Here is a 140,427-nt window from a genome sequence, read left to right as displayed (position 1 = left end):
GGTTATTTGCGCTAACCACATATCTCCAGGTACTCCTATCTGTAAGACTCTGGTTCTCTGCCACCCGCGTGCCCACAAAAACTTTATAGCTGCAAGATTCTGACTTGATCCATTTGAGAACAGTAGTAGAGTCCGACCAGAGAATAACCTTTCGAATGGGCAGTGTGAGCTCAGCTTGAAGGAGACCAGCTAGTTGTGCATTAGTGAGAGCGACACTTAGCTCCAACCGTGGCATGGAAAACTGTTTCTTTGGAGCCACCCGGGATCTAGCCATTACAAATGCAACATAGACTTCCTTCTGAGCAGTTTCTGTCCGCAGGTAAGCGACAGACCATATGCTCTCCCGGAAGCGTCGCAAAAGATGTGAAGATCTCTTCTTGAAGCAGATGAATCAGCAGACGCTGGTGCATAACATCTGGGGATTTCCATTTGGATAAGATCAGGAATCTCCCTTTCCCAGGTAAGCCATCTGTCACAAAGGCTAGGTGGCTGGATTGGGTCGTCCTAGCCGAGGTGCTACTTCCAGAGATCCTGTACCAGAATCTTGGCCCGTGTGGTGAACGGTACTATATAACCTAGCGGATCGTACTGACACAAGTGTTTTGTAGACGTTCCTCAGTGTGGGTTCAGTTCTCTCCCCCAGTCGATGTCTGTATTTGAAGGAGTCACGAAGTCAATCCCAGAGTTGGCTCCGAAAGGTCCGTGCTAGACTGAGAGAGCCATAGGTCACTACTCTCAGATCTCACATTGGATGGAAGATGTTCAATGACAGCAGGGATGTTGCTGGCCCATTGACGTATCTCAAAGCCCCCGGAGTGGAGCAGCTGGCGCAGACTGTCGACTAGGGCCTTAGCTTCCTCTTGGGAGTGGGTGCTGCGGAGGCAGTTATCCACGCAGAACGACTGCTCTACACAATTGACGAGGTCATGATTGGACCTACAAGTGTCCCAGACGTGCTGCTGCAGTGCATAGATGGCGCAGCAAGGGCTGCATGTAGTGCCAAATGGTAGCACTTACCATTCATAGATCTTCGTCTCTTCATCTCTCTTCATGTCCCGCCAGAGGAAGTGCAGCACTGGTTTGTCTCCTGGCAAAAGGTGTATCTGGTGGAACATATCTTTGATGTTGTCACTCACAGCAACTGGATACTGTCGAAACCGAAGAAGAACTCCTAGCAAAGATGGACCTAGGGCAGATCCAGGGAGGAGAATAGAGTTGAGGGATTTCCCTTCGTACTGGAAAGAGCAGTTAAAGACGATCCTGTCCTTGTTATTGTGTCGCACCATGTGGTGAGGTATGAACCAGGATTCTGCAGTGGTTCTAGCTATCTCATGTGGCACCACGGCTATATAGCCCAACTTCTCCAGCTTCTGAATCTCCTGACAATATACTTCAGCGCGTTATGAGTCTTTGACAAGTCTCCTCTCTGTACTGTGCAGACTTGGCAAGATGCCTAGTAAGAGGTATCAGTTGCAAAGGTAGTAGACCGAGGTCCAGCTGGAACAGTTGGGTGCAGCACTTGGGACATGCATTGAGAATGCAATGGATGCGAGGCCATGGTTACTGGAGGTGGAGCTACCACGGGCGCTGGAGGCTGAGTCACGGTAAGTGGTAAGGGTGGAGTGACTAGCGGTATGGAGGCTGACCCACAGGACTGACTGAAGGTAGAGCTGCATGGGAATTACTATCCTCCGATGGGCATGTTGAGACTCTGGAACCACTGGGTTCTTGTGCTTTCTCTTTAAGGAGAGAAGTAACCATCTTGGCTATCTCCAACTCGTTTACCCTCTTCTTTAGCTGTCGTCGCCTCTCCAGCTGTCTGTTCAACAACTCTTGGGTTCTAATGGCTTCTTCCTGTAGCTACTGGGCCTCTCTGGCTTGAGCTTGAAGTCACTGAAATTCATATTTGACTTGTTGATCCTCTTCTAGGTGCTGTTGGAATTCCTCAAGTTCCATCTGCTTTACTCGCTCTTCAAGCTGGGCTGTTTCCAGGTCTGATAATGCGTGGGAAGGGAATCTGCCTATCAACGAGCGTGATGCCCTTGTGGACCTGGAGCTGGAGCTCGTCTGGGATGAGCATGTTTTACCACTATGTGAACACTGGGAAGCGGTAGCCGGTTGCGTGGTTTGGGTTTGTCCCTCAAGAGGGAGTGTTGAAACCTCATAATCGGTCAGGTAAACAGGTGGCCGTCACTCTCTCTGCGAAGCACGTGGGGGTGCTGAGTCAGCCTGGACATCTGTCTGTTCCGTACCTTGATCAGTACTCTGAGCTGGCTCAAAGGACCATAAAATGGAGAGAATGTTGTCTCCAGGAGTTTAGCTGATTTAGAGCGGCAAGGTATGGTGGGTGTGTTCTGGTTAAAGAACATGGAGGCAGCTTCCAAGTTTAGGAGATTTATTCAGCTGTGGTCTGTAGTAACGATACATAAAGCAACTATCAGTACAGCAACGTGCAAACAGTGGGCTTTCTAACACTATGCTCCCAGCAAATTTATGCCAAGGTCAGACTGTGCAATGTTCAGAGAAACTGCAAAAAATCCAAGAACTACATCTTAGACTGCAGACCTCAGACTTGAATAAGTGTGGCTTTTTTTGAGGGGTTGCCTGGAGAAAGCCTCTTCTCTCTAAAAACCAAAATAAACATCAACAAAAAACCCCAAAACAAAACATGGCAGCATGTTTTAGGTCTGAAAAATTGTATCTGAAAGAACGACAGAGCAAACAGAAATAATGCAGTGTTGTATCTGGTGAAAAACAAAAACAACACATCAACACAAACACTTCAAACCAAATGGCAGTGGTGGAGTGTGAGAATTTAGGCTTGTTTTGCCCAGGACCTGAGCACCTTGCAGTCATTGAAATGACCATGAGCTCCTCTGTATACCAAAGTGTTCTAGAGTCAAATGTGAGGCCATTGGTTCAAGAGCTAAAGGTTGGCCAAAAGTGTGTGATGTAACAGCAAAATGAACACACAATGAAGAGTGAAGGTGTTGCAGTGGTCCAGTCCAAAGGCTAAACATCAATCTGATTGAAATGCTGTGGCAAGACCTTAAGAGGTCATGACATAAATGAAAGCCACTGAAGCTAAGCAACTTTCTGAAAAAATTTTGATGAGAATTTCTCCACAACAACAGCAGCGTCCGATAAAGTAATGCAGAAAATGATTACTTCCTATTTATTCCTTTAACAGGAATAAATGGGAAGGGGACCAGGAAGGGAGAAAACACAGGGACAGGACTACAAATGGGACTACAAATGTATTCATGGAGGCTGAACAAAGAGACACCAGAAAGACATGACTGGGGTAAGGAGGTAAATAAACACGTGGACAATGATGATAGGACACCGAAAGGGGGACAAACATAAACAAACGGGAAATGAGTAACTATATAAATGACAAAATCAGAGGCACTAGAAAATAACATCAGGAACTATAACATAAATGATCTTATACCTTCTATCCACAACTCAGAATAGTGGGTCAAAGTCCCAGGATCGTGATCATACCGTCTGCCAATTAATTAATCAGCAATGAACACTGCATGAAGAAGCATGAATCTGCTGTATCTGCCACCAACAAGAATCATTTTCAATTATTTCAATGATTCAAGAATATTTTCCTTCCAAAGTTACAAAAGGCCTCCAGGAATACTGTATGAGAAGTTAAAATGCCTTTAGAAGACCTTTCTATTACAAATTCCAGTTTAAAAAACATCTTAGAAGAATATTAAATATTGCTAACATTTGTTTTTAAGTTATATTACTGTTATGATCTTTTAAATACTTACAAAACTTTATATCAGTGTAATAAATCTTCTTGCAGCCTATTATTGTTCAAAAGTGAATGCCTCAGCAATGCATGTGAGTGCATGAATGTGTGTTTTTGCAGGTCTGCCTGCACTATACATGTGACAGACTAATACTGCAGGGTTAAAGTGTTTAGGGAACACACATTGTCTTCTGGCTCATTGAGTTGTAGCAGCTGAAAATGCCTTCAGTGCTTTCTGTCCAAATAAAATGTCTCCTTTGCAGGTGACAAAACAGCCTCATTATACTGGGGCTGTTTAAGACAATACAACAGAGTGCTATAGCCACCTCAACAATACTGTGAAATTAAAGATGTGAAGGAGCGGGTGGAGGAAGTGTGCAAATGGCTATAAAGGGTTGCAGGGGCTGGGTCTGCTAGTCTATATACTGCACTGAAGCTAAAGGTGCTACAGGTGAGGCGGATCCATGTCTTTTCTTTTTCACTGCCTCTTTCTCTCGGCGCTCATATCCACATCTCCAGTTTCCCTCGGCCCGATTTCCATCCCTCGCCCCACCTAAGTGTGTGAAAGTGTTTGAGAGTGTATCTCCTCTTCTTAGACAGTCTTGGTGTTTTTGTCAAGCAATCACTTGTGGGGGGGGGGGGGAGGGTTCTGACAAAAGTGAAATTATTGTAATAAATTGTATGATTTTTATGAGGAATCTGTTGATGCTGAGCTTGGTGGTTGAAGAGTTAAAAAGATAAACTGCACAAATTGTGAAAGAAGAACAGAAGCAATAAAAAGCAGAGGAAATGAAAAGGCGCTGGATGGTGGAGGACGATAAGGGGCGCACTCATCAGAAAGGCAATCAACTCAAATTTTTAAAAGCGAGAAAGAGAAGTGAGAAGAAACAGAGATGTGATGTGTCACATCAGGACACCTTTGCAATCAAAGCTGAAAGAATCCGAGGTTCACGAGTGTGTGTGTGTGTGTGTGCGTGTGCGTGTGCAGCTGCTTGCATGTATGATTTTTGATTTTGATTAGCTCATTATCAGGTCTGACCTTGTCACTTCTGTTGCTCCATGTGAGATATCATTGCTGTGATCTGCCTACAGGAGATGAGTGTTGTAAACATTGCTGGAGGTGCAACATATCAGATATACATGTTTTCAAACACTCTACACTCATCCTGTTTTCAAACCTTTTAATCTCTGTCTCTTCTGTTTTTTAATCTGTCTTGCTTTTGCTTTTCTCCGTTAACAACTTTCTCTGTATCACATGTTTTTCATCTTGTTCTTCATTCTGCATTTGCTTTTCTCCAGTTATTGGTTCCCAGCCAACCGGGCCTCTGCTTTGAGCTGTTGTGTACTTTGCAGGTCACTTGAAGGTCAGACGAGAGGCAACATTAACAGCAGAAACATTTGGCCTTCAGGATAAACTCCAAAAAGTAATTATCTCCTCTCCACTCAAACTCTGAAGCCTCCTCGCTCATGGCCATCATAGGGCATAGTTATTTGTTGGAGTGAACTTGGTGTGCACGGCAAAGAAGAATGTGTCCGCTGCAGACGTGGCACTTTATGTAACACTGGAGAGGAAGTGAAAGGTAACAGTGGGTAAATGGTGAATAAAGTGAAAGGGTTTGGAGACAACAGAGTGACAAAAGTAAATATCCATCCATCCTCTTTCACTTGTTCAAGTCTGTCGAACATATCTCTATCATATTTTTCAGGAATCGTAAAGAATCATTTTGAGCTAGACAATATATGCCAGTGTATAAATCCTGTTCGTCACAGCCCATTTACCAATATAAATATGGATATTACATTTAAAAAACGCTTTAAAAAAAAAAAGAATAATTAAATCTGATTAGCAGGTTAATTCGTAATATTGTTGAATTAGTTAATTTTTTTATGTGCTACAGCCTGGCATTGCTTCCAGTGGTGACATGGAGATACCTGCTCAGAAATAAGAAAATAATGACGTCACATTGCCCACTAACATCTTCAACGCGTCCTTTTTCCTTCTCATTCCCGTGATGCGTTCATGGTGCAAATGTAAACTTCCCAGTTGTACTTTAGCATTTAGCTAGCTACAGACGAGGAGCGAGTTTAAGGGGAATAACATTGTTTTATTTTTAAGAGGTAATTTCAAATGCAACTTTTCAAACAGATTAACAAATATCAGCAGACACACAAAGTGTTTCTGCAAAGATCTTCACACAGTGTCTCTGTGAGCTAAAGATTTAGCTGTGCAACACACGGTAGATGGAGAAATATGTAAGAAAGAGAGGAAAGATCGAAGATGAGAGATTATTTTCACAGGTAAGCACTCCTCAGCAATTGAGACATTATAGACCAGAAGTTTAATTCTATTTTACTAGAGTTTTCAAACCAGATGTTGGAGCTATACATTATGCATTACTGAATTATGTTTTTGTGAAAAAGTTTTGCAAAACAAATTGAAATACACCACTTCTGTGCTCTGCAAAGGATTTACGAAAATGCCAGGCAGCTTAGTGCCCCCTAAGCTTGTTAGTTTGCTATATTATGATAACATTTAGAAGGACTTGAAGTTGGTGACTCCTTACATCTGTCATACTGTTGCTGGGTTACATCAAGAGTAACAGATATTTACTCTCAATGTCATTTACCCTTACCTGAATACTGTATATTGTATATTGTATAGCTTTCTTGTTAATTTGTATTGTATTTATTTAAATTTTTACTTTTTAATTATTTTATTTGCATTTTTTAATCACTCTCTTTTATTTAAATGTTCATTGCTATTTCATCTAGGGTTTGAGAGTAACGAAATTTCTATTCTCTGTATGTCCTGTACATGTGGCAGAATTGACAAATAAAGTTGACTTTGACTTTGAGATATCAATATATATTTAAATTATGATGCTGATTAGATTCACTTTTTATGTGACTAATGCTTTTATGTGACGTATTTCTAATTAATTATTTCCCCCCCACTACACTGCTATACCTGATCTTATGTTTATGCCATGTGAATGGAGCCCCCCACCTGTCAAATCCCACTTTAACACAGCATTGCAAATATCACTTTATACTTGGCTGAGGTGAAAAAACTAATATATAGATCAAAGCACCATTCGCTCAACTACTCAAAGCAAAACCTAAAATGTATCAAATCATCCATACGTAGAATCGATCCGTAAGACAGAACTGCTGCAACTGCGTGCGCCGCCATCCTACACCACCACCAATTATGACTTGTTTGGAAGGATTAATCATGACCTAAAATTTCCACTGTGGCTTCTTCTCTAACTTTACTCAATTTAGTCTTTATTTAAAGATGAGACAAAAAGCTAAATGGCATCATCCTCTCAAGTCTTAAATAAGAGTAGAAAATAATAACTGAGATCGTGAACTGAAAGTCTCAAATGAGGTGATTTATCAAAAGAATATCATCATCGTTCTTTTTATTCTTGCCACCACAGTCTCTTTGGTGGACCTGTGTGTTACTCCTGTGATTGACAGGCATCCTGTGCAGAAGAGACCCTACCTTTAGCTTTGCATCTAATGGGATAGCCTCCAACACCCCCCCCCCCCAATGTCCTTTTAATTATGGCACCTTGGTGAGTTCTGTCCTTTTTCAGTGGAACCTGAAGGCTAATTCATAATGCTTGGACAGTTATCGTGGAAAAGCGACTGTTTTTTTGTGCTAAATGTGGTTGGTAACTTGGAGTGTATCCGTTAGGAAGTGTGTAAATATATTTGCTCAATGTTGCATAAGCGTGTGCACTTCAAGGAAACCCCAACTTTTAGCGTATATAGGCCAGCATAGGTAAGATGTACCTGAGATGTTTTGTCCCTCCTTCCCGCTTTCTTGCCCTCTTGGCCTAGATACCCTGCCTCTCAGATTTCCTGAGGGCTGAGCCCTGGGCTTTTTGTCAATTTTGTTATAAGATAGTGGGGCCCAGACGCCCAGTCCCAGGAGCCCTAACACAGCGCATTAGCCAAGTGCCTACAGTGTAGTACTGTCAGGCAGATGTATTTCTCCCTCCCTCTGTCCTGGACCCTCCTTCTTCCTTTCATTGGCTTAACAGGCAGAAGAAAAGAGGTGATTGTTTGGGGACAAGAGGGATGAATTTGTCTGCCTCAGACAGGAGAAGAAAAGCAGTTTGAAAGGGACTTGTCAGTGGTTGTGGATCGGGTGGTTGGAGGGTGTCCCACTTTTCAGAGAGAATGCACCGTGTGTCAGCATGTTCTACCTTTCCTCCCGAGCCCAGTCTACAGTCACAGTGTGTGTCTGTAGTGTGTATGTGTATGCTTGTGTCATGTTATGTGGAGTGAGTACATCAGTGTTTGTGTTTCATTTACATTTTTTATTCCAGTATGGTTAGATGGGGACCGGCCTGCACGTGTTTGTAAAACAGATACTCGAACCTCTTGCTGGAATTAAGTCACTCTAGAGAAAGTTGTGTCATTGTAGAGTTTTTTTTGTTTGTTTTGTTTGTGTTGTTTCAAGGATCATCAAGAATCATTACACATAACACAGGGACCTCTCTAATGCGAAGTAAAGGCTGGAACTGCTTTTATTTGCAGTCTGCAGACAGATGATAGCGATGATGGTCGTATTTAAAGCTGGTCTTCTATTTTTTTGCTCAGTCAGCACTGAGTTGTGGTCAGTGCATGTACAGTTCTAAGGATACAGTAGTACTGAAGCACGGTAAAGTGGCTGTGTCTACCTTTATCTGTGCTTTAGAGCTTTATTTTTGTGCTTCAGGCTTTCCTATTAAGCAACACAGTAAATATGTTCTCTTCCATTCCTTTCATGCCCTTTCTACATTGAGTGTAATCCTTTTCCAATTGCAATTATTGCATCTTTAGTTTTTGCTTTAAATGATTTAAATTTAATTTAAATTTAAAGTCTTTAAGCTCAGGAGTTATTTGGAGCTGGAAGTTGATGCCATTTGCCAGGAGTTTTGGTGCTATGGAGGATTTTGCTGATAACGGTTCCCCTTTTTCAGTCATTCCTGTCCACTCTTTGACACCAGGTGAAATAAAGCAGATAACTAAACAGAAAGAATACTGAAGTTTTACGTTTACTTTATTTTAAATAAAGTTAACTATTAAAATCTCACCTGATTTTCTCTCTGTAAAATGTGACATGCTAACAGGTGTCACGCTAATGCAGTTTTAAACCTTTGCATTATTGGTCGAGTGTGTTTCTGTGTCATTAACCAGCAAGAAGCCTGATATTTTAATCACACACCTCCACTTTTTTTTAAAGAAAAGACATTTCAACAGCTTTAATAAAGCGCATCCATTAACAAACCAAACTGGATACCCTACATATGTATTTTCCGTATTTTGCCCCTTTCTTATGCAAAGCTAGACCCTTGTGTCCACTATAGCTGTAATAGAAAAAAATACACTTTTTGGCCATTAGCTCACCTAGGTTGGTACCTAGGCACCATATTGCCCAGGTAACACTGTGTCTGTCAGGATGGGACGTATTACAGACTAAAACTACACGAAAGAGTGTTCGTTTAACATACACTGTTTAGTGTGTTTTAAGCTGGTTTGCCTTTTATGTCAGCAAAAAATGCATATAATTTTCAATTTCTTTTGAAAAGTGCAATATTTTGCATGTTTTTCCTTGCTTAACAATCTGTGATGATGACCTGGACCTAGTTGGGACCTCTATGACAGATGTAACTTCTTTTCATTTATTTTATTACAAAAAAATAATAATAATAATGATACTTTATGAATTGCCTCCTGGGCCACTTGAACACTCATGCACGGCATAGACAGTCTTGAGACTGGACTTCACCTCTAAATCAAAAAATCTGCATTATGGTGATTTTTCCACATCAGTTTATCAGTTTGACAGTGCTGATCCCCTCTTTCACTTCCCTCTAACTTTGTCTTTGTGTATTTCTTGAGATCCCTGCAGAGACATAATGTTTGTGCTTTGAAAGTAAATCTCATTGAATCTCCTGACATTTCTTTCTTGGTTACTCAGTAGAAAAGTGTGGAACCAGTGTAATCTGTCAGGGTCACTGAGTCTTTTCAGTCACGTAATGTTTCTTGAACCATGTGCAACACAGCTGTTGGACCACTAGCAGCATTTTCCCCAAATGAAATTAATAAATTGTGTAAGATTCTGAGGAAACTGTAAAGCTAATTTCAGCTTCAATTTTTAGTTTCCAGTTTCTTTTAAGTGGCACAATGACTCTAAGGTGCTACATATCTTTAGCCCTTTAAACAGTGGAAATAGTATCCCAGACTTCACCAAGCACCATGCCAGCACTCAGTGCCAAGTGAAAGTTCTCATATCTACAAATTTGCCATCAGCTCCGTAATCGGATCATCTGCACACAGTAAATCCAAATTTTTCTACAGTTGTAAATAAGTAATTTATCTCCGTTTATCACAACAGAAATCCTACAGTGCTACAATGTGATTTGCTGTTTGTTTTTGTCTAAAATAGATTGTTATTGTTAACCTTCTGGAGTCAAGAAGAAGGCCCATGACCGATTTAAGATAACCTAGCAGCAACCACCCTCACTGAGGCTCGTTTCAAATTGCGTTAAAACTGCAGACGTGAAAACTGCATACCGGTTTTTAATCCCAGCAGTGGAGTGATGTGGGTTTTATTGACAGTTGGATGCATATAATCTTATACCACAATTACAGAGTGAATCAAACACAATAACTGTGCTTATGTTGTCTATGTTGTGAGGACATGTAGGGCTTAGTGCTTATGATGAACTGAGCAGGTGATCTGAATGTTCTGGCTCCATAATGGTCAGGAAATTCCTACAAAATGTATTCAGAAATGTGCATAGTCAACATATTTCTTTCTTTTTATCCATAACACATGATACCTAACATGTTCCTGTTGTGCACTTTCATGCTTGCCAATGCACTGCTTAGTAAAATATCAAATTTATCCTCTGTGATCGGCATACTTGTGTCTTTCTCTCTCTTTATCAGCAAAACAAATACAGAAACTTTGTGAGGTGGTTTCAGTTCAGTTTCATGTGAATCCATATGAACTGTCTGTCGTCTCCAACCAGCACTTATGTTTTTTTTAAAAACATGTACTTTATTGATCTCGTGGGGAAATTCCTCTCTGCATTTAACCCATTCACTCAGTGAAGCAGTGGGCAGCCACCAATCAAGCGGCCAGGGAGCAGCGTGTAGGGATGGTAGCTTGTTCAGGGGTTTTGAACCCCTGACCTTCCGATCATGGGGCCACCACTCTACCTACTGAGATATCCCTGCCCCAAAAATCATCCGCCCTATTGCCGAAACCCAGGATTGAACCAGGGACTATATTATATTACTAACATACTTTCTGGATGCCAATATGCATAAGTTGTGGACTAAAATAAAACTTGGGCTACAGAAATAAAGACACATAATCCTTCAAAAAGTCTGCTTTGATTTAAAAGCTATAAAAGTAATCTCAGCAATATTTTACTTTTAAATTTTTTTTTTAATTTCTGGTTTCATTATAAAGTACTCTGTGATTTTATCTGTGAAAAGTGCTATATAAATACATTTTACATACTTACTTACAATATAATCAATTTTCTAAAGCTGAGACTATCCAGGAAATCCTAGAAAACTTTTAAAATATAATTTCTTAATTTGCGTGTAATCATATTCTCACTGCTTGCCTGCTTTCAATTCAGCAGCTGCTCCTCAATAAACACAACCATAGTTCAGCACTTAAGGATCCAGACCTAATCTGGGTGAGTTGTTTTCTTCCACTGCTCACTGACACCCCCTCCCTTCATCATTATTAGTTTTCTGCATTGGGTTAAACACTGGTCCTTTTACCTTTCATCTCCTTTATCACATCGGTCTGCTAAGACTCCTCTGAAGTCACTTCTGTCCTTGTTTTTGATTCCAGTAATTGAATCTAGTAGAAAAACAAATGGAGTTGTTGCAATACAGGTGGGAGTTATAAATCTCACTTGTGAGGAGATTTAGGATGCCCACCCAGTCCTAAACCCTCCCCAGAGAGGTTCAACTCTGCAAAATGACTCTCATTACTTGGCTGCTTTTTATCTCCTATTTATAGCAAGTCTCGTGTTTTTGCTTTGTCATATTTTTGGGGCGGACGTGGCCTTTTAAAAGGGTCTGTGAACAAGTCTGTGGGAGGCCTTGGAAGAATAACAGAGAAAGTGCTTCCAAGGTGAGAGGTCGTGAAAGTCTTGAGATGAAGCCGTAGGCTGCACTTAGGTTGACCCGTAGCTGTACGTCTCTGGGCTCGCTGCCTCAGGCGAGGACACCCTTCAGTTTTCTTAGGAACTCCTGCACTCACAGACGCTTCATAACTCTGATATGCATCAGAGATTAGAGACGGAGACATTCCAACACGGAGTATGTTTATGCTTGTTTACATTCTTACTGATTGTTTTCACACTAATTCCATGCTTTTTAAAAATCCATGCATTTTATCCTTGTTTTGTGCGATTTTAAAATTGGTAGGCAAAAGCTTCAGAAATTAAAATCAGCTCTAGATACCAAACACTGCAGTTACTGTTGGGTGTTAAGGTTTCGAGTTAGCTCGTGTGGCTGCACAAACACACAATAAAGTGTTTCTTTAACTGTAAAGTATTACTTCTGTTCACTGTGAAACAAAACAGAGGACAGCCCTGTGAAATATCACCAAAATATGAAATGATTCTAAACTCCTTGTGCATCTAAATTGTGACTCAATTATGTAATTTTGTAAGCTGTATTTGTGGCTTAGTCATCTAAAGCAGATCTCAGGTTATTTGGATTGGTTTCTATAATGTCTGTGTGCAACTAAAACCCAGTAACAGCTTTAAAAGATAAACATTTTTGATTAAAAAAAACAATTATTTGAAAAATATGTAAATTGTATTCGTCTTACATCACTGCTATATTAGCAACAGTCTGTCAAGAGTGTATTTCGTAAGAGTGTTATCGAATGAGCAGATGCAACTGGTTAAGTAACGATGGGAACATATGGCTCAGCCAGCTCCATTTCTGTCAACAGCACTAATCTCCACTGCCAAGTAAAGTAACCTGTTTATTAGAAAGTGCTGCTTCATGACAACAAAGGCTAGAGGGGTAACTCAAGCACAGTGAAACTGTACCATTGCATTTTACTGCAAATGCCAGCTTGTAAAGATGGAGAGCGTCAAAGAGGTCAGTGGGTGGGTTGGTTACACCATGACATGCTGCATGTCCAGGTCAGACAGTGGGTTTTTTATTTTTGGTTTTACTCTCCCGAGAGCAGTCAAAACAATCTGTAACCACTACAGCAGCACATTATAACCAAGTTTAAACTATTATTAATATTTAAATACGTTAGCAAGATAACAGCATGCACAAACAAACATTTGGAGCCAGCTGAATAATTTGGTTTCCCCTTCCTTTTTAGTGTCTGCCATGCTGAAATTATTCACACACTGCCATTTGGTGCTGAGCAATTAGTGTAGGGTGGAGGACCTGGGTTTGAATCCACTGGATGGCTGAGACTACATGTATGTGGAATGTGTATATTCTCTGTTTGCTAGCACTCCGGCTTTCTCCAACAGGCTGATGTTATATGCCAGGTTAATTGGTTTATTGATTATTCTAAATTGGCAGCAGGTGCAATGATGAGAGAATGACGTCTGTCTCTATGTGTGAGCCCACCTGTGATTGACTGGTGACCTGTTCACAGTGTACCCTGCCTGTGCCCTATGGCAACTGAAATCATTATTAAAATTGATGAATGTACAGTTGGTGTTTGGTGGTTTTATCAGAGATTTTTCACAGGGAAGGAGCATTTGGTTGTGGATTTTTTGGGGTTGAGCATGCTTGGGACTGCTTGGGTTTAGTACCTGGAATTGGCAACATATCATTGCTCACAGCTAGAACACCATTGTGAAAGGACCGGTTCACATCAGGTGTAGGCAGAATTCGAGGAGGGAAGAATGAATAAAACAATACTGATACTCTCATTAAAACAGAAGATGCTCTAACTGAATTCCTCTGCCAATACTGAAAAGCAAATAAGAGAAACTAATATATTGATGTAGATGTACTAACATCACAATGCAGTTTGATTGCTTTTTTTTTCCTTATTTGGAGTAATTTCTCTTGTTCAGTTACAAGTAGGGATGGGTACCGGTGTGCGGTGCCATTATGGCACCGGTTCTGACATAAACGGTAGAAACCAGACCGTAAAGCAGCGCACATTTCGATGCTTTATTTCGGTGCTTTATTTCGGTGCTTTTTTTTCCTGAGATGTCACACACTTTGGATTCTAGCCAATCATTTTACCTTTGCAAGCGTAGTAGGCGGGCCCAGGTACGTACGTTCTTTTAGAGCAGAGCCAGAGATTAAAAACGCCCAAGGCGAAGCGGTCAAAGTCTGGCTGTACTTCACAGCAAAAGATGCAAACTCAGCAGCCTGCAACAAGTGCTTTAAGGTGATACTGTGCAAAGGAGGTAACTCCTAAAATATGATGAAACACCTGGCGACATATAGCATTTTGTTAAAAGCTGAGAAATACGCCGTATTTGATAGCTTGCTGCGAGACCTCACACCGAGCACATCTACTGCGAGTGTAGTGCCTGTTATCGGACCTGGAGTTAGCAACATCCCCCCAAAACCCGAAGAGTAGAGTCCTGGCCCCTAGCCCTGCCAGTGTAGCAGAAATGATGAAGATGATGATGCAGCAGCAGCCGTTCTTCTCTGCGTGAGTAGCCTAATGTTGTTCGTGTGTAATTTACATTGAGTAGGTTAACCACGTTATTACATTAATGCACGTAAGGTGAACTAGCAAACACCGTCGTAGTTACATGGCTGTCTTCTTGTTTGATGGCAGATACTCCCTTCACCCTGGCCAAAAAGGCTAAAATGACCAAAGAAAAAGTGGGAAACAGTTAAACATGAGAGGTTTTTGGACAAAGTTTGTGTTTTTTCCTTTGTTTAAGCACTGCTTCCAGCCAAGAGTGATGCCATATATGCCCTATAGCTGCAGAAAAGGCTAACATTGTTATCTTTTTACAAAAAAACAGCTGAACATGAGAGGTTTTTGGACCAATTTTGTGTTCTCCATTCTTTAAGCACCGGTTTGAGCACCATTTGAGCACCGGCATCGTTTCAAAAGTACCGGTTTGGTACTGGTATCGGATAAAACCTAAATGATACCCATCCCTAGTTACAAGGATATCTTTAAATCTAATTGAGTATTGTATTTGTGACATATGAGCACACTGAGAAGAAACATAAACAATAAAGACAATAAAACACACCTTCCAGCAAAGACGAATGGGATGAAACAACTTCTTTGGTATAAAAGGATTTGTGGATTTATTTTTTATTTAAGAATAAGTTTATAAATTAATATCATGACGGAAATAAGTGTCTTTAGTCACAACTCCTAGTTTTATATATATATATATATATATATTTTTTTTTAATCGCTAACAGTATGCAACGACCACCCGATTTTGTGCTGTCTTACTCTGGGTGGTGTAAGATGAATATGATACAGGTTATTCTAAACACTGAAACATCAACATCAGTGTTGGAGGACCTTATGAAGGTAAAATCTCATGCTCCACTGAGGAACAAGAACACAGAAAGGATGCAGATCACCTGATGTACACATGTCTGTACCTGTGATTTGGACTGATGGAACTTTCATGAGGCGAAAGCTTATTTATGTGAATTTTTCGTATGTATTGCCCTCTCAGAGACTTTTATGTTTGATATTGACTGACAAAGAAAAAAAACAGATAATGACCATGATTTTTTTATTTCTTAAGAGTATAAATGTTGACCTGCTCAGACAAAGCGCTTCAGCTAAAAATATATTTATAACTGGGATAACAGTATCCGTATTATGATTCAGGTAATATAGTCCAAAAGAAAGAAAGAAAATAAATTATCTGAATAACAATATTACTTATAATAACAATAATTATAATAAACAGTGTCAAATTAGAATTCATAAACTTTTTCTGTTTGCTTGTTTCTTTTGTGAAAATTCCCATAAAATCGTCCATGAGAAAAAAATCCAGCATATATTCTTTTAAAGTTGCGAAGGGGATCTCTCTTTCTGGGGCACCCCCCTTTTAGTCGCACATATTTACAATATTCACAGTAACTACGAACCTGTTCCGCACACGTTAAACTGCACTCAGGCCGTCAGCGGGAGCACAGGTTTGAGGTGCAATGACATTTTTGTGTTTACATGTCTGTGCCTGACTGAGAGGAAGCAGATTCGTTTTCCATCAAAATTGGTACCTATAGATAAGCAGTAAAAGGTCCTTGACCCTCATCGCACATCTTTTCTCCGACCCACCACTGGCATCATCAGTCGAGATGAAGACACACAAACCGGGTGCCTGTAACACTGTACACACAGTCCTCTAGTTTAGACCCTCATCCCACTTCATGTAACCATCTCAGATTCTTGTAGGCAACTCTACACCACCTCCCCCTCTCACCCCATCGCCGTTACCATGTTGGAGTGGTGTGGGTGGCTGAATGACGGGTGTATCGGGGTGGGCGTAGGCAGCATGTGTCCAGTGTGGCTAAAAGGTGGCAAGTGGCCCATGGTCATGTGACCGAAAGAGGCGGCGCTGAAGTGAGCGCTCTTGTCGTGCAAGCTTTTTGAAAACTCCTCGTAGCTGTCGCTGGGCCGCTTGCTCTTTTTGGACTTGTTGGACATTTTGCGGTTGCGTGTCTGTATTCCTTCCTTCTTCATGGTCAGAGGCCGGTTCACCTGCACAGAGAAAGTTTGGTGAAGAGGTGAATAATGAGGTTAAAGTTAGGTGCTGGAGCTCACACCTAGAAGTATTAAATGTTTGTGAAAATAGCAAAATATATTTCAAAAGTCAAAAATCAATTATGCATTAATCCATTCCTTCTTGCTTGTCCTGTCTGTAGCCGTTGGTTCCCACTGCAGTGTAAACCTTGTAAAGCTAGTTTTGTATTTACTGGACTATAATTTTTCATCAAAATATAAATCAATATATGTCAAATCAAAGAGGACTAAATTGTCCAGCTGTTGAGGACAGTTTTCAGCTGCTAATTAATACACAATGCACTCCAGGGACTGGTCACAGCAACAGCATCATGAATCATGCATGGTGGATTAACTACAATAAACTGTAATGCACATGCATGGCATCAAGTAGCAGCACCACTCAGTGCAATTCACTAACTACAAGTTATAAACACTGTCAGTTTTTAAAAGAGAAATATGCACATCCACAACCACAGAGTCCTTTTTTTATACCTTGAGCTTTAATGCTATTCATATGGAGGCTGGGCTGGTGGCAGTCCCACTATATAACAGTCCCACCATTGTGACTCTCAAGGGGATTACGCCTACCATGGAAACAATAAAGCACAAAGAAAGAAAACACCAACGAATGCAACAGTGTCTGAGAGTAAAACAACCCTTTGTCTCTCTCTCTCCCCCTTTCCTCTCTGTCCTCTCCCTCTCTTTTCTGCCTCTCCTATCACTCAGCAATCAGGGTAAACTGCCCGCTCACTTCCCGTCTACTGGACCCCAAACTGGGGATCGAGGATAAAAACTTACATTGTGCAGTTTATAGTAGAGGCCGCAGGCGTTGCACACCGGGTCCCCATTCGCATTACGCCTCCAGAGTGTGGTGGTGGTCGTCTGACAGTTAGCACAACAGGTGCCTGCTCGTCTGGCTGCAGACTGGAAGAATAAATATCAAGCTCTGATTAGAGCACAGGAAAATAAGGCATGTATGCAGAAATCTAGAATAGACTTAACTTTCTAATCCAGTGATGTATACTGTTTTGTGACATTAAGGTCGCAACTGTTGACTCACAAAATTTGTTTTTATTGGACCATAAGAAAAAATAATAATAATCAAATTGTGGAGAATGCTCATGTTGTGTTCCCATGAGCATGTGTGACATTTTCAAATGCTTTGTTTTCAGTCCAGTGACATTTAATGATGACATTCGCTAACATGGAAGAATAAGAAAAACACAAGCTGGCAGTGACCGGGCTTAAAATCAGTGGCTCTTTGTGACCTTTACTAATAAAATTATGATTGATCACTAATTGTTATTATAAGAAAACAAATGTTTTGGTGACTAATAGTGGCAGCTCTGTTTAACTGATGTTAGCTAGCTCCTCAGTGTATTCACAGTTGATATAAAATGTATTATTATGATGTCATGTGGGAAATAGATTTTGATAGAGTATTGTGGTAACATCAGTGACTTCAAATTATGTTTATGCCCCGTTTTTAAAAAGATAAATAAATTAATTAAAAAGCCAAATGAATCTGGGGTCATACGTCACACCTGATTGCGTCATGCTTTTAGGTGAATCCTTTTTTCACTGAACACCATCATGACTCTAAATGTTCCAGTTATTGGTACTTCACTAAAAATTAAGTGTGACGTCGACACGTCGTTCAAGCATTTTTCCAGCTTTTTTCTTTTTCTTTTTTTTTCTGTGAACAGAGTGAAAGTAAGCGTACCCGGGGTGCACTGTGGCACACATCAACAGTTAAGCTTTGCCCCTTCTCCTTTTGTTTAATTTTTTTTTAATGAAATGTATTTGCTTTCCTTTCTGTGTTGTGGACGGAAAACCTGACCACTAGAAAGTGAGGTCTAAGCTTGCTAGCTAGTTAGGAGGCCGCAGGAGGAAGCTGGCACTGGCCCGCCGCTTTATCTGGACCGGTCAGATATCCGGATAGGAAACAACTGGAAGGCTTCTGAATACAAGACGCATTCGGAGCTCTGCGAGCCCGGGCCGACGTATACGGAAAGCATGCGTGATATATGATCGTATATGCATTTATTCTGCACTTAATGGCTTCGGGATTTTTTTTTAAATATTATTATTTTTTAGATAAAGCAGAGAATGAATCCTTTGCTATTATCCATCTCTGCTGAAAGGATTTAATTCGGGAAGTGACAGCCTTCAGCGCGCGTCAGCCCGTCTGATCAATGCAGGTTTTTCTCTGGCCGATTCACGTTTATATTTACAAGATTATTAAGACAAGACCTTCTCTTGTTTTGTGCTTGGTCTTAATTATTAGCCTTTCCTCATCTTCTTTACCATCTTTCCTTCGGTGCCAAGGTGTTTTGCGATGCTTGTATTTCGTCGTCCCTCCCGTAGCCAGTGGGATTTAAATATTACTTCTACAGAACGCTATTCTCATTAGAATAAATTACACTTTGACATGTTTAACTATCAGTTCCCTCGGGGGCTCCTAATGTATTGATCCGCTGTGCCTTTGGTCCGAGCTTTTTAAAGCGCTCTCCACAAATCCTGGTGTAAAGTGTGGTGGCCCACACAGCTACACAGCTGCCTCCTACTGCAGCTGACAAACTGTAAACACAGCAGCTGAGCAGCTGCAGGTGGTTCCACGAATGCATTTCAGGTACAAAGATATAATTATTTATTTATTATTATTTCATTTTAATACTCTGCAGCCAAAAGCTGACGCTGAAAAAAATACAAAAAGCTGGAAAGTAGCATTCTTGTTGCTTCTTTCCTTAAAATTAGATTTCACCATAACTGTGACTTATCTTGTGTTAACTGTGTTAAACAATTGCTAGATGAATTCACAGTAATCAGTGGGATGGGTGTGACATAAAGTTGGAGCTGAACGCTGACCTACTTCTCTGTGAAGCGGTTCATAATAGGAAATATATGTTGCTGATGATTCAGTTCTTTATTGTCCCTTTAAAACAATTTGTCTGACAAACAGCTTTGTTTTGCTTTGTTTACTTACACACACACACACACACACACACACACACACACACACACACACACACACACACACATGCACACACACGCACACACATAATCTTTACTAAATCCCAGTCACCATACAAATTGTCAAAATATCAGCACAGCATATAGCAGCATTATGACCCATACAGTGTCAGCGAGGCTCCGAGTTGTTTTGATGGATAGTAATGATGGCCCTGCTATCGATGACAGTATCAGAAGTAGCTGTAATAATGATAACAAAACAATTCAGAGAGATCCACTCTGCGAACAGTCTGAGCTAAAGGAGCAAGAGGTGAGTGAGAAACACAATTCCTGGAAACTGATTGGGAAAATATAACTTTCCTGGAATTGTACCTCATTCCCCTCACCCTTCACCTTACACTCTTTTATTTACTACCCTGCACAATGCATACACACAAACACACACACATGCATGCATAGCCATTCAATTCCATATAAAGAGAGCAATGGACTCACCAGCCTGCGTTTAGGCTTGATCAGTGGTCTGTTCTGGCCATTCATCTTGTGGTACAGCCCACAGGCGTTGCACAGGTAGTGTCCGGTGCTGTCACGTCTCCACAGAGGTGTAGAGGTAGCTCCACAGTTTACACACTCACGGCCCTCTGAAGGAGAACACACATGGACATTTGTAAAAACTGCCACCTAATTTAGAGCTTAGTCTGCGGGCTGTATTTATTCTTGGTGTTGATGTGTGCAAGTGTGCGCGGACATGTTTCATTTAGGTGGCAAGGTTGATGTGGCAGCTCTCCCAGCAGTTGTAATTCACACTGACAAACAACTTATTTTAAGCCCATTAAAGGTAAAATAATCTGCTTTTGTATCAAGTGATGGTTTATTTAGAGAAGAAATTAATATCTAAATGTGTTATACTAGACAATGAAGTGACTCTTTCAGAATTTACACTATCAGATGCACAAAGGAGCCAAAAGCTGACTTTATTGTTCATCTCTGCTTCATACTCAATTTCCAAGGCTTCAACATCAAGTCTTATTTTTCTTCTAAAATAAGTCTTGACATAAAACACCTGTAACGCTACATTAAATACATTTAATTATTTTCAAGTACTTAAAAAAATGGCATATAAGTATGTTGTTGTCAAAGAAATACACTTGTAGCCAGTTAGGATTTCATATGTCATAAGAATAATAATTAATAAAAAGATAGTTTGGGTTTCCCTGGACTTTGTCTCTGGTAACAAGTTGGTCAAACACAATCAGGCTTGAAGCTGATCTGTTATCAAATAACAATCAGGACAATGTATTAATGTCTTATGTAACAGAGAAGCGACTCTTAGCCTAAATACTGAGGTTTTTGGCTCCGTGCGCCTGCGGATCATCCTTTCACACCTCTGGGCTGGATCCAGTTCACTGTTCGCGCGGCCAGCTCAGGCAATTACAAAGTCACGCTCAACAAAGGAGATTTATCAAAGTGGCTCTGTGCTGGAGATCTGTGGAGTGTATATGCTCCGGTCTGTAACATCATTCCCTCCGAGAAAACGCTAATAAAAAAAATGTATTTAGTAGTTGTTTTTCTACTTGTGTTTCACAAATGTGAAAAATTAATGAGGCAATCAGCACAGCGTGCACATAACAACTGACTGGCTGTGTTTAGTGTAAATTGCGGAGGAACTCAGTGCAGAATTAGGACGTAATTCATAAACAGACATTTTTTTTAATATATTAAACTGATTTATGCTCTTATAATGTGGATGACAGTAAAAGACCTGGGAAAATAAACGTCCTAAAACGGCGTCTAGTTAAGGTTGTATTCTCTTGGTAAATGGTGCTCCTGTAAATATTTAAAATTATTTTTATTTAATTTTATTTAATAGCAGCTATTGTGTTGGTGGTGATTCTAACTGTGGCATTTAAAAACTACTCTAGGTTTAATAAACAATTGGCTTGTATTTTTTTACTGACTGGCCATAATTACCGAGAGTGAAAAATCAGTTTATTATTATTAACAAATTGCGTGAATTTAAAGGAGGTTAAAAATCGCCAAAGCCAAACGAGTTACGCAAACCAAGATTTCTGCTTCCTAAGTAAAAAAGCCCAAACAGCAGGGCGCCACAGATCGTTTTAAAAACGCATACATCGCGGTGGTTTGTGATTTCCCTAGAGTTAAACATTCTTTAGGTTTAGTTTAGGCTGGTAAAAAAAAATTAAACTGAACCGCTTAAACAGCAGTCCTGCAATAAGATCGTTACATAAACCATAGACAGACTTTACATACAGGTTCTGGCTTTGTATTTTCACATTTACTTTGTTTTATGTGTGTATTTAAATGTGTGTGAGCTGGACTCACCGGTGCAGGACCGTGTCTTGCCTTTGTTCTTGGTAGTGAAACTGGATGAGCCCAGCAGGCTGCCCGGGTGGAACAGGCTGCTGCCGTACTCGTGGGCCGCTGGGAAAGAGTAGGGAGCGTACGTCGGTATGGGGTGGTGGGTGGTGGGGGTCTGGGCGTTCATGGAGGCCAGGCTGCTTCTCAGCGGACTGGAGCCCTCCATCTTCATGCCCTCTGGCAGAGACACTTGGTATTTGATAGATTCCTTCTCGTCGATTCTGGTAGTGGACGACGGAGATGCAGCCCCTGGATCCGGCGACACGTCTTTGGGTGGCGTAGGGGGGAAAGTGTACAGATGAGTGCCGGAGTGGGACGGCGGCGTTAAAGAGGATGCTGAGACCGTGTTTGAACTGCTGCTGCACGGGTAAACGGCGGAGAGAGCGCCGGGGGACGCAGAGCCAGGGTGGTGCAGGCTGGGCTTACTGAAGGGGCTCACGGCCCAGGCGTTGTGGTGGTGAGCCGAGAGGGCAGGTTTCCCTCCGTCAAGCCACGAAATCCCCGGGCTGTGAAGGAGATGAGGCCGACAGACCTGAGTCCCCGTCAGACGAGCTGTGAAGCAGAAGCAAACTTGTTATTGTGGAGCCGATTCCGACTGTGGCGGCTGCAGGTTTAGAGGCAGAAATAGCAAAGACTTGTTGATACACAGGCCTGTTAAACACGTTAATAAAGTAGCATAATATATTTGTAACAGAAATGACAACAGTATGCTCTGAACTATGCGTGCGTAAAAGCAGGTTAGGACCGCACTGTAAAAAACTTCTAATCTAATAAAATGAATAAAAAACGAATAAACCATCCAGACTGTGAAATACAAACATTTGGGTCAATGTAAAATGCCCCAGTTTATAAGAATCATAAGCCTGCGAGTTATTTATAGGCAACATAAAATAGAAAATAAATTAACAGACGTTTTCACAACAACCTGCAGGTACATTTCAGGTTAACTACTGCCTTTTTAATGCCGTGACAAACATCAACTCAGCGCACATGTAGAAATGTGTTTTCTCTTCTGTTTCTGATAGACTCCCGATAAGCCAGCTGTTCCTGAGTTTCTGTGTTTATTGTGTTCGTTATTGTGTTCGTTGAAGTTGCACGCCTGCGTTAACTCCATCTTACCGTGCGCCTGGCTGTAGGACACTCTGGCCCTGGCAGGGTTGGGGTAGTATGGGTTTCCTTGTGAGTCCAGGTGATTAAAGAAAACATCCACCTCATCCGGAGGCAGGAGCTGCGCCGTGGGCTCCATGTAGTTGTGCCCCAGGCCGGGATGGTGAGAGTCTGGGTGTTGTCCGTTCAGCACGGCGTGGGGATGCACCCAACGGGGCTGATCGGCAGCCACGTCCATCTCTGTGACTCTCTGTAGCGCCTTCACAAAGTCAAACGATATCCAGGTAGGAAGGGGACAGAATACCCCTGAAATATCTCTCCTTCACGAGGTTTTCACTCTCGTCCACTCACAGCACAGAACTGGAGCTTTGGCTTTCGTCCCTCCCTAACTCAGCTCCTCTCCTCTCCTGAACATTCAGTCGAGTTTGACACTGGAAACCTGCAACAAGTAAACATCACAGGTTAATATTTAAAAAGCAGAGGTAATGTGCAGGCTTGTAGGCATCGGTGCACTAAATGCAGATCGTATGGATGAATCCGGTGCACTAATGATGCAGCGGTAGAAAAAAACAAAAACAACACACCAAAAAAACCTCAAAACACACATCATTCAACACATCATTCTTTACACCCATCAACGGGCTGATATTCTGCTGTGCGACAATAAGGTAAACATATCTTACCTTTGACAATATTTTATCTACAGTATCCGGTCGGGTGATTCCTCTTTGGAAAACGGCTGTCTGTCCGCGTTTGCTGCTGCAGGTCCTCTACAGTTTACGATTGTGTTTGTCAGAGTAAACTCTGTCCACTGGGACTTAAAGCAACACGTATAACTGTGGCTGACAGCGCGGGGCCTGGCTTGTTAAGCTCATAGGCGGAGTCTCCAATAAAGCTTGGAGCCAATTGAAAACTACCTCCCCAAAACCTCAGAGGCAGCGCCTGCGCCCAGAAAATCACGGAGACATTTCTGTAATATTCCTGCAGACATTGTCTGGCTGCTTGAGGCCAGGCGTGTGCAACTTTTATTGAATTTTAGGTCCCACGCTGTTTAAAATTCGCCAAAAATACATTTTTAAAATGTTTAGTGCATTTAGAATCAGTGTGAAATATAAAGCTCCCCCCAAGCCTACATGCATTTCAGCCACCGTGGCTAAGAGATCAGCTTCAACAAATCAGTATTTCTTGTTCGAGTGTGTCAGTCTGTTGCCGCATCTTATTTTGCAGGCGGTTTATTACATGAGACAGCTCCATATACAGCGAGCTCGCTGCTGTTTAATTAATAAAGGTGGGCTGATCATTTTCTTTAATGTATACATTAATGTTCCGATGAAGAAGCCATACTGGCAGCGTCGATAATGTTTATTAATCACCTTTTTATGTATCCAGTTATAAAATGAAGGAGTCAGTATTGCATGTCATTTTATTTGTGGTTACACGTTATTATTATTATTTTTTAAAATATGTTTAATGGTTTGTTTTGCTGTGTGCAAGCTGAAAGCTCTCTCTCTCTCTCCCTCCTCGCTGCTTGATTGACAGACAATAATTGGAGAGGGAGCGCGTGCAGCCCCGGCCGGCAAACGCTGCCGCCTGCTTGACGCCGTCTCCTGACGTCAGTGCATCTTAGTGAAGAAAAAACAGATTCAGCAGGACATGAACTTTTTCCAAGACTGAGGGACCAGCAGAGAGAGGGAGAGATTTATCGGACTGTACTGTAGTCCCAGCGGATGAACTCGAGGAAGGACACTGCAACTGATATTTACACTTTGGGAGCATTAATAATACATCAAGTACATCCTCCTGACCCTGCTGTGATTTCGAAGAACAGGCCAACAACCGCCAATCGAACAGCAAAGATTGGGAAGAGGGCAGATTAAAGATTAGATTCGATTAGATTAAAAAGTTTGACTGTGTAAATGTCCTCATTATTTATTCTTTTTTTTTCAAACGCTCATTAAAGTTGTCTTTTGTGTGCAAACGCACTATCTATCTATCTATCTATCTATCTATCTATCTATCTATCTATCTATCTATCTATCTATCTATCTATCTATCTATCTATCTATCTATCTCTCTCTAAAACGAATTATATATATATATATATATATATATATATATATATATATATATATATATATATATATATATATATATATATATATATATATATAAAATTCGTTTTAAGCAGTATTAAGAGGACATCCATAGCATAAAGAAAGCAGAGAATACCAGAGGGACAAGTGAGCAGTATTAGAGCTCATCAGCATGATAATGTGGAAATACACATGCTTTGAGTGTGAGCCCTTTTGATCTGGTCTGGCGATAAAAACCTTATCGGCAGCGAACATCCACTTCCATTTTAGGACTTGACATTAATTCTATCCACCCTTTTATTTACGGCTCTTTTTCTCACACGAGCCCAGGAGAAAGAGAGAGGTCGCTCCCCGATTCAGCTCTGAGAATTTCATTATAGGGCGAAAAAGGAAGTGGTTTCCCCTCATAATAAACGCCGAGCAGACTTACAGAAAATAGAGTAAAATAAAATAAAATAAAAAATTCTAAACGTGTTACACATAAATGCAATGATCTACGCGAAATCACAAATTATTATTATTATTATTATTATTATTATTATTATTATTATTATTATTATTATTATTATTATTATTTGTTATTGTCGTTGTTGTTGTTGTTTTTACTTGCTGCTTTAATTTTTTTTTCTTTTAATTATTTTCAAGTGCCTGTTACATTGATGTGTGCGTGTGAGACTGAAGGAGAGAGAAAGAGAAATCCAATCCTGGTGGGATCCTTGGATCCCCTGATTATAGCCCATCCCGGGGTAATTTTTCATCGGTGCTGGCTAATCTTTGTTCTTTGTGAAGATAATAAATAGCCTAATCGTTATCAGCGAGCTGCTGGAGGTGTCGGGGAGAATGAGGCTGATCGGCCCGGGAAATAGGCTCCAAAGTGCCTCGGAATAAATGGCATTTCTTATCTCTCTCTCCCAGATTATCGCCGCCTTTTCAAACTCGCACAACAAATACATCTAATGCAGCGAATGCATCACTTATACTGGACTAGATCTGTGTGAATGATTGATAGATAAACAGATAGAGAGAAGAGGGGCGGCGGGGGGTGATGTTGGCTATTATTTACAAGTTTAATGTTGTGCATGTGCAAAGTCTTTATTCGGTGCATTTGACAGCATAAATACAGCTTGGCTTCCCATTATTTTTGGGTTATCTGCAGGAGCCATCTGAGGTTCCGGCTCTTTGTTGTGGGATATCTAATTTCTTTCTTCTTGGATTTGACTGCATAAGAGTTAAACAGACGCAGCCGCTCCAAGCAGAGAGAAGAAGAAGAAAAAAAATTGAATAATGTTTTCACGTGTTGGAAATTTTGCAAATGGCAAAAGCAGGCGATAAGCCTCGCAACGGTTTGGTAACAGCGCAGAGATTGATATTTGTTTATTTAATCAGTCATGATCATGGCTGAAATCACGCATGACTCCGTATTGTTTGAAAAAACTCCTGCTCATTTAAATAACAGAATAAAAATGTTTGGTATGTTTGAAGGAAATTAGGCTATTCTGAAATTCTCCCATAGCCCCAAGTTGAAAAGCAAATTTCAACAAAGAGAACGGTTCTACCATCATTTGTCATTTCTGCTATGTCAGGAATTTCGATATAAAGAGAACACTTTTATAAGACAATATGCTGTTGATAAAACTAATCAGGACAAAGCCTGTGGTTCAGGGCTTCATTCAAAGAAAAGGAAAATCAGTGTTCCGTCATGCAGACAAAAAGAATAGGAGGGACCTTTTTTTGTTGTTGTTGTACTGTGGATACGTGTGTTCGTGGGGAGTGATCGGTTAATGCAGAAAAAAGGTATTTTCCAATATATACAAACTGGATGCTTAATAACTTGGCAGCTGCAGCAGGCCTGGGTGCTGCTGATGGTCTCCAGGGTAACGCAGATAACAGCGCAGTCATTTTCCATATCGTACAGTCTATTATATTCAAGGATTAGTTCTCCTTCCCGAAAAGGTCAAATAGAAAGTCAAACCAGGCAAGAGCGCTCCTCCTCGCTCCACTCCCCCTACAATGACAGAGCATTTCCCATTTCTCTCTCTCCCCCCCCCCCCCCCCCTTTTTTTTTTTTGTTCATATTGCACCAGTGTGAGGGCCTTTGCTCAGATGCTTTGATAGATGCAAGCATCGCGGACAACAAACCTCTTTGCATGTTCCTAATAGCACTAATTCTGGGTTGAAGACTGTGACAAATTACATAAGGCTTCAAAGTGAGGTAGCATATCAGTCTTTGCAAACCCCTTCAAGTTGTGCCCAAGTCTGAGAGAAGATAGGGGTAGGTTGATGACTCCCGCACAGACGTAATCACAGTCCTTCAAACGCTGCCGGTAATCTGCCTGCATAGGTTACTCTAAAGTATATATTTTGAAGGCAGCTGAGTTAATACGTGAAATACCAGAGATGACCATTTAAAAAGTCTTTTCTTCTTCTTCCTTTCAGAGCTGATTGCTGAGACATCACAGCGGTGTGTGACAGTTATTCCTGAAGTCAAAAGTTTTCCTTTTATAGCAAGTTTTTTGCGACAGGTCATTAAGTGCACATGATTTAACATCTAATGGAAATGAATGAATGAATGAATAAAGGGTGAGTTTAGAAGCACTTATAGATTAGATTAGATTCTGCAGTCAATAAAAAAATAATGGGAAAATAAAATAAAGTTCCTTAAAGTAGTGGGTCTAATTTAAAAAAACATAAAACTGATGTAATTCTCAGTTTCATTTTATTCAAAGTTACTTTTAAAACAATGTTTGTTTTTTATTTGATTTTTTTCTTTATTAGAAATTTAGCATCATTCGAATTTGTTTGATTTCATGGATAATTAAATGTTTAGATAACTTAATTACTTGAATTAAAATTCAATTTGAATTAGTATGTATGTAATTATATGTATTTTCCGATTTTATTGGATTGAGCATACAGTGACAGCCAGTGTTCAAGAATCCTTTTAAATAAAGTGAATACATAAAAAATTACAAATATGACGTCCATTTAAAAAAAGTTAATCTCTCGGCAGCTTTTTGAATAACTTGTTAGAGCTAGACTAACTCTTGGCCTGCAAATTAGGAGGACTCCTAATGGTAAGACAAAACTGTGCTGCTGGTTGAAATAATCAGGCAGACAGTGACACCTAGGGGAGAGTAGTAGTTCTGTTCACCCTGATTGGGAAGATTTAGATTCTGCTTCATTGTATATTTTGCAGCAAAAAAAAAAAAGGGGGGGGGGGGGGGTTTAAAAAGGCCAATGACTAAACCTTTGTATTTTTCACCACCATCATCCAGAAAACAAATGTGCCACAATGCTTTTGAGAGAAAGTTGTTCATCCCTTAAAGTGTCTGAGATTTACAGGATCTATGCCGAGGAGCAGCGATGCTGTAATCTTTCCTTTTCCTTATGCACAGTTTACACTTTATAAAAATAACCATAGTTAGGCCGCTGTCCTTCATGCTAGCAAGCTGCTGAGCAATGAGGTTAACAAAACGGGCCCAGCAGCCTCAGCACCTTAATAGTGTCATTAACAGATTCTTATTTACACTGTAATCCAGTGATGTGTTCTAACATATGCCCACTGTGGTGACCCCTTGTGACAACAGAGCAGTTGTAGCTTTTTATTCTGTAATTACTGATTCTTCCCTATTTTCTAAACTCCTGTTGTCCACACATCTCAGTGAAAAACTATTTCAGCATCTTGAATATCTTTAAATATTCTCATTTGATCTTGCATTTCTCTCTGTGTAGCTTTTCTTAGTCATTACAGGTCATAGGTTCACTTCCTGCCCAGAGAGCAGCAGGATATGAGAGTTTACAACACCTTGTCACTAACCACTTGTCAATCAATCTCTGTTTCACTGCAGCTGTCCGGGGAGTTGTAGAATTCAAAACAACCTTTTCTCCCCCCTCAACCTTCACGTGTTCATCAATTTCACTTCATCATTCTTTTGTTTTGTCTTTGTGCTAATCCAGTTCCTGTGGGTAGAGTGAGTGTACGTCCGAGTGTGCAGTGTATATGTTAAGGTGTGCGCTCAGTAAGGACTGTTCAGGGAAAATGGCCAGAAGTAAAACTAAAGGCTGAATTTGATAGTGACTTGTAACTTTTTCTACATTTTCTGTTATTACGACACCAAACTGAATAAGATAAATATGTACACAGTTTAAAAGGAGATTCTCTGTGCCAATTCATCAAGTTCAGCTTCAGATGCCCCTTGTTCATTTCTGTTTCTGTCAGTCAACCAGGAATCTTTAATGAGTTTTTCACAGATTAAATCAAGTAAAGTTAACCTCCAGAAATAGCCAGAGGAAATTTATCACCATCTATATGACAGAGACTTTGATGGATTTTATGAGGGCTTCAATAAGAAATTTACAATCAAAAGAACCAGTTTTGACCAGAAGAAATCAGTCTGGAGCTGCAAAACATATTCTAGCTTTATGACGAGAGTGACACAGCTTATTTATCTAATTTAATGTTGCATTTGCATGCAGTAATATCATGTTTTGTTGCTGTTATGAACTTACAGCAGTCATCTTTATTACCAACCGATTTTAAAATGCTTTAAAAAATTTTAATTTCCATTCATCTTATTAATCAGCTAGTTTTTTGTTATGTGGCTCTGGGAGCCACAGGCTCGAGACCCTTGGACCAAACATGCATTTTTTGCATGCTCTGCATCTACATGTGCATATGTTCTGGTACACATGGTGGTGTTGTGTGTTTTTGCATCTGTCTGCTCATTCTGTGTCTGATCCTCAATGATTTCCCGTCTATAAATCCCCAGACTTTCTGCTTGGCTTAAGCTGATTCTACAGAGCTAACCTATCCTATATGTCACACGCACATCAGACACAGAGGCGCTGAAAAAAAGACATCTGATCCATTCCTGTCTCTTACTTGGTCTTTGTGTAAAAAGATGCCTACAGCACACACACACACACACACGCGCACACACACACACACACACAATAACAAAGGAAAATCTCGTAGCATTTACAGAAATTCAGTGTGGCTTTTGCGGCTGCTCAGGCAGAAGACAGTGAAGTCATCAGAGTGCAGTGACAGAGTGTGTGTGTGTGTCTGTGTGTGTGTTTTCCCTCTTTGCCACAACTTTCTGCAGGTGCAAGAGAGAAAGCTACAGAGAGAAGAGAAACACAGCTGACCATTGGGCTGCTTTACCACATCCTTCATACTGAACTTTACACACACACACATATGCTCATGCACACATGTACGCACATTCATTCTTTCTCTCTCAGTATTCATATTTCATAATTTGACAAGCACAGTGTGCATATTTAAAGGATTTATTGGATTATTAATTGTGAAAGGTCTTCCTGGTATATTATGATGAGCTGCTTCTGACCCCCTGGAGGTCGCCCGCATGAATTTTGTTGTCAGCAGGTATTATCAGATTAGATAATCCTTTGATTTGGAGTCTGCCTGATCAGCACTCTCAATCGTTTCACCCCCTCTCCTGTTATTTTCTCCGTCTTTCCCTCACATCAGAGGTGGATTATTATGGAATTGCATGAGACGTAAATGCTGATGGAAGTAAAGCGCTTTGGAGCAATAATTCACGACACTGAGAGCACGCCATGTTCCTCTCCTGTACTCGCTAAAAGAGACTGAGGCTATACAGGGCAGCAGGCAAAGGCCTGGCCACTCAGCAGATGTGAAACCAGTAAGATGCCTTTGGGAGATCTTAGAATGAGGAGATTTGTATCACAGCTGTGCAGCAGACACATTTGCAGGATGGCAGCTAAAGATGAGCAAATGAAGCACCTACACAGCATCAATGATAGCATTAATGTGGTGTTTCTAATAAAGTGCTTGTGAGCATGTATATTCATACACATGTGAGTGAATCAGTGAACCAGCTTCCTTCTGTGTTAAAAACACTGAAGATTCATTTCTATAAGCAGCACATTTAATACGCAAGTGGTCAACTTTAATCTAACGTTGAAGTTGCTGCTTTAAAGTATCAAGTGAAGCTTTCTTATTATACCAGAAGTTCATCAAACACTGTTTTATCAAAACTATTATAACTGATTACATAAAATTTAAATGTCATGAATGACTAATTTTGATGTAAAGCTTATTGACTTTATTCACAAGTATTCAACTTTTTGATTTAAAAAAAGTGCTGTACCAGCAAGCACTGCAATAATTTTAGTCTCCAAAAGATTTTAAACATGCTGAATGTTAATCACATAAATATTTAGTTAATTAAAAGTTGTTGTTTTTTGTGTTAGAAAAAACCCTGCAGTGCCTCCGCTCCCTGCCTGCAAACCCTCTCCACCTTCACTTTCATGCGCACATTCATGCATAAAGATGGAGCGAGGCCTGCCACTTGGCGCCCTCTGAGCCCTCCCTCCCTCCTCTCCCCTCCTCACCTCAGCTCCTCACCACATCAGGATACACTTGTTCTGGTGAATTCCGGTTTCAAACGGAACGCTGCCTTTCTCTGGTTTTTTGTAGGACCAGTATTAAAAGCAGGCACATGCTGTCTCTCAGTGGTCCTGTGGTCAGGGAAACAAGCCTCTAACGGCCTGTTATACTCACACACCTTTCAAACCTCACCCGCTCCTGCTTCCTCCCCACCCTCAAGCCTTCCTCCTACTTTCCTTGCACTTGACAGCCGCCATGCATGCCCTTATCGCAATGAGAGCAGGTTAAAGTATGAAAAGTTCCTTCCACTGCAGGCCACTAAGTTCATCCTCCCGCCTCCTCCATGCTGTCACCTCACCAGATTCTTTTCTACTATGCAGTGCTGCTGAGCCCGAGGCTCATTTACACCACAGTCCGCATTAACACACCTGTTTTGTAATTTTGTAAAGTCTTAATTTCAAAAACTTACATCACTATGAGCAGATTTTGTCCTTTGACCTCCAGTACCAATTATGGCGCCCCCAGTGTTGAAAAGAGGCACGGCAACCTGAAGCTTACAGTCAAGTCAGGGCTGTTGTGCTTTCAGCGGTTCTCTGAAACCTTATGAGTTGAACAAAACTTATCAAAACCCCTGAAATAATTCGGAATAACATATATGGCTTCAAAAAATAAGACCTCAGTTATTGTTTTTACTCATCGCACTTCACATAAACAGGCTGTAGGTTAAGCACAGTTATTGTCTCCGGCTGTTTATTTTCTGACAGAGCACAGTGTTGCTATTGTTCTCTCATTTCTATAGACACTTTGTTTGCCTTGTTTGCTATAGACTACTGTGCAGTTTCTCATGTGAAAGTTGTTTTCCAGATTTGCTCTAAGCAACATTGCCACCTGCTGTTAAACACATGGATGGGAATATCACATTCCTACAACTTCAGTCATTTTCAGCAGTCAAAAAAGGGGCAGCCCACATTTAAAACTCTCTCTGCCTTCATCCATGTTCTTAAAAAATCCTTTGAGTGTGAAGAGAGATTATATTCATTTTGGAGCCAAATCTGAGGAAAAACACAAAATGTTTCCAGGGTGAAATATTGAAGTGTTTTGTGAAGTCTTACTCTGCATTTCAATATGATATAAAGAGAAACTGAGACTGATTATTATTAACGTTTGGTGGACTGATGGACATTACCTGGATAAACAGATTATTTGATTGGGAAACTTTTTTTCCCCCATTTGCAGTGATTATTGGCCACCTATCCATATTATAAGAGCTCATCCATTTCAGGGTCACAATGGGGCTTGAGCAGGTTCCAGCTTTCATAAGGTGAGATGCAGGACTTACCCAAGATAGGTTAAGAGTCTATCATAGGGCATTTGAGATCATATTATATTTTTAAGTTTTTGTAACCAGATGGGCTGTTCTAAATTTTCTACATCATGTGAAAGATTATAAAAACATATTTTATAAGCACCACAAAAATAAATAAAAATAAAAATAGAGCCTCCTGCAGAAAGATGAACACACTACTACTAACATGAGTTCTGTTTTAAATCTGATATTTTCTTGTGTCACTTAGAAATAAATGACACATATCTGAACTTCCCTCAGAGGAGCACAGTGTTTCTCAAAGGGATGTGCTGGCTAACCGCTGCCCAGTCTGGGCTTCCGGCCCTGGGGCAGCAGAGCCTGCTGATACCCCTCCGCACCCCTCCGCACCACCACTATCACCCCACTCCAGACACTGTGCCAGGATACTGTGGTGACACAACCCTGGGCGTCTGTTCCTCCCTTGTCAACAAGACTGATGGATGCAGAAAGGAGGAGAGAAGAAGAGATCAGGAGGAGTGATTGAATTTATTGAAAGCAGTTGCAGCTCGGAGCATGAAGAGTCAAAAAGGAGGAAATTTGAGAAGGTCTGAACAACATCAGTCAAACTCTTATTAAGTGATAGAAAGCAAAAATAGAGAGTGATGATGAACAGAAAGTGGTAGGAAAAGGTTTTTGCTCCATTTATTGATGACATAGAGTGAAAATTGATTTAGATACTGAGCTTGATTTTTAGACGTTCATCTCTATACAGGCAGAATCTCTTAAAGATTAAAAAAAATGAATTTAGATTGACAGAATTTTATCCTGGTTTTAATTTCTTTTGTGTTGACTTCACATTTCATCTTCAGCTGAGACAAAGCTTTTCTCAGTCTCTAAAATACAACCAGGAGCCACCAGGGGGCAGAACACAGAGCCATCCAGCTTTGTTTCCAGCACACACGAAGACACACAGAGAAAATTAAACTAGAAAGCTGATATGTATAATAGGTTTTATGGGTGATTGATCATAATTGCTTATTGTTAGCCTGTGTGTGTGTGTGTGTGTGTGTGTGTGTGTGTGTGTGTGTGTGTGTGTGCGCGCAATATTATGTGTGAAACAGGTGAAAAGGTGAAAAGGAGCTTGTGGTTGTGTAACAGTGATTACCTTCCCATGATGTGTACAATGGGATCCATTTGTTTTTAAGAAGCCAAGCACATCATGCACCTCCTTATCTGCTGAGAGAACCACTGACTCCTGTGTGTGTGTGCATGTGTGTGTGTGTGTGTGTGTGTGTGTGTGTGTGTTTGTGTGTGTGCATAAAACAGACATCTCCTTGTGTGTAGATAAGTAGTGTATGTGAAATACTTTGACAGGTAGGAGGTCTGACAGCAGTGTGTCTGTGTGTTTAGATGAGAGCGCTGTCACACGATCACATTAGACAGCCTGCTTGTTGCAGAGACTGACAGCTCACTGCAAACAATGCTAAAAGTAAAAAGTCTTTTACAAAGACTGTGAGACACACACCCACTGACTCACATACCTACTCCCAAAACGTCTTCGTGAAACACATCTGTGGATGAATCACCCCCGCTGACACCAACTCTAGAGACCAGGGGAGGGTGACTGTTTCTGTATGTTTGTGTTTGATTTAATAGAGGTGGGTGGAGGACGGTTTGCCAACAGAAAAGGAAAAAAAGAAGGTCCTGAGAGTTAGCGTCAGTGTGTTAGACCTCTACCTGGGAAAGTATTAGTCAGGTGAGATGGCCTGTCTAAAACTGGGCTACTCTTGGTTTAGTATCAGACTGTGAGCTTTGGCTCTTTGGCTTTCTATTAAAGCAGCTGTAGGCAGAACATACAGTAGGGGACTGTGGTTAGACACCCTGTCACATGAATCACAGTGTGATGAAGTTTTAGTTTTAGTTGTGTATATAACAGCTGAGCTCTCTGCAGGGACACGATGACCTCTTGCCTTTTAGTAAACGGTCTCCCATGACTTCATCTGACCTACAATGTCTGTGAGCTGCTGCAGGCAGCTTGTATTTCTGTAGGTCACAGAGCATAGACAGGTAGGAACACAAGCAAATTACCAGTATTAACTCATGCATGTGAAGGATGACTTTCATGTGTGGTTTGGGTTGTTTGTCTTGTCCTTAAACTGTTAACACGGAGAAAACATGCCTCCCCTGGCATCCTGTGATACATTAAGGTAGCCTTTTGCAGGTTGTTGATGTGCAATAAAGATTCTGGAAATTTATTACAGCAACCTCTGCAATATTTTCAATATGTATTTAACTGTTTCACAGTTATGAAGTAACATGTATTTTTTACCAGAGTGAGCCCATCATAAAGAAAGTAGAGCTTCACAGTCTGCTAATCAGCATTTAAACATTATTTCTTTTACACTTTTTTTTTAAATCTTTTAGCTGCCATCTGCATATAACTGATAAGTGACATGAAAGCAATGCTAAATATAGTGACCAAAGCATCTATCGATTATAAAACAAGAAAGAAAGTGTCTGGTGTGATTATTACTGTAGTCTACTGCACAGCAAATTTTCCCCATTATGTTGACATCATTATCTTTAGTCTGTTCCCATAAAGTTTTTGGGTCTTGTCTTCATCTCCACCCTCTTGAAGGAGTAGCGCTCTCCAGTTCGTCCATCTGTCAGGATGTACCACGTTCCCCAGTAGATGCCGTTGGTTACCCCGCTGTAGCGCCCACGGTAGTACCGTCCATTCAGATTAGCTGCCAGACAAGCATCAAACCACCAGCCTGTACCATAGTACTGACCACAACTTCCCGACACGTAACGGTCATAGTCTCTGTCAGCAGTGCTGAAGGACCTGCCGTCGTGGTTGTAGCGCTTACTGTAGCTCAGTGCATTACCTGCATCACCAGAATACTCCCGTGCTGTCAGGCGATACCTGGAAGATAGACAAACAACATTTGAGGGTTTTTTTGTTTTGTTTTTATGTGTGTGTTGCAGAGATGGGCAGTAACGCGTTACTTGTAACGCGTTACTGTAATCTGATTACTTTTTTCAAGTAACGAGTAAAGTAAGGGATTACTATTGCAAAATCGGTAATTAGATTACCGTTACTTTCCCGTAGGAACGCTGCGTTACTGCGTTACTAAAACCGTGATTTTTTTTGCGAGAATGTCTCATGACAGTGACGTAAGCAAGTGCGACGTTGGTGACAGCAGCTGTGTGCAGATCAACAGTGGATAATATATCGAGTGCGGGAGAGAGTATGAGCGTGCAGCGTTTAAAGCGTGGAAGTACTGACCTTACTTTGAGTTTGATTCCATAAAAAGTGACAAAAACATTAGCGTCCATCGTGCGTGGGAAGAAAACTTCTTTTTACAGCGAAAAAAACCCCTAAACTTCCGAGCAAGCACCGAGTAGCTACGACGTGATGGGAAACTCACAGAGACACTCGCGCAGATTCTTCAACTGACCGCAGCACACCTACACCAGGGTAACCCTCCGCCTACCCTGCTCCTGCTTTACAGGTGAAAATAGAGCAAAAGGACCGCTGAGTCTTTGACTTTATTTATTTTCTGCTGTGTTTTACTTGCATCTGTTTAAAAGAGTGAGTGAAAACACAAAAAATATTTTATTTTATGTGCTGGAATGTGTAGAAAATAGGTTTAAATGTTAAACTAATTTATTCAAGTCAGAGAATGTTGCATATAATTAAATGTTTTGCTTGATGCATAAAGTTAAAAGATTAAAACTGATAAAACAAGTTAAAAAAAGAGACTTTTCCATTTGATTACATTTTGTATGATGGATTATGTAGAAAAAGTAGAATTGGGCTGAAAGATCTATCACTTTATCACCTCTTCAGGTTGTAAATCGTGTTTTTAAAAAGTAACTAAGTAACTAAGTAACTAAGTAATTAATTACTTTTGAAAATAAGTAATCAGTAAAGTAACGGAATTACTTTTTGGGGGGAGTAATCAGTAATTAATTACTGATTACTTTTTTCAAGTAACTTGACCAACACTGGTGTGTTGTTTGTTAAAAGTCGAGTAAAATTATGTTTTATATTAATTTCACACTCCCGGCAAGGTGGCAAATGGATTGATTCTTATACAGTACTTTTCTACTTTACTTGAGCAATCAAAGCATTTTATATAACACGTCTCATTCACCCATTGATACAAGCACTTTTGGCTGTGTTGAAGTGCCTTCTAGCAAACATTCACACTTCTAGCAACCATCACAAACTAGAGATGGCACGATACCACTTTTTTATGTCCGATACCGATACCGATATCATAAATTTGGATATCTGCCGATACCGATATGAATCCGATATAGTGTTTTTTAATCAACAAAACTGGTTTTTTTTTTAAATATCTTGCTGCATTTTGTATAAGTTCATACTCAAGTTTAAAACAACAACTACACTAAAGCTATTCTGTTATACCTGTATGCAAAAAAAAAAAAAAATTTCATAGTTCAGCAATACTGATCAATCTAATAAACTTAAACCTACACCATCCTCCCTATTCTGGTATTTTAAAGAGTACTTAGCGTAAATATTAAGCAACCTAACTAATAGGGTTCCAACTCCCAGCAACAACAAAAATAAATAAATAAAAAATAGGGAACCACCCCTCACGCTCCACCTCATGATGCTTAATCGACGTAATCAACCTTAATTTGATGCAGTGTGAAAAAAAAAAAGCACAGAAATCAATTATTTTTCAAGAAATATTAAATAGATTCAACATCTTTCTTCAACAAAATTGCAGACTGCACAGATGGTACCTTCCCAAAGGAAAAAGTACTATAGCTTACTAGGGTATATATATTAGACTTAATAGTCACTATATACAGTAATTGACTTCTATTCATTTTACATCAAATTAAAACTTTGGGTGTCAGATAATTATTTATTAAAAGCTCGACATTTTAAATGAGAATAAGAAAGAAAAGTATGTCTTTGTGCCCCCTTTTCCCAGTTAATGCCCTATCGGCCCCCCTGGCTAAACTTTGCTAGATCCGCCCCTGCACAGTTACCAGCCGTCAGCTACATAGAAAAAGATCCTCGAGTAGAAAGTAATAATAAATAAATTCTAACAACAGCTGATCAAGCTTAAACGTGCTGCTGTTGTTCAGCCGCTGGTTTCCTCTTTCTGGTGCAAAGTGGGCCAAAAGCAAACAAGAGAGACGGACTCGCGACAGAAAAGCCGATCAGCTGATCGTTAAGCAGTTTCATGATTGAAGTAGCAGCAAGAAGAGGCAGTCGCTCCATATATCGTTTGGTAAGCTTAACGCAGGAATGCTTTACAAACATTCAGAGATGGACTTACACACTTGCTTTACTTCTCTCGGGATAACTTTGTCGGAGATGAAATGCCGGGTTGCTAGCGAAGCTCCAAATGCTATCCAGACCACCGACAGTAGTGATGGGACGTTCTGTATCGAGGCTTCGGAGCGTGTGTCGAGTAATGGAGGGGGCGTTTCCGCGAAGCGCGTATCGAGGCTTGCTTCATTTATGGGAGGAGCTGAAAATGATGACGTCCGAAGCCTCGCTGCCCGGCTGTACCACGTGACTGGTTCATGAAGCGGTTCGAACTTTGCCGCAAATAATCATTTTCCATACTGCCAGCATAAATATACACAGTATACTGCCATCACTACACTATAGGTGTTTTACACACTCCTTTTGTTGTTGACATTTACAGGCTGTGTGCAAAATGCCACACTCTTCAAATTCATGCCAGCTATTATTTTTACGTCCAGTAGGTGTCCTGCTAGAGCAAATGAAGCTTCATGAAGCTTCGCGTTGGGGTGAACCAATTGGATGAAAAGCTTCAGTGCTTCATGGGGCTTCATCTGCCCATCACTAACCGACAGGTCCCGCATGCCACAGCCGCTCTATCACGTGATGCATACTGCTCCGACTGCTAACGTTCTGAGGTGAGTTACGGCGTGTTGCAAGTTTTGTGAGGTGCTTTCGTGATATTTAATGGATCGGATTACATTTTTTATTTTTCTCCGATATCCGATCCAGTAATTTAGGTCAGTATCGGACCGATACCGATACGTAATATCGGATCGGTCCATCTCTATCACAAACCACCAACCTTCCAATTAGTAAATGACCTGCTCTACATCCTGAGTCACAGCCACACCAAGACAGTGAATGGGTGATAATGGAAAGAGTCCTGGATATACAAGTCTCCTAGCTTGTATAGTGTTATGTAGACTATCGTATATGTGGAAAACTAGAATGCAAATAACTGATTATAGGTAAAAGTGAAAACTTCAAAAACTACAGTTTAAAGTAAGTTAAAGATGGTCATTTGAATTACATAAAGACATTAGGCGAAGACATTAATTGCCTTTGCTAAAGTTTGAAAGGTAATGTTAAAAACTTTATTAACTTTTAATTTATTAACTCTGGTGATCTGCTTCAGGATGTAGTTTGATCAAAACTGATTGGCAGCCATACAAAAACAACACACATCTCTCAGGACATTAATCACATTTTGACTGAAATATTCAGAACCTTGTCTGTTCGTGTAAACGTGCAGTTCATACTTAAGAAAAAAGTGATTGGGAAAACAAGTTTTCATGGCTGTTGTTAATACATGAAAGCAAATAAGATTGTGACTGAAGATAAAATAAATACATTTTTGTTGTAGCTGACTTCCAGACTCAAGTCTCTCTTTTTCTGACCTTTGGTCTAATCCCCAGGTAACTTTAATCCCTTAGCGCAGAAAATATATCTGTGTGCAGAGTGCTTCACCTCTGTGCCTCCGAGGCCACTTTGAAGTTGCTGTAGGTGGCTTGGCGCCTCTGCTGGTGCCAGTCCTCCAGCTCAATGCGGAGTTGGTGTTGGCCACTGGAGGTAAGGGCATGCAACGCTGCGTTACCCAGCCAGTGTTCTCCTTGCAGATTTCCAAAGCCCTCCCGGTATTCCTGCCATGTTCTGTTGAAGTCCACTGAGCCATCTTGCCGATTCTGGATTACTGTCCACCCGCCACCCGCAGTCTCCATGTCACATTTAGCCTAAACCAATACAGAGATTCTAATATTATAAGGCCCAGATTTTACTGATCCACAGATAGCATGCACATCTCCAAAAGAAGCTGACCAGGGTGGTGTGGGCTTGGGGTGCGGGTGATATGTCTGTCTCAGTGCGGTGAATCTGAAATACCTCTAGTGCCGGCCCATTCAGGTCAGGCTGGATGGTGTAGATTCCATTCTCTTTGATCCCCAGCGTGTAAATCTCTGCACAGTCCCGAGGATGTAGCCTCTCCAGGGGGGCAACTAGGGCACACACAGTGCATTTTCTGCTTAGAAATGAACAACAATTCACGTAGCTACCTGTAATGCCCTCACCTGTGGGTGGATGTTGAGTGATGCTCTTGAGGAAAAGCAGCAAGTCTTTCTCCCCCTCTCTCCCCACCGCTGCGCTCTCTGCCAACCAAGAGATAGATTAGGTTATCAGTGAGGCCAGTCACGCTGTCGTCAGGGGCTGAAAATAGATGCTCCCCTGTATACCTCACAGAGAGGATGCATGATAGCGCTCTCAAGGCTTTTTCGCTTTGTGAGCTATACCGTATGTGTCTGTGCATCTGTGTGTGCATGTATACAGAGTTTTTGCCATGCTTCTTAGTGCAGTTAAATTCCTATGAACTCACCTATGACTGATGCCTAGCAGGTCTCATTGAGGTTCTGTTTACTATGTGTGGGGGAGCGACTGCACTGGCATTTATGTGTGTGCATGTTTGTGTGTTGCAGAGATTGGGGATATAAAGGTGTACTACTTACCCAGTCGTTTAGCCATTGCCCCAAGCGCCTGGCTGTGACAGTGGAGGTCACACTCTGTCAGCACAGCTGCCATTAAAGCCAGGATGGCCCCAAGAGAATTGCTCTCCTGGCCCTCGTGACTCCAAGGTCCCCCAGTATCCTGGACAGAGCGCATGCAGCGCTGCAGCTGAACCAGGCGCTCTCTGACAACCCCAGTCTGCTAGACAGTGACACAGATATATCTAAATCATTTTGTGAAAGTCAGAAATGATTCAGCACTCCTTAGTGTTATTCAGTCATGCATAAAAAGTCTAAAAATAAAGCTGTGCATGTGCATAAATATCATCCACACATCCTCACACATAACCGACAGCTCAGTTTTGTGTCACAGTGTGTCTCTTACACTTACATCACCCATGTTAATCATGTCCCTAACACACCTGTTCCTGCATGAGCTCAGCACAGCCATATGATGAGGATATTTTTAAAGCAAACCTAATTTTGTCCCTTCTTTGATTGCTGACGGTTATTGTTCCCTGGCTGGAAGGTGGTGCCAAGTCTAGCGTTCCATGAGAAAGAACCTGCTGGCATGAGTTTGGTAGTATGCCGCTCACTCTCACTACAACACGATGAGTAAAAAGGTAAACTTTAAGGTCTCCCAGGCTGCTGGAGTTAATTGACTGTTTAAGAGTTGTTTCTGGCCCCTCTGAGATTTTAGGATTTTTAAGCTGGGAACTGTGAAAAAACACAAACACACACACAATGAAAAGTACTGTATAAAATGTCAGTTACCTTGTACTGAAACTGGGGTATTTCATGTTTGTGCTCCACTTTCCGAGGGATGTCCGAGATTGCTGCAAGTGAAACCCCTGTCCCGCAGGCAGTTGTCCCAGTTTGACCCTCACAAGCCCCGGTACCTGCAGCTCCAGTCCCAGGCTGGATGGGTGAGGCCACTAGATTATCTTTGCAGGGAGGATTTATACAGGCTGGAGAGGCAACTAAGGATAGCAGCACTCCCACATAGAGGAGAGGAAGCATGCTAAACTTAAAGGAACTGAAAGGAAACATGGAAAAATGTTTTAAACCGTGGTCCAACGTTGTTCCTCCAAGTAGTTGCTTTGTGTTGACGATTCCCTGCAAACTTTCTCTTCACTTTCCTTCAGCTCATCAAGCAGTGCCTCTTCAGGCAAATAGACTTTGCTGACTTTGTCCTTTTTTTAAGAGGGAAAATTAGATCTTCATAGTCATGTCCTTGTCCATTTTGTGTTTTCTTCTCTGGGTTTCTTTCATGTTCTTTCTTTCTTCTCAGATCATCTCACTTGTTGTCCCCTTTCTCGTGCTCCTGCTAGTGAGGTTGCTTTGGCTCAGATTCCTAGATAAATGCGGCACTCTTTGCTGTCTGACACGGACTAATGCACCCACCCCCTAATACATACACACACACACACACACACACACACACACACACACACACACACACACACACACACACACACACACACACACACACACACAATCTGTTCATCTCCTTAACTCATCTCATTGCCTCTCCTCCCCTCCCACACAGCCACACACAGAGATGCATGTTTACACATACACGCACTAAGAATGTGAATGAAAGTGCCGTTATATCTCAAACACACAAGCACTTTGATGGCTGTCTCTCATGATTTAATAGACTCTACACCTTGCTGATATGTCTGTCCTAATGATATAAACGATGTGTCCCACCTTGAGCAGCTCTTACGTTTTGCCATCATCAAGGTGCAAATGCGACAGTGTTTGCAAGGATGAAAATCCAGCAGATGCTCCAAGTATGTGGCGCCTTCCCACCCATGAACCGTTTTCTAGCTCACACGCTTTTGTGTTGCAGTGTTTGTATTTACAAAGAGGCCATAAAGACTCCAGATTCAATAGGTGTAAGAAGGGAGGAATTTCTCTATAAACACCAGAGTCATCCCAGTCATCAAGATTCTACAGAGGCACGCTTCCAGTAATGAGGAGAACAAATGCACATACGACATTTAGTATGGAGAGATGATATATTAATGTGAAACCATTTTTAAAGACATTTTCTGTATGACTTTACTAGTATCTCATATCAATCTGGAGGAATTTAGGCCCACCTTTTTTTTTACTGTGTTGCTCCATGAACTTTAGCATTTGACATGCCATTCGAGGCCTGTAGAGCCTGAGGTGTGCTTCATGTTTTGTTTTGTTGTTTTTTTCATTAGCTTTTCTTTAATTTTTTAAATATGTGTCAACATTAGTGTGAATTTTCTGGGATGTCCACTTTTGGGAAGATAGTGGTATTTTGTTAAGACTCACCTGAATACTCCAAACAAGGCAAACTACAAACACCTCTGCTTTCATAGAGGGGATAATAATCAATTAATCAAGTGTACGTGATTAGCAGATCCTGCTGCTACTTAATTCCTGTGGAAGTAGTAAGGGTGTACTTTGTTTTTCAAAAAACTTAATAGAGTCCTGTGAAGACTTTCGTTTTCATGACTGCACTTCTGTAAGAGATAATTCATGTGAGTAAAACTGACAATATAGTAAATAACACTAACAGCCAATGAGAAGTAATAGGAAAAATATTAATGTTAAATTTACTGTTTTACAGAGTGACAGCATGCATTTGAAAAAGGTCTGAGTTCATTAGTTCGCTTGGTTCTTCTGTTCAAAATGAATTTCCACTGCCCTCTAGTGGTGGACTACTCACTCCATCCATCCAACCATTATCTTAGATGACTCACTGGTGGAGTGTAATAATGCACTATAATTAAAATGACAACTCTAACATATCCTCCTGAGAACCAAGGATAAGAATCTTCCTATTGAACTTATTTTGTGATTTCCTTCCTCTTTGGAGCTAAAAGAGGCCACCCAAATACATGAGATATCAATGGAAAGACCAGGATGTCCTCTGTTTAGTACACCAGGACTTAGTAGGGTTGCTCAAATAAGTCAAAAGATATAACCCAAAAACAAATGTCCATCACATAAATGAATAGGCTGGTTCTTAGGAGAATATCATCTTAATCATACAATGAAAAAAAATGGTAGTTGGAGGTTTTGAGAGTTAGATTAGTTAAGATCAGTTCAAGGTGCCTCCCCAGAATGTTGTTTCCCACTGAAAAAAAATGCTCATGTTCACTGGATGTTTTGTAAAAGTTATGTAGAATTACTTGGAATATGCAGCTCATCATCTCACTCATTATGTTAGAAGATTTAAAATATTGTTTGTGTTTTTGAATAAAGTGGAACAGCAGCTCTGAAGCCGATTTATTATCAATTTAGGGAACTGTAATTACTTGAGTCTGCATTAAGGGGCATCAGAATGACTACAAAGCTCCAACATGGCTTTCTATTATATATCCAGGCTACAGACTTGTCAGGTTTAGCCCAGTTATCTGTTATGTCATCCAGTGGGACCTATCTAGTGCAAAGTCAGGTCTTGTGAAAAAAACGCAACCAGGACAATAAGCACACACCTGATAAAAATCATGCGAGTCAGGGTGATGATGTGGTCAGATCTGACTCAGTGTGGGAGTTAATTTTTAACTGAAAGCTTGGCAACTTGCCTGTTTAATGTTTACTGTAATCTATCAATACATAACATCAGCAGGTTAGCATTTGTGCTCAAAGCCTGGGTAATTTTGCAATTCGAAAACAATCTACGCTTAAAGAATTGTAAATGTTTTACAGTATTTTATAATATGTTAGTTGTTGTGTATTATGTTTGGTGCAACCCTAATACCAATACTCTGAAACTTGAAAACTTTATTGAACAAAATATTAATTTCTTGACCACTAAGTTAAAGCTAGTCACACTCATACTGAATACTAATTCAGTTTCAGCTTACACTTAGTAGGAGTTTAGGCAAGTTTCTAAATCAACCTTGCCCAAATTTTCACTTTTCATAGTCACATACTTTTTTGTTTCACTGATTTCAGTTTTTTGTTTTCAAACATTTGCCCGAATACACCATAGACACAGCCACAAATAATAATTCAAACTGTTAAAAGGCAGTAGTCTAAAACTTTGTGAGCTAAGAAATCCATAAAATAAAATGGGTAAAATTAGGACAATTGAGTTTAATATTATTTTAATGTTTTTAATACGTATCTGTCATGTTTGTTTTATATGAATGGCAACAGGGTTGAGAATCAGTACTAATATTAATGTTTTCTCTGAAAAGACCCGAGCTGTGGCATTTAATGGGCTGTGAAAGTCGAGGATAGAGAAGTTATACGGGCCTTAATTAATATTTCAGAAGGGGTTGTTATTGGCTGTTTACGTCTGACGTAGGGCACAAGCGTTGTTTGGGAGGCGGAAGTGAAAGAAGACAAGGGAGAACTAAGTAGTTAGCTGGTTGGGTGGCTTGTAGGCAGGCAAGCCTTAAGGCAAGTGCCAAATTTAAACACTATTTGTAGATAAATTACCTCGTGAATTTACGACACGATTTTTGTTGGTGTCGACGTCAGAAACTTTTCTGAGAATCTCAAACGGGACATTGCCAAATCAACGCTAGCTAACGTAACGCCTAGTTAGCAACTGACGCTAGCTGCGCTGCACAACAACGGCTAGTTTTCTCGCAGCCGGCTTCGATACGGTCAGCAAGTCTCCTCTACCGTGTGTTACGAGCTGAAAGTAAGTTTTTGAGACGACAAGAAACTCTTTATATGTATAATGTCTGCCCACTTGTCAGTGTTTAGGATGTCCTGACGCTGTAGCTGCTAATGGTGGTGAGGTGTTTTTCGGCAAAAACAAGGCCGGCCTGTGGCTCCTCTGGGTCGAATCCAACAAGGAAGGAGACCGGCTAGTCGGGGTTGGTCTGTCGGCCAAAGCATCGTAAAAGAACAACAACAACAAAAAAAAAAACCTAAACAAAAACAAAAAAACTCATCATTGTCAAATGTTGTGAAGGGGTGTCTTTAAACGGTGTTAATGCTCATGCACACAGAGAAGGATTTTTACCTCAGAACTACACATCACCGAGTGGCTGAATAGCTACTCGTCACTGTGTTCTTTGGCTACATCTTGATCCTGGTCAGTGTGACCTTTAAGCGATCTCCTCACCCTTATTGTCTACAGGCTGTGTTAAACAGATGTTATATGTGTCTGAGTGTTGCTAGGGAATCTTGACCTGTCATGTCTGTATTATGCGTTAAGTGGGTTTCGTTTCGCTTGTGGCTCACAGGTCACGCGGTTACACGTCGTTCAAGTTGTCTTAATTATACAACGCCCATTGCTTGTACCAACAGGCTCGAGACAGAAAAGAAACATCTTGCTATACATTTATCCAGGTTTTGAGTATTTTACTTTTCAATGACAGATGCTGTCTGACATTTACGTCTACCATTTTCTTATTGTTTCATTAAAAAAATACTGTGCACAGTATGATGACACATATGGTCTTGCACAGTTTTTTAATTAAGTGGTTGGAGTTGAAAAACTGCTCCTCCGCTGCAAACAGCCCTCTGAGTTTGGATTAGTCCTAATTTGTGTGTCTTTTGAAGTTGTTCAGCATATCTATCTCTTCACTCGTACTTGTTATAGCTAAAATACACACGTTTAAAAAGATGATCCTTCATTACTGAAGCATCTGTTTCCCATGTAGAAGCTGGTTAACAAGGACAAATGATGATGGCTTCCCTCTGTGACCTGGAGTAATTGACTGAACATTGTCTGAACTCTGCTTTCCAAAACTATTTTTAGTTTGGGGTTTGTTTTGTGTTGTTTGGTTTGCATTTATAACCCATGTCAGAGGTGAAGACTAGATGCTCTGAGCAGAAATGTATGAGCATAGAGAAACTGTGGTGGAGTCCAAAACTTCATGGTTTTTAAAATAATAAATAATAATGAGCCTAATTCATGCAGTCATTTCTTAACTGAGAAATACTGTATATTCATTCAGGCAGAAGAAATTATTTAATTTGTTTTGATCATATTAGTGAAAGGCCACAATCTCATTTTGGACTGAACCGCCTGTCAGAAATCGTAGTTGTTAATGAGAAATCATGGACCTGCTGTTCATGAAAGTTTAAATGTCTGATCTCTGCTTCTGCTGTTATCATGTGACTAATTTAAGCACACCTCCGTGACAGTGTGTTGCTGTTGTTCATGCTACTGTCAACTATTTTGTGCTTCACAGGTATTGGATTTCCACTCAGAAAGAATGCTGGTGCTTTCCAGCTTATGGTTGTGTTTTACTTTAGTAAACTGATGCATGCAATTTGAAATGAAGTGTTCATGTTTACTGTTAAATGTTACCTAAAAGGTTATTGCTTCACCACCAAAACAAGATACAATTTGTGTATTTTTTTTTTCACCCAAAAGGAGAAACATAATTGGACTTGACAATTAGACACTGCCACAGTGTATAATATATACAGTACATATCTTTATATGGTGCTTTTCCAGCTCAGAGGAATTTCTGACTCTCAAAACAATAATCAGGCTGCGGGTTTCATTTAAATTTAAAGGGTTTTGTTTTTGTTTTTTTAAACATGTACACAATCTAACTGGAGCAGTAAGGTATTTTAGGCACATTAGCAATCATAAAGGCTACAGGTTTTTTTTGTTTTGTTTTTTTCTTAAAGAAAATTCCCAGTGGGAGGCCATGTTTGTAATGCACTGGTGAAACCTTGCTGATGTTTGTATACTACTAATTGTATACTATGCTGCTATAATATACAATTAGGATCATCTTTAGCTTTGAGGAAATACTGCTACATGTTACTGCCAGACATCTGCTTTTTCTGCCCTCCTTATTGACAGTGCAGTACTTTTCCCAGGTTTTGTTTTATCAGTTGCATTGTGATCAGTGTTTACATAGCACCGATAGGACAAAGGTATGGGAGAAGATAAAGCAGTGTCTTAAGAAATCACATTTTATTTTGTCTTTCTAGTCTATTTGTGTATGGGAAAGATTTATACATAGCCCTTCAAGACATTAATATACATTTTCACTGGAACCCACTGCACAATTGGACAGAACATAAAAGATTTGCTATAAGGTCAGATTTGCGTCAACACTGGAAGCGAAGCACTCATCGCCGACCCCATCAAAGCTGACGTCTTGTTGCTTGTGGACATCGTAGGCTGTGGTTATCTAAGTAATGTTCTAACGTATTTACTACCAGATTATATGTCAACCAACAGTTTTGTGCACTCTTAATTTTCACTCACTTCAATCACTCGCCTGGTGGTGGTGGAGTTTCTTGGTTTCCACCAACTTTACCTCGTCAGTTGTTATTTCACCCTTAGTTGCTCTTAATCGCTGAATGCCATTCACTTTCTCTGCTCTCTTGTTGAAGCAAATCACTTTCTGTGTGGATGCAGCTTCAGTCTTGCATTGTATAATGATACTGGCTGACAAAATCTCTTTTTTTGTCCTAGTGAAACACCAAGGCATCTAATTTTCCTCTTTTTATTTATTTCAAACATTGCATTCTCAAATAAACAATTGATCACTTAAAGGGGGTGATACAGTATAATACAACACATATTAACTTAATCATGCACTGGGTAAGCTCTTGCTGAAATCTCTGATGAGTATTGGGGAAATTGTGCACATCCCTGAGCAGTGAAGAGTGTTTGAGTGTTCAGAAAAGGCACAGATTGCAGAACAGTTAACTACCACTCTTGCTCAAACTAAAGTGACATACATCCAGTTGTTTTGTCCAATTCTCCAGAATTTAGTCAACATTTTAGCCCCAAATTGACTAATATGTGTCTTTCACTTTTGTATAGATTCTGGGAAAAACTAGATTTAATTTTATTTATACATCTATTTGCATGTTGTCTCCCAAGTCATGTTGTATTTGTGACTGTGGTCATTTTATATAATTATATCTTGCAATGGTTGACGGTGTATTAAGCGTTACATTGTGCAGCATTGGTTTGTCAACTTAGTGACAGTGAAATCAGCAGAAAATGTCTCATATGTCACTTGGTTTGGACTTTGAGGAGGAGTCAATATTCTTAGAAGTAACCTCCCTGTGTGTGTGTGTGTGTGTGTGTGTTGAAGTGAGAGGGAGAGAGAGAGATATGTTCCTCGTGATTTGCCCAACAGCTTAGGAAGCACATGACTGAAATGAGTGGCATTCATACATGATTGGTGCAGGGCCATGAAACTCAAGACATAAAGTTGTCCAATAGGCCAGTCTGTAAAGAAACTGAATTATTTTTTTGTATTGATTATGTTGTTCCAGGTATATAGACAGCTAGTGGTTAGGTTGTGACTTGCTATGACGACATCAGAAAAGCATTAGTAACTAAACCCTCTTGCTTTTTGTCTTACTGCAGCTGTGGAAAAATGACATCCAGGAAGAAAGTGCTCCTGAAAGTCATCATCCTGGGAGATTCAGGGTGAGTCACACAAACTATTCAATTTTTTTTCCTATTGTTGTTTTGGGGTTAATTTAATTTTACATTGCGCTACTTCCTTGTTGGCACAAGTTGTTGTGGTGGTGCAATAAGCTGTCGCCAGGCAGAATACAAACTGTGCTTCTTGTATATACAGCCCTTATCTGCTGCTAATCACTACTATTGCTATCAAGCTCAGTTTTCATGCTCATTATGCCGTCTTTCAAAAGTAGTTTTTATATTACAGTTATTCAAACATGGTTTCAAGGGAACTTTTAATTTTTCACAATAATTTATTAAAAAAAAAAGCTTAGTAAACAGTTTCATAAGAAACCTTAAAGCTGGGTGAACCTGAGAACACTGAAATCTTTTGTGTATCCCTGTGATAATATGATTCACCAATAAATTACAGTATTTTATATGTAAGGAAAACATAATGGCCAAACAGGTTGAATCAACCACCATTCATTCATTTCTTATTGTTAAGCCAGGCTGAAATGTAACTCCAGGCCATTGAATATTTTAACTTGCAAAAATTAAAATAGGAATGATCCCTGTTTTGTTGAATCATATGACCACTTGGAAAGAATACCAAAGTTGACTCTGGTTCTTTGCTGATTGACCAGAAAGATGAATTTGTAGGTTATGATGTAAACAGTTCTCTAGTACGCTTCAGTAGGAAATCTACGTCTTAATTTAGAACATAGCCTAATGTGCACCTCCTGAGAAATTCTACATTTCAGGTTGACACAGCCCGCAACCATTTAATGGCGTGGCAGGCTGTAGTATAGGGTTAAGAGGGGTTTCTGGTTATTTCACGAGTTAGGATGTAGAATTCCCACAGATATCTAAATCAGATCACTGGTCTGTTTTGTATCTGAGTTTTCTAGATGCAAATTAGTTGACTCTTTTTCACTCTAGTGTGGTGGTAAAGCATCTGAAATGGTTGGTTGACTGTGTGAAAATACCTTAGTTTTGTCCTTGTATTTATTTATGTATAACAACAACATAGCAGTTTGGCAGGTAGCCACACCTGAGAGTGAGGCAAAGCCTTTACTCTTTGGACTTGCTCACCATTCTCTCTTACCTGTACCAATCGGTGCTCTGTCACCCTCACAGGTCAGTAATTGTTTGCACTGATTAAGGATCACGTTAAATTTGCTGAGTGTGTCTTCTTGTTCCACAAGAATGACACACTGATAACATCATCATAGCATGCAGCATTTCAGTTTCCTTTATCGCATGCTTTACGACCTGTAAGTGGCTATACTGCTGTACAGACCATTTGCTAATGTGGTTAGCGATATGGTTGAAGCAGTCATCATTCGTCTTATATGTAGTGGATCCTTGTATTTAAAATCAGCTTGTCTCGATTAAGATGGATACCCAATGTGCTCAAGCTGGTGGAAATTCTAAAAGCTTTAACCACATTCATATATCACCAAACACAGTAATTTAATTGCTGCATATTTCATATTTCTGTTGTGCTGCTGTTTCTCTTCTCAGTGTTGGGAAGACCTCCTTAATGAACCAGTATGTGAACAAGAAGTTTAGTAACCAGTACAAAGCCACAATAGGAGCAGACTTCCTGACGAAGGAGGTGATGGTGGACGACCGACTCGTTACAATGCAGGTGTGGTATGATAACTAGTCGGAGGACTAAATTATGTGAGGACAAATGAAGCTTTAAGTTTTCATGGATTCAAGCACAGTTTTATTGAGAGTTGTTGTTTTGTATTATCTTTAATCCTGGTGTGCCTAACTATTGTTCCTCTTTCATTGCCTAGATCTGGGACACAGCTGGCCAGGAGAGGTTCCAGTCTTTGGGTGTTGCGTTCTACCGTGGAGCAGACTGCTGTGTGCTGGTGTTTGATGTGACTGCGCCCAATACATTCAAAACACTTGACAGCTGGAGGGATGAGTTTCTGATCCAGGCCAGTCCTCGAGATCCTGAGAACTTCCCGTTTGTGGTGCTAGGCAACAAGATTGACTTGGAGAACAGACAGGTTGGTATGAGATTCCTGGTTCTAGTTTCGTTGTTTTAAGAATGACTTTAACTATGTGTGCGTGTCAGTTGTAAGTGCACACAGCACACTGTGGCTGTTACTGTTGTGCTGCTTTGTTTGGTAGATCTGTAGAAGGAGAAAAGACTAAATCATTAAAGACTTGCTGTGACCATAAAGATTAGCGCAGGTGTTGATGGGGTTGCTGTGTAAGGAATGTTAGAGGACTTGGTGAAACTACAAAAGTCACTTCACCTGAGCAGAGGAGCTTCTTGTGGCTAGTGAAGTGCATGCCTTGACAGGGCCTTTGTATAAGCTTGGAAAGCTCACCTCAAGTTTGTGTTACATAACAATATCAGAGTGGCTTTTTTCCAACGATAGTAACTCTAAACATTGAAGTAACTCTTATCCACACTTTGAAGTGGCATAATCAGAGCATAGACTTCAACATTACAATGTGAATTGACAAATTGATACCTCAGTAAAGCTATTCACGCCAGACATCCAAAAACCAAAATAAAAGCAGTTTGTGAGAACAAATGATACATGTGCCACCTGAAAGTTGTGCACTCACCTATGAGAAATGCTTGTTGAGCAGTTATTCCCCAAATGTAGCTGAAAAATCAACTTTTCCTCCAGCACTGGGAATATCTTTTTTTTTTTATAAGCATAATATGAGTTTGTATGCTTGTGACCTAAATATCAATACCTATATCATAATCAAATAATGCAGAAAATTGAGTTATTGTATTGTACAACTTATTTTAGCTTGTTGTTGTCGATGGACTCAATCTCTCTTTATATCCACAGGTGACCACCAAAAGGGCTCAAGCCTGGTGTCAAAGTAAGAACAACATCCCCTACTTTGAGACCAGTGCGAAGGAAGCCATAAATGTAGAACAGGCATTTCAGACAATCGCACGTAATGCACTCAAACAGGTGAGTTACAGGTTAATGGTGTGTGTGTGTGTGTGTGGTGTGCTGGTGGTGGGTTTGAAATGGCTTGTTGCATTGTGTGATTGTTGAATTTTAAAAAATCTTTCGGCTTTACTTAACTTCTTTTTTCTTGGTGCCTTGCAGGAGACAGAGGTGGAGTTGTATAATGACTTCCCAGGGCCCATAAAGCTGGGAGGGAATGAAGGACCTAAACCCGCAACAGAAAGCTGCAGCTGCTAAGAGAAAACTTGGACCATCTTCTCTCTTGGCTTTTTGGAAACGCCCTGTCACTGGTTACATCACCTCCACCTCGCTTCCAGGGAAGGGAATTCCCTACTGGTCTTCCTCCTCCATGCCATTGTTCATTCCACTGACACGACCCTTCGCACAATGTGCTGCACATGGATGTGTCCCCCTCACAATTAATACACAAATTAATACACTAGTGTTCTCTTGTAAAATATGTTGACGAGTCCAGCGCCCAAAGATCACACAAGAAAAAAATGACACCCCCCAGCCCCACTCTGACCTCACGGTCCCTGACTTGATCTCCTGTGAGTGATCTCCTGTCCCAGCAACCCATTTGTGCAGATGATGCCCGACATTCATGCTAAGGGGACAAGATGGAGCCATTTTCAGAGTGCAATTGGGAACTCTAGATGTCCTAGCTGATTATCTTTAATGTGAGGCGATGTTGGCTAATGTCAGCATCCCAAGTTTCGCATTCTCTGATTTCTCTTTTGCTTTCTTTTGCCTATCTGTCAATGAATAATCTTGCTGAACTATATATACAGATGCATTAATTGGCTGAAGATGTTTTTGAAGCCAATCTGAAACACTTTCTTCTTTCTTTTTGCACTTTGTATGTTTTTTTTTTTTGCCTTTAAAAATTATACAGGGATGACTGATTTTTGGGCAACGTCTGCTGCCAGATGCCTTTCAAATTAGAATTCCTCACTCTTTCCTTTTTTGATATGTCCTGAGAATTTGTTGAACACTCTGGTAGATTATCTTTGCCTTTGCCCTTCAAGATTGTGCTTAAAGGGTTTATAACTGCCTAAACAGCACAGTAGAAATGTTGTTAAGTAGACTCAAAGTAAAAGCTGAGTCTACTTAATAAGTCAGTGTAGAACATGGATTAATTGTCCCTGATATATTAATATTTGCCTTTTGTGTAACATTACTTGTACTGCTACTATTACTGCTGTATATGTTCTGTCCTTTCATCAGACGTCTTTCATCGCTATAGAATTACAATATGCATCACCAACACAGCTTACACCTGTCTTCTGTCATGTCTTTGTTATTGCTGTTCTATCTATCTGCTTGTAGCTCAGGTTGGCTAAGTACTTAATATTTTTAACGGATTGTGTATTACAGTGTATAGATGGTGAAGGTATAATGGACTGAAATCAAATGGATATTCTATCTTTCCATTTAATGAAAATATCCAGTTATCTGTCCTGGTAGTACTCCTCCTTATAAGAACAAAATTACTGCAATGCAAACATTGTTGTCAAAGAAAATTCGGACATCAAATAATAAAACTCTTGACTATATTAACAGTCTGGCGTTCTGTGTCTCAGTGTATGTATGGTTGATGAAATTCTCAGTTTCTTTTTCCATTCAGACACCCCCTCAGGTGTGTAATTGTGTGAAGCCTTAATCACAGATGCAGAGAACTGATATACATTTGTTTTTTTACTTTTTCCATCTACTTTGGCCTTCAGTTCACAAAGTTTGAATTCACTGTAAACCAGTTAGTGTTATTGGTATGGGTTTTTTTTTTTTTTGGTTTTTTTTTTTTTTAAGTAAATGAGAAAAAACTACTTGTATAGGTGTTGAATGCACTGTGCTTCATGTTTAAGTCATTAACTATTGTTATCAGTTACTTTTTTAGGTACACCTGTTCAACTACTTGTTAGCTCAAATATCTAATCAGCCAATCATATGGTAGGGCAGGGGTTACTTTGAATGGTACCAAAAGGGCTGATCTAACAAGTTTAGAAACTGAACTACTATAACAGACTAGTGTAATTTTTTTCCACCAAAAGTGAAGCACCACCATTGGTCAGATTATTCTCTTAAAAGCATCAGCTTGTCCCAAGGTCCAGTTCAGCAGATCAAATTTACAGAGGAAAATTTAGCTGAGCAATCAATTAAAACAGTGCATGACTGTCAAAGCAGCCCGGCCTCTAATTTTATCCATCTGAGTTAGAAAAATCCACCTATTTAGTTGGGCATTGTTTGCCTTACTTTTAGAGGCAGCAAGTGGCCTGTAGGGGCACTACAGCTTCTAATTTTCAGTGGCAATTCCAGTTTTCAAGTTGGAACTAACTCACTTCCTTGTTCACCCATTTCAAATTTCCTGAACTCAAAAGTTTCAAACACAGGATGGAACAATGAACTTCAATGAAAACATGGTAAATCCCCCCCAATATACCTGCAAACATGGCAACTCAGGGTTCAACATGCAGACTAGAGAAGCTGGGGATCTAACTACAGACAATCTGATCCGCTGATGACTCCTAAACCACCCCTCAGGAAAAATGATGGAGGACATAAAAAGTTATTTAGGCTTTTTCCCTGCGCAGCAGTGATAAAGCTTCTGTCCATAAAAAGCATCGTAAAATGCCCCTTCTTCTTTGTGAAATTTTGTCTGGGGGAATATTGACGTCTTTAAATAGACAGTCTATGTTAAATAAATATGTTAGACATCTTTGTGCCAGCGTTGCAGGCAAACATGTCCTGTCACATTTGTTTTCTGTGTTGAATAGTTTTTCTTTCATTTGTGACTTGCAGGTCACGCAGCTACCCGTGATTGTCTGATCATACAACAACTATTTCTTGTACCAACAAGCTTGAGGACAAAATGAAATCTGTTGCCACACATGCAACAGATTTCTTTTTTCAATTCTGTCTGACACTACCATCAACTTTTTTCCAACAGATCTTGTGCAGAGTATAAAGACTGAGATATGTTATATGGACAAAATTACTGGACCTCGTTCCCCAAAATCTTTAAATTCAGGTGTTTTCAGTCCCATTGCCACAGCTCAAGCACTGAGACAGGCAGTCTACCTTTAAAAACATTTGTGAAAGAATGGGTTGTTCTAAAGAGCTCGCTGAATTCGAGTGTTGTAACAGCAACAATTCAGTTTGTGAAATATTTTCCCTCTTAGATATTCCACCATTAACTGCAAAATGTAACACACTGCAAAGTGGGCCAAATTAGGCCAGACACAACAGGCTTATAGTTTACTGGTAGAAATATGCATGCTTGAGCTCTAAAAGGATATTCTGAGTCAGGAATACACCTGTATGCTATGAATCAGCTTTAAGGAAATACTGCTTACTGTCAGAGAGCTGCTGCACTAGTTTTTTCTGTTTTGTCAGTAAAACTGTGATTACCGTTTACTACAGATATGACAAAGGTTTGGGTAAAAGTTAAAACAGCCTCTTATGAAATCTGTCATGAAATGGCTGTGCTGCAGGCAGGATAAGGATCCAGATGCATAACTTGTGAGACAAGAACTCAAAAAAGCTTTAACGCTGGAGTCTTTACATTAAAAAAAAACACAAAAATAAAACGCAAAACAAGGCAGGGCTAGAGCCAGGAATACAAAACTAGGAGGGGGGAGACACAAGGAACAAGGGAGCACACAGCAGAGAGGGAGGGCACAACAATAAACAGAGAGAGAGTCAGACAATAAATACACACCAGATAATTAGGGAAATGAGAAACCCTGGCTGAAACTGCTCAAGGAAAACAAGAAAAAGGAAGCAATACAAAACACGTGACACAAGAGACTATCAAAATGAAACAGGAAATAACACTGAGACAGAGACTCAAAATTACAAACAATCTAATTTCTCTCTTTCTTTTTTTTTACTTCAAGCTTTGGGCTCTAAAATATATCAGCTGATCACGACACTTAAAGGTAGCAGTACAATATATATTCACTTACTTATTTTCACTTACGTGTTCAAAAAAGATTACACAACAGTTAGATCCAGTTGACACACTGGGTGTGGCTGAGCCACGGCTTAGATAAGTCATATCCAGTGTGGCAAACAAATTCTTTAATCAATGCATGTTGAACAGAACTCATGTTATGTTTGTGATTGTGGTTGTTTTGCATAATTATACCATACAAAGCTTGACAGTGAATTGAAATCTGTGTGCTGTCAGCTTAGTGACGCCGAAATCAGCTGAAACATTTGATGTCACCTGGTTTGAGGAGGAGTTGGATTGATTTGCCAAACAGGTTATAAGGTACATGACTGGAATGAGTGGCATTCATACATGATTGGTGCAGGGCCATGAAAACGCAACACAGGAAGTCAGGAAAGCATTAGTAACTAAACTCTCTTGCGTTTTGTCTTAATGCAGCTGTGGAAAAATGACATCCAAAAAGAGGGTTCTCCTGAAAGTCGTCCTCCTGGGAGATTCATTGTGAGGTTTTGATATTAATGTATTTTAAATGTAATTTTAAAGTGTGTTACTTCGTCGTTGGCACGAGTTGTTGTTGTTGTGCAATAAGCTGTCGCCAGTCAGAATATTAGCTATGTATCTTGCATGTAAGACTTAGTTAATCCTATTGTTTTATGCACAATTATACCTTAGTTTCTGAAATACTGTTTAAGGGAATGTTTAAAACTACTTAATAAAGGTGGTTTAAGTGTGCATAACAACACAAAGCTGTTTATCAGATATCCACAACTGAGAGCGAAACAAACATTTTTCTTGATTGTCAGAGTTGCTTCCTCGTACCAATCACCGCTCTCTCACTCACGTGGATTATTACGTATTTGCACTGATCAAAGATGAAAATGAATTTACTGAATCTATTCTCTTATTATGGATGGATAATATTACCCTACTCTTGTTTTATTTTCCTTTACCACATGAATACAGACAATATAACCAGCTATACTGCTATACAGACCACATGTTAAAATGGTTGGTGATATGCTTGAAGCAGTCATATTTCAACCTGTCTATACTACATGCTGCTTTTATTTAAACTCAACTTGGAATAGAAATTTAAAAAAGCTTTAACCACATTCATAAATCTGTTGTGCTGCTGTTTCTTTTCTCAGTGTTGGGAAGACCTCCTTAATGAACCAGTATGCCATCAAGAAGTTTAGTAACCAGTACAAAGCCACAATAGGAGCAGACTTCATGACGAAGGAGGTGATGGTTGGAGACCAGGTTGTTGTATTGCAGGTGTGGCATAAAATGTAGATGGACTCTTTGATCATATGAGGACAAATGAAGATTTAATGTTTAAGGCTTCAAGCACAGCTTTATTGAGAAAAGACATTTCCAGGTCCTTAGTAGGACGTTGTTGTTCTGCATTATCTCTAGTCTTGGTGTCCTGGTGCTAACTGCGTTTCTCTTTCATTGCCTAGATCTGGGACACAGCTGGCCAGGAAAGGTATCAGTCTTTGAATGCTGCCTTCTATCGTGGAGCAGACTGCTGTGTGCTGGTTTTTGACTTGACAGCGCAAAAAACCTTCAAATCGCTTGACAACTGGAAGGAAGAGTTTCTGATCCAGGCCAGCCCTCGAAATCCTGAGAACTTCCCATTTGTGGTGCTAGGCAACAAGATTGACTTGGAAAACAGAGAGGTTGGTATGAGATTCCTGAGACAAAAAGGTCCGGGTTCAGTATGTTTGTTAGAAGGCTGTCTCTGCCATAGCATAGATAACTTTACTTCCCAGTACTGGTATTGAATTTCCTATCAGAAAGAATGCAGGTGCTTTCCAGCTCATGATGGTAAACGAAGTGCTCGTGTTTTAAAAGATTAGCTGATAGATGTATGTTGACTAAAATGAAGACTGATGGGAGTGTTTGTGTTTCTATTAAATTACTGCCTCAAGTGTTATTGACCGACTGTCTAAATCACACTTGATATTATTTAAAAACACTGATGAATGTACCTGAATGAGCAGACATCAGGGGACAGAAATCAACTGACCAGGTAAAACTGTATAACATAACATTTGCCTGTTTTTATATAAGAAAGCAATTAGGATGATCTTTTAGGAAATACTGCTAAATATTATAGTAAGACGGCTGGAGCAGTAAACTTTCTGTTGTGTTAGTAACAATGTGATGACTGTTTACATGCCACAGATATGACTAAGGTAAGGGAAAAGATAAAGCAGCCTCTTATGAAATCAAGGTTGATTTTGTCTCTCAAGTTTATTTATAAATGGATAAGATTTAAAGATAAACTTTCAAGACTCTCACATATTTTTTGTGAAAAAACACTATTTTTTTCTCATATGTTTCATAAATGAAAGCAGAGTAAAACCTTTTCTAGTGTCTGTCAATCAAAGCAAGGAAGGAAAGTCCAAAGCACTGAGTGCGGTAGGGTTGGAAGAGCCAGATCTTCTCATTCAATTTAATTATTTCTCTGTTAAACCTTCTCTTAGTTTTAAAATGTATGCTAAGCTGTAGGTCCATCTTGCATGCCATGTCAGCCTGAGCAGGGACAATAGAGCGAGTTCCAGCGTTGGTGGGAGTTTAAACTAAAGAAACCGAGGCTGACACAGATATTAGGTTGCAGTGATTGGAGCTGATAAGCTCTCGTTCTGCTACTGTAGGTGCACAGGTGTCTCCTGTGGAAATATTCACCCAGTTCGAGTGTTTTCTGAGAACAGAACTCAAACCTTTTTCACTGAATTCAAGTGCATAGAGGTTTCGCTGCACTGGCCTCAGCATGTGTGAGCCATAATGCTGCAGTGTGAATTTACAGATAAGTCCCCGGAAGCTTGTTCTGCCTTTTCTGCTGAGTACGGTCTGGTTTATAAAAAGCTCAGACACCATCCTTCTGCCTGACGCCTACTGATGGTGTTTTAGAAGTCTCAGATAAACAGCTGGTCAAAGCTACGATCATTTTACCAGAGAGAAGAGAAACTTGAACTGCTGGTGCTCTGCATCTAGCGCTACTGACGTGTGATGTTTATTTGGCTGCCACTTTGGATGTGTGACAATAATTGTGACTACATAATGTCAAGGGTCAAGATTTCAACATCCTAGTCACACAGCCCTAAAGACTGGTTAGTGACCCTCTGGCAACTTCTGGTCCTGAGGGCTACATGTACATCCTTCAGGACATGGAGCTACATGTGTATCCGCTGACCAAAAACCTCCTTGAAATTGTTTCAGTTGCTAACAGATTGCAAATACTAGGAAGCTCTCCAAAGGACAACAAAAAACTGGAAATGGGCATGGCAACATGTTGGTTAAACTTTAGTGAATACAAAGGACCTATAGAAATTCTGCATCTTTAAACTAAGATAAAAGCCCAAAGATAAACAATACAGCTGGTTTGTGGAGATTACTGCACAAAGTTTTTGTGGGATAGGAACCTCCCATCTCATGGTGCCTCTTGCTGTTTGCAGTCTTGCGTCACAAATCCAGTCAGTGTATATTGGTTTTTCAGCTGCTGCTGAAGAAAAAGCTCAGGGAGCTCTTTACTCATACTCTCTGGAGAGGAGGGTGTGTTTGATCATTTTACATCTCTCATTCTTTTGTATAGTAATCAACTGCTAAGTTTTATTTTGTTTATTTATTTTGTTTTTATTTTGATAGCAGTTTGTCTATCTTTTAGTTTAATTAACAATTAAAAGAAAATATATTTCTGCTCTTAAAAGTGCCTCCTTCACTATTTTTCTGCCTCAACACTTCTTCTTGCTTTTTCCGTGTCCGCTGGACGTCTCAGGGGACATAACAGATGTGTGAGTAAGGAGAAATTACAATACTGAGCAGAGGGAGTAAAGGCTATGGCTATTGGCTAAAGGCTATTGTATGGGATAAATAAAGATGTTTGTTTCTTGCTATTTGTACATAGCTTAATAAACTAGTGTTTTAAACATAGCTGATGTCCATAAAGTGTCACAAAGTAATCTCAAAGTTTAGAAATTTGTCAGTCTATTGGTAGACAAATTGTCTATAAAGGCAGATAGTTTAGCACTTAGGCTAACTGACCTAGTTGTGGGCCCACAACTAAAGATAAGAAGATAAGAATAGTGAGTGATGTAGTTTCTATCTGTACTTTTGACTTAAACATTGGATCATACTTTATGACCAGTTAATACAGAAAACGGAGCATTTACAAAGTGTCCACACTGTTCTGACAAATCTGCAGCAACCGTGTGATTGTGTCAAATCAGAATGAGCCAGAATCTCGGAGGAAATATTTCCAGCACTTTGTTGTTATAAAGAGATAAGGCAGTTCTGAAAGCAAACAGGGGTCCAGCCTGACACCATCCAGTGAGTATAATTTAGATGATTATTAATGATATTGTATATCCACAGGTGACCACCAAAAGGGCTCAAGCCTGGTGCCAAAGTAAGAACAACATCCCCTACTTTGAGACCAGTGCGAAAGACGCCACAAATCTAGAACAGGCATTCCAGACAATTGCAAGTAACACACTCAAACAGGTGAGTTACAGTTTTATGGAATTAGGGGAAAAAATGTTGGTTTTGGAATATATTGTGGCATTGTGTGACCATTGACTTTTCAAAACTCTGTTGGCTTTTTTTTTCAGGTCTCACAGGGGACAGATGTGGAGTTGTATCATGACTTCCCAGAGCCCATAGTATTTGGAGAGAATGATGAATCTAAGTCTTCAGCAAAAAGATGCAGCTGCTAAGGGAAAACTTTAACCATCTTCTCTCTTAACTTTTTGGAAACACACTGTCACCTTGGTTACATCACCTCCAGGGAATGGAAACAGCCTACTGTTCTCCCTCCTCCATGCCATTGTTTATTCCATCAACACTACCCTTCACACAATGTGCTGCACATGGAAGGGCCCCCTCTATCTTTATAGACAAATTAATACACATTTCTAGCATCTCTTGCAGGAATCTTGGGGTAACCTTTGACCGATTTTTCACTTTGAATGCTTGCATTAAATCTCTGGTTCATCTTTGCTTCTATCACTTTAAATCGATTAAGAAATTGAGTTAAACTCCACTGTGTCATGCTCTGAACTGGACTGAATATTTTTCATGTCTTTACTTCATTGGGTTTAAGTTTCTCATTTGTTTTGATGGTTATTATCTTAACAAGACTTCCTTGGAACTTTGAAGCTTGCACGACTGACAAACTCTTGTAAATACTCACATATCACACTGTTGCTAATTCAGCTGAACTGACTCCCGATGAACTTCCATGTACATTTTAAGATTTTTATTTTATTTGATTCGTTTTGATTTATTTTGATAATAAACAAGCATCAGTGTACATCAGTGAACTTTTGCATCCATATATCTCCAGCATGTCCCAGAGGTCATGTGATCAGGGCTTGCTGGCTCTGCAGCATACAAAGATAGAGATAGAGTACAAAAGACATCTCTCCCTCTGAGCCTGAGATCTGTGGACTTGGTGGATTAGTTTTTAAAACTTAGATTTATAAACTTGTTTTGGAGTAATTTTTTTGCTCTCATGTTTTAGTATTTTGTTGTTAAAATTTTTGATATTTATCTTAAAAGATCCTATGTACATTTTTTTTTTTTTTTTGCTATATTTTAAACATGGTCTTTAACGCTATTTAGCATTGTTTTAACATGGGAGACTGTCAGGTTTGACTTGCTTTACAAGACACCATCTAGTGGCTATTAGAGGAACTGCAATTTTGGCACTTCTGCTTTAGCTAGAGGTGTTTAGCGTTCATCCTTCCACAAAAACCACTACTACTCTTCCTGCTTAAACTTTTTTTTTGATAACTCAAAATACAATTTTGCCACACTTTTTCGTATATCACTTAAACGTATATCACGTATCATATTAAAACGTGATGATCATGATCTTATCATTAATGATCATGCTGTGAGTGGTTCTATTTGTTGACTCCCACATTAAGGGTGGTGGGACTGGATATCGGGGCCTTTCTATCACCGTGTTAACAAAAGTAATATAGTCAGTCCAGTGACACACTGATACATATATTTTCATGCTTTTTATTTCAGTGTAGTCATAATACTCCTGAACTCAAACTCTTTCATTTGCCGGTGAATAATAGGAATTTGCACTATTAATGACTGTTTTTGAGCCTCCTTGACCTTAGGATGGATTTTAATGTAATGTACTTGCATTTGGAGTTTTTCTACTGACCACTCAGAGCACTTTAGACTAAAAGTCACATTTTAACCAAACATTTCTGCAGTGTTTTATTCTATACAATTCAAGCACTTCTCACATCCACAGCCACTTTAGAATCACCAACTAACCTAAAAAGCATGTCTTTGGACTGTGGGAGGAAGCCGGTACAGGCACAGTGAGCACATGCAAACTCCACACAAGTAATATTGCCACCACCTGTGAATTGTGATGGATAGTGAGATGGATGAGCTACTACGTCACTTACGTTCTCGCTTTTTAGTGGCAGATGTGGCCACTTGGGATAAATTCACTTCTGGCAAAAGACCCAATTCACACACCTACGGTCATTTTAGAGTTGAACATTAGCCTAATCCCACACATGTCTTTGGACTGTATGCAGTTACCTGGAAAGAATACTGAAACTCAACAGAGAAAGGCTCTAGGCCCTTCTTGTTATGAGGCAACAGTGCTAATCACTGCATCACCAAGCCTGTGAAGATGAATTTTCTGTCTCTATTTAGCTCAGTGACAGATTGGTAACCTGTCCCTCCTGCCACCATGAATTGGATAATCAGATGAAATTGGATGGATGGGTGCAAAACACTAAAAAGTTAGAAAAATAGCAATAGCTATTCCTCCTAACTTTATAGAAAAAATGGAAATCACCCAGAATAACTGCTAACATGTTGGAATGGCCTTATACAACAGAACAATGCATCCTGTTGCAGACAGGCCTCGCTCACATAAAAGCATTTCTTTTTATCCATGTTCAAAATAAGCATAGGGCTTACTAAAGTGTGTGTCACTAAGCAGTGCCATGCAGTACTGTGTATTACCAGAACTCTCAAACTCTGAAAAAATAGAATTGGAAAGGAATCAAATGAGCATCTGGTATTCTTGTTCTGCTTTCCAGGCAAAGCAAGAATACCGGAAAAAGCAGTAATAGCCGCAGGCTCTTCAGGCGTTACTGACAACTGCAAAAGCTGCATTCCAGTTAGGTAAGCAATTATAGCTGCTTTACTGGAATGACTTACCATTTAAGGAAACTAAAATACTAGCTGGGATTAAATTCTAATTTGTCAAAGGTTTGACAGCGTTTCTAGTAAATAATGGCAGATGGTGTGAGCATAAATTGAGGCAATTTAGGATTTGAACAAACAGCTTGTAGTACAAGGGGTCAGACAGAGAACCGGAAGGGGCATGTATGGAGGTGTGGTCCCACTCCTGAAGATATATCATCTCCATTTCCATTTCACATTACGGTGCATTATAATGTTGGTAGACGTTAATTAGCTACAACAGACACTCACTTTGCTTTCCTTTTTAACGTAATAGTTTCGATATACATGAAAACCTGAAAGGTGTGGTTTGTTGTGTTAACTAATTATCGTGGAATGTTCAGATTTGCAAATTGATGATGATTACTCTCAAGTCATGACAAACAGCTCATGATACACTTCTACATAAGTAATGCTACACTTCCTTTATAAATTATAAGTATTATTATCGATACTGGTATCAGCCATACTGGCCCTGTATTTGCTTGGTTACAGATCGACAGTATCATCACAGCGGCGGCAGCAGCGGATAATTTCCGGAATATTCACAGAAGAGACTCCGTTAGTGCAGCTACTTCCGCCTTTAGCCGCCTCTCCTGACACTGAGAAATGGTAAGAGAAATTAGACATATGTGCTTATGAAACGACATAGCTGAATAGTCGTACATATTCGGCGTTGTGGGTTTTGGGTTTGTAGCCGTTCGTTAACGGAAAATGCACCCATAAACGGATTTTGTTACTCCCCATTTGTGACACTTAGAGTAGCTAGGTGACCGGGATTGCTAACAGGCTAATTTTAGCCAGCTAGTTTTCTTGCTAAAAGAAAAGGCAGATTGCTGTTTGGTTATAGCTCATGCTGATGGTGTGAACAGATAGGTCCTTACTCTGTAGTAATATTAATTGTTAAATAGCGTACAGTGCTGTCTGCGGTGTTGAAAAGGGAGGGTTGCATCTGGCGAGCTGGTTGTCACAGCTGACCCGATGTTATGTTTGATAAGGAGAGATTTAGGGTGGAGGTGCTGCACCCTCTGGAGCTTATGTAAAAAAAATATTCTATTGCTAAGCCATGTTGCATATTTGAATAAAAGCTTTTAACATTTTTATTTGTCTTACTGACTTTTGTAGGGCATGTGGCAACACTCACCGAACACTTTTTAGGCACACTTTGCTAGTACGTTTTGCTTCAGGTGTGCCTTGAATGTTAATAGCACAGATTGAACAAGGTGCATTCATCACAGATTTTGGGCCATTTTGGCACGATGGCATCACACAGTTGCTGCAGGTTTGTTGATTGCACGTTCTTGATCCAAGCCTTCTATTACACCGCATCAGAAAGGTGCTCTACTGGATTCATATCTGATCTCTCATCATGTTCACAAAACCAGTTTGAGATGTTTTGAGCTAGGAAACATGGTGTCTTATCCTGCTCGAAGCAGTCATCAGAAGATGGGTACATTGTATACAACAATACCTGGGTACTCTCTGTGGGATTTAAATGGTGCTCAGTTGGTGACAAGAGAATATTCTCATGCCATCACGCCACCAATGACACCAGGCTGGATGGATCCATGCTCTCATGTAGTTTACCTCAAATGTTGATGTTACCATCTGACTGTTGAAACTGTCAGCAGCAATTGAGACTGATCAGACCGGTAAAGCTTTTCCAGTCTACCGTTGTCCAACTTTGGAGAAGGTTTTTTGTTTTGTTTCCTTTTTTTTGTTTTGTTTTTTTAGTTGTTGCCTTCCTATTAGCTTGAAGCACTGTGGCCAGTCACCTGACCTGTGGCATCAGCAAAGCATTTTCACCCAGAGAACTGCGGCTCACTGTATATTTCTTTTCCTTTTTTTTTTTTTTTTGGGACCATTTTCTGTAAACCCTAGAGATGGATGTGTGGGGAAATCTCAGTCAGTCAGCAGTTTCTGAAATACTCACTTAAAACCTCCTTTCTTCCCCACTCAGATGCTCAGTTTGAACTTGAGCAAATTGCTCGACCAGGTCCACATGACTAAATGCACTGAGTTGCTGCCATGTGACTTGCTAATTAAATATTTCCATTAACAAGGAGCTAAACAGGTGTACCTAATAAAGTGACCAATGAGTGTATGCTGCATTGTGATATTGATGACTTTGATTTATGGATGTGATCAGAGGATAAAGTGAACAAAGTCATTACCATTTTTTGGCAGTTAAAAAAATATACAATATAAAATAAAATAAAAACATGTTTGATGAGGATCCCTTAAGTGTCATCAAACAATATGTATCTCATTATGGGCTAACTCGCCAACTGAAAATCCTACTTTGGTTTTCAACTGGGTTTAGATCTGGTGAGTGCAAATGCCATAACATATGACTCACATCATTTTTAATACTGAGCAAACAATTCAGCCCTTTCATGCTCTTTGGATGGAGCCACAGTCATCCCCGAAAACCCCGACCATGTTAGGAATGTTTTCTTGGTGTACACATACATATGGTTAAAGATGACTCGCTTGACCACATCCATTCTAATCTCTCACAATTTATTTCTAATAAGGGGTGAAATTCTCATTAACCCTACTATAACATCTGTCTGTCACATCACATTGTCATCCCCAACAGGAAGTTGCTAAATTGCAGTTGCTGACAACTTCCTTTTGGGGATGTTTTTACAGTAGATTTAAATAAATCTCCTGTCGTCCATGTGCCAAAAATGAATCAGTGTCACTCAGAGCTACCTGCGTTACAACAGCTGCATGTATTATGTTGGTTTCCCCCTTATTGATTGAGATTTTATATATCTTCTACACCAGCATCAGTAGTGGGTTTCTTGGTGGTTTCTTTCTCCTGTTATGGATACCTTTATCTTGGTGTTAATGACAGGACTGTATTTTGACTTGACATACCTTTTGAACATAAGCAAGTATTGCAAGCAGGAGAAATTGTATGAAACACTCATGACCTCTCATTGTCCAGTCACACTTGGCTGTACCTGGGAATAGACAGACATGGTTAAGAAAATATTCTCTTGTTTTTTTTTTCTTCGATTTTCACTCTCAGACAGCAACGTTGCGCCCGTATCTCAACGCTGTGCGTGCCACACTGCAGGCCGCCCTCTGCCTGGAGAATTTCTCCTCACAAGTGGTGGAGAGACACAACAAGCCAGAAGTGGAAGTGAGGTGAGCCTAGCAACAGCGTAAAACTTGAAGGAGTTTAACATCACAATGCCTACGGATCTATAGTGTTTATAGTCTGCGTGTGTGTTTCTCTGGTTCTTTTTAGGAGCAGTAAAGAGTTGCTCCTCCAGCCTGTAATCATCAGCCGTAATGACAAGGAGAAGGTTTTGATCGAAGGCTCCATCAACTCTGTCAGAGTCAGCATCGCTGTCAAGCAGGTGAGTGCAGACCCTGACTTACACCAGATGTTAGTAATTAACACACTCATGTAAACGTCACAGCTGTTTGTAATTCCCATTATTATTTTTAATTAATTAACTAATTTGTTCTAGGCCGATGAGATTGAGAAGATTCTGTGCCACAAGTTCATGCGCTTCATGATGATGAGAGCAGAGAACTTCTTCATCCTGAGGAGGAAACCAGTGGAGGTAAGTGGCCTTGGAAAATGCATCAGTCACACTTAGATGGTTCCTATTAGAGGTGTTGGGCATTTTGTTGCCATTGACAATAATTATAATATTTAAAAAATGAAAAAACTGCTTTAAATTCTGTAGCTTTCTACACATAGTTTATTATAATTCATTTGCCAAAAGAAACCAAAGACAACATCAAATTTAACCCGCATTGTTATTATTGTTATTATTACTAATAATGATATTATCATCAGTACATACAGTACATCAGTATTGTTTAGTCAGAGGATTTTAGTCAGTTGGTAGGTGGTTGCTGGGCAACATGGTGCCATTATGTCATTCATAATTTTGTGTATATAAATGAGATGTTAGTATTGTGAAATTAAACTGATGCAATGCCTATAACATGTTATAGGTGCATAAATGCCACAAATGGGTCATTTAGCACATGATAAATGTGCAAAAATACAGAAAATCGTATGATAGGTCATTGCACAGACTGTCCTGTAATTATGAAAGATAATGTTTTCTTAATTTACTGTGAACTTTCCTGTCATTTAATTGTTTATCTTTTCGTTAAGTATTTTTATGTAGTATGTAAGGGGTGGGCAGTGTTCAAGAGGAAAATTAAAAATAAAAACTTTTATGAACCTTCAAGTGTCATAAACATTATTAAACACAAAAACTTTATATAGTTATGTAGGTAGCGACATGTTCTTAAAAGTTGTTTTAGGTTAAAATAGCAGCTGCCCTTTTACCTCCAGTGTTTTCCACAAATAAAAGATAAAGTTTAGTTGCAAATAACAAGCTCATTGATTCAAGTATTGAGAGTTATATTACTTTTTGAACTCAACAGCATTCAGTTCAAGTGAATGTGGTGATGAGATCATCGTTAACATTACTGTTCTCTTTAATTTCACAGGGCTATGACATCAGCTTTCTCATCACCAATTTCCACACAGAACAGATGTACAAGCACAAGCTAGTGGACTTTGTCATTCATTTCATGGAGGAAATTGACAAGGAGATTAGTGAAATGAAGCTGTCTGTCAATGCCAGGGCTCGCATCGTCGCTGAGGAGTTCCTCAAAAATGTGAGTTTCAGTAATTCTTTCACGTGCAAAACTTTAAATAAAGATGACCAAGAGTTAAAATATGATTTTCATTGCTTTTTGTTCTTCTGTTGCAGTTCTGAGACCGAAGAAACTCGGAAAAATGCATTCCTTTTGCAATCTTGGCCGTCACTGTGGAGCGTTCACATCAGAGGAGACAAACTATGATCAGCCAATAAAAGCTGAGCTACATAAGACGTACAGTAATGATGTACAGGCCAATGAGCTTTTAGCCTTTAAACTTTAATTCCCTCTGTGCTCAGAAATGTTGGTGGTTGTACATATTGAAGATTTACGTGTGAAACATTCATTTCTGCCTTGAACATAACGAGTCAGGGCAGGTCCTTAAAAAGAGTTATCAATATTCATGAGCACAGGCTAATATGGATCTTTTTTTTTTTCCAGATAATTTAATTTTTTTAAATATATAGACAATATATATATACTATATGCATATTAATTTCCTGTTTTGTTACAACAGACTTCAACCCATGAATGCAATCAATTGGATAATGATTCTTGCTGTAGTTCACAAGTACACAGACGAGTCTGTCGTCGATGAAACAAGAATACATTTGCTGGCAATGAAGACGAATAAAAAACCCAGTCTGCTTTGTATTTTCTGTGATTTCTGTTCAGTCTTTAAACACAACTCCAGTTTTCTTTACAAGAAACATTCAAATTTATTGAGGTCTAACAGCTGGAAACACAGAAGGCATTTTGGGTTATTTTTCCCCCCAGTATAGTAATATAAGCCATTACCCCACAAAAAGTATAATACACATGTTTTTACACACAAATTTAACAAACATGCACCTACAGTTTTCACAGTTTTATGTTATAATCTTTTTCATTTGTGAAGGTTGGAGTGATTTAAAATGCTTTATGTAACAGCCTTTGAACGTTTAGTCTTATATACAAAGCTATTTGTATATAAGATTACAACAATGGAAGCGCTTCATTTCGTATTTTTAGCATATCAGCTTACGTTTTTGAGAAAACACGCTGCATGCATTTAATATCTCAACCCCCCATAATGTTTTTTCAGGAGGGGGGGGTTGCTCGCTGTTAAATCTCTGGAATGATTTCATTTATAACACAGCGCGGTCACGGCACGTTTTTCCATTTAGTTAAAAAAAAAAATAAAAGAAACGTTAACAGCCAAGAAAAGGAAAACACTTAAGAAGCAATTTGTGATTAGTGTCCTCGATCTTTTTCTGGTGTTTTTTTTCCTTCTCTTTCTTCATATAAAAACACCTTCAGAAACGAACAACAGGCCCATATGGCAGTATACAATGCCCACTATACAGTAAATATTAATATAATCATGGAAGACAATGATTAAAGTTAATATTTTTGCACCTTTAACAAGGTCCACATATAAAACAAAAATCACATCTGCCTTTTGTTGCCCCCCAAAGAGAGTCAAGCTCTTTGCGATTAAAATAAATGTATAAAATGGAGGACATTTAAAGAAAGTGCTTTACAGTGAGAGTGTAAAAAGATGTCTCTGAGACAGGCAAAAAGCTGCCTCATTCAGCAGCTGAGCAGCACCGTGAAGGCTGTTCAGGAATAATAAAAAAAACAGTCAGATGAGGTCTCGGCTGGAACAGGAAGTGGAGGAGGTTAGAAGTGAGCAGGGACTGTCTGCAGAGCGTCTTCAGTGCTGCGCTGCACATTCACATTCTGGAAGAGGGACGAGAGGAAAAAACGGAGTTACATTTAGTTTTACATTAATTCACCTGTTCATTAATTACCTGATTTCCATATTCAGTATAAGAATGAGCCATTGTCTCATGAGGTGGTACTAGCAGACCTTGTGAGTGCAGCTACAGTGATTCTTAATGATGACATTAAAGAAAAAGAAAAAAAATCTGTTTAAACTGTTGATTTCAAATAATTAAAACATATTCCAGAGGCCTTTAGCGGTACGAAAGTCAAACAGATTTTTAATGTGTGTTAAAAGGGCATTACAGAAGCTAGCATTTAATTTTCAAGTATTGATACACAGCTTAATTATTGATAACTTATTCCGTTTCACACTCGAGCACGACTGATGTCAGATTTGTTAATACTGATATTTGGTTATTTAAAAACCTAATATTCATCTACACTGACAGATACTTTTGTAATGTGTAGTTATTTATTCAGCCCGGCTACTCAGATCCGCTGGTTGTTATTTGTGGCCTTCCAAATGTGTGTTGCTAACTGGGAAGCTGCAGAGTGCCCTCTGGTGGAGAAACCATGCATAAATTATACCACAGCAACACTCAATTTAAAATTTTCAGCTGTTATAAACATCAGTGTTAACACATCGCCAAACGGCTAATATCAGCCGCTGATCAGACATCTACCCACACCCCACTGACATGTATGACTTGAAGTCAGTTTTCTGCGTTAAGTGTAATCACTTTGTGTAATTTAGCTTTGACAAAATAAACACTTTGACCAAAAGAGTAGTGTGAGAAACAAACATATTTATTTTTATCTAGATTTTTATGTGTACAATGTGCAAGACTCAACACAGTTGAGAAGAAATGATGTTACATTCAATTAAATCAGTCTTTTTGTATCCAGCAGCAAGTTAACATTAATGCTGATTTTTTGTAAAACAACTTATTGGTTCTATTGGAGGTTTGACATGTTCACTTTGGTAGCACAGACACAAAGCCTAGATCGCAATAGTGAAACTGAATCATTTTAGAAACAGCAACAATGTTGAGATTTAAAGCAACAGTCTCCATCACATAGTTAAGAAAACAAGCTACATTATGCATAAAATACACGTCTATAAATAATGAATGTAAATACAAATCAGCCACAATCAGAAATAAATTAATTTTTTTGAAATGCCATTAAAACAACTTAAAAACACTGAAGGAGTGCCCCTGTTATTTTTCCTCATTGTGTTCACACATATGCTACATATTTAAACTTAAGACAATAACACAGGATGGGTCGACTTCAGTCAGTGAGACCACTGCAGTAAACAGAATCAATGCTGAGGTGTACGAGTTCACTTGTGTTCAGTAAAATTACACATCAACCAGAACTGAAAACATCATGTGCTGAGAAAGTAGATTTAAAACAAAGTTTAAAATGTACTTCACAGCATAAAACGTGCAATTTCTGTTCTTTTTTTTTTTTTGACTAGCATACATATACCCTTTACTCACTCTGACAATATCAACCACCTGCCTAACTCCAAGCACAACGTCTCACACAACCACAATCTAACACAAAGCTATTGGTACATGTTCATGAGCGCACACATTTAGTTATCCTAAAACAGCCATCTGAGCATGCAGCTCTTACTCAGATGGCAAACCTGAGGAAAAAATCAAAGTCATAGCTGATGAGAAAAGAGGTAGAAATGTCAATAATAAGCGACTTCACAGTTGTTTTGATTGCTGTCAGGGATCACTGGAGGATGGACAGTGAACGTGTGACTGAAAGTTTACAATCGCTGTGCGAAGAAGAAACAGACGGATTAGTACTGACTGCTAGGCCTGCTCAGGAGTGAGAGCTACAGTAAATGTTGGAATAGGTGTTGTGCCTCTTGAGAGACCAAAGGTCTGTAATATGAAACAGGACTGGTTAACCCTTGTTTTCTCTACTACGAAGGTGGTTCACTTCTTATCGGAATACATCCTCCTGAGAACCGAGAAAAAATTCCTCTTCCCACTGAAGTTTTGGAGCTAAAAGCAGAGATATCAATGGAAAGCCCAGGATGTCCTCTGTTTAGTACGTCAGGATTAGGGATGGGTATCAAAAACCGGTTCTTGTTGAGAACCGGTTCCCACTGTTTCAATTCCTTGGAATTGTTTGCCATTTTTGAAAACGATTCCCTTATCGATTCCAGTCGCCCCGAATGACGTCACCACGTTGCGGAGCGTCATTTACCTGGCAGGAAACACAGCACCCAAGCGGCTCAAACGCTCAAAAGTTTGGTTATAACTTTACGAGAACGGATGACAACAGGGCAACTTGCAATACTTGCAAAGTAGATACTTCATTTAAGGGAGGAAACACTACGAATATGCAAAAGCATTTGCTCACAAAACACACGATAACCTTAAGTGAATGTCGTGTTTTTAAATTGCGCTCCACACTCGTGAATCTCAACCCAGCAGCAGCGGTAACGTTTGTACGTCCTCTCCCGTTAATGCGGCAGGTAAATAATCAACTAACAGTGCATATTATGTTAGTGCGATCTGCCTTATTACAAAACCTGCCATTACTGTGCATTTAGGTGACCATGATGAGAGAGACAGACCGAGTCTGGCTGGCGCTCGCTGGCAGTTGTCGCTGCAGTCTACCGGTAGCGTCTCCTTTCAGGCCAGGATAGACGAACGTCACAGAGCAGTGTCTAAGTTTGTGGTAAAAGGCTTGAACCCATTTGCCACAGCAGATGCCCCCGATTTTTGGTAAGTGAATGTGTTTAATTGTAGGCAGGAACATTCTTATATTATATTCTTATTATATTATATTATATTCTTGTGTAATTGCTACAGAAGAATATTTATTTTATTATTTTACATTTACAATTTTTTTCCTGGGGACCCTGTGACACCCCATTGAAGAGCCGTAGGCTGTGGATCTCTTAAGATCTCACTGTTGGGTTTGTAAGGCCATGTTACTTCTAAATTTCTATCTTGTTCAAAGAGAAGATGTAAAACAAAGTTCTAAGCTAATCGACCTTAGTGTTCTCCTTTTTTAAAAAGAATCGATAAAGAATCGAATCGTTAAACAGAATCGAAAATGGAATCGGAATCGTGAAAATCTTATCAATACCCATCCCTAGTCAGGATTTATTAGCATAGCTCAAATAAATCAAAAGATATAGACCAAAAACAAACATCCTTTACAGAGGACATAAATGAATAGGCTTGTTCTCAGCAGGATATCGCCACGGTAACCTGTGCTCTGAGATTAGATATCAGCAGATACAAAATTACAGCCAACTGACAGATCAATTCTCTGGATTCTCCATTCAGATCCCTCAGACCCCTGTTTGTACTGTGAAATGAGCATCAGCAATACATACAGACACAAATTTATTCTAAACCCTAAAACCTTATACTGAATCTGCACACAGACTAACCCAAACTTTAAATTCTATTTTTATATGAATTCTTTTCTCTAAAGAGTGTGAAACACCACTGAGTCCGCAGCTTAGAGAATCTAAACATTTGTAATAATGTTGCCTGAGTATCATTTGTTTCATTGAATATTATTTGTTGTCGTGGTTCCTATGTATACAGTGTGAGGGAGCCTCCTGACTGAGTTGTGGGTCACAGGGTAAAAATGCAGTGAGGTCAAAGGTCTGAGTGCTGCTGGTGACACCTACCTCTGGTCTGTCTCTTTGTGTGTTTACAGCATCCACGCTTAAACAGAAAGACTCCACTTCACATCCTGCGTAAGAGCAAACAGTAGTTACTTATAATACAGAAATGTTCCTTTTTAAATATACTAAATAAATATAATATTATGTTCACGCCCACTGGCAAGCCATTTTTAATATCTTAGGTGTTTTATTTTGATAAACATTTTCACAATATTTATCTTAAAGTTTACATCTAACTGCTTTTGATACAAGTTAATACAAGCTGAAATTTTGTTTCCACTGATACAACAAGAATAGAATTTAAGGACTCATGCATAACTGTGAATGTGTTAGAAGCTTTTTAATTTACAGAACTTACCGTAAGCCACTGGTGTCAACTTCAGTACTGTGTGCAAAGGGCACTTAAGATAAGGCAACTCATCTGTGGTGACAGAAAGTTATAGTAAGTTTCAGGTTCAGACTTTAAAAAGCATACTCTGATGGTAAAGTAAAAAAAACTTCAAACGACCTACTTTGAGTCCTTCTTACCTGCAGTCTTGTCCAGGAAATATGCAAGAACACAGCGCAAGACTGCCTGGTGACAAATCACCAAAACGTTCTCCTGTCGCTCCAGCTCCATGATCACTGGCTCCAGCCGCTGAACCAGGTCTTCATATGACTGAATGAGGTTCGCAGATCAGTCACACTCTCAACTGTTTTTAAAACTCAAACAACCAAAAAACAACTAAAAAAATCCTTAAAAAATAAGTTTTATGCTCACCTCTCCTTTCGGATAGCGGTACCGGTATTTGTCTTGGTCTCTCAGGGCAAACTCCAGAGGGTAACGCTCTTGGATTTCCTCGTACATCATCTCCTCACACACGCCCTGTGGAAAGAGAGGAGGAAACATGTTCAGCATTTACGCAAATGTTTCCACAGAGGCTTTTGCACAGAAGTAAGGAAAACTTGAAGTGGACATACAGCGTCGATTTCATTGAGAGATTTCCACTGTTCGTACGACACTCCAAGGATCTCCGCGGTCTGGATTGTCCTCTTCATCTGGCTCGTCCACACTTTAAGATTTTTGATGTTTTGCTCCTGGAGGAAATTCCTCAGACGTTTGGCAAACTGGACAGCAAGAGAGCACCACAGAAGGATGCATTAGATCAACTCGGTGATTTGAAACATATGTGCTGCCATATTTTCTCTACATGCACAGACACTGACCTCTTTTCCTCTGTCAGACAAGCCCGAGTCTCCTCCGATGCGTCCTTTGATGTTGAGGTCGCTCTCACCGTGGCGACAGAGGTAGATGGAGCGCGGTGTGATGTGGATGTTCATCAAGTAGTAGACAATTCGGCTTTGGACGTGGTCAACGACACGGTTCACCAGGTAACGACGGCCCACGTCCATTATCTTTATGTAGGACAGATCCCTGAAACGAGACGCTCTGTTAATCACCTGTGAGCTTGAACTGATTTCATCCACTCTACTGATGGGTCACACTGTGAGAGGGTAGGGCTATCCTAAAATTTGACCCTCTCATGTAACTGCAGCCATGACCTAACTAGCAGATGTGCAGCTGATAAAGACAGAAACCCGCTCCATTGTGAAAAGAAGCAAAACAAGCCCAGATACAAGATGGAGGTAAAATGTGCAAAATGCAAAAAAATTAAATAACTCTAGCTCCATTTGTTTTCATGACTGAAAGGAGAACTGCATCCCTGTGTCAGAGCCTACTGTTCAACATCTACATACATCAAACCTAATGTTTAACTCATGTTGCAAGAAATCCAGCTGAAAATCCAGCGCTTTCATGTTTTGTATGTCGTCACCTGTCGAGAACCTCATCCAGAGGCTGGTAGGATGACTCATAACACTTTATTCTCTTCATGAAGTCCTTGATGGCCTCATCTGAGTTGCAGTCAATGTAGTCTGGGTTTCCCAGCTTAACTTGCTACAAAGAGGAAACACAAGGAGAGGATTTGAGCAGACGAAACAAGGAAGGGGAAGTTTGCTGCCTCATGCTGACTCTCTCTGTCTTGGTCTGCAACCTCAGTGAAGTCCTTCGTAATTAGTTTAAAGTCTAAGCTTGGTTCAAGACTCATTCGCAACAACTAAACAACCATTCAGGCGAGCATCCTTGTTTTCTGAGTCCCATCCACACCTCGATCATGATGTGTGTTTTCAAAAACACCAAGACAGCAGCACTCTAAAAAGCTCAACACGAAGCTTCAAAACTGGACTTCACTAACCAACTGGTGATGCTACAGCAGCTACATCCATCTTTCATATAAAGTCTATGTCTGCAACTCAGTTCTGATGAACTTTAAAGCTAAATTTTCTCTTGATTTTTATTTTGGACTCAGCAGCCAATGTTTGGGGAAGTATATCAGAAATTTTAAAAGTCCTGTTTTGATTCTACTGGATTCAATGAAAGGAGACAAAGCTTACCACTATATTTTGGGCAATGACCTCTGGGTCTTCACACACAGACTCCACGAAAAATACCTGAAATGACAAGAAAATACAGCTAACTTTGAGGTCGCCAATCCAAATTTTAAAAAAAAGAAAAAGAGAGTACCATCTTGCTTTAAACATACCTTGTATCCATTCTGCTCAGCAAACATGATGATGGTCCTTCTTCTGTCTCTTGTTGTATTAGTGGCATCAAAGACCTGAAACAACATGGAAAAACAAGCGTTATGCAGCCGTTCTATATGCTTCTGTGTTCTAGGATTACAGCAGATGTCAGGGACAGAATCAAGGACTCACCGCAACCTGTCCTCCTTCGACGCTCAGGTACTGCCGTACATCATTAAGAGCTGACAAAGCGCACTGACTGTGGAAAGACACGAGAGATTTTTACATTTCAGATTTGTACTGGGATTATTCTAGGTCTTTGTTGCATTCTTTTTTACATCGTGAAAGAAAAATGTATTATTTTATACATGAAACCAAGCTGTAGCGGTTAATCCATGTGCCAACAATAGCTGAAAGCTACCAGGTTTTCAATCTGACCGATCAACCCAGCAGGTAATTTCACAGCTGAGCTCTCCTCTCTTCAACACATGGGTGAAGTCTGGTGGAATGGTTGGAATGAAACTTTGCATGACATCCAGAAAACCATGTGCAGACTCACCGTCTGATTTTTAGGCCTTCTTCATTGTCTGGACGGAAAAACTCAAAGGATTTGTAGATTTTCAGGCACTCCCTCCGGTACTGGCCAACATTGAACTCTGTTGAGAGACAGCTGTCATGTTTACACAGAGCAATGTTGGTTGTCACTTTATGCATGATTTTAAGGAAGTGGCTCCTACCTTTCGTTGGCACGCCTATCCAGTTTAAGTAGCGTGTGAGCTTCTTTGAAATGTAGGTTTTCCCTCGGGCTGGAAGTCCAACTGTCACAATGAGGGTCGGGCAGTTTGTCATGCACACTGACAGAGACGGAGAGACAAAAGAACCTAAATTTGAAAGCTTTTCACGTATTTAATTTGGTGATCAACAATAATTCACACCAATTAGTCTAGAGGGCTTTTTTGGAGAAAAAAAAACCCTTTTTGTAACAGTTATATGCACTGCTACAGAATAAAGATGAGGTAAAACAATGAGACTGCTTAAAAATGCAAGCCACGTGCTTCAGACTAAAATCCTTCATGTGCATTTTATATTCGCTGGGCTCTATGAGAGCTGGGGGCCAGCTCCGACATGTCTGAGACAGGCCGAGATCAAGAAAAAATGACAATTAAAAGTGCAGCTAAAAACAAGGCTGTGAGGAGCACATAAATTCAGACAGCAGAACAGAAGCCTACATGTTTCCTTAATAGCTAACCAGCAGCACATGCTGATTAATTAGGTGGGAAAATGCCAGGTTTGTGCTCTGCAGTCGCAACAACTCAGACTTGGCTGAAATTCAGCCGGACCACCACAAAGGTCTGCTTGTTACAGCCCCAAACAAGTGTTTAAATTAAAGACTTAAACTAGCAATTTCCGTTTTTCTTCTGTTACTAATTACTTTTTGCTGTTATTTGTTTGTATAGTAAAAAAAACAAAAACAAACCTGCTTATGCAAAAAAAGAAACATCCATAGGAATATCTTTAAGTACTGAGACAGTCCCACACATCAAATACATTTGAGATAAGGAAATTTAGACTGATGTCTAAGGAGACTCATGCAGCATAATATTATTACATGGTCACTGATGTGTGTTATGCCAAAACGGGACTGGACTAGCTATAGCTTTTTTAACTAAAACTAAAAACAGCTCTGGGGAAGGCAGACAATGACTTAGCAAAAAAAAAAAAAAAAATTAAAAAAAAAAAGAAAAGAAAAGAAAAGTGAGAGAGAAAATCAGACACAAAACCAAGCACCCGGGTCACATTACAGGACAGCTGCCCAGTGTTACACCTACAAGATAAACTAACATAAGGAGTAGACCTGTGTAATCGGATGCTAAGCTGATTCAGAATCCCACTCCCTGCATGTGATGTCAGGAGAAATATGGACCAGACAAGATGCGCCTGATGCAACATTACCGAGCACGCAACATCTCAACCAGCCGTGCGTAATGTGATAAGTTCAAGCACAAATCTGACCATTAAACGTGCAAAACAGAACAAAAATGAGAGAGACCAGAGACGAGATCATATCCACAGATGAGTGAAATCGCATCTCCGACACACATCCTTTGCGCACTTGACGACCTGCTGCATCTTACCGCGTCTATGAGCGATGTGGCCGTTTTTGCACGGCATCCAGATCTTCCTGAGCGGGTTCTGGGTGAGCTCCCGCGGGTAACCCTCCACCATAAACTCTTGATTGTCTATCATCCTGGTTGTTGGGTCATTTACGTTACCCTCCTGAAAACAAACTGAGGCGGTGGGCTTCAGCCTGGCACTGAAATTCTGCAGGGGGGTGGATGTTATATATCAGCTGAGGAACAGCAGTTTCCCCATTACCGTAAGGACTGGATACTGAGCGCAACGGAAAGCGAGGGAGGGAAGAAAACAAAATGTCCCGGTACAGGTTGTAACGATACTTCAGTCGTCTTTTCCCCCATGTTAGCGTGAATTAATGTATTTACATATTTCACGTGACAGTATTATCCCAGGTGCTTACATAAAAACTCCCACCATGATTTTGCGTATGGAAGTCTGATTAAGAGCCCCAACTGAGTTTGAAGAATTCAAATGCAATTGTGTTAATAACAGACAAAATACTCCAAAGACATTATAATGTTTACCCAAATAATACTCAATCAAGCAAATACTCAATTCACTCCAGGGTCATATAAAGTTCAATGCTTTTATTGACCATTTTGTGTTTTAAAGTCTTGTGAAGCATTTTTCTTAGCGTCTTGTGTTGAAAATATCACAAGCATCCACCATCTGTAAAATAAATAAATGAATAAATAAAAATAAAAATCCACGAAAACGCGACTGTTTACAAGTTACCGTAATGACTCGTGAACTACGTACGTACGATTCGAAGACGCTAAGTGAAAAACAAGTTTTAGGCGTTCACATGAAGCACACATGGGCAGTGAATGCAGCAAGAAATTGAGCCAATCAGAAATGGAACGAGAGGCCCAGCAGCCAATAGCAGAGGCGCATTGGCAGGAAAGAAGGGCATGCGGACTACTGGGAGCTCAGCTCAACATCATCGTGAAAACCATGGAAGCCTCAGCTTTACACGACCCAGTCACGGGCCTCACTGATCACACATGCTTCATGTGGCAAAAGTTGCCAGCAAAGTAAGATACAGCAGAAACTCCCGTCTGATAGATGTAAATATTTTTTTAAACAAAAAATGAAACTGGTTAATAAACACGAATATAGTGTATAGTATAGTATTAGTGTTTGACAAATTATAGTAGTTTATTTTTACTGTTATATAAAATGATATAAGAAAAGCCTAGGGGTTTCTGAATAAAAACGATAAAAATAAAATAAAAAGCGGGGAGAATAACAATAACTATCCTCATTTTTACTTTTTAAACACACATTTACAAATAGCTTTAAAGTCTGTCAAAAAACATGTATTTACCACCCCAACATATAGTAGTACATAAACACGATTCAAGCATAAGTGATTACTTAGCCAAACGTAACAGGCCAAGGATTTAAGGAAATGGTAACCTGTGAAAAACTAGTTCTCAGCAGTCGTTTTAAACAAAACATTGATTCAGCCAAACTGATATAAAGAGGAAGGCTTTTCCAAAGCCCCACAACTTCCAAAGTGTAGTCGCCTCTGGATTTAAAATAAGAGCGTGAAAGAGTTAAACAAGAGAGGCCGACGGTTGGAATAAGGCCTTAGCAGCTTTGCGTATTTAGGCAGGAGCCTGGTTTTTTACTGAGTGACAGTAAAGACTGAGCTTGACAAGAATGAGCTTGAAGACAGGAAAATAATTCCAAGATTAGCTGAGGATTTGATGTTTCTGGCCAATGCGTTGACCGACCGCAAACAGAGTCGAACACAAGCACCTCAGTTTCGCCAGACAATTTAAAGCCATCAATTAAGTGGTGAAACAGTCACTGAGGTAGGGTTTGCAGCTGAGCTGTGTAACATTACCATAGCTACAGTAAGAAATACCACAAAAGGCACTAAGTAGATGGCCCGGGGTAACATATACAGCAACAGTCCAATACTCATATGTCCACTTCAGCTCAGTGCTAACACAGAGACAGACATTATTGTGTTATACTGAAAAATAAGTGTGTTGTCTTAAAAACACAAATACTTTAAAAAGCTACAGCAATTATGTAACAATGTAACAAATTCCTGTTCAAATAGGATAAGTTTATATTCTCATCAGATCGAAGTCATCACATCTAAAATGCATCTAAACCAAGAGCTCGGGTCTGAGGAGGATAACTTACATGGACATGGACCAACACATCGTCACATTTCTCTCTGTTTCTCAAAAAAAAAGCAGATTAATTTTCTGTTAGGTAGGTGTGAATCAGTTATTTGCTCCCACTTGTAGTAAAGTCTACCATGCATCATAAATAAACTGAAAATAAGTTGGGTAAAAGTCAAAGTCAGAAGCCACAATGTGCTTGCTTGACAGTTTTTATGTCTCAAACAATAAATGGGAACCTGTGAGAAAATGCAGACGGCAGCACAAACCTGCAGAGGCAGGAAAAGATCAATCCTGCAGCCCCAGATTAAACTCAGTGACAAATTTAGATGAACAGAAGACTCAAATTGCACTTTTAAGTAATAAGTGAGTCATGTCAGTTCAATAACATCCTGTAATCATCGTTTATCCTCAATGCTGACAAGCCCAAACATAATACCAAGGTTCTGACACCAGAGGGCGCTGTGCTTCACCAAAGCAGGCCCTACAATGAGGACAAATCTGTAAGGAGACGTTTATAGTGTCACCAGAGGTCATTAGGCAAAAGGTCAGCAGGCAGGAGTGTCTGAGAGCAGTCAGCATGTCAGTAGCACTAATCCCATCAGCCTTTCACTTCAGGGCTTCAGGAAATCAACAGACATGCTCAAACATTTGGCTTTCTAAGCAAATAAAAGCACTCAAGCATGCATGCTACAGCCTAGGGAGGCTTTTAGGGACAGTAAAAGTTATTCTTCAATCACTCAGAGTCTGAGTTCTTGGAAAGTTTGTGTCAGTTTAATCTGTTGAATGGCACAAACAACACAAGTGACATATCTGATAAATGTAAATTATAAATGAATAACAAATACATAATGTCCAGTAACGACTATATAAATTAGTCTTTAAATTCATCCTGCTAAAATACAGCATCTAATGACCTGCAATGACCCGAGACATTTGACCTTTTCAATATAATCCTTAACAAACTCTTTGTATGTATGTATGAATATTTGGTATATGTACAAGTTCTAAGTCTACTCCTCTGCTTTCATAATTTCTTCCACAAAAAACATCTCAGAAGATCTCTAAGTGAAAAGTATCTGGATTTGAAACTCTGTTCATGTGGGCTGCAGACGAGAGCAGATGGCAGTCCTGTTTCTGGGCCACTATGATCCTACTTTCCCTAAATATAGGCTTTGACCCGCAGCATCATTTAGAGGAATATGTAACAGATTCCAATCTAATGTGGGCCAAAGTTCACCCCGAATTTACACAACCAGTGCCAAACAGCAGCCTTTATAACCCATATTTCACGTGGATTGCTTTGGTTTGAGAACACTTTCTTTCTGTCTTCTTGCTCGAAGCAGCTTGTTTGAGATGGCTTTGAAATCTGTTAAATACACATGAAACCGTCCTGCAAACCGAATATGATCCAAATTAAGAGTGATGGAATAAAGATGACCTGGCCTATTTTCAATCCCTGCGGCTGAGGCATTCCCTGATTTCTTTCCTCCCTCAGATAGACTCCAACACCACCATCTTTGGACTTGCTGGGTAGTCGTTGTTCTGCTCTGTAGCTCGTGGTGAGCTTGCAGATTCTGGTTAGAGTTTCCCCTCCTGCACCAGCACAACAAGGACTGTTATAGATATCTGCAATCCAACACGGTGGAGTCTGAGTTGGTCTGCAGGCAGATGCACTGGAGGGGTAGCTCAAGGTTATCAAGTACCACCATGACAATAAGGAAAAGCTGATTGGGAGTAACAGACATTTTAAAAATACAAAACACTCATATTTAGCACCTTGAAATGTTGACGACCACTGAGGATTTACCTTATGTCACTGGATGTGTGTTGTGCATCAAGCATCACACAGAAGAAAAATTATGTTCACTCCATAACCGAATATCATTGTAGGCCCGGTTATTTTACCTCTACACATCAGGACCTCGCTTCCTGCTGACCATGTAAAAAACACGCATTCATTAGAGAACATGACATTGTAGATGAAATTGATCCCAGGCTGTCCCAATGGTTTCACTGTTTAAGAGGTAAGCTGGAAATTCTCAATGACCATTATCAAATTCCTGTTCGGGTACTTTTACTCAGTGTTTGCCCTTCTGGCTCATTTTAGACTGTAGGAAATTGGCAACAAGATAATCCTAAAAAGACAGAGTTTGATTTTCGGACTCATCTGAAAGGATTTGTCTACACTGCTGAGTGATAATGCCTGAAGCTGTCAAGCTATTAAAAGTCTGTGGTCTTGTCTGCTTTATTAAGCATTTGATTCCATTTTGACTCCGATAAAGGACTGAAAAATCACACGAAATGTTGCTCACAATTTCCTGTGTTCAAGGTGATTGAAATTCCTTTTCAATCACCTTTAAGCCAGCAAAAATCAGCAAATCTTCACAGCAGAGAAGCTAAAAATAGAGCCTTTTTATTGTTTCTGCTTTTCAAATATGCTGCCAATGTGCTGCTTTTGTCAATTAACACAGATTAAAAGAGTAATATCTTTGTAACTAATCTGTATGAATGGTGTGACCCAGAATCATTTTGTCGGTTCATACTTAATTAAATAGTGTGCAGAACAGAGGAGACGTTTCATCCGGGGGTGATTAACAAAGACCAAGTAAGGCACATCAAAAACACCTCCAACGACCTTGAGGTTGAATTCTCTCACATGCAAAAACAGCAGCTAGATTAGAGCACTGTGGAGCTGCACACTCAGTGCATAAACATGACACAGCCTCAGCCTGCATCAAGCCTTCGCTGCAAGTCTGTGTGAGCGGGTGAACTTTCACCTAGATATAGAGCAGACGGAGAGAGGGAGGGCAGGAGGGAGAGGGAAGTGCAGGGACAGTGAGACCAAGCCTTTAAGAAGGGACTAGAGGGATTTAGAGCCACAATCTGGAGGATATGAAAATGTCCAAATATAAAGATTTTTTTATGGTATTTTATTACAGAGAGAAGGATGGTGAAAGAAGGCGGTCTTATTGCAGCGTCTGAGGCAGCCTCTGAGCCCCAGAGATAAATATCCTGCGGGAGTTACAGCTATTGTGGCTAAACATAATGATATAATCTGTTAAGACTCTGCTGCACATGCTGGAACATATTCCTAGCCAATCTGCAGTTATAACCACATATTGGTGCTCATGACTAAGACAACTCAGTGCCTTTCCAACCCTCCACTCTGAGTAGCAGTGATTATTGTTAAACAGCAAGGGCAGCTTAATATGCACATCAGCTGCCATCGCCACACTAAACAGCCCCCTCAGTATAAACAGATCAGCTGCACACAGATAGACTGACTCCAGTATGATTTTCCTGTTTTTCTGCCCAGCCCCACCTCTCTCTGTGTACTCTGTGTCTATGCATAATAAGGACAGCCAGTGAAGCACGTCTCCTCACCAGTGCAGCCTGAGCTCTGCTCATCCCTCGTACACCTGCCACAGCAGCTCAGCTTGCACACATTTAAACCTCCGTGACCACAGCTGCGAAAAAGAACGGCAGGAAATCTGTGTACCTGCCTGCATGGTGTCTTATGCAACGTTAAACAGACTCATCGGGATACGTGACTAATAGAATTACATAAGAGCCTGTTCCTATAGTAAATATAAACGTTGTATTATATGGGACATAGCATTAGAACTAGGCCAAGTGCCGCTGTTATGCACAAGTGCAAACGAGTAATGGAGGAACAAGAACAGCAAGCAGAAGTAAACAGAGTAGTAAGCAGTGAGTGACAAAACCTGAGCGTCTGTTTAGACTTTGAAATCTCTTTTAGTCCTTGTGCACCATCCCCTGCTGCACAGCACGTGTTAATAAAATGACTTCACAGGAGGTGCTTTTGGAAATCATCGAGTTACTGCTAATAAAGATCCACACGTCTCTGAGACCCTGGTGTAACAGCAAGAGTGACGTTTTCTTATAACTGGTTAATGGATTACAAACTTATGAAGCCACGTGGGAGAGGACAAAGCTACCCGGAGGTCATAGTGAATGCAAGAAGAGCCAGAAGTTCTCCTTTTACCAGTATGCTCATAATTATCTCCTAACCATCAACTTTTTCAAGTTTGAGCAGTGCCAGATCAACGGCCAGCTCCAGAAATGTATCAGATATTCCCGAATCACAGCCCAGGCAGTAATAGGGATGAGTCTGGGGCGTGATGTTTGACACATAACTACTATGACCCTGTGATAACAGTGTTTACAAGTCTCTGCTCTCCTTCCCATGGCTGTCAGCTGCGTGCAGCTAGCTAAGCAACAGCTGCAGCGACTCTGCAGGAAGCTGCTGCCAAAGCGCTTAAAAAGTAACAAAAATCCATTATTTACTGCAACACATCTGAAAGCAGTCGTCTTTTACACATTTCCTAGGCTTGCCCCGCAGTCTGCCTCTCTCATTTGCACGGCTGAAAGCGCTGACAGCTCCGGAGCAAGCCTACGTGACACACACTTGTTTACTTCATCCGCCCGTTAGCCCAGCTGCTCGCGTACAGCACACTCTGTACTCCGTGCCAGCGAAGACTCGCGGCAACGTCACGTACAAAGGAGCAAATAACGAAAAATAAAAGACAGGACTCAGCGTCCTACCTGGCCTCTCCTGCGCGTTTCGTAGAGTGTAGGAGCCTCTCATGATCCCCGTTTTAAAAGCCTCTTTTTCCAAGCTTGGTGAGCGCAGTACGCTTAGAGCAGCTCGGCCACTCAAATGAATGAAGCGACTCAGTCTGCGGGAGCGTGCGCACACCCACCTCTCTGCGTTAGCGCTCATCCACTTTCATCCCCACCTCTCCACGAAAAAAGACTTCTAAGAATGCCTTAACCCCATTTCATTTTCTTCTTTTGAGATTTAGAAATATAGTATCATGGGGGAGGCGGGGGGTCATTAGAAACACCGCTTCACATTGGTTTAAATATCTGTTTGCATGAGGTTATTCCCAAATCTCCTTTTTTAAAAACACTGGTCCACAAATAGCACATGAAAAGCATCTAAAACAAAAAGTTAAGATCACTGAAAAGAACAGAGGGGGTTTTACCTTTGCGATTGACTGAATTACTTACCACACTCACCTGTTTGTCGACTTTGACCTTGGCCTTTACACTGTTTATGTCTGGATAAGTAAAGTCAGATTTTACTGAATTGTAAGCAAACTGAGAGCAGGCAGTGCTGTTATAGTACAGGACAACAGAGCTTCCATATCTTGTCTATAATGCATGCTCCACTTTGTTTATTCTTTAGGTTCCACCATGGGTGTATATTAAAGCACTTAAAAAATACATAAAACATTGCACCCCACAGAAATCTGAATTTTTAAAAACATAAACATTACAGTCATGACAAATGTTATACAGAAGACAAGTAAAACATACACTTTCAGCTAGATTTCCAGAAAAGAAACTAAAGCAAAAGAGTGGTTAAAAATTCATCTGTTTCTTCACTTATCTTTATATTGCTGTAGGCTACATTTAAGGAAGCTGGGATTTACGTTGGGAAGTGAAAATCTGGCCCTTCGTTATCTAATTTAGTGACATCTATGACTCTAAACTAAGACTTAGCATACTGTACTGATATGATGGCATTTTAGATTTTTTTAAATGCACAATGTGGCTTTTCATTTTATCACATTGCCTTATGGCAATTTAATCTGACCACTGCTTTGTTTGACAATCAAAGCCAAAAAGCCGCATCTTTAACTACATTTACAGTACAAGCTGACTTCCAAGATCTCTTAAAAGAGTCCGTCATTGGTTAGTATTAGGAATAGTAACAGTAGGTTCTCCATCTTCGCTGTTGCTTTGCTGAAGCATCCGTTTTTCTTTGAACGCTTCTCTCAGTGCAGCCAGGATTAAGTCGCCTGTCTCTGTTGATTTTCGGGAGCCAGCCTAACAGCACAAAACACAAAAGTTTGTTCAGCCCACCCACTGTGTACAAGTATGGATGCTCAATTAAATCTTTTCCTCTTACATTTTTGAAACTTGCACTCTTTCTGATCCTCTCTGCAGGAGCTGGCAGAGGGGGAGCTGGAGAGAAAGGAATCGGAGTGTTTGTCTGACTCTTGTCTACCGTGTCCATGTCCTTTGGTGTTTGTTGAAAAGTGTTGCTGTCTTTGATGGAAGGGACCGGTGGCAACGGGCCCTTCTTCAGATAGATGGAAGCCCCTGCAGATCTTGGCAGTGTCTGAGAGATTGGGCCTATGTGCATATGACAGAACACTATCTTAAAAACATACACAATAGTATTTTTCCTGAAACTGAAACGTAAATAAATATTTGCACATTCTAATAAACTTTACGGGATATAGTACCTCTGTTTCTCAGCTCTCTCTGCACAGCCTTCAGCCCTCCAAACTTGTTGATGATGCAGTCAACAGCTTCGGCAACGTCTTTGCCTTTCAAGTCTTCTTCAGTGAGTTTGGCCTGCATCAACAGCCTCCTCATAGCCGGGTCAAGATCCTTAAACTTCACCAAGCAGACACATTACAGGGAGTCATTTATCATGCTATTATTAATGACTAATAACAGCTTAACAGTTACCCCATTAACAATTCACTGTAGAGTTTGACATACAGAACTTGAAGCTGGGGGAGCTGCCGTGGAAGATGTGTCCATAGGGAGATCTTTCTCCCCATTCAAACTGTGCAATGGCTCAATTCTAAAGAGAACAAAAAAAACACGAAACTGTGAACCACCTCTTTAACGCTCTTTCCTTCACTCTAAAGACACAAAGTGGTGCTATCTTTCTCACCCCAAATCATCAGCAGGTAGTTCCCTCGTTGAACTGCCCACTGCTGTCATTTCAATCATGCTGGTCATCTTTTCTGTAAATAAAAAGGTTGTGTTAAAATACGAGACAGGGCTGAGCCTTTGAGAGCATTTATACGTGTAGATGTTTGTTGTTATTCTAACCACAAGCAGCCTCCACGGTATGATGAAACTCCTCTGCCTCAGTCTCATTTGCAAAGTTGACGCCTACCTGGTAGTCCTGCGAAAACACAGCAAATCTACCCAAATCCAACCTAAAAGTGGCACTCTGATAATCATAAGGCACGCACCGATGCCAAAAAAGGATCACTTACATCTGCGGGGAAAGTATGGAAGAAAGCACGCGCTGCAGTGTACTTGAATGGAATGTACATTTCCTGCTCCCACAGTAACTTGGCACGCTGTGTTTCAGAATGAGAGGAGTTGTTAGAGTTGCACAAGGAAAAGCACAGGCGCACCCATCTGGATGAGTCTTCCTATTGTTGCTGATGGAAACCTCAAAGTAGAGGAAACACTTCAAGCTGCCCCGTGCTGTGCCATGTTGGAAGCAGCGTGCACGTTTCAGCGTATGTGCTAGTTTGAGTGGTTGGAGTGAATGTGAGCAGTAATGATGTTCTTTTTACCTTGACGCAGTATAAGCGCAGGAAATAGGAATGCATGGACGAATCCTCAATGAGACACACCACACCGCATTCTAAGCGACTCCAGCTTGGCCTCTCCCCTGGTGTACTTATGGCCTGTAGTATCTGTGCTACTGTAGATTTCATCAGCTGAAATAGACAGTAGTGGTCCAAAGTGCATCAATACATGATGTGCAATTTATTAAGTTATCGTACAAGGCACAGGCATGTTTATGTTGGTGTTAAATTTTAGAAAATGCCAATTTAATGCAACTTCCTGGCGTCTTTGTGTAAATGTCTCTTCAGTAATGATCTTGTGTAGTTAGCTTTGGTTTGTTTTTCTGATATTTTGCATTAACCCTGTCCTTAAGACACTGTGTGCCCGTCCTCCTACACAATCACTTCTTTAATGAGTAACATCCGATTTTAAAAAAAGAAATCATTTACTTTCGAAACCAGCTCACGTTTCCTGACTGACAGTAACCCTTTGAGTCATTCTAGTTTCATTTTACAGCAAAGATGCTGCTCCTCAGAGACTGATGACCTCTTTTCCATTTAACTTCTTTCTGTTGCCTCAATTAAGTAATAGTGGACTACTTTTAAGCAATCCTGTAGTTTAACTACATTTTGTAATACCTTTCTGGTTGTTCGACTACATTCAATTTTGCGTGGTGATTCAAATAGAGTAGCTATTGTTTTTTAAATAGTTTTTGTGCACTGAAATGACGAGACATGCAGAGGAGGGATAGTGGCTATATTAGACAAAGGATGCTAAAGATAGAGCTGCCATGCAGGAGGGGAAAAGGAAGCTCTCAGAGATGCACTGAGCACTTCTTCACTCCACTGACCTCTTTTCACTGCCCACGTGTTTATATTACCACTGCAGCATGCCATTGCCTTTTTGTCTTCTCTCTCCCTTAGTCTGTGTTTTGTCCTGCCTCCCTACAATCTCTTTTCTTTTCTCTTCTCTTACCTCTCAACCCCCAGCTGGTCATGACAGATGGCTTTCCCTCTCTGAGCCTGGTTCTGCTCGAGGTTTCATTCTGTCAAAAGTACATTTTTTTCTTCTCCATGTTGCAAAATGCGTGCTCATATGGGGTTGCTTGATTTGTGGGGTTTTCCGTAATACTGTAGGGTCTTTAATTTACAATTTAAAGCACCCCGGGGCAACTGTTGTTGTGATTTGGGGCAATATAAATACACCTAAACTGAACTGAATACTGTAATATAGTGTAATTTGACCTGCGTTACACCTCTCTTCCTCTAACCCTGCAAAGGCCCAGGCAATGTATACATCAGGCAGATAACCATACACACTTGACCTATGTGTAGTGCATGTGAAAAGTGGTGGAAGCTGCTTACTGTCTGCAGAATGCAAAATCCAAACCTCAGCCCTATAGATTTACCACTGCCTTAGGCAAATCCATGACAATGATTACCGCCACTAATAAAACATTTGTTTTTATTTGAGAGCTAATGCACTTGAGTAGAGACTTTGTTTTCTTTCAGATCATCACCACAGCTGATCTATCATTCTCCTCATCTGTCACAACAACGCTCTGCATGTCCTTCTTCACTACATCCATGAAGCTTCTCTACAGTCTTTCTCTTTTCTTCCTGCCTGGCAGCTCCACTGTCTACCGTCTCTCCTGTGCATGTGTCCAAACCATCTCTGCCTTGTTTCTCTAACCTTTTCTCCATTCTGGTCACTCCCAATGAAAGTTTAAGCATCCTCAGCTCTGCCACCTTCTTCTCCACTTCCTGTTTTTTTGTTTGTTCCACTTTCTCCACACCGCACATAATAGCAGGTCTAAGTCCCATATTGTAAACCTTTCTTTGCACTGCTAGCTATCCTGCTGTCACAAATCTCTCACCCCGTTCGTCTCCACCCACTCTACCCTGCCTGCACTCTTTAGTCTTCTTAAGCTGTACTAATCAACATGTCTTTCCTTTTCTTTTAATGAAACCAAACCTGGAACCTTGCACTTTTTCAGTGGCATTTAATGTGTCAGTTCATGTATATTAGAGTTTCTGTCGATTTTTGTTGTGATTTGAATGTTTTAGCATTATAAATTGTTATAATTGTCTTTCATTGTGGTGGAGGCATGTGGGTTTGGCTCAGCGACAGGGGAGGGGTGGAGCACGGGCTAGGCATTGTATAATTATGTCTCTTGTACTTGTTCAGTAGTACACTTGGGCCAGGTGTGTGGAGTGAGTATGGACGGGCAGTTGGTGAGGTTGTGTTAGCAGGTGAGTGAACTTAACGTTGTTTGGAAAGACAATTTTATTGTGAAAGCAAACACAAGTAATAAAGGAAGGAAGCACCATAAAAGAACCATCTGTACGTGTCTCAGGCAATCCACAATGGCAGTGACATGCTGCATCATAAATTACTGTCAGTAGTTTGTACTTCAAAATGCACTTTCAAAGCAGCTTTTTCTCACCACAGGCAAGTCAGCCTCATCCATACCACATAAAACATGGAATAACAAGACTGCAGACTACAGGGAGTGCAGAATTATTAGGCAAGTTGTATTTTTGAGGGATAATTTTATTATTGAACAACAACCATGTTCTCAATGAACCCAAAAAACTCATTAATCTCAAAGCTGAATGTTTTTGGAAGTAGTTTTTAGTTTGTTTTTAGTTTGAGCTATTTTAGGGGGATATCTGTGTGTGCAGGTGACTATTACTGTGCATAATTATTAGGCAACTTAACAAAAAACAAATATATACCCATTTCAATTATTTATTTTTACCAGTGACACCAATATAACATCTCCACATTCACAAATATACATTTCTGACATTCAAAAACAAAACAAAAACAAATCAGCGACCAATATAGCCACCTTTCTTTGCAAGGACACTCAAAAGCCTGCCATCCATGGATTCTGTCAGTGTTTTGATCTGTTCACCATCAACATTGCGTGCAGCAGCAACCACAGCCTCCCAGACACTGTTCAGAGAGGTGTACTGTTTTCCCTCCTTGTAAATCTCACATTTGATGATGGACCACAGGTTCTCAATGGGGTTCAGATCAGGTGAACAAGGTGGCCATGTCATTAGTTTTTCTTCTTTTATACCCTTTCTTGCCAGCCACGCTGTGGAGTACTTGGATGCGTGTGATGGAGCATTGTCCTGCATGAAAATCATGTTTTTCTTGAAGGATGCAGACTTCTTCCTGTACCACTGCTTGAAGAAGGTGTCTTCCAGAAACTGGCAGTAGGACTGGGAGTTGAGCTTGACTCCATCCTCAACCCGAAAAGGCCCCAGAAGCTCATCTTTGATGATACCAGCCCAAACCAGTACTCCACCTCCACGTGGATCATGGCTCAAGAGTTGGGAGTTCGCCTTGTAATCGGAAGGTTGCTGGTTCGAGCCCCGGCTCGGACAGTCTCGGTCGTTGTGTCCTTGGGCAAGACACTTCACCCGTTGCCTACTGGTGGTGGTCAGAGGGCCCGGTGGCGCCTGTGTCCGGCAGCCTCGCCTCTGTCAGTGCGCCCCAGGGTGGCTGTGGCTACAATGTAGCTTGCCATCACCAGTGTGTGAATGTGTGCGTGAATGGGTGGATGACTGGATATGTAAAGCGCTTTGGGGTCCTTAGAGACTAGTAAAAGCGCTATATAAATACAGGCCATTACCATTTACCTTGCTGGCGTCTGAGTCGGACTGGAGCTCTCTGCCCTTTACCAATCCAGCCACGGGCCCATCCATCTGGCCCATCAAGACTCACTCTCATTTCATCAGTCCATAAAACCTTAGAAAAATCAGTCTTGAGATATTTCTTGGCCCAGTCTTGACGTTTCAGCTTGTGTGCCTTGTTCAGTGGTGGTCGTCTTTCAGCCTTTCTTACCTTGGCCATGTCTCTGAGTATTGCACACCTTGTGCTTTTGGGCACTCCAGTGATGTTGCAGCTCTGAAATATGGCCAAACTGGTGGCAAGTGCCATCTTGGCAGCTGCACGCTTGACTTTTCTCAGTTCATGGGCAGTTATTTTGCGCCTTGGTTTTTCCACACGCTTCTTGCGACCCTGTTGACTATTTTGAATGAAACGCTTGATTGTTCGATGATCACGCTTCAGAAGCTTTGCAATTTTGAGACTGCTGCATCCCTCTGCAAGATATCTCACTATTTTTGACTTTTCTGAGCCTGTCAAGTCCTTCTTTTGACCCATTTTGCCAAAGGAAAGGACATTGCCTAATAATTATGCACACCTGATATAGGGTGTTGATGTAATTAGACCACACCCCTTCTCATTACAGAGATGCACATCACCTAATATGCTTAATTGGTAGTAGGCTTTCGAGCCTATACAGCTTGGAGTAAGACAACATGCATGAAGAGGATGATGTGGACAAAATACTCATTTGCCTAATAATAGTGCACTCCCTGTATAAGAAATTAATCAAGATATCTAATGTTCTCTGTTGTGCTGATGACACAGTTACATCTGTCTAGAATGTGTTAGTCAGGCTATACTGGCCCTCCTGGATCTGGATGTGTGTTCTTCACACTACAAATTTTCAGTTTAACATATTTCAGTTTTATCTACTGAGTGCCAGTTCACAACACCAGGCGCAATGCAGTTTGTGTGCATATAAACACAGGATACCATACAAGAACTTTATAGTGCCCTAAAAAGGGGTCATTAACCATTTACATGCCACTATAAAGGATGTATTTGTGAACTCTGGAAGTTAACCCTAGAATTTTGTTGGAGGATATAAAAGAATGTATTTTCTTCACTTTTGTGATTTTTTTTTCTCCATTTAGTATTTTTATGTTGCCAGTCACATGGCCATCTATGGCTGCACCATGAAGACGATGTCTTTCCTATCAGTGTCTCTGTTCTGGGTCTGCTCTGTGTCTTTTTTTCCCAAATTGTTTCTTCTTGGTAGTGATAATGTCAGTGTAACGTAATGAACTGGGAGAGCCTGTTTGTGCATAGCCTAATTTGATCTACACCAGAGAGAGCCGGCACAGTGCCTCTGTGTTTCACAACAGAAATGTTTTGGCCAGAACGAACACAGCCTCTACTCTCTAAGCAAAAGAAAACAGAGGGAAGGTAACAAATACACCACAGAATTTAAAATTTAATTAAATAACTGTCTAAAGCCCTAACACTGAAAAAAAATTAAAAATGCCTCATTTATTTACTGCGGAGTGGTATTTAAATAATATTTAAATATTGTGGTTGATGCTCTGGGAACACAACGGTTCCAGACAAAACAAGCATCTGAGACTGCGGATGACAAGATTAGGCTAAATGTAAAACTAAAACAGCTCTAACACATGGCCCATTCATACACCAGGCTCCTTCTGATAGCAGCAGATGATAACATGAAAACAAGTGTGAGCATGAAATGATTCAGAGACATACATCATAGCACATCGAGCTACTACAGTAATATTATCATCATGTAGAATTTAACAGATGGTGGGGATGTGTTTTACCCTCTTAAAACACATTCAATTTTCTCAGCCTTGTTATTTATTTTTCCATCATATTTTTCAGCTGTTTTCATACAAATTAATAAAGTGTACCTTACACTGCGGCTCCAGCAGACCGATGAGGACGCCTTTCTCACGGATCGTCAGGAGGTCACTTATAACCTGACTTCCAGTAATCAGAGACAGAGCCATCACAGAGACTCCTGTTTTCCTCGCCTTACCTCAACCCTCTTAATCTCGCCTTTCCTCCTGTTCCAGATGCGTCTTCTTTGGACCTGTCCTGAACACACCACTTCCTGATCCTAACCATAGTTTGAATGGTAACGTTTCCATTACAGCATGTCATCATGCAAATTTATGGACGCCATGTATCCACTCAGTTTCGAGTAACCAAATGATTGAGGGTGCATACTCAAAGGTCATTTGTACAATCATCAGTGAAACAAAGGAGTACTTATTAGCCATATGTGGGATGAAGTGTAAATAAAGTCGTTTTTAAGGAAGGCAGTTCCCTGTTCTGGTTGGGCCACAACTTTTAAAGACAAACACAAAACTAAACACCTATATTCATACAAAACTAAACACCTATATTCATACATTTGCTTAAGTTCTGTACCCAAGGAAATTATTTTAATTTCCCTGAATATTTACATTTCCATGTTGCTTTAAATCCACGACCCTTCCAGTGGAAAAATATTGACTGCACTGCATGAGATCAGGGTTTCACATAGAAATCCCAGTAGAAGGCATTCAAATCTGACATTGTTTAAGATTCAGTAGTTAGTATAATTATGTTCTCTAATGGTTTTTTGTGTACATGAAACATCCAAGTCCAAATTAGAGAGCTTGTGTTTTGGTTTTGCACACTTTAGAGTGAAAAAGTGAACAACGTTTATCTTGAAGTCAAGTACAACGGGAAACACTAACGGCTTGTTAAAGAAAGACATTTCAAGCAAGCGGAAATGTTTGGCAAGATTAATAACGAGCATGAACCATGTTAACACCTTCACTTCTCAAGGTTTATTTGTCCCTTGACAGCGCAGTGACATAACCACGTAAACAGTTGTGACTTGTAAAGAGGAATTAGTTGTATGTTATCTTGCCTAAGTGACTATCTTTTATGGCTTCCATATATCGTCTTTCATTGGTTACAGAGAGGAAAATCAGTTCCTAATGCTTATACAAAGTCTCTAAGGTTAATGCTTTTTCTTGTTTTACTCACAATCAGAATAAATGTAAAGTTTCCAAGTCTCTTAGTGTTCTGTATAAAATGAGCTGCCATGTAAAATGTGACAGGACACCAATGTAAAAGATAAAAAACAACATTTTATTTCACTTTAAGTAGTGAGAGTTAAAAATAAATGGCATTCTTTAAAGTGAGTGCAGGAACACAAAGAACGAGTAAAGTACAACAATTGATATGTGGATGGAAAATGTTGCTACTCTGGTTTTAATGCTACTTTTCTTCCGTGATCATGTCACCATGTTCTTCAGAAAACAATACTTCTCTCTGACTGTTACACACTCCTGATCCATCTCCATCCCTTCTGTCAGCTTCCTCCACGCCGTCAGCTCCCGGAGGAACGGGCCTCTTGCGTCTCTTCAGCAGAGGGTTGTTGGATGTATCCAAGTCTTTGATCTTCACCTGGTCGTAGTCTACGCGCATCGTGGCCAGGGCACTGGTCATTTCCTCCTGTTGGAAGACACAGTTTGTGCTTTAAATCTGAGATAATGCTCTACTGCCATCTTGTGGCCAGATTCTGAAGTAAATACAATTCTCACCTTTACATCTTCCCATAGTTCCTTGTCCTCTGTCAAAACCTGAGAGGTGTACAAAGGTGTTTGAGGGACCACCATGGATTGCTGTTAAATAAAAACATTCACATCAGCGTGTGCACTGGGAGAAAACACAGAGGTGAACGGGCACAGGTGTTAACTCACACTAATCCAAGGATGGTTCATGAATTGTCCAATGGTCATCCTCTCGCTGGGGTCTGTCTTCAGTAACTGAATGATGAGCTGTTTGGCTGCAGGTAACAATAAGAAACACAGTCAAGCAATCCAACAGGGCAACGTGCATGTGGAATAAAGATATGTTTATGGGTTTATCTCAGTTGTTATGTTGCAAAAGCTCTAAAGCTCTGAGAAGTCTTATGTTTTCAATTCTTCAGTGATTGGAAACTGGAAACGAGAACTAATGTAAAAGAACAAAAAAAAAATCCTCTTCACTCAAGAGAACAAAAAGATACACACAGTCAACACCATGGGAAGTTTAAACATACAGAGATCTAGTGTTGCAAACCATGAGGTTCCTATTACAGCGGAAAGTTTATGCAGGTCATTTCCACTCTCTCTGTTAAGCACATGATTATGTTGTTAGAGCGTGCGAGGATTAAAGTGAGGCTGAACGCTGAAGCGCCGTGGCACAGTAATTTACACTTTGTGGACCAATAGCATATTCATTTAGAGCCTCTCTCTACTTGCATTTTATTTCACAGCAGTGCGAGTATTGTTTAGTTATTCTGTTAGTCTGACCTTCCTCAGAAACGTCTGCCCACTCTGGGTTCGGAAACTCATATTGGCCCAACCTGATCCTCTGTTTCATGCCTGGAGAGATGGCCTGGCTTGTGTTTGAGTAGAATGGAGGAAACCCACAGAGTCTAAAGAAGAGAAGGGAAGGGAAGATAAGAGAACTTCACACTTTCTTAATTTTGCACTATGCAGAATTGATTTTTAGTCATTAGTATTGCTAATTAGAGAGGCACAAGATACTCACAGGATGTACATGATTACACCCAAAGACCACATGTCACATGATTTGTCGTATTTCTCTGGCCCAAGCACTTCTGGCGCTGAATGGGCAAACAGATACAACACGATAATGTGGGCAGAGTCACACAAAAACGTCAATCATATGCAGACACACATGGAGACAGTAATAAATAAATAAAATAAAACAAATTTTGACTCTAATACTGACAAATACGCAGTGCACCTGAAACTCCTGCAATCACATTTCTCTGGACACTCACCAACATAATACGGAGTGTAACATGGAGTTTGCAGGGAGTTGTGTAGCGTCATCTCCTTAGCAAAGCCAAAGTCAGTCAGCTTTAGAGTAGCGTTGCTCTCTTTAGTTGTGTAGAGCAAGTTTTCAGGCTGTGGTGAGAATAACAAACAAGAAAAAACTCTTTAATCTGACTGTGTTTTATAAAATCTTTTCTTTTATTTCTTTTATTAACTGTGTAAATGATTTCCAGGGCACAGCGTACTGCTGCATCTCACTAATACGCACGCAGTGGCCTTTTTCAGTGCATCAACTTTACACTAAAGTTAGATTGGTCTGTCACCCTCATCTTATTACATATGTACACTTGACATTGTATTTAAAACTCTGGGTATGCATCATTTTGCTGTGTGGAGGGTTAACTTTTTAATGCAATGTGGCATATTTTAACCAGACTTGCGGTCTTCAGCAGCTTCTGAAAGAACAGCGTTACAGTACCTTTACATCTCTGTGAGCAATGTCCATGTGGTGGAGGTATTCTATGGCCATGCCAATGTCATGCATGATCTCCGACACCTCTGATTGGAGGATATGAGAGACATGGTAGCACAGATTGCAATGCAGAAACCATTAAATGAAACTGTTAAATGTGAACTCGAACCCACCTCTCTCTGTGAAAGCCTGGTCCCCTCTGGCCTGAATGCGACTGAACAGTTCCCCTCCCTCCATGCTGAGACAAGATTAACAAAGAGATCAGAACTGGGGCAGTGAGGGTACTCTTGGCAATCACGGTTTTATAACAAAGCAAGTCATTGTGCTGACTATTAACTGCTCAGGCGGGTTCAGTCTTGAGGGTTTTTGTTTGACCACCATTTCTTAGACTTGTATGGATTCAATTATTATTATTATTAGCTATTTATATTCATTTTATTTTATTACTTCTTTTGTTGCGTCCACTTTGAGTTTTAGTTTAACTGTTTTAACAAGTTAAAATTTAACAGGAAGCAAAATAACAACACAAAGGAATAATACACATGCTCACATAAACTCACATTTTTTAATTTTGGCTGTTTGTACGAATAATCACACTCAAACCACTCTTCAGTGAACTTATAATGAGTTGTCAAAATTGTGGAGAGTTTAAAACACCATTGATTAATCAGTGAAATGAGAAAATGATTAGGGGAGATTGTGGCTCAAGAGTTGGGAGTTCGCCTTGTAATTGGAAGGTTGCCGGTTCGAGCCAGGGTTGGCTCGGTCGTTGTGTCCTTGGGCAAGACACTTCACCCGTTGCCTACTAGTGGTGGTCAGAGGGCCCGGTGGCGCCAGTGTCTGGCAGACTCGCCTCTGTCAGTGCGCCCCAAGGTGGCTGTGGCTACAATGTAGCTTGCCATCACCAGTGTGTGAATCACATGTGTGAAGTGCTTTGGGGTCCTTAGGGACTAGTAAAGCGCTATACAAATACAGGCCATTTACCATTTATTTACTTTGAAAAGTCTGTTGATTAAATCAGATTCACAAACTGTTCTCCAATATCTGTAAAAGCCATTTTTAAGCAACTGCTTTTACTTTAAGGTGCCAAAAAACAGTGTGTTCATTCTCACCATTCCATAACAATGAGGAGACATTTCTTCCCATGGTGAATGTTCTCATAGAGGCTGAGTATCCGTACAATGTGGGGACCTCCGGAAGCTCGCCAGTGCAGCTCAACCTCCCGTCGAGCTTTGGGAGTGTCGTAGAGAATCTGTTGAACGTGACAAAATGTTCTAAACGTTATAATGAAATGCTTTAAAATGCAAATCAGTGTTCAAGGCAGGCAAAATTAAAGGCATTAAATTACCGCTGTTTGCTGAGCAGTTATTCCAGACGGAGCAATAAAAGTCAGGATTTTAAAGCTGCACTCAGCACACATATCCCAACAGCTGTGACAATGCAAGCTGAGTGCCGAAGGAGGAAGGTAACACATCAACATACATTGCCACTCACACAATACCACTTATTTCATCACCTCCAAAGAAAAGACGTGGAGGAGCTGGAGTGATTGCCCTTCCTGCCTAATTCTATAAGGATTTCCTGCAATCCCATAGCCAGCTGTTTATTTAATTAACACCAGTTCCTTGGGAGTTGCATTAGGAATTACATCCTGCGTGAAAATCTGCCAAATCAAACATGAGGAGCAACCCAATCTGGCGACAGCCTTGTGAATAAGAGAGCAGCTAAAAGTAGTTTTAGAGCTGCATTTCTCCAAACACATAAGCTTTTGTGGGCTCAACATTGCTGCATGGATGAGTGAAAAATGCGGGATTTTTTTTTCCTTTTTATATGTCAGAGACACTGGTATAAAGTTTTAACAGAGAAGCTCATTGTCCACATAACAACATCACAACAGTAAAAGCTGTGCAGCAGCATCACAGACAGCATACAACAGCGTGTGAGACACAACTACTGTCTGGGTAGTTCAAAAGGCAAATCTGCTTCAGGTTACTCCTCCATCCATCCCTGGTTCATGTGTATCATATCATTCTAAGAAATTTGAAGCTGCCGCACATTAAAGTTTACATCAAATCCTGAAGATAAAACGACATTAGGATATTTGCACAGATTTCCAGTCACCATTACACGGTGCAGACCACAGCAACTGTGGGGAAATGAATAATTGATGGCTGTTCTCTTTCTTTCCAGCGACAACAACAAAATAAAGCGGCAGGCACAGTCACAAACCTTGAGCGCACATTTCTCTCCTGTTTTCTTGCAGTAACACTCCAGTACTTTGCCATTGATTCCCAGGCCAAGGACCTGAGATGTTATTTTGTAGTCATCGGTCACCGCGTTTCTCCTGAACTCCAGTTTGAAGTAAGCAGGTGGCTGGAGGTCAGTCAGGCCGCTGCCCAAGTTGGAGTCGCTGTTGGTCGCTGTCCCGTGCTGCGCGGTAATAGGATTTGCCGACTGCTCCTCCTGGTAATGATCCATTTTTTCTCTAAAAGCCGACGGTGGCGCAGAAAAGAAAATGTCACCAGGCTCTGCCGCATAAAATACCCAGTGTCATCTTAGCTCATCCACATATATCCAGACGACTTTCGTACTTACTTACAACACGTCACGATCCATTCTTTTTATGGCTGAAGAAAAAAATGAGGCAATCTAAAATTTAAAAAAAAGAATCCTCGATGTGCAGAAAAGGGAGGGGAATAAGCACCGTTATACTGTCACGGACTTCAAACGACTTCAGCAATTGGCTGGGTAAATGTAGAGGTTATAAAAACACAACAAGTGGGGGGAAAAATCTCGGCAAAAAATCTGGTACCTTTGCCTGGTCCTCATCACTGTTATCTGTCTCTTCCTGCAAGGCACACCAACCTCTCCAATTCACTTACGTCAGCGCGACGAGGCTCAAATTCATGGACCATTCACAGTTTTCTTAAAGGAACAATCCCGCGTTAAGACGCACGGCAGGATCTCAGCAGACAGAGCAAAGACCTGTAGTAAGTACGCGACCATTCGCCTTCGAGAGTGCAACAAAACAACAATATATATATATATATATATATATATATATATATATATATATATATATATATATATATATATATATATATATATATATATATATATAAACACACAAAGCTATGAGCAGTGCAAAGTGAAGAAATGTTCAGGGCAGAATCCATATTGTCTTTTTTTATGTGCTATCAACTGTGACCAACTTGGCCTTGGCTCGAACATCAGTCGTTTAACTCTTACTGCAGAGAACTGCAGCTCTTCTTACTTTACATCCTGTATGGCACATGAAATATAGGACTTGGCATTTTAATTACTTGATAGTAATAGCAGGTTCAGTACACACAAATAACACAGGTTTTATAATGTATACAAGTTCGAAAATAAAGAATACATGCATTTAAAATATATGAAACACCGTAGCAACCTGATAGAGTTTTGTTTTAGAAATTGCCACTGTATATAGATTTATTACCTAGTGCAGTACTGACAAATATTTGCAGGCTTTCTGCGTATTCAGATGTCTTTGTGGTATGAATGTGGTATGATAAGTCTGTTATGTAAGTTTTGTGGCTGGTTTTTTACACAGCTTGCTGGTTTTGCCTTGCTGCTTAGCCCTGCAGGGCACGATCCAGCACATGCTCGTCCTGCACAGGAAAGGGCATGGTGACATGCAACTGCCTGTTCTCCTCCATGGTGCGCTGGATGGTCTCGTAAGCGTTTGAATTTCCAGACCAACAGCGACGAGCCACCTGCAACACACAGAAACACACAGATAGCAGCAGGACAATTATCATCTGCAGACTGTGAAGTGAGGCTGTAAGCTGCTTCGCATTCAGCTATCTCACCCCATTGGAGACATCCCAGTTGAGCATCAGACGGGCACGCTTTGCTGCCTCGTCTGAGCCGTCCAGCACCAAACCAAATCCTCCATTAATGACTTCACCCCTGTAAATGGGAGGCAGTTATAATCACCCTGATTTAAATTTGTATTAATACATAAATATGGCTTTGGCAAACTGTTGTAGTCAGACTTACCAGCCAACACCACCTCCATTGTGCAGGGCTACCCATGTGGCACCTCTGAATGCATCACCAACAAAGTTCTGAACTGCCATGTCTGCAACAGGTACACGCTGTGAGCTGTGAGCGGACTTTTTTATTACTGCTCAAGTATTTATGGATTATATGAATGTGGAAATACAAGAATGATGAGAATATGAAAAAAGGCTTTATGTCACCAAAGTTATACGTTTGTGGGCCAAGCCACAACTTTCAGCCACAACAGTTTTCATATCAGCAGTAGTCAAGGAGATTTAGTTTTGTTTTTTTTAAAGACACAATTCGGTTTCAGTACCGCCCATGAAGCAAAGCACAGAGCATTTTTCTTTGATACTGGTTTCCTGCAGAGGCACTGAAACTCTCTAAACCAGTAATGGGTCATACGCTCTGTTATAAAGCTGCATCTGTTACCACAATGTGCTGCCTGGAAGTGAGCTTTAAAATATTTTAAGTCTCCCATTCTTGCATTCAGAATGCCTTTAAGGAACTGACTTGTGTCATGGGACACTTGTGTGTGGCAGGTTGAGTGCGGACTCAAATGCAGGACTCGGCAGACAGACTTGAACTAAAAAACTCAGCTTTATCAGCCGGCAAGTGGCAGGCCAATAAAACAGGCAGGGCAGAGCTGGAACAAACTACCTAAAACAACTAACACTGCTGGACTGATAGGAGAATACACAACACGAGGGGAGATCACAACAACAAACTAAAGAAAAAGAGGGGCTTAAATACACACATGAGGTAATCAGGAGGATGGAACACACCAGGGAACACAGGTGAACTAAATCTGACTAACGAGACAGGAGAAGCAAAACTGAACATGCACACAGGAGACAGGGGACTCCAACAAAATAAAGAAGGAAGTAACACACACTGAGACTTAATTATTTGATCTGGCCCACTTAAGATGACTTAAGCTCAAAGTGGGCTGTATGTGGCCTGTGATGTAAAATGAGTTCAATGTATTAAGCTTCAAATTTCAGTTGTATTCAGCTGTAGTGAGTGTACCACGTACCTGCGCAGAAGACAGAACCATCATACACATTAGAAGTCTCTCTGAAGGGGCTGTCTGTGCCACTAACGTCATGATGGTCTCTGCTAATAACCACTGGCGCCTGAACAAGAGTAACAACAAAGACACTACTGAGACTACACTCAAAACTGAACATCAAGCCTCATGATCACCTCAGCAGACAGTTTATCCTCTTACTGAAACGTTTCCATCAGCAACAGCCTGGTTGATCGCCAAAGCAATGGAGACTCTTCCTTTCTGGTCAGAGTACAGGATTCTGGCTTGTGATCCTACAACCTAAACAAAAAAAAAAAACAATACATGAAGCATATGGGCATTCTTGTTGTATTATTATTTATTTATTACCTGTGTAATTTACACTGAAATATCCAGTGGGTGGATTGTTTTAGTAGGGAGCTTACCATTTTATGTTTTCCAGCCTCTCTAATCCAGTGAATGTTGTCATTGTACTGTTGTTTCACACGATCAGGTACATTGGCGCTCATTTCCTCCAGGACAGTAGCGGCAATGTTGTCAGTTACAGCGAGATCTCTGGGGTCGCCAGATGTGCACACCCAGCGAAATGGCCCAAAGCCCAATGAGAAAATATCCCTGGGTAAAGGCATATGAAATGAGATCAAAAATATTGCACACAAGCTTATTCACACATCTCATTAAAGGGTTTAGTCACAGTATGGCAGGCTTTACAACATGTTTAAACTTAGTGAAGTTTAGTTCATGATGCTCACCCCATGATGTGCTGCACATAAGAAGGGTAACGGAACTCTGTTGCTCCTCCACCAACTTTTTGAACCTCTGCACCTGTAAATCAAAAGACAGTATTCCTCGTTATTAGTCTATAATTAACTGCATGATAATGGAGTTCTCTGTGTTTGTTAAATTACCTACCAGCTCTTTGGGCCTCCAGGAGGAAAGCATTACCGTAGTCCCAGAAGTGCATGCCTGCATCAGCTAGCTTGTTGATAGCCTTTATTTGTCTTCGGAGGCTGTGATAGCATTTAAAACACATTTCTTCAGCTTAATAGAGAGACATATAAAAACAACAGCACAACAATAAGCTTTGTTAAGCTCTGTGATTAATTTAACCTTTCTTGGACCACGTTGCGGAAACGGTCGGGATCAGTAGACATGAACTGGTTGGCCTGATGGAAACTGAGCTGGACTGGATAGTAACCACCATTATATGGGTTGTGAAGCGAGGTCTGGTCTGAACCCAGATCTACCAGGAGCTCGCCTGTCCTCTCAAACTCCAGCAGGATTCTCTCCCTGTTTAGAAAGAGCAGACTATGACTAAGACCTCAAGGGAACAACAACAACAAAAACTGTCTCCTTCACTGCAGCTGCAGCTGTAGACCTGAGTTTTATAGTGTAAACGTATCCTGTCTGACTCACCACAAGTCTACAACATTGCCATGGTATCCCAGACTGAGGGGAGTCTTGGCGCTCTTAGCCTCTCTGTAAGAAACAAAGTAGTAATTAGTGACTTTCACAGCTGAGAGATTTACCTGTGGAATCCTTCTAACATTGGATCACCATGCTACTTGTATGTTTATGGGGTTTGTTGTAATGTATGAAACATTTTACCACCTCTAATCCACACAAGGTTAAAAGTATACATACAGGCGCAAACACCCGCACTGATATTTGGTTAAATGTCCCTTCGTTGAACAAAGTCTCAACAAAGAGAACATGCTCGAGTGAATCCTGCAAGCTAGTACAGGCAGTCAGCTGGATATGCACTGCTTCATCCACAACCAGTCTCCTTACATCGAAAACCACCTTTAAGGGCCACCTTTTCAATCTCTGATGTAGTAAATCATTTCAAACGAGAGCAGTCTGACTGAACCTTTGATAAAGACTTTTAATCCAATGTTCTCAGTTACCTTATGCGTTTAATGCACTGATCCAAGCTGCTAGTGACCTCCATTAGCCAACCCTGCTCATGTCTCTTTCTCAGAGGAGCCTCATCCACCTAAACGCAAATCAAATATACACAGTCACATTGACTTTACACAGTACTTCCTCTGTTATTGCTTAGTCATCAGAGTTCATGGGAAATGACTTGAAACCAGCTGACCTCTGCAATCACACTGACGCAGCCGGCAATGACGGCAGCTTTAGCCTGAGCGCCACTCATTCCCCCCAAGCCAGAGGTCACAAACACACGCCCCCTCAGATCATCAGAGCCCAGGTACCTCCGGCCGGCATTCAGTACCGTCAGCTGCAAAAAAGGACCACTAATACAAATCTAAAACAGGCACTACAGCGTGCATTAATACATTTTTGTGTGAGGGACTTTCAGACTGTGTTGTGTGCATCTGTTTGTAATTATTACAAACCATAGTTCCATGAACAATCCCTTGAGGCCCAATGTAACAGTAGCTGCCTGCCGTCATTTGACCGTACCTGAAAATGCACAGCAAAGACCAAAGAGACCACACTTGGCATCTCCAGACAAAAAAAGCAAGTAGCTATAATGGACCTTGAGGACTTACATTGATACACCCAGCGCAAACATCTTCTCATACTGATCTCTGGAGGAGTAATTTGGAATAACCTGATGCAAGCAAAAGAAAAACATGTGAATGCGTCACTTATCTCTTCATATGACATTACTGAGCTAAATGCCTGATTCGCCGTTACCATGCCGTTGGTGATGATGGCGCGAGGTGAGGAAGGCAGACTGGGGAAAAGGCCCATGGGGTGACCGCTGTACATAACCAGAGTTTGTTCCTCTGTCATCTCGCTCAGGTAATGCATCACGAGGCGGAACTGCACCCACACAAATGCAAAACTTAAAAGGGATACACTGTGATCAGAGACGTGCAAATGATCATGTTAACTCAGGCCATACCTGGGCCCAGTTACTGAACACCTGTCCGTTCCCTCCATAGGTGACAAGCTCTTGAGGAAACTGAAGGATGAAGAACGAATTCTTTGTTATTCACATCAAACACATAAATTATACAGAAAACCTGACATTTTATTCAGTAGGCTTAGCCTTGTTAACCTGTGCTTACCTGAGCAACTGCTGGATCCAGGTTGTTCATAATCATTAGCATCATAGCGGCTGCTTGACGTGTGTGACATGGGTACTGATCTATGGGGTAAGCTCTTAGGAAGCAGAAGGAAATTCATGTTACTTGTAAAATGGGGGGAAAAAATCAACAAAATCCCACTTTGAAGTTGAAATGCAGTTTAAATATAAGATATATTTATATTATAGTGGTCTCTCAGTTTCATACTGTTATAGTCTTTTTTAGATTTTTTAAATCTTTTCTTCTTCTTTGTTTTCTCTGTTCTACCTGTTCTGCCTAAAGATTCCAATGACCGTAATTCTGAGCACCTGTTTTAAATCTTTATATAAAAATTATGTAAAAAATGTGAATGCACGCCCACACTGGTAAGTGCCTGTATAGCTCAGCCCATATATTAGTAGATTAATACATTTTAAAAGTATTACAAAGTGCAACTGTTTGCCTTCTATTAGTTGTAACACTCACAGAAAGATTCTTCAGTGTGAAATATCTAAATAGAATAGGAATATTGGCTGTCCTTGGTGAGCCTTACCTCATCCGTAATGTGGGACAGAAGCGGTACATGTATATGTGCCCATACTGCCGCAGCTCTTGAGCAAATTCAGGTGCGAGCGTTGCATGGTGGGAGGGGGGGAAATAACGCAGTGCATTTCTCAGCGCCAGCTAGAGGAAAGATGCATTTAGAGGACGTTAGTCAAGAAACGTAAATGTTCAGAAGACATGATTAGATCTCTTTCTGCTCCCCGGTCTTCTCGTGTAACTTATTAAGCATCTCTGTGTTTTTCTTTAAATTATTCACTCACTTAGTGGAGGACTTTTGAGAATAATCAATTTTTAGGAAAGGGCATGATCCAGGAGAGGTGACGCAATAGGACAGAGGACACAAATGCACTTTCCCATCAGACATATTTAGAGAAGCCCAATTATGTGACGTGAAAGTGCAGCTCTGTTTGGATAATATCCAAAAGTTTCCTGTGCACAAATTGTAGTGTCACCGCTTTTAATGTTGGTCACGTCTTTTAAATCTGAATTATCATCATTAGTGCTTAACATTAACTAAAACTATGACAAAAACTATGGCAGGATATACCTGTGCTACTCACGGACTTATTTCTTGGTGGTAAAACTCCTACAAACTGTGCGAGAATATAGTTTTGCAATCCATTTACTCACCCGCTCCTCTTCTGCGGTGAGGTTGGGAGTCCGAATAGGTGCATGTGGCACATTTGGATATCTTCCCCGGTTAGGGGGCAGCGGGTTGAGGGGCAAACCGCTGCATATCTCCTTCAAAGTAGACATGCTGTATTAGATATTTGCTATGACACACCTGATCAGAAACCTATAGACAAAGGTAAGACTGGAACCTGACAGTAGCTCTAACGATCCCCTGTGGAGAGAAAGAATTCAAGGGAGGGAGAAACATTTGAGGGCAATCGCTCTTTGGCTGACTGTCCCATTGGCTCTTTGGTCATCTTTGCCCTTCACAATGCACCAATGGTACACCACGACTAGAAGAGGTTGTTTGGCAATTATTGATCCCTCGCGGAGTTTGAAGCAGCACATGCTTGAGTAGACAAACACTTACTGAGACCTCTGGCCCCTGACGCTTGCACATGTAACTGAGTTACACAAAAGTGTGCGTCACAACTTACCGAAACCTTTTAGACAGCACATTGACTGTGCAGAATCATCATATAAATGTTGCTCCCCATTAACAAAACCACGAGTGCAACTAAATACCGCAGTTTCACTGAGAACAGGAAACTACAGGCACGATGTCAGTTTTCAAAGATGGTGGGTACACTGACTTACTGTTTATGGTTCTTTAACCTGATGTACTGATATATTATCAATACACAATATAATATCTTATGTTGTACACCAGTATGTTTTTTGAGTGAAAATTCAATGTCGGTAAGCAAACACGTGATGAGTAACATTGTTCATTTTCCCATCGTTAATGATGTAAACCTGCAATACGATGTGTACAGTCAACAATATCTCACAAACCAGAGATTTGTAATTGATTTTATTATAAAACTTTTAACAATATTGTCATATCCACTTCAAGTCAAGTCAGTCACTCCTGTGCGGCACACACACGGTTCATTTCAGCTTAGATGAGGTAAATTTTTCAGGTCTGGTTATAAAAAAAAATGCAGTCTTACTGGACAGAGAGTGCAAAGACACAAATAAACAGCTCATAAACAAAAACAAGTTGTAGTCATTTCCTCAGTTTGTGCTTCATACCTTGTAAAGCTGGCAACTTTTCAATAATGTTACTAACATAAACTTTTGAGACAAATTTGATATAAGTAACATTTGTGTAACAATGTAAAAGACAGAAAATTAAGACAATATACTGTTTACACTCTCTGATGGTTAATCACACAGCAGACAAATGTTCATCCTGAGACACGAAGAAAAAGAGCCAAACGTATACACACAGTGCACTGTGTGGGTGTAGGAAGCTTGGTCCTTAATTAGCACTCAGCTGAAGATTATTTACAACCATTATGGATGAGCACAGTGGCAGGATTAAACAACTTCACAAACCTTTTTTTCTTTTGTGCATTAAATCGCTTTGCTGGCAAAGTTTGTAAATGAAACTGAAATAAAAGTTTTATCTGCTACAGCATGCAAACAGTATCTGCTCTGTAGCCATTTTCCTTTAAGGACAAATCAGAAACCAGTGGAGGGAAAATCTTAAATACTTTTTGATATTAAGGTGGCAGCGTTTGCTTCCATCCAGCCAATCAAATTACTTTAAATTAACTCATAATAATCTGTAATCTCTGCTGCGTGTTTCCTCACTTTGTCTATCCAGCTTCCACACAGCCCAAAGCATAACAGCCATTTCTGATCATTTACAAATGAGCTATGAAAAAAAAACTGTCGATAGTAAAAATAAACTAATGACAAATAATGAAAAAATATCTCTGCATTATTTTTGCTCAATAAAGGGATGATTAATTATGTCATGTATGGATACTGAGCGTCGCTGTTGCTGCGGAGACTCATTATTAGCTCTCTGTGTTGGCCTGTTTGGTATCAGAGTCCTGATCTGAGGCAGATGTTGAGCTTTCATCCAGCGCATCTGTGGATTCAGAGTCTTTTGGGGTGTCGCTGGGTGATTTGTCATCTTCTTGTGGATAGAGCTCTGGGTAACGCTGCATGCACTCCTGCATAGACCTGAACTGCTCCAGGCAGTCAGAGCCCTTCACCTCCTCCTTACTATAGTGGAAACAAGAGAAGGCGTCCTTAAATTCAGTCCCACAGGGACCACTGGCCATCCCACCCAGGCAGGGGCAGTTCCAATTAATCTCCCCATTGGGAAGAATTAAGCCTGGGACGAGAGAGGAGAATACAGAATAAATAACTTGTAATTGTGCAACTTCACCAAAGCTTTCTTTACCGTTTCTCACCTCTCTCCTCAAATGGGTCATTGGGGTCTTCCTCCACGAGCTCCGCAGTGCTGGGTGCTGCATGATCCTCTTTGGTGGCAAAGATGATCGTGTCTTTACCTGTTGTGTGAAATAGAGCATTTTAAATAAATCATCAGGAAGGTATCAAAACTTTTTCCTGTCGTTGGGTTTTTTTTTTTGGCCATATACAAGTCAAAATTTTGAATTGAACATCTCAAAATTTCCACTTATTAAATGGAATTTTTACGAGATAACATGAAATGCCGGCTTACTTATGAAACGAGCTTCCACAGGAGATGATTGGTGGAGTTATTATTTTGTTAACACACTTAAAACAATGCTCAGCAATTCTTAACAGACTCTCTGAAGTGAAGATTTGCTGCTTTCTTTCTTTTTTGTGTTTTGTTTGTTGGTGTTTTATACAATTTTCTTTGAATCATTTAACAGCCAATAAAAGATTATTTGAAGTTATCACTCAAAGCACTTCAAACTAAATCCCAGGATTTTTTTCCAAGGACTTAAGAGCTTTATCTGGCATTGAGTCTTCCGAAGTATACAGAGAAAACCCCATAGACACAGCAAAAACATGAAGACGAAGATAAACACTCTTCCGGGGTAAGCTGAGAAAATCTCTGTCTGTCTGTCCTTCTCCCAATCTGTGATGTGTCTTCTCTGCTATCTGTTATTCAAGTTCCATCAGCATTGTGTTCTAGCACGCTATACAATGAAACTGTTTTCTCTGACACACATCTGTTCCCACAGTACGTGTTTACTGGTTGATATGAATGGGGAAATGTATAAAACAGGCTCAGCGGGACTGCCCTGGCAAGCACTCGCATACACTATTACTCTGTACTGCTTTTCCTCCCTTGTAAGTGAATAAACATAAAAGAGATTAAACTGACTTTGATTAAAACAGAGACATGAAGAGGGGTCATTATATCATAAAGGCACCTGAGCTGCCATTTCAGTGAGTGTGCAAAGTTTCCTGCCACTCCGTTGCATGCACAAACAAGCTTGCAATAAGCTAGTTTCATTTAGTTAAGTTCACATAAATTTAATACTGATAAATAGAAAAGGCAGTTACGAGCGTTTAACAGTTGTGATTATACACAGTTATATAATAAAGAATGTTCTCTTCCCACCTTTAAATGAAACATATTTGTGTGATGATAATTATTATTATTATGTGTGATTATAAACTCTTATCTCCAAGAACGAGTGTGCACTCTCCCTGTTCTCTGAAACATTAACTAAAGATTAATAAGCCACGTAATCATAGTTTATACATTACGAATTCAGCTGTAGTTCATTATTTATTATAGGCACTTTCCCCCCACTAAATAACTAAACTTAATCTACAGCATAGCCAATAAGGGCTGTGTAGTGTAAAAGCATCTTAAAACCACACTTGGTGTGACGAATTACTTAATCTACTACCATGACAGTCCAAATACTTTCACACACACCTTAAACTATAACTAGACTAGAAGTGACTTTCTAACGTGCTAATATTAGTCACTTTAATAATTACGGTATGTTGCAGGCCTGGTGGACTGTAGCACGTTCTGGTCAAGGTTAAACTCTGACGGCCACAGGTGGCAGGCACTGTTGCCCTCTCAGGATAACTGTCCTAGCTCAGATCCTATGAGGGAGCTTCTTAATCCACCTTATTATTACACCAAGATTCATTTTTCATTCAGACTCAACTAAGCTTTAGAGAGTAGCTTTGCAGAAAAGTTAGCCGGTGTTCACAGCATGCTTACCTTCCTGTCTGACCGAACTCATCTCTTCACGCCGAAGCACATTAACTTCCTCCTCTTGACTCCTTGAAACAGATGGCAGGTCACTGATGGTTGCGCCTTTTACTGACACACAATGCAACAAACGCAAATATCACAGCATCGCAGGTTTTAATCCATCCTTCGGAAGCTGTTTCACAACTATCCTTGCCAGAACGTGGTTACTCTTCTTCTCCGAAAGTGTTGCTGGGATCGTTTACGCCACGGTGCGCGTTGCTGCCTCCTGGAGTTCGTAATAGAAATATCCTCTTCATCTTGTGTTTGGACCACACTTTATTTCTGCGAAATTACATAAAATGTTATGCGCTTAATTATTGAATATTATTCAAGTAATTACAGGTAGTTTGGTACACATTAAAGCTTTTGTCCCTAAAGTTCGGTTGTATTACAAATCAATTAACGTCACTGAAAATAAGGGAATGAAGAGACAATATTACATCTTCTACTTTTTTAATGTTAATTACACACTCATATGTTTAACATATGAGTGTGTAATCAATATAAAATGATAAAATAGAGATTACAAAAAGAGCTTTCAAAAAATGTTTATTTTTGGAGTAAACATATTGTGAGTTATAATCACAGGTGTTAATGCACACTGAGGGAAAAATATAATTCAGCAAACTGTTTCACGCATGACATGAACAATACAGGGATGGCCAGTCGTAATACCAGTTATTCTGGTATCTAATTAAAAAAGAAATCCATTTGCTTTGCCCAAACCAAACACCTGCTGTTCCTGAATAATACATTGTACAAAATTAAAAATAATACTACTAATTAAAGATCATTACAAAAAAATTAATGAACAAATTACTGCATTAGCATTCACCATTGCTCAATTCCTCTTTAATGGGGAAAAAGAGGAAATATCTGAAATATCTATTGAATAACTGATGCCCTGTGTCCAACAAATCACTTCCTTTGTCAAAATAACTTTTTCAGATCTTTAATGCTTAGCAAATACGTTATACTTCTCCCACAATCAAAGCTGTGGTATAGACTTTTATTTATTTTATTTTAATTTTTTTTAAGTTAACTAATTTATATTAGATTATATTTCATTTAAATTTATGTGTAATGTTGATGCAAATTGAATAAAAGAAAAAAAGAACAAAAAAAACAGACAAATAAAATTTTTTAGTCGCAAATGTCATAAAAATGCTGAATGCACAAATGCTGAAAGAGAAGGAACAACAGGAAGCAATACACCAGGAGATGCAACGTAAGCTCCACGATGTGAAAACAATGCATGTTGAGAAAAAAAATGAAGGGTTGCAAACAAAGTTTGATGAAGCACTCCATCGAAAAATAAAAATGCTGAAAGAAAAGGAACAGCAGGACTCAATACACCAACAAATGAAGTCTAAGCTTCAAGATTTGGAAGCAATACACCAGCAGATGCAATGCAAGCTTCAGGTTACTGAGAAAAATAATGGAAGTTTGTGCGTAATGTTTGGTAAAGTGTTGAAAAGAAATACAGAAGTGGTTAAAGAGAAAGAACAGCAGGAGGTTATACACCAGCACATGCTGTGCAGGCTCCAAACCATGGAAGCATTACATCATCAGATGCTGTACAAGCTTCACATCACGGAAAAAAATAATGAACGCTTACACGTAATGTTTAATGAAGCACTGAGACGAAACACAGAAATGTTGAAAGACAAGGAGCAAATGAAGCAATGTGCAAACAAATACAGGGCAAACTTCAAGACATGGAAGCAATTCAGCAAAAGCTCCAGAGCAAGCTTCAAGTCACCGAAGGTTTACACATAATGTTTTACTAAGCAGTGAGAATTAATACTGAATACTGAAATGCTTAAAGAGAAAGGAGAAACAGGAGCTATACACCAAGAGACTATGTGCAAACTTCAAGTATCAGAGAAAAATAATGAAGGTTTGCGTGTTCGATAAAGCACTCCAAAGAAATATGCAAATGCTTTAGAAGAAGGAACAATAGGAAGCAGTTCACCAACAGATGCAGTGCAAACTCAAAGACACAGAAAGAAAATGGAAGCATTACAAGAAATATTCGATAAAGAACTCAAAGAAAACTCAGACCTGCTAAAAGAGAAGGAAAAACTCCAGAAACCCAGAGAGAGATGCAGTATATTCTTTAAGACTTTGAAACATAAAACACAGAGTTGTGAGTATTAATAAAGGACAAAAACACTGAACTCAAGGAAGAGAAAGAGCAGCTTGAGAAGATATGCAGAGAAATAGAGCCAAATCCAAGAAGTGGTGACCAAAAACACCCAATTACAAGCACTCTACAGCAAAGTCCATTACGCAAACACCAAAATGCAAGAGTAAAAGCAACGACAGGAGAAAAATCTCAAAGACATACAGTCTTTATTTCAAGAACTACAGAAGAGACATGAAGAGTTAAAAGCCATCCATCACAAATAACAACAAAGAAACAAGGACATGCATGAGGCAAACGAAGAAATGCAGGAGAAAAACAAAGCCCTGCGAGAAAAGCAAAAGGAAAACCAGGAAACATTAGAAGAACTGGAGAGAAGGTGGAAGGTCAAGATGACATGCAGACATTCAAACCAAGTATCGAAATGGAGAAGAACTGTGATGAAAATGACTTTGAAAATGGCATGGATGTTGGTGCAACAAGGTTGGTGCGCAGTCATTTGAATATTGCCTTAAGCAGCTTAGCGAACCAAACCCGAGATAACACCATTTTTCTTAAACCGCTGTTATGCTAAAGCAGGATTAGTTCAAGTTTCTTAATTTAATGACAACTATAATCAATTCTTATGGAAGCACACTTTCAAAAAAAAACCTTAAAATTTCTTTTTGAACAATTGTTCAAAATCGGACTTACCTACGTCTTACAAATATCAAAGTCCGATGTAAAGCTTTGCAGGCACTTGAATGTCCTACTTAGTATTATTCTCTAACAAAACCACATTATTTCATCATGTTTTTATACGGTCTGTTTTCCTCTTTGTGTAATACTTTGGCGGTTTATGTGCAAAGACCAGAAACTCAAACTGAAACCACAGGTTTAATTCTGACAGGGTCCTGCGGGCTGATCTGTAAACCACCAGACAGTAAAGCCATCATTTGTTAACAAATACACCAAAATATGGGAACTAAATCCACAATATTGTGGTGACATAAACATCACAAAAACCTCCCCAGATTCACCTGTTGTATAAAAAGGACATCCCAAGCAAATAGTTAAAAGTCAGTCTTTTTCCACAAAATGTTTTATTGAGAATGTTTTTTGTACAAGTTTGTTCTGAAATGCAATTATTTTTACATATTCAAAGACTTTATCTTACACTTAAGACAAATCCAAGTTATTTAATATATGGCCTATGTACAGTCTGTTTGGAAAAGTTATTATTGAAAGTACACAAAGCAGACAACTAAAAACAAAACAAGGCATAAGACTGCATGATGTGGGTAACAAGAGTCAATGAAAGCTGTCATTTAATACTGAAGCTCCCCGGGAATGCCTTAAATTAAAAATGAGTTTTGAATGTTTCCCAGAGGTTGGAACCCAATGTGAGCTCCATCTCTTCTTCTCGGAGGACCCTGACCCAATAAACACTTCAGTGCAGTGTCCCGATCAGAAACATACACACTCCTCGACTCTGACAGTTCACCTCCTGGTTTACACCATTAACTGACTGGCAGGTTAACTAAAAAAAAATTAAATAAAGCTGAAAGTAAAAGTAGGAGATAACACTAAGCACACTGAAGACAGATGACCGTCACCATCCAAATCAAGTATGCCTGCATACCAAAGCATTTGTCAGTCCAGAAGGGGGGAGGGACTCCTGCAGGAAGCCTATAGATGAATATAGGAAGCTTTAATCACGTTTAATCAGGTAGAAACATGGATAAAGCACAGCCAAATGTCTTTCTTTGCATCATTTTGGAAGGTCTGTGGGGAAAACAAATGGAGTGAAGAGTCAGCATATTGTCCCAGCACCTCACAGTACCCGATTTCAGCGGAGACTCCTGAAGGTTCCTCAAACGTCCTAAAAAAATTGCAGTGCCGATGATGCAGGGGCTTCTCATGGCTGTAAAATAAACGTGGGTTTTGTGGTGCTAAAAAAAAGTTGGGTCAAAAGCAAGAGCACGATGGCTAGAAGAATAGGCCTTCAAAGCTCCCTACTTCACTCTGTTCTTTCACAAATATTTCAAAGTACTGGTAGATAATGGTGACGGCCAGCAGGATACCAGTGCCAGAGCCAATGGCTCCAAGGAAGTCTGCCATCACTGACAAACCACCGATACACAGTCCACCAAAGGCAGCAGCAGTGGGAATGTATCTAAAATGAAAACAGAGAAATTAAGGAAATTACACACCCTGTGTTTTTCTGTTGAAAATGCAATCTGTAGTAAGGATGATAGCATTCACATATACGGCTTAAGAAAAAAGAAGAAGAAAGAAAGGGAATACGCAATCAGTTTAACATAAAGACACAAAGTCAGTTAAAATTAATAAATATCACCCTGTCAATTTAGAAAGCACAAGCCATTGTGAACTCATTTCATCTACTGTGGTGTAAATGAAAGTGACAACAAATGCACTGGAGACAACAATAATAATTCCTCCAAAAGGGAATGATTGTAGTCACCAAAACCTTTCACAGAGTTTTTACTAGTGTCTTTTTTGTTCACTGCTGGCAACATGAGACAATTCAAGTTCCAGCTCTTCCTGGATGGCACATTGAAAAGTGCCGCTGCACCTACCACAGTCTCAAGAGTGTGGAGGAAATAGTAGGAGAAGATCATCAATTCAGCAATAGGAGCTGTATCTGCTCCAGCACTGCCAGAGCCCTACAAAACGACCTACCCCCCAACCCTCCATGTGCATTATTCCAACTAAAGTGTCAGATACAGACTCGACAAGTGTTACACAAAGGCCGCAATCCTTTAGTGGAACCTGTGCCAACAGACTGGCACCATGCAGTTTGACTGGCATTCCCCCAGAGAAAACCAGAGCTGGCAGGTTCGCCACTGGCGCCCTATTTTCTTCAGTGATGAAAGGAAGGAAGTTCACCTCATGTGAACATGTGAAAGACAGACGTTCATGCTTCCTATCCCTGACTTTGTGTTATACACTGATGATCATGTTCCCTTACATTTTTGAGAAGTGTACACTCACTTAACTAAGTAGTGCTTAAAAGAGCAGTTTAGCAAAAAGTGTGGGTTGGCATTATTTATATGTAGGAAATGTGAAAAGCAGTTATATGGAGGCTGTGTCTGGATGAACTCATGACATAACCTCCTGAACCAGAGCATTGCATAACAAACACTTGAAACACAAAATTGTTCTGTATATTTTGGGAAGCTGGCGAAAATCTAGAAGGTCAACAGGTGTAACAGATCTTGTATTTTACCTGTTAAGCTCATGGACCATTGAGGTCTCTCTGTGTCCCCTCATCACCATCTGCTGCTCCTTCAGCTGTTTTGCAACCTGCATGACAGGAAATGGAATAGAGCTCTAAGAACGAGTTTTCTTGAAACAATGTCATAACACAACCTACTAGAAAGCAGTAATAACTTACATCTTTTGCAGAGGAGCCTGATACTTCAATCCAGGTTTTGGAGAAAAAGGCACATGAACCAAGCATGAAGATGATGTAGATTACTGCGTGGACTGGGTCCTCCAGAACAGAGCCAAATGATTCAGGTGGAGAGAAGTAGTAACAGAGTCCCCCGACTGGGTAAGCACGGGCCGGGCCACCAGACGATGTGTCCTGGGAAAACGGGAACAAAACGTACTCCATCAGTCACTAATGTTAACATGATAATGAGTTGTCAGACTCCGGTACAATCTTTCCACAATTTTATTTTGTTTCCTTTTATCAATAACCAAAAATATCCAAGAATAGGCTTGTCCTGGCACACAGGTGTGAATGTCATGGTAAGCTTACATAAATGCAGCTTGTGTAGTTAGAAAAATATGGTTAAAAAACAAAACAAAACTGACTGTTTGAGAGGAGGTAGTTTTTATAAAGAAGATGGATCGCCAAACCATTAGCAGAGGCATTTATTTTTGGGTTGTTAGGTGTTGGGTCTTTTTGCACTTTAAATAAGGCATTTTGCAGGTCAACACACTAACAAACTGAACTGAAGAATCTATAAAACACAAACATGTACTCACAGACCACGTTCCGAGCAGATTAACCAGGAAATTGCCACTGAAGCGCGTGGAGAGCATCTGGGAGATCACATACAAGTTGGAGACCAATGCAGACTGCAGGATGATGGGAATGTTGGAAGTATAAAAGAGCTTGATGGGGTAGGTGTTGTACTGTCCACGGTAACGAGCTGACTTGATTGGCAGATCCACCCTGAATCCCTGTGAGAGAAGAGATTAATTCATCACACTGATTTATTTTTATTTTTTTAAATACACGTTTTAAATCTCAAGTGGGTTAGTGTGAAGTCAGACAAAAGAAAAGAAAAGCAACCGACCTGAAAGTATATCACTACAGCAAAAACAAAGACTGTAGCAATCAGGTTCATGAGGTTGGGCAGGTTCTGTCTGTAGAAGGCCTCTCTCAGAGCACGCACTTTGTCAGTCCTTGTGGCAAGCAAATGGAAAAGAGCAATGATCGCACCCTCAAACTCCGTGCCTGGAAACACAGAAAAAAACCCTCTCAAATTAGAAACCTCGTTTTGGATTGCAAAGATGCAACATGTTTTTTTTTAATTATTATTTAATTAAAAAAAAAAATCACTTTGTAAAAACCAATTATTGGTTCCTTACCTCTTCCAGTGTTCACAGTAGTGGGACTGAAGGCCTTCCACACAATCGTTTCACAGATGTTGGTAGCAATGAACAAGGAAATGCCTGAACCAAGACCATAGCCCTTTTGGAGCAACTCATCCAGCAGCAGCACAATCAGCCCAGCCACAAACAGCTAGAGAGAAACGTAACAGTTCGAGTCATATGAGATTGCTATGGAGATTTGCCATGTTTGGAAAGTTTTGAGTATCGACTCCAACAAACACATTACGTCTTCTGTTTTTACATTTAAAATTAATAAAAAATTATGTAGGCTTGTGGAATGAAAGATTAATAAAAAAAATAATACTGACAGCAGATGGGATACATTCAAAAATTTTACTCCACTTCGTTCTCACATTCACAAGATTATAAGAAGCTGTGGTGACAGCAAAACCCCCTCAGCTCACAACCCCAGCAGGTTGTGAGCTGAGCAGAATAAATGAAAAAGAAATGATTTCAATTGATTCATTTTTTTTGAAAATTACTGCATCTATACCTGTTGTTACGTCATCAATGAGTATAACAGTTACCCTAAATGATAAATAAAGCTGAAAATAACTGAAATTTAATTATGTTTCCTAGCCCAAAGAGTTCTTTAAAGTACCAGTAGCGTCATCTCAGTAACAGAAAGTACAGCGTATGTGTGCTTTAGGTTGAGAGCGTGAAAGTAACATCTCCTTGGGAGTATATTTATACTCACAGGTTTAAAACTATTACCAACTAATAACAATTTAAAAAAGGCTGATTTTAATCAAAGGGTTTTCACTGGTATTCTTTGAGTGTTTATGAAAAGGTAGCAGACAAGGCTTTGGGAAAAGACAAGCTGGAAAAAAAAAATCTCCATTGCCTCAGCCTTTTATAAAGAGATTAGAATTTTGTATTGCTGTATAATCAACTACTAATCACACAACTCTAATATGAATGCTGAACCAGACCTTGTACTTAGTTACCCTGTATTTGACAGAGTAACTAATGAAACCTCTCTCTGAAATGCGCCTCGTGCACTTCTTTAATTGTGATGTCAACATTAAGTTTAATAAGAATGACATTGAATAAACAGTAATGCCAGTGTAAGGGACATGTCTGTAATAATAACGTTCATAAAAACAAAAACAACATTGTTGGAAACTCTGAGGAACCAAACAATTAATAATTAATTAATAAAACAATTTATTTAATTTATATTTATATACATGTCCTTAGGGCTGCTCAATTAATCGAATTTTAATCACGATTACGATCTGGGCTTTCAACGATCATTAAAAATGACTGAGCCGATTATTAGCCCCTCCCTCATGCTTTACTCTCGCGCTGCTCCGTGTGGTAAGTCAAGCGCACCGCTCTCCATTTCGAACACGCGTCACAACAATTAAGAGGACCCGAGGGAAGCTCGGAAAGCTAAGCAGAAGTTATTTGGAGAGGAGAGTGACTGCCGTTGGTTGAAAAGAGGTTAAAAAAAAAAACTTCAGTGGTGTGGAAACATTATGGGTTGGCGGAGTTAGACGTGGATCAAGTAGACAGTGTGTAAACTTTGCTACGATGTAGTAGCTGCACCACAGAGCAACACTGCAAAGTTGACTAAACATAGATGTTTACATTTTTCATTTATTTCTTATATTGCAAACATTTGCACTGTTATCAGTATTTGCACACTATTTTATATTATTTTTTAAAGTCATTATTCAATACATTGTTATTGTTAACCCTTTAAAGCCGGTCAGAGCAGCACACTCCGTAACTATTTTTAAATCCCTGTAGAACCTGAACCGCTAAGCTAGCGCAATAATTTGTTTTGCATATGAAACCGGAGGAGTTGTACTTACATCTTATGCCATCAGCTTGTCCTCGGTCACGGTTTCCTTCCACATAAAGCTTTGCAAAAATTGCATAAAAAGCGCTTGCAGGAACAAAAACATAATATTCCAGAAACACGCTTTGCCGATCCATCAGCTGTTCATAACACTTCCCACTTTGAAAAAGACGTCAACTCGAACTATCGCATTTCCTGCCCGAAACCGGAAGTGATGTCATTTTTGCGGAAAATGTAGTTTTTTTACTTGTAGGCCTTAAGTAAAAAACTATACTATACTATACTTATACTAGTGTTTTTATAAGTCATGTTTGACTCTATACTTTTCTGAATAGTTGCTGGGATGCTTAGAACTCGAATTGCACAGCTGGAAATAGTTTATTTTGATGCACGTGCTGTTTTCTTTGCAAATTTGCATCATAGGATTGTTTTTTTTGTTTTTCCTGCAGTATATAAAAATTGCTGTATCTCCAAAATAAAACTATGAAGACACTCAAAATAAATTTCCTGTTGTTGTAAACTATTTTTTGCAACTTTTTTGTATTTAAAGTTTTGAGGGATAAACCTCTTAAATTTCTCCAAGTAGAAATATATGTAAACAAAACAAAAACGATTTTCAATTTTTTTGTAGTTTATTGCACTTGTTTGCAATTAATGTAGTTACTATGGACTTAATGCATACATATTATTAAAATATGGGCTATAACAGTTGTATTGATGTATAGCAACTTGAAATGCTCCCACAAATGGCACTACAGCATGTACAAAAAAAATAATATAAGCTCTGGCGGACTTGGTTCTATGGTAGGTCTTAAAGGGTTAAATAAATATCGTCAAATAATCGTGATCTCAATTTCAGTGAAAATAATCGTGATTATCATTTTTGCCATAATCGAGCAGCCCTACATGTCCTGACATTACACAGTTCAGGTATGTTTGCAGATATTCATCCTGTTCTCACCTGAATGATGATCAGCAGACAGATCCCTGCACCCATCTCTGACGGATCTCCGTACATGCCAGTCATCACATACACAATAGCCTGTCCAATGGTGATGATCATGCCAAACACTGAAGAAAAAAAATAAATAAATAAAAAAAATCAGAGGTCAGAGACCCTAAAGTCTTGATAGGCAATTTCAAACTACTTCAAACCAGCACCTGAGCAGAGATTACATACATTTTTGTGCTCCATTAAAAAGCGCTCTGTCCTTTGGAGTGTCTCCAACTTCGATGATCTTAGCTCCAGCAAGCAGCTGCATGATCAGGCCTGAGGTGACAATTGGCGAGATACCCAGCTCCATCAAAGTACCTAGAAGAAAATGTTCAAGTTAGACCCCAGAAAACAGCAGACATATATCTAACTTATACACAAATATATTAAAAAGTATATACCTCTGTTTGAGGCCAGAATGACTCTCATCCAGTAGAAAGGATCTGCAGAGTCTGAGGACATTATGCCAAACAGGGGAATCTGAAAAGCAACATATTGCATTTACAGTCGAGTCTTAATTGGCTGCATGAAGTGTTATAATTGTGTGTCCCCTGAATTCACTGACTTCAGCTTGATACTTTGACTATTATGTAAGAAACATTCCTGTAACAGACAACTTAATGTAATAATAACATTGTAATAATTTATGCTAAGTTTTTTTTTACTTATTTAAGCTGTTGAGGTTTTTTCCCCTATTAAAAACATAATAAAAATGTAAATACACAAACTAAACAACAGTGAGACTCACCTGGCAGCACACCAGAAAGATGAAAAGAGTGATAGCAGTCCATAACACCTTCTCTCTGAACTGGATCTAATGGTTGAGCAAATGTAATAAGTTTAAAACGAGGGGAGGGGGGTAAAAAAATTAAAGCAAACACAATATAAAGCTTACTGATTGCTAATTGTTTATTTAGAACTATGAAAACAAGGGGGAGGTATTTAAAAACACACATACCTTTCTTTCGGGTTTTTGGATCTCTGGCAGCACAGCACAGAAAGGCTTTATCACCTCCAAGAATTTGACTGAAAACAAACAAACAAAGAAACAAACATGAGTAAAAAGGTGATCATATCTGGTTATCATCAGCGGGACGTGGTAATGAATGGGGGGCGGACTTTACAGACAAATGTGAATGTACCAACAATGTACCTGGAGTAAAGCAAAGCTTTGAAAAAAAAAAAAATCAGTTTCCTGTTGTTATGTCAGATCTTTACAGTACCTCTACAACCTACATGTTTCTAGTAATGCAAGGCAGGAAACAGGAACAGCGGACTCACAAAAAACAGAGCTTCTTATGCGTCGTCATCACTAGACTGTCAATGTCTTTGAATGAGTGGCTAACAAGTTAGCGTAAAGGTCTCGAAATTAAGCCACTCACCGTATCGCTTTTAAAGGATATCTACAGACTAGAAAACTAGTTTGCCAAAATATCACCTAGTTATTAAGCTAAACCCTACAACTACTTCTCATTAGAAATATTTTCATAACAGGGAAAAAACCATTTATCAACCAGGAAGCTAGCGACTAAATGCTAGCTGCATGCGATCAACGCCAGTTGCTAGTTACCGTTAGCTAACTAAGTTGTCAAAAACACATAAAACACTGTTTCAGTTTTGCTCCTCGTTTTTTGCAGATCACAGTCTTAAAAATCATGTGCCAAAGTGAAACTTACTGCCCATGATGTCCCAACTGGTCTCTTTGTACGGTTCTTCACAGTGGAAATGAGACCAGCTTGAGCCTGAGTAACTGAGCCACCGGGAGGAAAAGGAGGCGACACGTCATCACTACAGACACGAAGACCAGCGATTTAAAGAGACAGCGACCTTTTAACTGAACATCACATATCACAGTTGCAATACAAAGAAACGAAGAACAAATATGAAAAGCTACATTTTAATAGACCTACTTTAATTTTTGACATACTTGTGTAAAGCAAACAACCCCGGAGCCTGACAGTCCCAGAGAAACAGAGGGACAATATTTTTCAGCTGCTACTACTGCAGTTAAAGTTACAAATCGTAAAATATCGCCACTTGATGTCAATAGATTGCAGAGTGCAGTCAAATGAATTTGTTGCCTGTGTCATGCGCGCTGATTCTGATGTCACGTCTTGTGTCCTGTCCACTGGGCAGTCCAGCACCTCTCGATTTTTGTAACCTGGCGCACTGTGCCGCAGCTTGGTTGAAGTAACAAGTGTACAATCGTGTCAGATTTTATTGCCATTTTAGTGGAGTTGTTGGAAAAGTTGGAAAACGTTACAACAACAAAAAACGTTAGACAACATCTTGGCTTTGACCTTTTTCCTCTGGCATAACCAGCCAGGCTTGTAACCAACCAGTTGGACATGTCTAATCTGCTGACAGTGAGTAATTGCAACAATAATGGGAATAAATAAGCATGTTTATGCATATTTTCACGTGTAACAGTTCAGTTCAGGAAATAAATCTTGATGTGATGAGGAAGAAAATGTTTTTTTAAATAGATGCTAGTTGCATTGTCTCTTTCCTTTGCATTTTTGATTCTTTGGTTAAAGACTTTCAGTGAAGCAGTGGTAGAAGACGGTCAGCAGCTCCTTCTTCAGGTCCATTTTTCTGAGGATTCTCAGAAAGTGGAGACGCTGTTGGGCCTTCTTCAAAACCGCAGAGGTGTTTGAGCTCCATTGGAGGTCTGTGTCTATGTGCACACCCAGGAACTTGAAACTGGACACCCTTTCCACACACTCCCCGTTGATGCTGACAGGCTGCAGCTCAAACTTCCTGCTTCTGAAGTCGACTACCAGTTCTTCTGTCTTGGTGGTATTGAGGTCCAGGTTGTTGTCTACACACCAATCTGTCAGCCTCTGAACCTCAGCTCTGTATGCCGTCTCATCTCCCCCTGAGATGAGCCCCACCACGGTGGTATCATCTGCAAACTTAATGACTGCGTTGTCTGGGTGGGAACTAACACAGTCATGTGTGTACAGAGTGTACAGTAGAGGACTCAGTCAGTACACAGCCTTGTGGAGAGCCGGTGTTAAGGCTGAGGGGTGAGGAAAGATGAGGCCCCACTCTAACTCTCTGTACACGGTCTGACAGGAAGTCTCTGATCCAGCGGCAGGTGGTAGAAGGAAGTCCAATATCCAGCAGTTTAACTATTAGTCTGTCTGGGAGTATCGTATTTAAAGCAGAGCTAAAGTCAACAAAGAGCAGCCTGGCATAACGCCCTTGTTGTTCCAGGTGAGAGATAGTGGTGTGGAGCGTTGTAGCAATGGCATCTTCAGTTGGTCTGCTAGCTCTGTGTGCGAACTGGAGCGGGTTGAGTGTGGGTGGCAGGCAGGACATGATGTGATGTTGGACCAGTTTCTTGAAGCACTTCATTATAACAGGGGTTAGAGCAACTGGTCGGTAGTCGTTGAGGCTGCTAATGTTGGTATGCTTTGGCAGTGGGACAATTGTGGCTGACTTTAGGATGCAGGACTGGGAGAGTGAAGTGTTGAAGATCTTAGTGACGACCCCAGCCAGCTGGTCTGCACATTCTTTTAGAACCCTTCCGGTCCCCCCGTCTGGACCTGCGGCCTTCCTGGGGTTCACTGCCCTCAGTGTGCACCTCATCTCATATTCCTGCACCACGAGGCTTTGGCTGCTGCTGCTGTCCGATTTAGCAGTTTAACACTCAAAAGAGGCTATTTCATAATGACTTATTTTATTCTGAGGGTATATAATACAAAGTACTACAATATTAAGCATTAACTTCATCATAAACTGTACAAAATATTACTATTTTGCTTAAAATCGACCTGACTACTTGTTCCTCCACTGCTGAAACATGACTTTCTCCACCAGAGGGCAGCGCTGACCAGAGGCAAAAATGTAGCTCAGGCAATACAGGGTTGTCAAGAAAGTGATACGGCTCCTTTTGAGTTTCACTTTCAACAAAGGCAAAATAATATACACAAAGGAGTTTACAGAATAACCAGAGCAGTTGATAGTGTCAGTAAAGGCAAAACAATAGGCCAGCATTAGTATTAACAATGATGAATAAGATTAATATATCTGCTCTTTCTTTTTAAGTGGTGTGCAATGACGTCAGCATATACAAGGGTTCCACTATTTATGCTTTGATTTGATGCTCCTGGTTTAGATACAAATAGCATTTAAAGGTAACAACATTACGTAATTAAAGTGGCGATTTGTTGCAACCGCAAACAAGGTTTTGATCTACATGGAGGTGAAACACATAGTAACTTCGAGGATGTTCTTGTTTCTTCTAGTCATTTCTTTTTTTAATTCCACATTTTCCAGATCAGTTTAAAGAGGACCTATTATACCAATTCCCCATTCTTAGACTGGGCTTTAGTGCAGCCTCTTAACACCAACTGTCTAAAACTACTCTCACTTTAAATGAGAGGCAACCCTCCCTGCAACTTTAACTTTCTCCTGATTGGCTGCCTCTCACAAACACAAGATTTGACCAGGACTTTTATATACTGCAAGACTGTCAGATCCATCCATCCATTTTCTCTTTCACTTATTTGGGGCTGGGTTGCAGAGGCTAAGCAGAGAGGTCCAGACCTCCCACTCCTTAGCCACTTCCTCTAGCTTATCCACAGGGACATTGAGGTGTTTCCAGGCCTGCCAAGCAATATAATCTCTCCAGTGTGTGTCCTGGGTCTGCACTAGGGCCTCCTTCCAGTGGGACATGCCCAAGACACCTTACCCAGGAGGCACCCAGGAGGTACCCTAATCAAATACCTAAACCACCTCTTTCAGCATTGAGGAGTAGCACACAATATCATAGTACATTGTCAGATCTCAGAATTATTCATACATTTTATTTAATTCTAAAAAGAAGATATTAGTGTCTTGAACAAAAATTTTTGAACTAGTGCCCCAAAACATTATATGAATTGTAAACGTGACTTGTGACATGGTCACTGTGAACGCAAATACTCAAGCTGAACAAAAACACATGCAAAGAAAAGTTCCTTGGCAGCTGGTGTTGCACAAGAGTCTTTGATTTCATTGAAATATGAGCATGAAGGAATTTTGAGTTCCTTGGACTGATACTGGTGGATGTTTGTTCTACTTCCTTTTTGTCTCACATTCATCTCATTCCTTGTTTTGTTCCTGGAGGCCCGCCCTCCTCTCATGCAAGTCTGCCAGTTAATTCACCTCCATGATCAAGGAACTGACCTCCCAGCCCATTGTTCATTCAGTGGTGCTAGTTTCAGTCATTGTGCAATGTACTGTTTATAAGGTTGGGGAAACGTTTCTCCCACTGCAAACGCTACGTCCAGATGAACAGAATCAACCTTTAGGGATTTACTTACCTGGATGGTTGAGCATGCATCAAGACATTAATTTACCTGCCATCAAAAACCAGGACACTCACAGCATACAGACATCAAAAGATCCACATTTTTCTCTAATTTAAATGAATTTGTGTGTGTTTGAACTGACTTGCATGTTTGTGTGTGTAAAACAGATGGTCACACTAATAGCTGACTGTGAGAGAGATAGAGTTAGTCGCCAGGGGATTTATAAGGCCACATGCTGATGTTCTGTGCCTGTGCCCCACGGATTGTCTGTCAGTAAGGAGAAGCTTGTTGAGGAGAACTTGCTGAAGCTTGTTTAGCCAGCATACTGGTTTATTATGCTGTAAACCCTCTACATACTGATTTAAATTTGGGTTCATCCACTTGCTCTAAAGTTAGCCAAGCATTCACTGCTCAGAATAAACAGGCTGTGTCTCAGGCAAAGACCTGATCTGAACTCTTGGTGACCCACAGACTGCTAACATATAGTATTTCACTAGGTCTGTTTAAAATGTAACTGCTACATATACGGTACTAACGTCAGTGTGTTATAACTGGTTGATTTAAATTGTTCCTGTAATCCGCTGCACTGATCCAGCACACAGAAGAACGCCATGTCCTCGACCCTAAACTCCAGGCTAGATAAACCCTAGTGACCAAAGAGCACTAGCTCCTCTCTGAAGGAAATTTCCTACGTAGTCTTAAGAGGGTTGACGAAAAATAATTAAAGCTGGTAGCAAGAGCATAATCTTGGAGAAGTTCTGAAAACCAATTAAAAGGATTAAAGAGCTATACACGGAGATGAGAAGCTCTGTGAAGCAATGCAGTTAACACAGCAAACACAGCAGTGCTTTGAGCTAAATACCAACAAAAACAATGCTGACTTTTAGTTCAGTGTGTTAGCATGCCATGATAATTATCACTGAAAACAAAGCACAGGATTGTAAATAGTTTTGCGTCAAACACTGTCATTAACTTAGTGCCATCACATTATTATATGTTGTGTTATGGTGGGAAAAATCGCATGTTAAACCTGATAAACATGATCCACAAAGCAACAGGAATGTCCAGGAGTTGTTGTTATGTATGTCAATTTTCTGGTCCACTAAAATCTGCAAGATACAAAACATAGGACTCATGAACATCTGTAGAAAATTTCCTAGTGATTGATCCAATAACACAAGAAATTTGTGTCTGAAACACCTACTGCTGCCGTTTGGTCACACTCACTTTACAAATAGAGATCACAGAGTTTAAGGAGCATATATAAATATGTCTTTGGGTCTCTTATTTAGCAATAAAACTTTGTAAATAATGGCACATTTAAATGTCAGTGTAACTAAATGGGGACAGAGTCGTTGTGTATTTTCTCTTTTTTTGCTTCTGTCCTCCTAATCTCATTGGGCCTGCAGGAAGACTAGCAACCACTGTTGTGGAAGCTAATGGGGTTCCTTATAAATAAACAAATAAACAGCAGCTGTACTCAGTTCAGCCTCATTGTACCCGTCTTATGTAACCTGTTCAAAGGTTCTTCCACATCTTTACTCTGAACATAAACATGACCTTGACAGCCACTGAGCAGAACTGCTTAGGTTACTTTTTAATAAAAAAATCATTATGAAGTGTCTAAAAAAACCACTGTGGATGTTAATAATACTGTAAGGATACATCTAAATCTCTTGGAGATAAAAACAAGACAACCAACTGAGGAAAAATTGATTTATCTGGTCAGAACATATAACATGTTTTTGAAAAGCACAATTAAAAAAAAAAGCAATGTAGAAGATTTTAAAATCAAGACAGCCAGTGCTCCTTGAAACTATTGCCATAGTTCACTTATATATACTTTAAAGGTTTTTTGCTGACATCATTATGCTGTAAATGTATGGGCGTGTTCATCATAGAAACATCCTGCCTTCACCTCCTCCACCCACATGCTCATTATATTCATTATAATCCATCCCTCCATGAGAAATGCAGTTATTCCATGGAAAGAGTTACCCAGCAGAAAACCAAAAAACAGTCCCACTGACCAGGGAATGTGTTGTAACTGACAATCCAGAACTTAACCACACAGGAGTTAATCATCTTTAACAGGGCTGTAGTCATCACGCTTAATCCAGATTATTGAGTTGAACACTCAATGCCTTCTCTAGTACTTGTCTCATCTTGTCTGGGATATTTTAAGCATACAGAGTCATACAGTCCACTTGGATTTTGCTTCGGGGAGAATGAGTGTACCTGTACAGTATTAGGGTTGTGCGTGGGTTTTTGTTTTTGTTTGTTTTTTTACTTGACAAAAAGGATTTCTGTTTTAGAGTGCACACAAAGGATTCACTCAGTCTTGCCCCCAAATCACATCTTAACATGCTTCAGCCGTCATATAAAGAAAATTCATCTTCACAGTGGATATCTGCAAGTTTGAGTTTGTCAACTACAGTTACATCTAATAAATCAGGCCAAAAGGTAGTCAGAACCACACAGAGGTCCCATACCACATAAAATGCCACATAAAGCCTTATAGATTATTTATGAACAAAATACTTCATGTTTATTAACAGTTGTAAGTTACAGATGAGTAACAAATTGAAAGAAACACCTGGATTTAGATATATCAGATTAGTATAGCCCTAAAAGTTACAGTGATCCCATCTGTTGCAGTTTGCAGTTTGGATACACTGCCCTCGATACAAGAAAAGGTCACCACAAATGAGTTTAGATGAGCAGCGCCCTCCTGTTCTGATGCCAAAACACCAAATGAAGGAATTTCTTTTGAAAAAATGGCACTCATTTAAGAAACTTAAACAATCCATACCATAGACTTTCTACAGGCTAATGGTGGTCTGACACATTACACACTATGTTCACTTCTGCTTTAATCCATTAAGTCTGTAGTCTGCATTAGAATAAGAAACAGACAGCACAAAGTAATTGCACAGACAACAGATTGTGGATTAAGTAATATAAATAAATGTTCAAATTGATGTTGATGTCCTGACACAACCCTGAGAACAGACAACAGTCTGTGAAAATAAGGACTTACACAACCCCAGTCCCATTTTTGTTCAGTCTCACAGACATTCCTTTGTCCTTCAGTTCCTTAACAAACTGTGACTTACACGACCCTTGAGATCATTTCAACCCGCCTACCTGCTTGGATAAAGTTATACATTTCATCAAGTGTTTATTAATTAACCAGGACCAAAAGTTAAAGAAGTGATAAGACAGAGCAAGCAGAGTTATAGCACAGCTATCAAGTGACTGTGACCCCACTTGCTTGATATGAAAATGGGACAAGAACTGGCAGAGCAGAGTGTGTTCAGCTTTATAGGATCATAAATTGACAGTCAACCATAATTTTATTCCTAATGGTGGCGAAGCCTTATCTGACCAGTATGTTATGTACGGTTCAAGGAGGGTTGCATAACATACTGTGATGTCATAAAAAACTATGACATGTGTGTGGTTTATCCACAGCAGTTTGAGTTCTTTTATAAAAAACACATGCGCCTGCTGAGACAATCTTATTTGTACTTATTTTGTGCTTTTGAATGTGGTAAAACACTTTGCTTCCTCAGCATTTACCATTTTCTAAATTGCCTTTGGACATTTCTTAAGTTCTCAGCACTAAAGATGCATTTCCCAAAATAGCTCATATACATGCAACAGTTAACTTGCCAAAAGGCTGTAACAGTTTTTGTCAGTTGCTTTGGCTCATTTTAATTTTGAAGTTTCCAACATTAAAGATGCATATGTCAAGACAAAGGTGTTTTTTTTTTTTTGGTCAACCAATGAGTTATTCTCACCAAATTGACAAGTTGCATTGAGCCTATATAAAGCAGGGTATTGAAAATGTTTCAGTGCTTTGTCATAATGACTAGCAGTTTTCATTTACTTTGAATGCATGCTGTATCTGACTATTCTTTTATTTGGAGTATAGTTGACTGCTATTGTGTCTAAAAGTGAATTTTCCAGAAAAGCTTATTTCAGTATCACATGTGTAACTTGGACAAAACAATTTTATTTTCCCTTCAATGTTCATACAACACAGTACAATACAGTAAACACAGGAAACTGAAGAATTTCACAGCACTGTACAAATCACTATCAATAAACAAAAAGTACTTTGGAAACAAAGTATAATCTGCTAAACAGTGTTTGCACACTGATCAAGGGGGTCCTGCTCTTGTGCCCTGTGGATTTTTTAAGAGATGAAGGGGGTTTTATTCTGCACGGTTTTACTGGCAATCTGCACTGTTCCACTCACAAGCAAGTAAAGTCACATATGTACGTACATGCTTGTGTATAATTCGGAGTGCCATGATATGCACATGTGATACAAGACATGAACATGTGTGTCAGTCACATACTGATGGTAGCAAATACTACCATCAGTATGCGACTGGTCTCATGCTTTCATACATGTATGAAACAACGTTTGAATTAATTTGATTGAAAACACTAATGAAATGTTGGAGAGTATTAAGATGAGTGAAAGATATGTAGTTCTGACTGATTAAAAAAAAAAACTGTTTTGATGAGTATTGCAATTGAGATGAGAAATGGATCAGCACAATAAAAAAAACTTCAACAGTGAAGTAACAATAGCAACAATAGCAGTATGTACAAACAGACAAAGGCTATTGTGGGTGTAGAGATATGTTCCTGATGTGAGAACTGCATCAAAGTGATTGAGATAAAAAATAACAACTGCAGGCCAATATCTATGTTGTATGTTTTAGCAAATTCTTGAAAAATTTATCAGTGAACAATTAAAAGATTTTTTAGATGAAAATTCTATTCAACAATAATTGCTGCTATTAACATGAAAATTGAGCCTGTTAATGAGATGGATTAAATAAAATGCTGTTTCATTCTTTTTCTTAATTTGTAAATGTTTCTGACACAGTTGCTTAACAGACGTCACAATATTGGCCAGAACAGTGTATTTACTTTGCTTGGTCTTCATCCTCTTTCCCCCCCTGTAGACAAAGAAGTTGCTCAGGGCTTTATATTAGAACCGCTGACTGTCTCTCTATATGCAGATATATGAAGCGCTGCGACGCAGTTATTTGTTGTTCGTCACTAATACAAATCCTCGAATTTCTGCAGCCTGTCTTTGATGTTGATCGGTCCCATTTAACTCAGCTTGAGTTCGTGTTAAATGCAGGCAATTGCAAATTCATGTTATTTTGAAATGGCAAAGCCATCGAAACTTCCTCTAATCAAAACCAATCAAAGGGTTGAACTGATATGGTCACAACATAGACAGTAAGTACTTTGGTATCTTTATAGATTAGAACTTGTTACTTAAAATTCACGTTAAAAAGCTCAAACATAAATTATGTTTCTCTATTAGGAGTAAATCTGATACCTTTGCTTTATATGAATGCACCTGATCTTTACCTAAGGTGGTTAGTTACGGTATTTCATTGTGCTTTACACAATGAAATGCATAAGCTTTATAGTTCTTATGTATTGCTTGCTATGGAGATTCTGTACATCTGTACATTACTGCCAGGTCTCTCTAGAATAAGAGGTTTTAAACACAATCCTTTTAATATATATTTACAACTTAAATAATCTGCAAGGAAAAATCTCTGTAATAGGTACTGGCAGTATACCATGCATTTTTCCATCTTCACCTTAAATCTTGAATTCTTCTTGTAGTATAATGTTGCACTTCTACCCAAAGGCTTTGTAGAACACTGGAATAATACAAGGTACACTGGAGGTATGCAAACAGTAATTTCACTCATGCTATTCATATCTCTGCTGGGCTTTACTGCTGATAAATTAGCGGTGAAAGGTAAAGAAATCTTTGTTCTCCAAGCCATATTTCATCTTAAGGCTTTCAAGTTTCATACATTAATCATTTTGTAAAATAGCACCTGGGGCAAAGAAACCTTTCTCTGTCCACTGTCTGAAGACACCATCCTGCTTTTCTGCTTATTTCTGTGCTTTTTTGAAATAGTACACTATTCTCTGTTGTTGCTGGAGGGAGGAGTAGAGTGCATGTGCCATATAGCATTCAAATCCAGTTTTGGTAGTTTGTTTTGCTGAGAAGCAACTTCTTTTGTGAAGAATAAGACAGTGTTTGCAACAAAATGCCTTTCAAAGTCATTCAAGCACACAGAGCTGGACTGACACACAATCAGATAAGAACATTTATAACCCTTGAACAGTAAAAGCTGTAATAGCACATACAGGTCTGTCAGATATGCACTGCAGTTTTCCTTGCACCAAATAAACACAAACACTTATGTGTTTATCTTCACGTATGCAAAGAGAGCTGCATTCATGCATTATTAGAGTATGATTAATAACACATCTTACATAAGAACAAGTGCTTTCCTACATCCTTGGCCTGAATAGGTCTCCTTAGCCTACTTTGATCTAGTAACCTTCAACCTGATCACATTTATTACAAAGCTGTTGGTACAAAGCTTCTAATTTGTGTCTTTCCATGTCATGCTCCATGTCATGTCATCACAGCAAAACAGTTTGACTCATCCCCAAAATGCAAAAAGTTAAAAAATATAGCAAATCAAAGTATCCACTCTGAGTTCTTTGCTGATTACATATGCTTTTTCAGCTTCATCACAAAACCCATATAAACAACCAGCAGTATATTCCAATGAGGAGAAAAACATTAATCCAAATCTGTTTTGCAGCAGGCAGCACATGTGCAGCGGATGTGAAGTTAATTTTAGATCTGAAACGAGAAAATTATAATCTCTTTCCTCTCATGCCTCCTACTATCATCGCCCCTAAACTGACTGCATCTCTGTTTACCTTCCTGAGTTGATGTTTACTGAACCGAATCCCCTAACACAGTGGGCAGGGCCAAAAGATCAGAAGTCAACTGATAAAACAAATGTCAAAACAATATATTGTTGATAAGAAATCCATCCATCTATCCATCTTCTGCTGCTTGTCGAACCTTTCTAGTGGGACACTAAACTGTTGCCAAGCCAGCCGAATGACAGACTCTTCCCAGTGTGTCCTGGATCTTCCCTGAGATCTCCTCCAGGTAGGATATGCCAAATCCCCTTACCTTAAAGAAACCCAAAAAGTGCCACTGTCAGATGCCAAAACTACCTCAACTGGTTTCTTTCGATATGGAGCAGTATGAGCCCCTCACGACCATACTCCTTGCTTAACTTCTAAGGCTCAGCCCAAACATCCTACTGAGGAAGACCAATTCTGCTGCTGGCATTCATGATCTCATTCATTCAGTCATTACGTAAAGCCTGTGGTAAACTGAGAGCTTTTATGCTTGACTCTCTCTTTACCACAACAGGCAGCTTCCGTTGACACCACACCAATTTGTTTGTCAGTCTCTTTCTCTACTCTCCCCCCACTCTTGAACAAGACCCCAAATAATGAAGCTTCTCCACTTGGGACAGAAATTCCTCTCTAATTTGGAGTGGGCACTCCACCATTTTCCAGCTGATATGGGATTAATACATTATGTTAAACCTTTCTCAAAACCACAACTAATGCCAAAACCTGACATGCACCCTCAATGCAACCCTCAATCACTCCTAGACATTTTTGGCTATTTCTTCCACTGCTGCCATTTTTCTAGGTAACAGATCATTTCTAAGAGAGAAACTTCACTGCTAACTAGTGCTTTGGCCATGAAATTGCAGAGCACTGCAGTTGCACCGTGCACAAAGATACATGCACTGATAGCTGCTCGTGGATGCTACATCATTAGCTCAACTTAAATTCATTATGGGCTGGGGTTTAGTGGTAACAACTTCAAACTCAGCTAAAAACTGCAAGTTGGAGGCCACTGCTTGACGAAGCCTAAAGAACCACATCTTCTGCAAAAAGCAGAGAGGTGATCCTGAGGCCTCCAAGGCCAGACACTGTCACACCCCTTGGTTGCAACTAGAATTTCTGTCCATAAACAGAATTTTAACTACAACTAAAGAAGGGAGAGGAATGTTGCACACAAAGTAGGATAATGTGGGTCAATTGGAGGCTTTGAGTCCAACCAGTTGTAAATGAAGCTAAGCTTGATGAGTGGTCGTGGCATCAGATGATTTGCATGACTGACTTTCTGTTTCATTTCTCTTGTAATTAGAACTGCTTCCTCTCAGCAGGTATTTCTGTTCCTCATTTCTGGTCACAGGCTTCTCCAACCTTAATTCTAATTTAAAGTCACATCTTATTTCGCACACACAAACGCGAGAATGGAAGAACCTGTTCACCATATTTACTTTTCCAACATGGAAAGATAAATAAGAAATCCTAATAGATTAAACCATCTCTTCGTGTTAACTTTCTCCACCCATTTCACATCAGGTTGTTGCAAGGTTAAAACCAGTACCTGCTATACGTCGATACAAAGTTGTTCTGTCACATTTCATTCAACCCTTCCAGCAGGTGTGTCAAAATTCTAGCCATACTTTCCTCACTCTTTTCCAGCACTAGAAAGCTGATTAGGCAGACTACAAAGCTGCCAGCTTTAACAGGCAACACATTTCACTGTGGAGCTTAGGGTACATACAGTATGTTAGAAAATACTAATCTGAGCTGCTGGCAACACCTTCTCATTCTTCCTGCTTATCACTATGGAACTGTTATTGAATAGAAGTTTGTAATCTGAGCTTTGTGCAGATCAGTCACCAATGTCACCGCCAAAGAGCAACTGTGCCAAAAACCTTAACTAAACTGCTTAATAATGAACTCTGTAACAACAGTGACGCATGCAGCGTAAGCAATCTTTGTGTTTTTGCCGTACCAAGCAAACTTGCGAAAGGAAAGGAAAAATCCAAAGCCAGTTCTCAGGGAAGCTTTCTGTGTCAGGGTGGCCAATTAATTTTCCCAAGAAGCTAGATGAGAATTTAGCATTGTTGTTGAGGGCTGCACCACTAAGCTGAACTCAATTTTGCTTTATTTATTGCCACTTGGAAAAAATCATTGCCCACCCCCACAGATTAATTCTGTCTAAACAGAGGGTGTCTGATATTTTCATACTTGTACTATAGTAATGGTTTTTATGCTGAAACCTTTATCAGAATGAGGATGAGGTTCATCACTCACATCACATCACGATTAAGGCAGGAGTGGTTTAATCTTTCCCTATATTCGAGCTTAACAACTAAATTGAGCTTTCATAAAATCCCAGACTTCTTCAGAGAAAAAACATTTGTCTCTGTGTGGTCAAAAAGCAATCCTATGTTCACAATTTCACACCTTTAGTGAACTCTCTTAGGAAAAATGATCCTTTGAAGTTCAACTTGCGCACAAAAACTGTTTGTCATTTGTCAACATGGTCTCAACTCAAAATAATTGTTTGCTTTGTGAAGGTTAATGTTTTTATGCTACATTAACACTGCACTTTATTTAGTTACGTTTACACTTTCAAGTATGAAAACATGCTTTTTCTTTGAAACAACGACTCCTTTCTTTTTGTACTATACAGCATTAAGGAGAGATGTTACTTTCATAAAAGAAAGCATTGTTTGTACCTGCCTAATATGAACAATGGATAATGGATGGAAAAACTCATAGTATCAGGTGCAAAAAAAAAAGACGCATGTTTTCCACACCATTGATTCCTTATTTTACAGTTTTACAGCAGGTCTAGTTTCAGCATTGTGATATTTGATCTTTTCCCCATTCTAGCAGTTCCAGTTCAGCAAATGACTCTTACTGATAATTATGAGTCACGTCTTCCTCAATCTTTGACAGCCTTAGGTGTATTGAAGTGCAGCTTCAAGTTTGATTCATTCACACTGGAACATTAAGTGCACTATGAAAACATCCAATACCTCACACATGACCTCACTTGTGATCTAAATATGATGTCTCCAGTTCAAATGCAGATGATAGTCAACACAAACAATTTCATTTCAGGTTGTTGTTGTTTTTTTTAGTTTATTTTTATTTTTAAATATAGCGCCAAATCACAATAGTCACTTCAAGGTGATTAAAACTGTACAGTAAACACCGTGGAGTAATACAGAGAAAACCCAGCAATCAGATGACCCCTACCACCCCATGAGAAAGGCCTTGGCAACAGTGAGAAGGAAAAAGTCCCTTTTAACAGGAAGAAACCTCAGGCAGAACCAGACTCATGGAGAGGCAGCCATCTGCTGATCAGGGGAGGGACACAGAACATAAGACAGACTTCAGGAGAGACAGCCAGAGTTTAATAATAACTAGTGATGAAATTCACAGCAGTGTATAAACACATGCAGTAAAAGGAGGTGACTGAAGAAAACCTTATTGTATCCTGGGAAGTCACCAGCAGCCAAGGCCTATTGCAGCGTAACTAAGGAATCGTTCAGGGTCACCTGATCCAGCTCTAACCACATCCTTTATCGAAAAAGAAAGATTTAATCTTGACACTGGCAGAGGGTGTCTGTGTTCCCAAATCAAAACTGGGAACTGGAAGTACCACTATTAGTCAAAAGTACACAGTTTTTGGCACACATTAGGATCCTCACGATCTATTTCATAACCCATACTTGTTTCTGAAATTCAAACCCCAAACATACTATAAACACAAACCACAGACAATGAATTTTATCTCAATGAATGCCTTTATTTTCAAGATACTGTTAACACACAGTTATATAAGAGAGCTCTTCCAATAACAAAAGAAATCCAAGTCTGTATAAGAAGGACGTAACATTTATAGTGGTAATATGGAATGTACTTGTTTACATTTTTAACAATCCGTTGAAATAAATAGTCTATAGTCTTTTTAGTGTTTTATCAATATATTCTCTTTGTCAAGTCAAATTTTCAGGAATGAAAAAGAGGAAAAAGATAATGACCAGAAAAAAAGGATAATATTCCCTTTCCAAAAAGTCTTTTGTTTATAGGCAATAAGTACAGGGGAACAACTGTTGAAAAAGGCAGATCCCTTCTTATTGAACTAAATAATATTCTTCCACCAAAAAGTGTAAATCCAAGTGCTTACTTGAACACACAAACCATATAAGGGTCTTAATAGACACAAAATGTCCTTATTTGATGCAAGCTTCTCATTTGCTACAAGGCTGCTGACCCAGCCAGCCAAGGTCAGCTTGTTCAATCAGCTTCCCCATGATTGTGTTGTGCTGTTGGGGACCAGCAGTCAAAGCGACATCCCAAGGGGAAAAAAAAGTATCACAGGTAAAGCACCACGACAGGTTTCTAGTTACCTACAGCTTCAATGTTCTCTGCCTCAGGCTTTCTCTCTCAGAGAGAACTTAACAATAAAGAACTGTATCTGTACCAGGGGGCGAGAGGAGGGAAGAGAGCCCTAGGATGCTACAGAAGTCTCTGTTGAAGGACCTCTCTCATACTACACTTCTCCTATCATGTGTTACAAAAAAAAAAAAAAAAAAAAAAAAGGAGCAGTCTCTGAAAAGTGCAAAAAGGGCACAGGCAGCCCAATCCTCTGGCAGGTGAGTGAGACCACAGGTACCACCATTGAAACTATCCCCTCACGCAGAGGCGTCCAACGTTCCCACCAAGCAGACCCCTACATAGGCATAGGGATAATGCATCTTGGTGTAGCAGGGTTTCAGCTCAGTGAGCTCATCCCACGCTTAAAATTTAGACCATGCTGACTAAAGTCCAGCCTCAGTCTGCACTGTGATCCTCGAGCTCAGAGATGATTGTGATCAGGTTCTGGAGGCCGAAGATGAACCCACTGTCCTGGCCTTCGTGCACTACGCTGTCTTCTCCATAGTGGCGACAGGTGGTGTGAGCAAAGTCAATCATGCGTACATCCACCACAGGGCTACTAGCCTCTCCTGCGCTGTGGGATGAGCGACTACCGCCACTGTTGCTGCTCCCTCCGGACACACCTGCGCCGACACCCGCAGAGGAGGAGCGAGGGAAACCAAAGGCACCTTCTTCCTCCTCCTCCTCATCAGATGGCTCATCCTCATCACCTTCCTCCCCACCTCTATGTCTAGGTCTAGTGGGAGCCCTGGGAGGGTCGCCATCGTAGATGATGAGCAGGGAGCTAGAGTAGAAGCGGTAAGACTCGCAGGCCTCGAGGGCAGCTTGCATTTCGCGAAGTCTCCGCAACACTGGAGACAGCAGCTCATGACGCAAGCGATGCCCATTGTGGAAAAACTGGTAGAGAGCCTCCTTGAAGCCTGCGAGAGTCAGCTTTCGCCCATGGTATTTATTCATGAACATCAGCTGGCCTGGTTCTGACTGGTACACCTGCAAAGGTCACACAGCAACATAAGCACTACAGCGGCACATAAACAAGTAAATACAAAACCCCCCCCCCACGTATATATGGTTTCATTTATAAATATACTTTACCTGCATGCCACAAAGTCGCACCCCAATAGATGCAGATGTGCTCTGTTGACACTTTCGAATCTGATTGGCTTTCTTTTCCTCTGATGCATCATCTCCATGCTGACGAGTTCCCATCTTCAAGTCTAAGACACACGGTACTCTATAGCGCCATGTAAGGTTTTCTAAAAGGATAAATTCTGTAAAGGGAGAGTCAAGGATCACATGGCAAAAAAAGGGAACACTTCAGCCACTTCAGCAGACACTGAGAATTCTCATATCTTCAAGCATGTGGTAAAAGGATACTGTATTGGTTACGGTGCTTTGCATTCTCCTTCATCCTCTGTAAGTGCTGCTGGTGACATTTGAGACTCCAGGGGTTGTGTTTGATCTGTGACACCACATTGCCTTTTTCCAGGCTAAAGTAAAGTACCTCTGCCTGCTGTTGCATCTCATCACGATTATAACTGCAGAGCAGAGAACGAAGAAAGACATCAGCTTCAGCGCTACAGAGCTTCATAACAATACACATCTTCAACATGACTTATTTCCGTGAAACAGTAAAGGTGCTCTCTTACCTCATAATCTTGTCTTCTTTACGACTGTGTCTACCTCTGTCTTTGCTATAGTTGTCATTCTCAGGGCCCAAAGGGGATTGCTTTTTGTTGCTCCACTTCACCATCTTGCTCTTGGGCTCACAGTCTGTTGAGGGGTCTTTGTTTTCCAGGTCCCCTGATTCGCTGTGGAGGGGGTAGGCGATGAGGCACAAATTCCCTTCCTCATCCTCTTCAAAACTGACTGAAACTACACCTGAGAGAGTGAGTGAGAGAGAGAGAGAGAGAAATAGAAGGAGAGGTTTTATCTTCATGTTTGTTACTTTTACAAATTCTCACAATTTGAAAAAGCAATTGCACAAAGAAAACTATATGATCCACCATGAGTAAAAGAGATAGAAAATGTAACACTGTAGTAGTTAAAGCATGATAGAGTTTTAAAGTGTCAAATCATAATGATTCAGACACACAGATAAGAATATAGATACTGATATTAAGCAGCAAGTATATCTACATAGTTCATATTTCAAATGCACTACCACATTGTGCTCTGAGGGCTTCAGTTAGTAATAATTAACACAATTTGATAAACTCATGGACTAATGGATGTTTCTGGAAGGCCTTTGATGCCAATGCTAATTTCTGACATGACCCGCAAAAAGCCACCGGGGTCACCCCCCCCCCAAAATAAAACTCCCTACAAGGACCTGAGTATTGCAGGCAGAGTGGGGGAGGTGTTGCACTGAGAATAAACATCACAGCTGCAAAGGCCGAAACAGATCAACCACAGACAGGAAGGAGGGAGGGGATGTGGTCGAAACAGTTCAAGAGGAACTGTTTTAGATCTGGATGTAACATCCAAGTTACATGACACAAAACACGATACCAAAACCAAGCAGCAGTAGGAGTCATTACAAATCAGCCACTGAATTAGAAAATTAAATGACAGTTTATTACAATGACCAAAAAACAAACAACAAAAAACAGCCATGCAAATAACATGGCACTGGATTTGGATGTTAAATGGCAGGCCCCGGGATCATGGGTGCCATCCTTCTACGCAGGCGGAGGCTTGACTTATGTCATGCGCACTGACGTCATCAGTCTGCAGGAAGCCCCGCCTCTGAAGGAATGTGTGCCTCAGCACTGCACTGTCATTACACCACTGCAGCCAGCAAAGGAACTTATGAGTCACTCCGAGTTTCTTTCAATAAAAAGGCTCATAAATTTGTGATAAACGTATATCAAGTGCGCGATTATTGCGCCCCAGTTGCGCAAATCGAATGTAGTACAGGAGTAGGGCTAAACTGACTTAGACATTATTATTGCTATCAATATCATTTTATTAAGTACAAACGTTCCTGTCCAATCTTTTTTCAGGTCACTGTCGTGACATTAAATTGCAATATAGTATCCTCTACACAACATAAGTGACCCCTAACTTATAAATTTAATCTACATCTGCTCAAAAGTCTTAATGTTTCTAATCCAGTATTCCACTGCAAGATGTCCCTAAATCATCAGATACTGCTGAGACTCATTTATCTACAATCGCGGATAAGGAACCTTACATTCCTTTAGAAGAACACAGCTCTTTCCCAGTCTCTCATCATAATGTGAAATGTAAGACTGGAAAATGCTAGTGGGGTTGAGCATTTGAAGGCCCCAGACGTCTACTATACTATTAGCTCCTCACATCCCATTCCATATCCAGGACCTTTTTATAGCCCCATGCTGCATGGCCGTGGATTCAGTTACCACACATCACGTCAAAAGATCTCTGCCTGAAGATCTCCGTATCAGCATGTACTAGGTGTAATTGTCTGTAGGGGAAACTGTGAGAGACTGAATGCAACCAGGGAACATAGCATTCCTGCTTCAGGTCTGTGTGAGTCTTTATGCGTGTCGTTCCCTGAAACCAGACCTGGAAATCTCCTCAAATGACTTGTAAATTATTACTCTGGTGATCTGCCGCAGTTATTTTAGATTTGCCGTGGCCCGCCAATACGCATCTTGAAACTATAGCTGCCTTAAAAGCGTCACACAGTCAAAGACCTCTGGATACTCTGGCTACTCATTCTCTTGGCAGGAAGTCAAGCCATTAGGTTTGACGCTACTTGAAACCCTGCCTTACACATGAGGGATATAGCCAGAAAACGGATAGCTGTGTCTGCCAAAGGCTCCAACATGACTGACAATGTAACGTGAGTTATTTTGAAGCCAATGCAATCAGCTTACAAATATTCAACATACATTCTGTAGTGTTGTTGTGTACACAATGCACTTTAAGGTATTGCAACGGCAAATAAGCGCAAAATTTCATGTAATAGAAGTTTTGTTTTTTTGCAATGCAATATTAAAAGCACCCATGAGGCTCTTATATAACGCATGCACAGAGGTGAGAAAATTAAAAGATGCATGCTGCTCTAACGGGCAGCTCAATAGTTCATATTTGGGATGCACAGACTCACCTTTATATTGAGGGGTGAACTTCCTCATCTCTGGTGGGAGACTCTTATAGAACTGGTGTTCTCGGGGGATGAGGGGTTTGCAAATTGTCTGTTCCCCAAACCGTAGCACACAAGAGTGGCCCCCAACTTGGTGCACGAACGGCTCAAGCATCACCCCTTTTCCGGGATAAGGAGTCCCTTCCGCCTGCATGAGGGCTTCCAGAGCGGGACTCATCCTCACCCCGCATCGGACAGCTGAGCTGGGGGGGCCCACGTCGTACGGGAGGCAAGAGGCTCGGCCGCTCGTTTGGCTCCCTATCCTCAGGCTGTTTCCTGTTCGCTCACAGGGGGGCGCTGCTGCTCTCCCACTTGACCGAAGCAGTAAAAAACAAAGGGCTGAACAGGAAGGACGACGAAATCCCGTATTCCGATTAGTTTCCTTTCCCGCAGAGCAAATTATAAGGCTCACCGACTAAGCGGTATGTTCGTTGTGCTTGTACATTTAGTAAAAAAATGATTATAAAGCTCCTACAAGCTGCCTGAAGAAATTCAAGCAGCGTAAGCAGCGACCACACTCGTCGCCTCCTTTTACCGAAACTGACGGCTAGGCTGATCCGCCTGCTAGAAAACAGCAGAAGCAGTGAGCAAGCCCCACCCCTCTTCCAAAATCACCCAATCAGAAACACGCAGCTGTCGCTGGGAGGAGACGAGATACCTA

At 40.2% G+C, this 140,427-nt stretch overlaps 12 protein-coding genes across 18 annotated transcripts; 3 read left to right on the top strand and 9 right to left on the bottom strand.

The window, feature by feature from the left end:
- Positions 1-15,176: 15,176 nt before the first annotated feature.
- Positions 15,177-23,792, bottom strand: gata2b (GATA binding protein 2b). Its single transcript, XM_026168013.1, has 6 exons — positions 23,657-23,792; positions 22,986-23,412; positions 21,831-22,418; positions 19,983-20,128; positions 17,313-17,438; positions 15,177-16,490 (listed from the first exon to the last, which is right to left on the bottom strand). The coding sequence occupies exons 2-6, from the start codon at positions 23,209-23,211 to the stop codon at positions 16,209-16,211; spliced, it is 1,368 nt and encodes a 455-aa protein (XP_026023798.1). The 5' UTR covers positions 23,212-23,412; positions 23,657-23,792; the 3' UTR covers positions 15,177-16,208.
- Positions 23,793-33,563: 9,771 nt separating this feature from the next.
- On the bottom strand, positions 33,564-41,885 carry LOC113021706 (fibroleukin). 2 transcript variants are annotated; one of them, XM_026166415.1, is made up of 6 exons: positions 41,317-41,885; positions 40,546-40,744; positions 40,114-40,191; positions 39,929-40,041; positions 39,518-39,780; positions 33,564-35,674 (listed from the first exon to the last, which is right to left on the bottom strand). In XM_026166415.1, exons 1-6 carry the CDS (start codon positions 41,590-41,592, stop codon positions 35,332-35,334), a joined length of 1,272 nt encoding a protein of 423 aa, XP_026022200.1. In that variant the 5' UTR covers positions 41,593-41,885; the 3' UTR covers positions 33,564-35,331. The 2 variants fall into 2 exon arrangements, with proteins under 2 accessions (XP_026022200.1, XP_026022201.1); XM_026166416.1 differs by having other exon boundaries at positions 40,546-40,741.
- Positions 41,886-44,833: 2,948 nt separating this feature from the next.
- LOC113022528 (ras-related protein rab7-like) lies at positions 44,834-53,403 on the top strand. The gene is made up of 6 exons (XM_026168012.1): positions 44,834-45,181; positions 48,842-48,904; positions 50,408-50,534; positions 50,689-50,907; positions 51,715-51,843; positions 51,985-53,403. The coding sequence occupies exons 2-6, from the start codon at positions 48,852-48,854 to the stop codon at positions 52,078-52,080; spliced, it is 624 nt and encodes a 207-aa protein (XP_026023797.1). The 5' UTR covers positions 44,834-45,181; positions 48,842-48,851; the 3' UTR covers positions 52,081-53,403.
- A 2,765-nt stretch (positions 53,404-56,168) lies between these two features.
- LOC113022527 (ras-related protein rab7-like) lies at positions 56,169-61,119 on the top strand. The gene is made up of 5 exons (XM_026168011.1): positions 56,169-56,296; positions 56,944-57,070; positions 57,256-57,474; positions 60,173-60,301; positions 60,409-61,119. The coding sequence occupies exons 1-5, from the start codon at positions 56,244-56,246 to the stop codon at positions 60,511-60,513; spliced, it is 633 nt and encodes a 210-aa protein (XP_026023796.1). The 5' UTR covers positions 56,169-56,243; the 3' UTR covers positions 60,514-61,119.
- A 2,248-nt stretch (positions 61,120-63,367) lies between these two features.
- arpc4 (actin related protein 2/3 complex, subunit 4) lies at positions 63,368-68,323 on the top strand. The gene is made up of 6 exons (XM_026168010.1): positions 63,368-63,637; positions 66,066-66,184; positions 66,288-66,399; positions 66,514-66,609; positions 67,517-67,687; positions 67,783-68,323. Exons 1-6 carry the CDS (start codon positions 63,635-63,637, stop codon positions 67,786-67,788), a joined length of 507 nt encoding a protein of 168 aa, XP_026023795.1. The 5' UTR covers positions 63,368-63,634; the 3' UTR covers positions 67,789-68,323.
- Positions 68,324-68,363: 40 nt separating this feature from the next.
- pfkfb4b (6-phosphofructo-2-kinase/fructose-2,6-biphosphatase 4b) lies at positions 68,364-84,615 on the bottom strand. 5 transcript variants are annotated; one of them, XM_026168005.1, is made up of 14 exons: positions 84,461-84,614; positions 76,352-76,468; positions 76,174-76,270; positions 75,807-75,873; positions 75,635-75,709; positions 75,486-75,542; positions 74,867-74,988; positions 74,259-74,466; positions 74,013-74,159; positions 73,813-73,917; positions 73,581-73,710; positions 73,411-73,473; positions 73,056-73,120; positions 68,364-69,391 (listed from the first exon to the last, which is right to left on the bottom strand). In XM_026168005.1, the coding sequence occupies exons 1-14, from the start codon at positions 84,501-84,503 to the stop codon at positions 69,332-69,334; spliced, it is 1,356 nt and encodes a 451-aa protein (XP_026023790.1). In that variant the 5' UTR covers positions 84,504-84,614; the 3' UTR covers positions 68,364-69,331. The 5 variants fall into 5 exon arrangements, with proteins under 5 accessions (XP_026023790.1, XP_026023794.1, XP_026023793.1 ...); XM_026168009.1 differs by lacking the exon at positions 84,461-84,614 and adding an exon at positions 77,750-78,311; XM_026168008.1 differs by lacking the exon at positions 68,364-69,391 and adding an exon at positions 70,841-71,171.
- Positions 84,616-85,231: 616 nt separating this feature from the next.
- Positions 85,232-93,173, bottom strand: LOC113022524 (neural Wiskott-Aldrich syndrome protein). The gene is made up of 9 exons (XM_026168003.1): positions 92,797-93,173; positions 87,253-87,399; positions 86,944-87,030; positions 86,774-86,849; positions 86,613-86,685; positions 86,435-86,519; positions 86,173-86,326; positions 85,833-86,059; positions 85,232-85,750 (listed from the first exon to the last, which is right to left on the bottom strand). The coding sequence occupies exons 1-9, from the start codon at positions 92,893-92,895 to the stop codon at positions 85,610-85,612; spliced, it is 1,089 nt and encodes a 362-aa protein (XP_026023788.1). The 5' UTR covers positions 92,896-93,173; the 3' UTR covers positions 85,232-85,609.
- A 527-nt stretch (positions 93,174-93,700) lies between these two features.
- LOC113022523 (MAP kinase-activated protein kinase 2-like) lies at positions 93,701-99,226 on the bottom strand. 2 transcript variants are annotated; one of them, XM_026168002.1, is made up of 11 exons: positions 98,798-99,226; positions 98,432-98,687; positions 97,315-97,454; positions 96,376-96,440; positions 96,209-96,288; positions 95,736-95,862; positions 95,480-95,555; positions 95,239-95,363; positions 94,645-94,730; positions 94,486-94,566; positions 93,701-94,396 (listed from the first exon to the last, which is right to left on the bottom strand). In XM_026168002.1, exons 2-11 carry the CDS (start codon positions 98,678-98,680, stop codon positions 94,160-94,162), a joined length of 1,266 nt encoding a protein of 421 aa, XP_026023787.1. In that variant the 5' UTR covers positions 98,681-98,687; positions 98,798-99,226; the 3' UTR covers positions 93,701-94,159. The 2 variants fall into 2 exon arrangements, with proteins under 2 accessions (XP_026023787.1, XP_026023786.1); XM_026168001.1 differs by having other exon boundaries at positions 98,802-99,226.
- A 147-nt stretch (positions 99,227-99,373) lies between these two features.
- Positions 99,374-105,763, bottom strand: uroc1 (urocanate hydratase 1). The gene is made up of 19 exons (XM_026168000.1): positions 105,515-105,763; positions 104,874-105,004; positions 104,324-104,417; positions 104,158-104,217; positions 103,947-104,075; positions 103,799-103,860; positions 103,643-103,709; positions 103,381-103,524; positions 103,187-103,275; positions 102,696-102,758; positions 102,390-102,569; positions 102,192-102,289; positions 102,032-102,104; positions 101,705-101,894; positions 101,481-101,579; positions 101,286-101,385; positions 100,247-100,328; positions 100,057-100,156; positions 99,374-99,960 (listed from the first exon to the last, which is right to left on the bottom strand). The coding sequence occupies exons 1-19, from the start codon at positions 105,638-105,640 to the stop codon at positions 99,820-99,822; spliced, it is 2,028 nt and encodes a 675-aa protein (XP_026023785.1). The 5' UTR covers positions 105,641-105,763; the 3' UTR covers positions 99,374-99,819.
- Positions 105,764-106,353: 590 nt separating this feature from the next.
- chchd4b (coiled-coil-helix-coiled-coil-helix domain containing 4b) lies at positions 106,354-109,794 on the bottom strand. The gene is made up of 3 exons (XM_026166414.1): positions 109,533-109,794; positions 107,767-107,865; positions 106,354-107,687 (listed from the first exon to the last, which is right to left on the bottom strand). Exons 1-3 carry the CDS (start codon positions 109,552-109,554, stop codon positions 107,365-107,367), a joined length of 444 nt encoding a protein of 147 aa, XP_026022199.1. The 5' UTR covers positions 109,555-109,794; the 3' UTR covers positions 106,354-107,364.
- Positions 109,795-112,774: 2,980 nt separating this feature from the next.
- Positions 112,775-120,929, bottom strand: sec61a1a (SEC61 translocon subunit alpha 1a). Its single transcript, XM_026167999.1, has 12 exons — positions 120,818-120,929; positions 120,100-120,167; positions 119,890-119,955; positions 119,543-119,621; positions 119,328-119,459; positions 119,109-119,218; positions 116,317-116,470; positions 116,022-116,182; positions 115,708-115,905; positions 115,109-115,300; positions 114,941-115,017; positions 112,775-113,866 (listed from the first exon to the last, which is right to left on the bottom strand). Exons 1-12 carry the CDS (start codon positions 120,822-120,824, stop codon positions 113,680-113,682), a joined length of 1,431 nt encoding a protein of 476 aa, XP_026023784.1. The 5' UTR covers positions 120,825-120,929; the 3' UTR covers positions 112,775-113,679.
- A 13,422-nt stretch (positions 120,930-134,351) lies between these two features.
- Positions 134,352-140,172, bottom strand: ip6k2b (inositol hexakisphosphate kinase 2b). The gene is made up of 5 exons (XM_026167997.1): positions 139,731-140,172; positions 137,284-137,515; positions 137,012-137,172; positions 136,730-136,905; positions 134,352-136,624 (listed from the first exon to the last, which is right to left on the bottom strand). The coding sequence occupies exons 1-5, from the start codon at positions 139,942-139,944 to the stop codon at positions 136,031-136,033; spliced, it is 1,377 nt and encodes a 458-aa protein (XP_026023782.1). The 5' UTR covers positions 139,945-140,172; the 3' UTR covers positions 134,352-136,030.
- Positions 140,173-140,427: the final 255 nt, after the last annotated feature.

This window comes from Astatotilapia calliptera, chromosome 5 (assembly GCF_900246225.1).
Source record: "Astatotilapia calliptera chromosome 5, fAstCal1.2, whole genome shotgun sequence".
In the NCBI taxonomy this organism is placed as follows: domain Eukaryota; kingdom Metazoa; phylum Chordata; class Actinopteri; order Cichliformes; family Cichlidae; genus Astatotilapia; species Astatotilapia calliptera.
Note: the sequence above shows the minus strand (reverse complement) of the source record. Positions and strands in the feature narration are given on the sequence as shown.

Excerpts from the sequence above, each read along its gene's own strand:
- gata2b (XM_026168013.1), bottom strand. The coding sequence starts at position 23,211 with ATGGACGTGGCTGCCGATCAGCCCCGTTGGGTGCATCCCCACGCCGTG. Across the intron at positions 22,419-22,985 it reads GTCCTACAGCCAGGCGCACG|CTCGTCTGACGGGGACTCAG; the intron begins GTAAGATGGAGT and ends TCTGCTTCACAG. Across the intron at positions 20,129-21,830 it reads CAAGACACGGTCCTGCACCG|AGGGCCGTGAGTGTGTAAAC; the intron begins GTGAGTCCAGCT and ends GTTCTCCTTCAG.
- LOC113021706 (XM_026166415.1), bottom strand. The coding sequence starts at position 41,592 with ATGTTTCCTTTCAGTTCCTTTAAGTTTAGCATGCTTCCTCTCCTCTAT. Across the intron at positions 40,192-40,545 it reads GGCAATGGCTAAACGACTGG|AGAGCGCAGCGGTGGGGAGA; the intron begins GTAAGTAGTACA and ends CTTGGTTGGCAG. Across the intron at positions 35,675-39,517 it reads GTGGCCTCGGAGGCACAGAG|GTATCGCCTGACAGCACGGG; the intron begins GTGAAGCACTCT and ends TCTATCTTCCAG.
- LOC113022528 (XM_026168012.1), top strand. The coding sequence starts at position 48,852 with ATGACATCCAGGAAGAAAGTGCTCCTGAAAGTCATCATCCTGGGAGAT. Across the intron at positions 50,535-50,688 it reads ACCGACTCGTTACAATGCAG|ATCTGGGACACAGCTGGCCA; the intron begins GTGTGGTATGAT and ends TTCATTGCCTAG. Across the intron at positions 50,908-51,714 it reads TTGACTTGGAGAACAGACAG|GTGACCACCAAAAGGGCTCA; the intron begins GTTGGTATGAGA and ends TTATATCCACAG.
- LOC113022527 (XM_026168011.1), top strand. The coding sequence starts at position 56,244 with ATGACATCCAAAAAGAGGGTTCTCCTGAAAGTCGTCCTCCTGGGAGAT. Across the intron at positions 57,475-60,172 it reads TTGACTTGGAAAACAGAGAG|GTGACCACCAAAAGGGCTCA; the intron begins GTTGGTATGAGA and ends GTATATCCACAG. Across the intron at positions 60,302-60,408 it reads CAAGTAACACACTCAAACAG|GTCTCACAGGGGACAGATGT; the intron begins GTGAGTTACAGT and ends TTTTTTTTTCAG.
- arpc4 (XM_026168010.1), top strand. Across the intron at positions 66,185-66,287 it reads AAGCCAGAAGTGGAAGTGAG|GAGCAGTAAAGAGTTGCTCC; the intron begins GTGAGCCTAGCA and ends GGTTCTTTTTAG. Across the intron at positions 66,400-66,513 it reads TCAGCATCGCTGTCAAGCAG|GCCGATGAGATTGAGAAGAT; the intron begins GTGAGTGCAGAC and ends AATTTGTTCTAG.
- pfkfb4b (XM_026168006.1), bottom strand. The coding sequence starts at position 77,861 with ATGATAGACAATCAAGAGTTTATGGTGGAGGGTTACCCGCGGGAGCTC. Across the intron at positions 74,160-74,258 it reads TGTCTGACAGAGGAAAAGAG|TTTGCCAAACGTCTGAGGAA; the intron begins GTCAGTGTCTGT and ends CTTGCTGTCCAG. Across the intron at positions 73,474-73,580 it reads TTTCCTGGACAAGACTGCAG|ATGAGTTGCCTTATCTTAAG; the intron begins GTAAGAAGGACT and ends CTGTCACCACAG.
- LOC113022524 (XM_026168003.1), bottom strand. The coding sequence starts at position 92,895 with ATGGCTCTGTCTCTGATTACTGGAAGTCAGGTTATAAGTGACCTCCTG. Across the intron at positions 87,031-87,252 it reads TGCGCTTATACTGCGTCAAG|CGTGCCAAGTTACTGTGGGA; the intron begins GTAAAAAGAACA and ends TCTGAAACACAG. Across the intron at positions 86,327-86,434 it reads CTCCCCCAGCTTCAAGTTCT|TTTAAGGATCTTGACCCGGC; the intron begins GTATGTCAAACT and ends TGCTTGGTGAAG.
- LOC113022523 (XM_026168001.1), bottom strand. Across the intron at positions 95,556-95,735 it reads TTACACTCCGTATTATGTTG|CGCCAGAAGTGCTTGGGCCA; the intron begins GTGAGTGTCCAG and ends TTGCCCATTCAG. Across the intron at positions 94,397-94,485 it reads AACTATGGGAAGATGTAAAG|GAGGAAATGACCAGTGCCCT; the intron begins GTGAGAATTGTA and ends GTCTTCCAACAG.
- uroc1 (XM_026168000.1), bottom strand. The coding sequence starts at position 105,640 with ATGTCTACTTTGAAGGAGATATGCAGCGGTTTGCCCCTCAACCCGCTG. Across the intron at positions 103,525-103,642 it reads GGATTGTTCATGGAACTATG|CTGACGGTACTGAATGCCGG; the intron begins GTTTGTAATAAT and ends CCTTTTTTGCAG. Across the intron at positions 102,759-103,186 it reads CAGTGCATTAAACGCATAAG|AGAGGCTAAGAGCGCCAAGA; the intron begins GTAACTGAGAAC and ends TGTTTCTTACAG.
- chchd4b (XM_026166414.1), bottom strand. The coding sequence starts at position 109,554 with ATGAGTTCGGTCAGACAGGAAG. Across the intron at positions 107,866-109,532 it reads GAGTTCGGTCAGACAGGAAG|GTAAAGACACGATCATCTTT; the intron begins GTAAGCATGCTG and ends TTCACACAACAG. Across the intron at positions 107,688-107,766 it reads TGACCCATTTGAGGAGAGAG|GCTTAATTCTTCCCAATGGG; the intron begins GTGAGAAACGGT and ends CTCTCGTCCCAG.
- sec61a1a (XM_026167999.1), bottom strand. Across the intron at positions 119,460-119,542 it reads CATTCTGGCCTCAAACAGAG|GTACTTTGATGGAGCTGGGT; the intron begins GTATATACTTTT and ends ATTTTCTTCTAG. Across the intron at positions 115,301-115,707 it reads ATCTGCTCGGAACGTGGTCT|GACACATCGTCTGGTGGCCC; the intron begins GTGAGTACATGT and ends CCGTTTTCCCAG.
- ip6k2b (XM_026167997.1), bottom strand. The coding sequence starts at position 139,944 with ATGAGTCCCGCTCTGGAAGCCCTCATGCAGGCGGAAGGGACTCCTTAT. Across the intron at positions 137,173-137,283 it reads AAAGAAGACAAGATTATGAG|TTATAATCGTGATGAGATGC; the intron begins GTAAGAGAGCAC and ends TCTGCTCTGCAG. Across the intron at positions 136,906-137,011 it reads AAAGCACCGTAACCAATACA|AATTTATCCTTTTAGAAAAC; the intron begins GTATCCTTTTAC and ends CTCCCTTTACAG.